The sequence below is a fragment of the Sparus aurata genome, chromosome 12, assembly GCF_900880675.1.
Source record: "Sparus aurata chromosome 12, fSpaAur1.1, whole genome shotgun sequence".
NCBI lineage: Eukaryota > Metazoa > Chordata > Actinopteri > Spariformes > Sparidae > Sparus > Sparus aurata.
Genome location: NC_044198.1, coordinates 27561339 through 27705483, shown reverse-complemented (window position 1 = coordinate 27705483; position 144145 = coordinate 27561339). Strand labels below are relative to the sequence as shown.

The 144145-nt window shown below is 44.4% G+C and overlaps 6 protein-coding genes, 1 long non-coding RNA gene and 3 pseudogenes across 11 annotated transcripts; 1 reads left to right on the top strand and 9 right to left on the bottom strand.

Moving 5' to 3' along the window:
• Positions 1–6150: 6150 nt before the first annotated feature.
• Positions 6151–7642, bottom strand: LOC115592903 (proteinase-activated receptor 1-like; annotated as a pseudogene).
• A 14905-nt stretch (positions 7643–22547) lies between these two features.
• LOC115592317 (proteinase-activated receptor 1-like) lies at positions 22548–32659 on the bottom strand (annotated as a pseudogene).
• Positions 32660–34475: 1816 nt separating this feature from the next.
• LOC115592413 (proteinase-activated receptor 1-like) lies at positions 34476–37664 on the bottom strand (annotated as a pseudogene).
• Positions 37665–50619: 12955 nt separating this feature from the next.
• LOC115592377 (proteinase-activated receptor 1-like) lies at positions 50620–52786 on the bottom strand. Its single transcript, XM_030435019.1, has 2 exons — positions 52579–52786; positions 50620–52131 (listed from the first exon to the last, which is right to left on the bottom strand). The coding sequence occupies exons 1-2, from the start codon at positions 52649–52651 to the stop codon at positions 50876–50878; spliced, it is 1329 nt and encodes a 442-aa protein (XP_030290879.1). The 5' UTR covers positions 52652–52786; the 3' UTR covers positions 50620–50875.
• A 5249-nt stretch (positions 52787–58035) lies between these two features.
• Positions 58036–62577, top strand: LOC115593368 (proteinase-activated receptor 3). The gene is made up of 2 exons (XM_030436883.1): positions 58036–58441; positions 59787–62577. Exons 1-2 carry the CDS (start codon positions 58375–58377, stop codon positions 60857–60859), a joined length of 1140 nt encoding a protein of 379 aa, XP_030292743.1. The 5' UTR covers positions 58036–58374; the 3' UTR covers positions 60860–62577.
• A 1125-nt stretch (positions 62578–63702) lies between these two features.
• LOC115592906 (synaptic vesicle glycoprotein 2C-like) lies at positions 63703–119921 on the bottom strand. 2 transcript variants are annotated; one of them, XM_030436160.1, is made up of 13 exons: positions 119697–119921; positions 107384–108285; positions 98493–98673; positions 96155–96306; positions 90338–90471; positions 88977–89066; positions 88780–88890; positions 88603–88691; positions 86752–86916; positions 70200–70333; positions 69007–69210; positions 68764–68923; positions 68378–68561 (listed from the first exon to the last, which is right to left on the bottom strand). In XM_030436160.1, the coding sequence occupies exons 2-13, from the start codon at positions 107988–107990 to the stop codon at positions 68378–68380; spliced, it is 2211 nt and encodes a 736-aa protein (XP_030292020.1). In that variant the 5' UTR covers positions 107991–108285; positions 119697–119921. The 2 variants fall into 2 exon arrangements, with proteins under 2 accessions (XP_030292022.1, XP_030292020.1); XM_030436162.1 differs by lacking the exon at positions 119697–119921 and having other exon boundaries at positions 63703–68561; positions 107384–107990.
• On the bottom strand, positions 72511–74210 carry LOC115592928 (uncharacterized). Its single transcript, XR_003986238.1, has 2 exons — positions 73498–74210; positions 72511–72645 (listed from the first exon to the last, which is right to left on the bottom strand). It is a non-coding gene; the product is annotated as an uncharacterized LOC115592928 (long non-coding RNA).
• Positions 75536–83039, bottom strand: LOC115592908 (E3 ubiquitin/ISG15 ligase TRIM25-like). Of its 3 annotated transcripts, XM_030436169.1 has the most exons (3): positions 81048–83039; positions 76685–77821; positions 75536–75771 (listed from the first exon to the last, which is right to left on the bottom strand). In XM_030436169.1, exons 2-3 carry the CDS (start codon positions 77628–77630, stop codon positions 75689–75691), a joined length of 1029 nt encoding a protein of 342 aa, XP_030292029.1. In that variant the 5' UTR covers positions 77631–77821; positions 81048–83039; the 3' UTR covers positions 75536–75688. The 3 variants fall into 3 exon arrangements, with proteins under 3 accessions (XP_030292029.1, XP_030292027.1, XP_030292028.1); XM_030436167.1 differs by having other exon boundaries at positions 75536–77821; positions 81048–81707; XM_030436168.1 differs by lacking the exon at positions 81048–83039 and adding an exon at positions 79483–79969 and having other exon boundaries at positions 75536–77599.
• On the bottom strand, positions 83207–86745 carry LOC115592909 (tripartite motif-containing protein 16-like). Its single transcript, XM_030436170.1, has one exon. The coding sequence runs from the start codon at positions 85016–85018 to the stop codon at positions 83330–83332; it is 1689 nt and encodes a 562-aa protein (XP_030292030.1). The 5' UTR covers positions 85019–86745; the 3' UTR covers positions 83207–83329.
• A 17314-nt stretch (positions 119922–137235) lies between the features above and the next one.
• Positions 137236–142655, bottom strand: LOC115592912 (uncharacterized). Of its 2 annotated transcripts, XM_030436172.1 has the most exons (5): positions 142622–142655; positions 141787–141816; positions 141296–141426; positions 140515–140546; positions 137236–139504 (listed from the first exon to the last, which is right to left on the bottom strand). In XM_030436172.1, exons 4-5 carry the CDS (start codon positions 140523–140525, stop codon positions 137947–137949), a joined length of 1569 nt encoding a protein of 522 aa, XP_030292032.1. In that variant the 5' UTR covers positions 140526–140546; positions 141296–141426; positions 141787–141816; positions 142622–142655; the 3' UTR covers positions 137236–137946. The 2 variants fall into 2 exon arrangements, with proteins under 2 accessions (XP_030292032.1, XP_030292033.1); XM_030436173.1 differs by lacking the exons at positions 141296–141426; positions 141787–141816; positions 142622–142655 and having other exon boundaries at positions 140515–140915.
• Positions 142656–144145: the final 1490 nt, after the last annotated feature.

The window sequence follows — 144145 nt, the reverse complement described above, 5'->3', positions numbered from 1 at the left end:
GTGAGAATGTTATTCCTTTGTGATCATGTAATATTGTGGGAATTATTTATAAAACAATGTCCCCGAAACATCCTCAGAATGTTGCAGTGAGAATGTTATTCCTTTGTGAACATACCACAATACAGAAACGTTTTATGAAAAAAACATTCTGCAATCTGAAGTCATAATAACATCCTGAAAAGATTTTCTGAATGTTGCAGTGAGAATGTTATTCCTTTGTGAGCATGTAATATTGTGGGAATTATTTATAAAACAATGTCCCCGAAACATCCTCAGAGTGCTGCAGACAAAATGTTCTACCTTTGTTAACATATCACATTACAGGAATGTTGTAGAAAAAATGTTCTGTGAACTGAGGCCTTAATAACATCCCAAAAACATTTTACAAGTGTTGCTTACAGAATGTTCTTCCTTTGTTGTCATTTAAAATCGTTGGAATGTTTTATAAAAAACGTGATGTAATCTGAGGCCCTAATAACATCCTGAAAACATTTTCTGAATGTTGCTTTTGGAATGTTCTCCCTTTGTTTTCATGTAAGACTCTTGGAATGTTTTATAGAAGAACATTCTCTAATATGTTGCCTCACCCACATCCCTAAAACATTCCGAGAATGTTACAGCTAAAACTTCCTTCCTTTGTTAACATATCACATTACAAGAACGTTTTAGAAAAGTGTTTTGGATTGCATGCCTTAATAATATTCTGAAAACATTTTCCGCATGTTGCTTTGACAATGTTCTTCCTTTGTTATCGTATAACATTGTGGGAAAGTTTTATAAAAAACGTTCTGTAATTTTCTGAACTTAATGTTCTTTGAACATTAGATTAAAACGTTTTTTTTTTTTTGTTTAAACATAATAAGAACTTGTAGGGAATGTTGTGGGAACATTCCGTGCTAGCTGGGTTGTAATGTACCATTGTCACTGTTTTTATGGCTGCTTAAATTCAAATTCACAGCAGCTTTCTGTAATAATCCAGACAATTACCCATCATTCATTGCAGATATAATAACAGGAGTCTAGTGTCAGGAACCTGGAGTTTCTTAACAGTGAGCCACCGAAACAATGAGAGAGGAAAACACTCGAAAACAAAAACACGAGAAAGTGCTGGAAAGAAGGAGGATATGTTGCTGGAGAGAGTCTGACAGAGGAGAGGATGGGGGCAGGATGGGGACAGGATGGGGGCAGGATGGGCAGGATGGGGTGGGAGTCTGACTCATTCATCCTGAGCTCTTTGTCCACCGGGACTCTGAGCTCATAGACCGACTGTCTGAACCCATTTCCTCACACGAATCTGTCACAATCTGTTTCTTATTTTTAAAGCAGTAACGTGGCCAACTGAACTTCATCTGAGATATTTATATACTTATAGGTCATCTCATGTTCATAAAGACCCTCCCACATATTCAAATTCCTTCATGTGTGTCTGACGAGGTTTTGATGGTCAGAAAAAGTTTGATTATCACAATTAAATCCTTAAAATGGCGCCCACTCCTTCTCCCCCTTTAAGGACAACAAGCTCTACATTTCTACAAATACCTGATACCACTCTCATGTTTGTCTTTTTACAAGATATTATCATTATTCTTCACTGAGTTATGTCTTGTGGAAAGCACTGGGCTTTGATGGTAAAATTCAGATTGGTTGTCTCAATGTTTTTCTCTGGAAAGTGACCAAAATAACCTACGACATCAGCAGCAGCTTCTGTGTGAGCTTTAAAAATGCTGCTATAGATATTTAGTTACCTTTCTTGTTTTCATGCTAAGCTAATCAGCTACTTGCTGTAATTACACATTCAAAGTCCAGACATGAGAGTGATATCAGTCTTAGTTCTTCCAGTCCTTGCTGTCTTTGCTCTGTTTTGGGACAACTTCTGGCTCTTCAGCTGCTAAACGCTCAGCAGCTAATTGTTTGGTGGCTTTAGTGGGATTATCAGGTTTTTTTTTTGGTGACTGACTTGATTAAAAAACACATAGACCGAACCAAAACACTCATTATGAATAAATATTTATGAACGCTGCAGCAGAACATGGTGTCCAGCTCAGAGGTCGTGTTGCTCTTCCAGCCTGCTGGCCTGGGCGTAACTAAAACTAACAGGAGCTCATTCCTTCTCGTGGGAGGAGGCAGGATGCAGACTGTGGGAGATTAGAGTCCAAAGTGAAGGCAGTGGCACAGATCCAGGCCAGAGTTTCACAACTTTAATTCCTGTTGTTTTCTCAGGGACACTTTTTACACATTTTATCGCTCTCTGGGGCGAGAATTCAACAACAGGGTGTGAAACTGTGGACAGGAACAAGAGACAGACGAGAATGTTTAAAACGGCAAAATTTATTCTTTCCTTTAATTAAAGTAGTGTGAGAGAACGAGATGTTGTCTGACTTTCCTCCCACACACTTTAACAGATTATAGAATCTAGGCGAATGTTTCAGATCGACAAAAAACAGGCTGAAGTCTGAACACTGTTAAAATGACGACTGGCTCATAACAGCAGTATATTAACAGTAGTGCACTGTAAGTTTGTACATTAAAGATGAAAAACACTGTAAAATATTGTGTTCCTACAATTGTACAGTGAAAATACATTATTTTGATATAAATGACATCATGGTGTTGTAATCAGCACCTGTAGTTGTTGTAAATGTAAACATTTACAGCAGATTTAGGGTAATATAACAGAAATGTACTGTGTTTTTATGCTAACCCAAGCATGTTGGTCTTTTAGCCTGTTGATAACATGTTAGCATGTTAGCAAATGTGCCTTGTTGGCCCACTTGTAGGTCTATAAGCCTGTTGTTAGCCTTTTAGTCTCAGATTTTAGAATCTAGGTGAACGTTTCAGATCTACAGCTGGGAAAACAAGAAGCAGCAGTCAGATATATATATATATATTTATATATATACATAAATATGTGTGTGTGTGCATCAGTGTGTGATTATAGTGTGTCTGAAAGAGGAACTTTGTGCATCGTGGTGCAGCAAATGGAGGAAGTTTGTTCTCTGGTGTCAGACTGTTTGCAAAAATAATGTGCAAATTCACCAGTAAAGTTCCAGTAAACATCAAGAATTATCCGTTACTAGAAACTACAAACTGTGAAATGTGAACTGTGAAGTTCAGCGAAAACACAACCCCTTCTTTAACAGCATTCATGGAAGCTGAACCTAATTCTTGCATTGAGGCAGCGTCCATGTTCTGTCGAGTCATGGTGCAAGTATGCCATCTGTTCTGCTTTAACGTCGTGCTGAAGATGATTAATGTCTCAACAGTCTGAAGTCTGAGGAAAAAGTGAAGAGACTTCAGTGGAAACTTATTTGTATCATTTATTATTTTGATCTTTGGGACGTGACCCCCTTCTTTCCTTTTCACTCTTGAGTTCAAACTCCCGCGTCCTTCCTCACTCTGAAGACAACAAGTCACAGAAGCACGCTGACACAACGCAGTGATGACAGAGTGGTTTTCAACATGGATCCTTTTTTCCTTCCCCTCGCTCGTTCCCTCTCACGAGCGACCCAACGGTGACACAATGAATTCAGCTTCCATGACAGTCATAAAACACGAGGGTTGGTTCATTTACACGGAACCTGTCTGCCACGATTCACTGAGTTGTTCAAGAGCAGGAGGAAGGAGAGTGAGTGAACGCCATCAAGGTTAGTCATGATGAGAGACAGTCAAGATTGCTCATGTCAAAAGAAATAATCAGTAAACACAACACTGACCAATAACAGAGAGACATGATGAGTCGTGTTTGTGTCTCGTCCAGTTTGCGCTCTTATTTCTGTCTCTTTAGCTGCTAAATGCTCCACTATGGTCACCACAGTTGTCGCTTTTTTCCCAGGTTTTTATCTGAAATTAAGGCTACAGGTACTCTGAGAATGAACTTAAACAGGAAAGTTGTGGCCGGACGGATAAACAAGGAGCAGAAACTCATTATGAAGCTCTGTTAAGCTGCACTGTGAGCTGATCACTCTCTGGAGGTTCAATAGTTTCACACGGTCACATTGTTTTTACGTCGTCGTTTAATATATTGTTGTAAAAATAGACATTACAGCTTCTTTAAAGCTATTTTATGTGAGATTATATGACGGTTTCTTTTATTCCTCTGCAGAGTAAGAGTCATTTTAAAATGATTCTGATGTCAGACAGAAGATATTTTTAGATTAATTGAGGTTTAATGGTCTTTATGTAATGAGAGCACTACTGATAGGTACAGGAAACAACAAAATTGTCCAATTATCTGAAGCCTTCGTTAACCACCAGCAATGAGCCTGAGCTCCGTCTCGAGGGCGTAGGGTGAAATTTTGTTTTGATGGTTATCTAACAACTCACTGTGACAAACGGTGGGGAATTCTTGGAAGCTTCAGTCAACAGAAGTAAAAGAGGAAACATGATAATGACATGAAGACGCCCTCACATGAAGTGTCGCCCTCTGGTGGCAGAAACAGACATTTCTCTGTAATATCTTCTGTTAATCCTCATAACGAGTGTTGTAGTCAAGACCACCTGAACCCAGACCAAGTCATTATCATTTATTATTTTCAACTTTGGGATATGATCCTCTTCTTTCCTTTTCACTGTCGAGTTCAAACTCCTGCGTCACTCCTCACTCTGAAGACAACAAGTCACAGAAGCACGGTGACACAGAGCAGTGATGACAGAGTGGTTTTCAACATGGATCCTTTTTTCCTTCCTCTCGGTCAGTTACTCTCACGAGCGACCAAACAATCACACACTGAATTCAGCTTCCATGACAGTCAGAAAGCACGAGGGTTGGTACATTTACACGGCACTTGTTTGCCACGATTCCAGCAGAATGCATGAATGCCATCAAGTTTGAGAGAAATGTTCTGTAGCTTATGCAATACACACCCTTTATAAAATCTGAAACTTTTCCGAAACGTAAACTGAGATTGCTCATAAACCATTTGGGCTATCAAAAGTGCCTTTAGGGCAGTAAAGTCCAAACGCTGGTGTATCCTTTAAACTATGAATCATTTTTCTATGTTGAGGTGTGACGCAGAAACAAGACCCTAAAGAGGGGAAGAGTTTGAGCTCATTCCACGATGACATCCAATTATTTATTACGTTAAATTCACACTTGCCTCATAAGCGTTTAGTTTATGCATCAAAAAAGCTTGGGGAAAGGTTATGTGCAGAACATATCATATGGAAGAATCTGTACTAATATGTAAACGAATATAATATAACATGTATTTTGAATAAAATACAAAATGCCAAAAAAAGAAGGCACAGAAATCCAATAAAACGACATGTGTCCCCTTCAACCAGCACAGGAAAACATTTTAGCAGTGGTGTGCACTGACTTTTTTAAGGGCAGGGGCGAAAATACAGCATGTTCTCGCCACTGAAGAGGGCACTTTAACGTGCGATTTGGCTCCCAAGATGTCAATATTTAGTGCACACCACTGCATTTTTGCATTGATCTTGACATGTTACTTAATATATTAATAAAAAATACATTAAGGTATTAATTCAAATGATTAATTTATGACTTAATATGATACATTTGATTAAAATATCAATTAAATATGTCAATTTTTTATTCAAGATATATTTTTTTAATATGACACGATTTTATTAAAAACATCAAAAAAGAAAATGTCACATTTTTTTTTTAACATTTTTTAAATGTCACATTTTAAAAACTTAAAAGCTGTCAGGTAAATAAATTGTCAAGTACAGATACCTGAAAAAGTCTTCTTAAATGCATTAACAAAGTATTTGTACTTCCCTTTTATATCGGATGTGGATTAATATCACTGCTGCATTAATGTGTTTGGATCATTGTACAGCTGTAGATGTTGAAGGCTGCGTTCAGTTTAACTACTTTAAATACTTTAAAACCTTCAGTTTATCACTAATATTCAACATCAGGAGCATCTAGATATAAGGTTTACAGGAAGGATACAGGAAGAGTGTGAAAAGTAACTAGTAATGGAGCCTTTACATCCAAACATACACACGTAGTTGATATTGGAGTTTATCCTTCAGGTGATCTTTTACCAACAGAACAGTTGCACCACCTGCTGGAGGAGAAAACAACTTGGACGATGTTGTAAATTGACACGATGCAGATAAAGTACTTCACATTTCCAATCAGCAGAGAGCAGCAGGAGACCAGAGACTGTGAGCAGGTGAGGCTTTATATTCATCACACTCTCATGATGATGCTGTAACATATTTATTTATTCACAGACCAACGAGACAGAAAGTGGTGAATATTTTCATATAAAGTACAAAGTAAGACTTTACTGACAGCTTTTTAAAAGTGAAGCATAAGTGCTTTAAAAGACTTCAGCAGATTTATATACAAAATAAAAGGTGGTTTTCTTCCATTACATGTAAGAAATACAGCTTGTGAACTTAAACAACACAGTGCAAAAATGAACGCTCTTCATTGTATCTATATTTACTGATGAAGTCTAAAATATTAACAATAAACACACTTAAAACAGACAAATAGTGAAACTAGTTTAATACTTATCCTCTTCAACCACAGTAAGAGAGTCCGACATGTTTATTCTGGAGCTTTCTGTGCGTCTGGCTCGGCTGCTGGACCTGCATCAGGTGGTGAATGGCTGATGCTCTTGCCCGCCCTGATGTTCTCACACCTCAGGAAGCTGGACAGTTGTTTCCGACACTGGGACGATCCAAAGTAGTAGACCAGAGGATCCAGGAGGCAGTTCAGACTTCCCAGACACAGGAACACCAGGTAGGCTACGTAGGAGCCGTTGGGATCCTGCTGCTGGTTCTCCTTCATTCCCTCGTGGAACTGCAGGTAGTGGGCGAGCAGCAGACAGTTTGTGGGTGCGAAACACAGCACAAACATCACCAGCACTGTTACAGACATCACCACTGCTCTTGTTCTCCTGCGGGAGCGTCCTGGGACCCCGGCGGCGACCCTGCTCAGGCACCAGATCACCCGAGCGTAGGACACCACCGTGACCAGCAGTGGCAGCAAGAAGAGGGCGCAGCAGAGGGTGACGAAGTAGATCCTGTACTTCCAGATCAGATCGTCTATGACCTGGACGTCATGACAGGTGGTGATGTTCAGTGCAGTGATATGATGAGTCTGTTCGGAGAGGACGAGGGGCACCGAACCAGCAAAGGACAGAATCCACATGGTCACACAGGCGATGATGGAGTTGCGTGGCGTCCTCCAAGTCAGAGAGTTGATGGGGTAGACCACACCGAGGAGCCGGTCCACACTGATGCAAGCTATCAGCAGGACCGAACAGTACATGTTCCAGTAGAAGGCTGCTGTGACCACACGGCACATGAACGGTCCAAATACCCAGTCGTTGCCTCTGAAGTGGTAGGAGATCTTGAAGGGGAGCAGGATGCCAAAGAACAGGTCAGCACAGGCCAGATTCATCATGTAGATCGCTGCCGGTTTCTTGGGCCGGATCCTCCAGGCGAAGGCCAGCAAGGCGCAGAAGTTGATCGGCACGCTGATGAGGACCAACGAGTAGAAGGACGGGATGAGGACGGTGGACACGGGGCCTGTCAGGAACAGCAGCACATCATCTGAGATGATCTGGATACTGGATATGGCTGTGTTAGGCTGCCGACCAGCTGTAGAACAATTGTCACGAATGCCTATGAAGGTCATCTTGGTTTTCTTTGAACTACCTGAAGGAGAAAATACATGTGTTAGGGCAAAGACACATTTAATCAAGGCATTAACAGGTGTTAGTGATTTACATTAAAGGAACAGTCCACCCAAACATGAAAAATCCAGTCCTCCTCTCCTCCTCCTGATGATATAAAGTCAGGTGAAAACATTTCTGGAGCTTCACAGTTAAACAGAGTTGCAGTGTTGCTGCTAAACAACTGAAGTAGCTTAGTAGAGACTTGATTTTATGAAAAATGTCTGAAACTATTCATACACTAGAACATAAAACACTTCAAACCGCTGCTGATGAAGTTTCTTCTCAAATCCATCTTGTCACACAGCCTGAAGTAAATGACATTATATCAAACATCTTCTGACATCATTTATTAATGTAACGTGTGTGTGTGTGTGTGTGTGTGTGTGTGTGTGTATGTGTGTGTGTGATGCATCCACATTGTGAAGCAGAAAGTAATTTGAAGTCTTCTTACAGTTTCTGGCAGCAGCAGCAGCGCACATACACATCAGGACCACCAGCAGAGCTTTAGGACAAACTGAAGGAAACATTCTGCTATCTGAAAATAAAACTGTTTTAATATCCGTTAATATCTTTTTCCCCCCAGTCTCGATTCTCAGCTCGGTTCTCTCTGCTGCTCGTCTTCAGTCACTCACAGTTTAACTGAGCTGTGGTTCCTCTCACAGTCCAGAGGGTCCCAAATGACCCCGTCCACCAATCAGCTGCAGCCTGCAGGCTCAGATGATGTTACCTTCCCACCACACAGCAGCAGCAGCATCCAATCTGACAAGCCGCCTAATGAGCCACAGTCAAAACGGGCCACTTCCTGAGAACCATGACATCATTTGATTATTTTGATGCCTTCTGAACAATGTTAACAATCTAGAGAATGCAAGTTTTGAAGAACTTGCGGTTGTGAATGCTCCCTGTTTACCAGCTGAAGCCAAATGCGGACTGCTGGCTGTGAAAACTTTGAATAATGTCAAGAATATCTAAAAACTGTGAAATAACGTAGGTTTTGTTTAAAACCTAAAGCCAAATTGAATTGTTGGCTTTAATTCATTTGAAGTCTCGTCTGAAGGTAATGAAGCTTCGAAATAGTTGTGTGAGAATGAAGCATTACAAATAGAATATAAGCTTTGAGCCAAACTGCAATGCTGACTTGAATCTGTGTTGAAAAGCAGCTGATGGAGTATGAAGAGATCTTGCATGAAGAGGTGTTGCAGTGAGCGTGAATCAAATACTCTGAATCGGACTCAGAAATTCAATAAATGTCAATATCGATCGATGATTGGTTCGATGATTGGTTCCTGGCTTGAATGAATGAAAAGATAATAGTTAAATACAGTTAAAATGTTTGGTAATATACTGTGTGTGTTTGTGTGTGTGTGCATGCGAGTGCAAGTTTAAGCATGGCTGTATGTGTGTGTGTGTTTGGTCTGTACATGTGTGATCATGTGTGCATGCTTACACATGCATATGTGTGTGTGTATTAAACTCATTGATAAATCTGTCTCTCTGTGTTGGCCCATTTGATCTCGGTTGCCACGGATGGTAACTGGGTTGGTCCTGGTAGCGGAATGTGAGAGTTGATTTAATAGTGATTTTAGCTGAGGCTCACCTCACATTATCATGCTTATCTCTGCCAAACAGTAACTGCTATCACTCAAATAATGATATGGTCAAAACTCGAGAGTCTTTTGAGCATTCTGTGAAATTTTTGGTCAAAAATGTGTGGTCAAAAATGTGTCTTTTGGAGCAGTTCAGAAAAGTGGATGTGTTTGCCTGCCTAAAGATATTTTTTCTCTCATTTAATGGGACTTAATGCGGCAGTTGGTCGGTGTTCCTGTCAGTTAAACGCCCACCGAGCCAAATGTTTTTGTCCGATTGCTTCCAGAGATCCACTGTAAAACCAGCTCGAGTGTGCCTACAGGCTGATGTTTTTATTTTCTTCCTGAGTGAAAATTGTGGAAATGAGGGTGAGTTGAAGACGAGATTTTCTCAATTTTTTTGAGCTCATCCCCACTCTGTCAGTTGGTTCCTGCACTCACTGTCAGAATTCCATCCCATACACACCAATGCAAAAAGCTCAAAGTGGCTGAAAAGTTACCAATGTTTGAACTGTGACTGTGCAAAAAGTATGAAGCACCAGCCTGTCCAGTCCTGCTCAGTCTTGCCTGTTGTCTCTTCAGTAATCCTGCTCTGGACTTTCTACGGAGGACTTTCTGGGAGCTGCTGCCGGTTTTTGAACTCTTGCAAACTGCCTTTGCTGAGAACTCCTGTCTCAGTGTGCATTGTGGGTCCAGTTTTGAATACTACGTAGTATAACAGAACGAACTGGCCACAATGGAACCTGTAGGCACTACCCAGGAGGAACAGAGCCCTGTACACTATGCACTCTCCAGTCAGGGAGCTCTGCTCGGGCAGCATGAGCAACTCCTAAATGCCTTGTTTGAGAGCAACTGCAACATGACACAGCAAGTTCCACAATCACCTTCTGGATCAGTTCCACAACCTCCTATTAGAGACTCCTATACTACGGATCCAGAACCTTTTCATGGAGACCTGGACCGTGTTCCGATATCCATACTTCCCGTACTTACTATACTTAGTTTGAGTACTTAGGGTGTCAACAGTTGAGTGTGCAACGATGTTCACTTTGCGCACTCGACGGCCGCCATCTTGTCTACGTAGTGGAAGAAGCAGAGCCAGGCAGAGGCGCTCAACTCGGATTTTTTTTTAAATGGCTACCGAGACGACAGCGCCTGCAGCGGAGCAATATTGCAGGATCGTAAGATTGTAATTGTTAGAAAGTAAAGTCGTAGATGTCTTTTGTTCATCGTTCAAAGCGGGATGTTTTTTGCAGTTGACGAGCCGTCACTGTTGCGATCGTAATTTCCGGCAAGGGCACCACGGAGTATTAGATTTGGAACAACACTCACCGGCTGAAATCTGCGTACTTAGTAAGTGCGTGTAGCACCCTACCCAGTGATTTAGAATATCTTCTTACTTACAAAAAACTATGTGCAAAGTATCACTCTGGGCGGGCTCTGGGTTCTTAATTTTAAGGTTTTGTGGTGCCGTATTAACCTATGTATTGACCATACAAAAGGTACTTTCTCTCAAAAAATAAGGTAAGAAACAATAATTGATTGGTGCCTCCACTCAAATATAGCTCAGTAGTGAACACAAAAATATCGCTTATCACAATTTCTTCAGTCAAATTCACAGCACATCTCCTTAAACACAAATTCAATACCCCAAAAATATGCATTGTTAATCAAATTCAGACAGTCTCAGAAATATAACGTTGCAGGCCTGAATCAGTGCTCGGGTACGTTAAGGTCTCAAACGGTTGACCAGTTCGCTCTCTCCAGCAAAATAAAACAAAACTGTGCACGTGCAACTGTTTTTTTTTGTACTCACTGTTCTTGTCCAGTTAGTGTGTGATGTGTGTGAAGATGAAGGGAATGAAGAATGTTAGAGGTGAAGATGAAGGGAGAATGAAGAGGGGAATGGAAATGGGGACTCCTACTGCTGTGACCTCGACATGTGCTGCTGTCCGACTGCTGTCGCTCAGAGGGGAAAAAAGGTCCACGGAGGGCTTCCTGGTCCAGTCCTCTGAAAACATACATTTACATCTTTTAATCATAAATAAAATCTCTATGCACTTCTATGAACTCAGTCCGAATTCACATAACAGCAGTACACAAACAGTTCAGCAAAATGAGTAACTTGAGGCTACTACAATTAACCCTGTGCAACTAGCCGTTGCATGCTAGCTAAATCACTATGCTAATCACGGTTAGCATTCACATTTTAACCTTGGCAGTAACACAGTTCGTAATTACCACAACACAAATAAACATTTACCTTCTGTAAACCGTTGTACTTCCATATACTGCAGAAAAACTCGGCATTTATCCCGATACAAGGACAATACTCCGGTGTTACATTTACTACTCCTGTGGTACTTTTCCTCCGCTGCTCTTTCTTACTCGTCGCTCTACCTTGATCTAACCTGCTTCCTCTATGTCCCACCCCCTTGCTCTCCCGACTGAACGACAACTCATGACAATGGAGCAGACCAGTGATGTGCACAAGGGGGGGGGGGCAGTCGCCCCCCCCCTTGTGGCCCAATTGTTGAAAAACGTGAGCTAAAGTGCCCTCCTGAGAGCCAAAACACACGCTAAAGTGCCCTCCTGAGAGCCAAAATGCACGCTAAAGTGCCCTCCTGAGAGCCAAAAAAGCGTGCCAAAGTGCCCTCTTGGTTGGCAAAACACACTAAACTGCCCCCTTGGCTGGTTAGAACATGATAAACTGCCCTCTTGGGAGCCAAAACACGCGCTAAAGTGCCCTCTTGGGAGCCAAAACGCGTGCTAAAGTGCCCTCTTGGGAGCCAAAACGCGCGCTAAAGTGCCCTTCTTTTCGCCCCTGCCCTTCAAAAAGTCTGCGCATGCCACTGGAGCAGACGACCAATCGACAGGCTATACAGGGATGAGTGACAGATAAAACACCAGTTGTCTATACTTTTAACCAAACATATTATAAACACATTTTAAATATTGTCTTGAATAAATTGTTTTAATACTTTTTAAACTGAACTCATAGTATTTTAAATAACAGTTCTTATTATATGAACTACAATAGGATGAACTTATTTATAGAAAGAACTTATATAATTATGTATTTAACTGATTTACATTTAGACAGGGCTACATGCGGATAGTGTACTATGTTTAAGTGTACTCATGGAAGTATGAATATTGGAACACAGCTCTGGATGAAAGTCAGGGATTCCTGACCTTGTGTTCTGGCAGTGTCGCTTCACCTTCACCAATGATTCCACAAAGGTACATTATGTTATGGGCTTACTAGGAGGGAGTGCTCTTGCTTGGGCAGAAGCAGTGAACTTTCACACTGGGGTCAGCTCACGCACCTTTGATGATTTTGAAACAAGACTCTAGGCTGTTTTTGACCACCTGAATCACGTCGTCAATGCTGCTAGCCGCCTGCTGTCAGGGGTCCCGCATGGTGGCAGATTACTCTGAGTTCTGGACCTTGGCTGCAGATACAGAAGGTTAGATACTCTGCATTCCCTGCACGTATACCCCTCAGACCTGCCAGACCGGCTACCAGGTCAGATAACTTGGCCCAACCTCTAGCTGTCTCGAGGAGCCCATGCAACTGGGTCATGCCAATCTCACGCAAGCGGAGCGTGTTCTCAGGACTCAAGGGGGCGTGTGCCTGTGCTGTTGCAAGCCCGGTAACTTTCTTGCTCACTGTCCGGTTCAACCAAAAGATCTGGTTCTTGGTCACCCATGGTTAGTTCGACATAATCCCCACATCGTCTGGTCTGCTGGGAGAATAATTGTCTGTTTACAATATGCTTTGTCCCCTGTAGATAGCAGCCACTCTGTTGCAACAGAACCACCCGACTTGTCCAACGTCCCTCCTCAATATCTTGACCTCTGGGAGGTTTTCTGCAAGGCCCGGGCCCTGTCCTTGCCACCACACTGCTCCTATGATTGTGCTATTGACCTGCTGCCGGGAGCCCCGCTCCGTTCTGGTAGACTCTACAACCTGTCTCGCCCTGAGAGGGGAGTCATGAAGAAGTCCATCTAGGACTCCCTGGCAGCAAGTATAATCTGACCATCTACATCACCACAAGGGGCAGGGTTTTTCTTTGTAGAAAAGAAAGACAAGACACTAAGGCCATGAATTGATTTCCAAGGGTTGAATAGTATAACTGTTAAGTTAACAAGTACCCTCTACCCTTGATCAGTTCTGCCTTTGAGCCTCTCCAGGGAGCCACCATCTTTTCCAACCTTGATTTTTGGAATGCCTACCATCCTGTTTGCATCAGGGAAGGGGATGAATGAAAACAGCCTCTAACATCTCTATTGTCCATTTTGAATACCTGGTGATGCCCTATGGTCTCACCAATGCCCCAGCTGTTTTTCAGGCCCTAGTGAACGACTTTCTTTGAGACTGCCTAAACCGCTTCATCTTTGTGTACTTTGACAACATTCTGATTTTTTCCAGATCCCTCGAAGACCACATCGCTCATGTCTGGTTGGTTCTGTCTTGGCTTCTGGAAAAAAAGACTCTATGTGAAGGCAGAGAAATGTGATTTCCATGTTGATACTGTCAGTTTCCTTGGTTACATCATTCAGAGTGGCCAAGACAATGCTGACCCTGAGAAGATCCATGCGGTGGAGGAGAGCCCAGGCCCACCAGTCGGTAGGAACTACAGCACTTCCTGGGGTTTGCCAATTTCTACCAACGCTTCATCTGGGACTACAGCAAGGTTGCTTCACCCCTCACCAAACTCACCTCTGTCAAAGTTCCATTTTGTTGGTCCGCTGATGCTGACATTTTCAGTACTAAAGTCTCTGTTCACTTCTGCTCCTGTCCTGACCCCAGCAGGCGGTTTATAGTTGAAGTGGATGCTTCTGACTCTGGGTTGGGGTAGTTCTGTCACACGTTTCTGGTCCAGCAAACAAGCTTCACCCCTGTGCTTTTTTCCCCACCGTCTCTTGACCGTAGAAAGCAATTACGATGTTGGAAACCGCAAATTGTTGGTTGTCAAGCTTGGTCTGGGGGAGTGGAGACATTGGTTGGAGGGGTCTGAGAAACCATTTGTCGTTTGGACTGACCATAAGAACCTGGTCTGCCTGAAGACTCAACTCTCGGCAGGCTAGATGGGCGTTATTCTTCAGCAGGTTCAATTTCATTCTGACCTATCATCCTGGATCCCGGAATGTAAAACCTGACACCCTGTCCTGCCAGTTCTCCTCCGAGGAACCAAACTCCCCCTTGGACCCCCAAAACAGGTCGTCGGCATGCTTACCTGGAGGATCAAGGAGACAGTGGGGGGAGGCACAGCAACAACAACCTGATCCAGGTTACGGCCCTGCAAACTGTCTCATCCCCACAAACGTACGCTCCCAGGTACTGCAGTGGGTTCACGCCTATTGTTTTGCTTGTCATCCTGGGGTCATCCGCACCACCTCACTCCTCAAGTGGCATTTCCGGTGGCCCACCATGGAAAACGACATGAAGCATTTGTGGCAGCGTGTTCTGTTTGTGCTAGAGGCAAGGCATCCCACCGTCCATCAGCTGGCTTACTCCGCCCATTACCAGTCCCTGGTAGACCCTGGACCATAGCCTTGGATTTCTCCAAAGGTAACAGCCATACTCACCATCGTCGACAGATTCTCGACGGCAGCCCATTTTATTGCACTCACTAAACTTCCAGCTGCTTTCACAACCGCTGAGCTCCTAATTATTCCTGTCATCAGGACTCGTTGAATGCCCTCCAACATAAACTGTGGGCCACGGTCCAAGACTATCTCCCAAGTTTGGCGTGCATTCTGCAAGGCCTTCGGGGCCTCTGTCAGTATGTCCTCAAGTTTCCACCCCCAGACCAACGGCCAGGCAGAGAGGACTAACCAGGACCTGGAGACCACCCTACGCTGTGTGGCAGCTGCAAACCCCAACAGCTGGAGCACTCATCTGGCCTGGGTTGATTATTCTCATAATTCATTAACCTGTTCTGCCACAGGTTTATACAACTTTGAAGCCTCCTCGGGCTATTAGCCCCCAGAGCAGGAGGTTGAGCTGGCAATACCCTCAGTCCAACATCACATTCTGAGGTGCAGGGAGATCTGGAGAAAGACCCAGGCAGCACTGCTTCAGACTAAGGAAAGAAACCAACCCTCCGCCAATCAACACAGAAATCCTGCCCCGCAATACGAACTAGTTCAGTTTGGTTATCTTCCAAGAATATCCCACTGCGCACTGAATCCAGGAAGCTCTCACATCGCTACATTGACCCCTTTGTCATTGAGTGAGTCATCAACCCCATTGCTGTTAGACTGAAACTCCCCAGAAGCATGAAGATCCATCCAACCTTCCTTGTCTCTCAGCTCAAGCCTGTTCATACCAGTGCACTGTCCTCCAAACGTGTCCTTCAGATTAGCTCAAGAACAGTGTGTAGAGAGCTTCATGGAATGGGTTTCCATGGCGGAGCAGCTGCATCCAAGCCATATATAGGCAAGTGCAATGCAAAGCGTCGGATGTAGTGGTGTAACGCATGCCACCACTGGACTCAGAGCAGTGGCAATCTGATGGACGAGTCTAACTGCATTGTTCCAAGTGTAAAGTTTGGTGGATGGGGGATTATGGTGTGGGGTTGTTTTTCAGGAGCTGGACTTGGCCCTTTAGTTCCAGTGAAAGGAGCTCTGAATGCTTCAGCATACCAAGAGATGTTGGACAATTCCATGCTCCCAACTTTGTGGAAACAGTTTGGGGATGGCCCCTTCCTGTTCCAACATGACTGTGCACCAGGGCACAAAGCAAGGTCCATAAAGACATGGATGAGAGAGTTTGGTGTGGATGAACTTGACTGACCTGCACAGAGTCCTGACCTCAACCTGATAGAACACTTGGGATGATTTAGGGCGGAGACTGAGAGCCAGGCCTTCCCGTCCAACATCAGTGTGTGACCTCACAAATGCGCTTCTGGAAGAATGGTCAAAATTTCCCATAAACACTCCTAAACCTTGTGGAAAGCCTTCCCAGAAGAGTTTAAGCTGTTATAGCTGCAAAGGGTGGACTGACATCATATGAAACCATATGGATTAAAAATGGGATGTCACTTCAGTTCATATGCGAGTCAAGGCACGTGAGAGAATACTTGTGGCCACTTTTGCCATCCATTATCATGTTGACATGTTCAATGTACTTTCTTTTTCTCTCTTCTTCCTCTATTCTTTTTGCATCTAAAATTACACACAACAAATTGTTCAATATAGCATAGTGATTATGATTTCAGGGGAATTGTTAATTAGATCATCAAAATGGTTTGTGTTTGTATTGTGGTAAGAATGATGTAGATTACTGTACAAAAAAAAGACATGTCCATTCAGGGATAAAACACCTTGAATACCTGCAGTATCAAATTTAATAGACACATATTTAACAGGATTTAACCATAATATAAAGAATGAATTATTAAGTTATTAAGTCATTAAAAATAAGTAACATTATAAATGTTATTCTTTCTGTAACTTCTTGGAAATTAGCAAAGATTTCCTGCCAAAAGTGTGTGGATGATTTAATGACAGCAGCCATTCTGAAAAAGCCCCAAACAGCTCTTCCACTGCCTGCAGTGGGATGATAATCCACTAGAAGGCCGAACACATGTATCAGGTGATATAAAACAGGTTTTAAAGTAAAGTATTGATCATGTGGATAAGATAGAGGTCTCAGAAACTTGGGTGTCAAATATGATACAAATGGTGATACAGGGTTAAACCGAAGGGAGCTGCAGTCTTAACTGATAACTCTCTGAAGGTTCATCAGAAAAATAGTTTCACATGGTCACATTGTTTTAACATTTAATATATTGTTGTAAAAACATGTAAAAATAGACATAACAGCTGCTGTAAGCTATTTTCTACGTATTTTATGTGAGATTGTAATAAGGTTTTTTTTTTATTCCTCTACAGAAGTGTTTAAAACATGAGTAAGAGTAATTTCCAAATGATTCTGGGTTTTAGGTTTTAGGTTTGATGAGGTCCAGGCTCACAGAAGGGTTTACTGGTCTTTTTGTAATGATGGTAGAAAGCACTTCTGACCGCTACAGGAAAAGTCCAAATTGTACAATTATCTTAGCCTTCGTTAACCACCAGGAATGAGCCTGAGCTCCGTCTCGAGGGTGTTGGAGAAATTTAGTTTCTGATGGCAATCTAACAACACACTGTGACCAACAGTGGGGAATTCTTAAAGTTTTGTCAACAGATAAGAAGAGGAAACATGATCAGGCCATGAAGACGTCCTCACATGAAGTGTCGCCCTCTGGTGGGAGAAACAGACATTTCTCTGTAACATCTTCTGTCAGTCCTCAGTCCTCATAATGAGCCTGTAGTCAAGCCCACCTGAACCCAGACCAAGTCATTATCATTTATTATTTTAAAATTTGGGAGGTGATCCTCTTCTTTCCTTTTCACTCTCGAGTTCAAACTCCCGCATCACTCCTCACTCTGAAGACAATGAGTCACAGAAGCTCGGTGACACAACGTGGTGATGACTTGAATTGAATGCCTTTATCGTCACTGTACACATGTACGATGAGATTTAAAAAGCCAACTCCAGTCGCAGTGCAAACAGTGTAAGAATAAACAATATATACAATATAAACATAGGACATAAAGTAATAGTACAAAAAGGGAGGTAAGGTGCACAGTCCTAAGGAGTATGTATATTGCAAAATATATACGGTGCTATATACAGGGAATATTGCACATTGTATGGTATTGGACAGTAGGTAAGGTTTTTTCAGTGTTAAATAGTGACTGAAGAGAGTCCGGGGGTTGGGGTGGTTGGACTATGAGATCAGTGCATGTGAGAGTTCAGAGTGGTTATTGCTTTTGGGAAGAAGCTGTTTTTGAGTCTGTTTGTTTTAGCCTTAATGCATCTGTAGAGCCTCCCTGAGAGCAACAGGTCAAACAGGTGTAAGCCAGGGTGGGAGCTGTCTTTGGTGATGCTTTTGGCTCTGTTGAGGCAGCGGGAGGTGTAAATGTCCATCAGGGAGGGGAGAGGGCAGCCAATGATCTTCTGTGCGGCTTTTACTACTCTCTGGAGCCTCTCCCTGTCTGCAAATGTGCAGCCGCCGTACCATACTGTGATGCTGTATGTCAACAGGCTCTCGATGGCTGAGTGGTAGAAGGTCAGCAGCAGGTTGGAGTTTAGTTTGTACTTCCTGAGAACTCTCAGGAAGTGTAGCTGCTGCTGAGCCTTCTTGAAGACTGCCGTGATGTTTTCTGTCCAGGAAGTGTCGGCAGAGATGAGGACACCGAGAAACCTGAAAGTGTGGACCCTCTCCACACACCCGCCGTTGATGTAAAGGAAGGCTGGGTTGGTGCTGTGCTTCCTGAAGTCAACGATGATCTCTCTGGTTTTCTTGGTGTTCAGAGCGAGGTTTTTCTCTGAACACCAGGTTGCCAACTTCGGGACCTCCTCTCTGTAATAGTTTTGTCAACAGAGAAGAAGAGGAAACATGATAATGACATGAAGAAGTCCTCACATGAAGTGTCGCCCTCCGGTGGGAGAAACAGACATTTCTCTGTAACATCTTCTATCAGTCTTCATAATGAGCGTGTAGTCAAGACCACCTGAACCAGACCAAGTCATTATCATTCATGACCTTGAGGTATCAAACTACACGCCGACACCTTTGAGGAAGAGAGCCCAGAAACTACAACCTTCTCTCTGTAGGCTGCCTCATCACCCTTGGAGATGAGCCCGACCACTGTAGTGTCGCCTGCAAACTTGTTGATGAGATTGTCATGGTGGGTCAAACTGCAGTCGTAGGTGTAGAGGCAGTACAGGAGGGGGCTCAGCACGCAGCCCTGTGGGGAGCCGATGCTCAGCATACGGGTGGAGGAGAGGTGGGGGCCAAGTCTTACAGTCTGGGGTCGGTTGGATAAAAAGTCCTTCATCCAGGCACATGTGAGAGGGGGAAGGCAGAGAGTGTCCAGTTTAGTGATGAGTCTGTTTGGGATTATACCGTTGAAGGCTGAACTGTAATCCACAAAGAGCATCCAAACATAGCTCTGCTTCTGCTCCAGGTGGTTCTGCGCAGAGTGGAGAGCTACAGAAATGGTGTCCTCTGTGGATCTGTTCGCACGATATACAAACTGGTGAGGGTCGAAGTCTTGGGGGAGATAGTCCTTGATGTGCTGAAGGACCAGTCTCTCGAAGCACTTCATGATTACCGGAGTAAGGGCCACCGGGCGGTAATCGTTCAGGCTGGTGATGGGAGACTTCTTCGGCACTGGGATTATTGTAGCTAATTTTAGGCATGGTGGGATGACTGCCTGGGCCAAGGAGAGATTAAAGATCCTGGTGAAGGTAGAGGCGAACTGATAGGCGCATGCCCTGAGCACCTTGCCAGGTACTCCATCTGGGCCGGCAGCTTTCTTGGGGTTCACTGCCAGGAGCACCCGTCTGACATCGTGCTCCTGCACAGTGAGTGGAGTGGTGCAGGAGCCAGGTAGGAAATGGGGGCGGGAGTAGGGCTGGAGCAGACGGGTACTGCAGAGGTGTTTCAGAGCGAGCAAAGACGCAGTTTAGCTCCTCCGCCAGTGGCGCACTCAGGTCTTCTGTAGACGCATCATAGCCTCTAAAGTTTGTGATGTCTTGTATGCCGCGCCACACCTCCCGTGTGTTGTTGCTGGTCAGGTGGGACTCTATGCGCATCCTGTGGTCTGCCTTGGCTCTTTTTGTTCCTCTTTTCAGGTCAGCTCGAGTAGCTCTGTATAAAGCTCTGTCGCCTGACCTGAAGGCAGCGTTGCGGGCCCTGAGGAGTGTGCGGAACCTCGCTGAACATCCAGGGTTTCTGGTTTGGGAAAGCCCGGATGTTTTTGTCCACAGTCACATTCCCAATGCAGAACTGGATGTAGTCCAGTACCGTTCCTGTGAATGTCTCCAACTCATGGTGTGCAAATAAGTCTGTTTGAAGCAGTCTTGTAGTTTGAAGAGTGCATTTCCGGGCCAGGTTGTAACAGTCTTAGGGGCCGTCCACACAGACGAAAACTATCTTCCTCCGTCTTCCTTGGCATCGTTTCAAGAATATTTGCGTCCATACGGATCCACTGAAAACGACCGAAAACTACCGAAAACGCTGTAGTTTATATTCCAGGCCTATAGGTGGCGCTTGAAATTAACCAAAAACGAAGAAGAAGAGATGGAGCATGCACATAAAGCTTGCATGCTGTAAACAAACAGACAGTAGATGGAGAAACCGAACACAACAAGAAGAAGACGAAGATGGCTACTGCAAGGAAACCGGAATCATTTGTGTGGACCGTTAATAAGGTTGAACTGCTGCTGCGACTCACACTCAACTATAAGGCGAGAAAGTTGCAAGAAAGGCTCAATATCTTCAGCGGCACGAACAAGAGCATGTAGTCTGCCATTGTTGTTGTTGTTGTTATGAGACGTCGCAGGGTTCAGCGGGGCGGGGCGATGGCGTCATCGTTTTGGAAAGTATGCGGATTCGGATTCCAAAATGATGCAATAAATGTGTGTTCACATAAAAGAGCGTTTTCATCTGGACGGCCCCTTATTGGTAGGCCTGGCCCCGGCCGTCTGAGGGGGGTGTTGGCTGGGGAAAGCAGGAGGGAAAGATGGTCTGACTGGCCGAGGGGGGGGGAGGGGTATGGCTCTGTACGCATGCTTAATGTTGGTGTAAACATGGTCCAGAGTGCTCTTCCCCCTAGCAGAACGCTTGACATGCTGGTAGAACTTCAGGAGTACAGTCTTCAAGTAGGCCTTGTTAAAGTCTCCTGCAATTATGTGAACACCGTTGGGGTGGGCCCGCTGCTGTTCGTTTATGGTGTTCAGCAAGAGAGAATGCTGTGTTTACACTGGCGTCAGGTGGGATATACACAGCCATGACGATCACAACAGTTAGCTCTCTGGGCAGAAAAAACAGGCCGGCATCTTACAGACAAGTACTCTACTTCTGGGGAACAGTGTCTGTCTATAACTGTCTCGTTGTTTCACCAGTTGTCATGCACATACATACAGAGCCCCCCTCCTCTGACAGAGTGGTTTTCAACATGGATCCTTTTTTCCTTCCCTTTTGCTCAATCCCAACGAGGGTTGGTACATTTACACGGCACCTGTTTGCCACTATTCACTAAGTTGTTAAGATCAGAGAAAAAGCAGAATGAGTGAACGCCATCAAGATTGAGAGAAAAGTTCTGTTACTTCTGCAATACACACCCATTATTAAATTTGAAACTTTCCCGAATCGTAAACCGCGATTGTTCATAAACCGTTCAGGCTATCAAAATGTGCCTTTAGGGCAGTGAAGTCCAAACGCTGGTGTATCATTTAAACTATGAATCATTTTTCAATGTTGAAGTATGACACAGAAACAAAATATCAATTAGAATATGTCAATTTTTTCTTCAAGATATACTTTTTTTAATATGACACGGTTTTATTAAAAACATCAATAAAGAATATGTCACATTTTTATTGAAATATTTTTATATGAATAATAATGTATTTTTTTTATTGAAAGCATTGGTTTAAAGTTAAAAGCTGTCAGGTAAATAAATACTCAAGTAAAGTACAGATACCTTAAAAATCTTCTTAAATGCATTAACATATTAAGTAGTTGTACTTTTATATCTGATGTGGATTAACATCTAACATCATAAGTGCTGCATTAATGTGTTTGGATCATTTTACAGCTGTAGATGTTGAAGATTGAGCTCAGTTTAACTACTTATATACTTTAAAACCTTCAGTTTTTCACAAATATTCAACATCAGGAGCATCTGGTGGTACGAGGTTTTCACCAGACAGAAAGAGCATGAAAAGTAACTAGTGATGGAGCCTTTACATCTTAACATAACTCCATACACACTGGTCGTTGATATTGAATTTTATCCTTCAGGTGATCTTTTACCAACACTACAGTCGCACCACCTGCTGGAGGAGAAAACAACTTGGACGATGTTGTAAATCGACACGATGCAGATAAAGTACTTCACATTTCTAACCAGCAGAGAGCAGCAGGAGACCAGAGACTGTGAGCAGGTGAGGCTTTATATTCATCACACTCTCATGATGATGCTGTAACATATTTATTCACAGACCAACGAGACAGACAGTGGTGAATATTTTCATATAAAGTACAAAGTAAGACTTTACTGACAGTTTTATAAAAGTGAAGCATAAGTGCTTTAAAAGACATTCAGCAGATTTATGTACAAAAGAAAAGAAGGTGGTTTACTTCCATTACATGTAAGAAATACAGCTTATGAACTTAAACAACACAGTGCAAAAATACAAGCACTTCATAGTATTGATATTTACTGATGAAGTCCAATATATGAACAATAAACACACTTAAAACAGACAAATAGTGAAACGAGTTTACTACTTATCCTCTTCAACCACAGTAAGAGGATCCGACGTGTTTATTCTGGAGCTTTCTGTGCGGCTGGACTTCAGGATCGCTCTGCTGCTGGATCCGAATCAGTTGTTGAATGACTGATGCTCTTGCCCGCCCTGATGTTCTCACACCTCAGGAAGCTGGACAGTTGTCTCTGACACTGGGACGATCCAAAGTAGTAGACCAGAGGATCCAGGAGGCAGTTCAGACTTCCCAGACACAGGAACACCAGGTAGGCTGAGTAGGAGCTGTTGGCATACTGCTGCTGGTTGTCCTTCATTCCCTCGTGGAACTGCAGGTAGTGGGCGAGCAGCAGACAGTTTGTGGGTGCGAAACACAGCACAAACATCACCAGCATTATTACAGACATCACCACCGCTCTTGTTCTCCTGCGGGAGCGTCCTGGGATCCCGATGGGGACCCTGCTCAGGCACCAGATCACCCGAGCGTAGGACACCACCGTGATGAGCAGTGGCAGGAAGAAGAGGGCGCAGCAGAGGGTGACGAAGTAGATCCTGTACTTCAAGATCAGGTCGTCTATGACCTGGACGTCATGACAGGTGGTGATGTTCAGTGCAGTGATGTGATGAGTCTGTTCGGAGAGGACGAGGGGCACCGAACCAGCAAAGGACAGAATCCACATGGTCACACAGGCGATGATGGAGTTGCGTGGCGTCCTCCAGGACAGGGAGTCGATGGGGTAGACCACACCGAGGAGCCGGTCCACACTGATGCAAGCTATCAGCAGGACCGAACAGTACATGTTCCAGTAGAAGGCTGCGGTGACCACACGGCACATGAACGGTCCGAATACCCAGTCGTTGCCTCTGAAGTGGTAGGAGATCTTGAAGGGGAGCAGGATGCCAAAGATCAGGTCAGCACAGGCCAGATTCAGCATGTAGATCGCTGCCGGCTTCTTGGGCCGGATCCTCCGAGCGAAGGCCAGCAAGGCGCAGAGGTTGATCGGCACGCTGATGAGGACCAGCGAGTAGAAGGATGGGATGAGGACGGTGGACACGGGGCCCGTCAGGAACAGCAGCACATCCTCCGAGATGATCTGGATACGGGATATGGTTGTGTTAGGCTGCCCACCAGCTGTAGAACAATTTGGTTTGATCGAATCACTCTGGTTGAAGGGTTTATCTGTGACTGTTTCGTAATGAAAGCTATAGGTCATCTTGGTTTTCTTTGCACTACCTGAAGGAGAAAATACATGTGTTAGAGCAAAGACACATTTAATCAAGGCATTAACAGGTGTTAGTGATTTATATTGAAGGAACAGTGAACATGAACCCAAACATGAACAATCCAGTCCTCCTCTCCTCCTCCTGATGATATAAAGTCAGGAGAAGTCTTGTAGTCCACAGAACACTTCTGGAGCTTCAGATCAGTAAAACAGATATGCAGCATTCTGCTAAACAGCTGAAGTAGCTGCAGACTTGATTTTTTGGAAAATGAATCTGTTTATTCACTAAGACATAAAACACTTCAAACAGCTGCTGATGAAGTTTCTGTCGATAGAAATGATTTGATTAATTGGCTGATCTTCTCAGATCCATCATGTTACACAGACTGAAGTAGATGACATCATGATATCAAACATCTTCTGACATAATTTCTTACTGTACTTAGATGCATCTTGTGTGTGTGTGTGTGTGTGATGCATCCACATTGTGAAGCAGAAGGTAATTTGAAGTCTTCTTACCGTTTGTGGCAGGAGAAGCAGCACACACACACATCAGGACCACCAGCAGAGCTTTAGGACAAATTGAAGGAAACATTCTGCTGACTGAAAATAAAACAGTTTTAATATCCGTTAATATCTTTTCCCCTTCCGTCAGTCTCGACTCTCAGCGCTGTCTTCTCTGCTGAGATGTTGTTCCTCTCTCAGTCCAGAGGGTCCCAAATGCCTCCATCCACCAATCAGCTGCAGCCTGCAGGCTCAGATGATGTCATCTTCCCATCACACATTAGCAGCCGCATCCATTCAGACAAGGCGCCTAATGAGCCACAGCCAAAACAGGCCAGTTCCTGACAACAATGACCACATTTGATTATTGTAATGCCTTCTGAACAATATTAACAAATAAAGGTAAACTATATATGGGCACTGTGGAGCCCAAAATCTCCTCTGGGCCCCTCAGCTGCCAGATGCTCAGCAGCTAACTGGTGTTTTGGTGCTGTGTACGGTGGCTTTATCAGATGTTTTTTGCTGGATTAAAGACGATTAAAGACACGCGAAGACTGAACCAAAACACTCATTATGTATAAATATTCATGAACCTGTTATATCTCTTTGGCTTTTGTGTTTACTGACTTGTTGTTAGGATCTGCTGTGCCTTGTCAATTTCCAATTGTTTCTTCTCTGTTTTCCCTCCCTTCTTGTTGCATGTTTGTCTCCCTCTGTCTGTCAGTGTTGTCTCAGGCTGGCCTGGACTGACAGGCTTTCTGCTCATCAGCCAGACTCCTCTCACCTACTGCTCTGCTCACCTGCAGTCCATCTACACTAATCACCAGATAACTGTTTTAAGCTGGTCTTTCCCCTCCAGCCTCCTCCAGTTAATTGTGAAACCACCTGTGGTAACACATAGGCCTAGTTGATAAGATTTTTTGTGTATCTCCCCTCTGTATTTTTTCACCTGTCTGAAGCCTGCCTTTACTCCCCTCTGTGCTGCAGATCCGCCACGCGTACCAACCCTGCCCAGCCGTGTCTGTTGTCTCTTCAGTAATCCAGCTCTGGACTATCTATGGAGGACTTTCTGGGAGCTTGATTTTTTTGGCATTGAAAATTGCTTTTGCGTAGAACTCCTGTCTCAGTGTCTGCATTGTGGGTCCAGTTTTGAATACTATGCAGTATAACAGAACAAACTGACCACAATGGAACCTGCAGGCACTACCCAGGAGGAACAGAACCCTGTACAGTATGCACTCTCCAGTTAGGGAGCTCTGCTCGGGCACCATGAGCAACTCCTAAATGACTTGTTTGAGAGCAACTGCAACATGACACAGCAAGTCTTTGAGTTAGCCAGACAAATCTCTGTACTCACCTCTTCCTCCACACCTGCAGTACCTTTTCCACAATCACCCTCTGGATCAGTTCCACAACCTCCTATCAGAGATGCCTACACTACGGATCCAGAACCTTTTCATGGAGACCTGGGTAAATGTAGGGGATTCCTGCTCAAGTGTGACCTTGTCTTCCGGCAGCGTCCCCTCACCTTCACCAATGACTCGACAAAGGTACATTATGTCATGTGCTTACTAAGAGGGAGAGCTCTTGCTTGGGCAGAAACAGTGAACTCTCACACTGGGGTCAGCTCACGTACCTTTGAAGATTTTGAAGCAAGACTCAAGGTGGTTTTCGACCACCCGAATCATTTTGGCAAAGCTGCTAGCCACCTGCCATCAGGGGTCCCGCACAGTGGCAGATTACTCTGAGTTCTTGACCTTGGCTGCAGATGCTAACTGGAACGGCCGGCTGCTCTGCCTTCCCCGCACGTACACCCCTCAGACCTGCCAGACCAGCTACCCAGTCAGATGACTCAGCCCAACCTCTCGCTCTCTTGAGGAGCCCATGCAACTGGGTTGCGCCAATCTTACGCAAGCAGAGCATCTTTGGAAGATTCAAGCTGGCGTGTGCTTGTACTGTGGTAAGCCCGGTAACTATCTTGCTTGCTGTCCAGTTTGACCAAAAGATCTGGCTCATCATTAGCAGTGGGGGTACTGATGAGCCTGATACTCAGAACTGTTCCTGCCCCGCTGAAGTCCCGGTTACAAATACAGGCCCCTCTCTGCATGGACGGACTGCTTCTCCAGTTACTTGCCCTCCTTGATTCTGGGGCGGAGGGTAATTTTTTGGACCACCAACCCGCTGTCAAAGCTGGGAGGGAGCTGGAACTGCTGGAAGACCCTATTACAGCTCTCGCCCTTAATGGTAGTCTCCTGGCTAAGGAAACACACAAGACATCCCCTGTCACACTCATTCTGTCTGGAAATTACTATGAAACCATCACTTTTCATCTTATCGATGCTCCTGATACCCCCCTGGTTCTTGGTCACGCATGGTTAGTTCGACATTATCCCCACATGGACTGTTCTGCTGGGAGAATAATTGGCTGGAGTAAGTCCTGTCATTCTGTCTGTTTACAATATGATCTGTCCCCTGTAGATGACGCCCTGTTCCGCCAATTCTCCTCCAAGGAACCAAACTCCGCCTTGGACACCATCTTTGCCAAAGAACAGGTCATCGGCATGCTTACCTGGGGGATCAAGGAGACGGTTAGAGAGGCACAGCAAAAACAACCTGATCCAGGTAACAGCCCTGCTAATTGTCTTGTCCCCAACAACGTACGCTCCTAGGTACTGCAGAAGGTTCACACCTTTCGTTTCGCATGCCATCCCGGGGTCATCCACGCCACCTCACTCCTCAAGTTGCATTTCCGGTGGCCCACCATGGAAAACAACACAAAGCATTTTTTGGCAGCGTGTTCTGTTTGTGCTGGAGGCAAGGCATCCCACCGTCCACCAGCTGGCTTAGTCTCGGACCGCGGCCCACAGTTCATCTCCCGAATTTGGCATGCATTCTGCAAGGCCTTGGGGGCCTCTGTCAGTATGTCCTCATGTTTCCACCCCCAGACCAACGGCCAGGCAGAGAGGACCACCCAGGACCTGAAGACCACCCTACGCTGTGTGGCAGCTGCAAACCCCAACAGCTGGAGCACTTATCTGGCCTGGGTTGATTATTCTCATAATTCATTAACAGGCTTGGGGAGTAACGGACTACATGTTACGGCGTTACGCAATTAGGATACAAAAAACAGTAACTGTATTCAGTTACAGTTAAAGGAAAAAAAGACGTAATCAGATTACAGATACATCTGGAAAAAAATGGGATTATTAGTTGGATTACAATTAAAATATATGATGATGAATGATGAGTGAATGTGAATGAATGAATTAATCTAACACTTGCCAATGCGGCAATGCCGTATGCACGCGCGCACACATTACTACAGTTCACGACAAGTCAGTCACAACGATGCTCTGCTCTCAAGTGAAGCCAGACGGCTCATTATGGCCTCGAGCGCTAGAGAAAAAAATGCTTTCACTGCATGGAAATTTCGCCATTACTTTGTTTCTAAAGAAGAAAGGGGGAACATCACGGTACAGTGCAAGCTATGCCTCCCAGCTGTGCACACACTGTCATCGTCCAAGGACTCCACATCTAATTTAAAGAAACATTTAATGGTAAGTGAAACTGCGAATGTTAGCTAGCTACACAGAAATTCTGTTAGCTAAAGTTAACATTAGTTAGCCTGTTAACCAGGCTCGGGCTGTCATTGTTACTACTACTGCTACTACTGCTGCTGCTGCTACTACTACTACTACTACTACTACTACTATTTTGGGTCTGTGGGTGGTGCTGCTGGTGACCGGGATGGTATGTGTTTAGATTTTTTGGTAGTTTTGAAGTTTGAGCATGACGTTCAAATGTGAATGCCTCAACATCATTTAGCTAAATGATCACAGAAGTTTTTATTTCTGATATAATTTAACATGCTGTAGTACGAAGGCTTGTTTTGGTTCGCTCCCGTTTGCCCTGTTAAAATGAAGACATTACATTGTTAATACAAACTCAAAACTTCCTGTGTCCGTCTCAAATTAAAAGTCCTCTAGCATAAATAGCCCAGTAGGCTTTTATTGTGAAACATTTGCATCTTATCTTATGGATATTTCTTCTTTCTTATCTTTATTTGCATTTGTATTGAGGTAATCCAAAAGTAACTTAAAGTAATCAAGTTACATTACTTTAATATTGTGGTATTTGGATTATGTTACTGACTACATTTTTTAACAGGTAATTAGTAACTGTTTCGGACTACATTTTTAAAGTAACCCTCCCAACACTGTTCATTAACCTGTTCTGCCATGGGTTTATCCCCCTTTGAAGCCTCCTTGGGCTATTAGCCCCCAGACAGGAGGTTGAGCTGGCAATATCCTCGGTCCAACATTACATTCTGAGGTGCAGGGAGATCTGAAGAAAGACCCAGGCAGCACTGCTTCGGACTAAGTAAAGAAACCAACCCTCTGCCAATCAACACAGAAATCCTGCCCCGCAATACCAACCAGGTCAGTTTGGTTACCTTTTAAGAATATCCCACTGCGCACTAAATCCAGGAAGCTCTCACCTCGCTACATTGGCCCCTTTGTCATTGAGTGAGTCATAAACCCCACTGCTGTTAGAGTGAAACTCCCCAGAAGCATGAAGATCCATCCAACCTTCCATGTCTCTCAGCTGAAGCCTGTTCATACCAGTGCACTGTAGGCCATGTTTTACTTTCTGTTAACTTTCCTATTCAAAATATTGTTTTAAATATGTCACATTTGTATAAAAAAAAATGTGATATGACATTCCTATGAAAAAAATATTAATATAAATGTAGAACTTTAATGAAAAAAAGGTTTGTTTTTATGAATATGAAGAGTAGAAGGTTGAACAATTTGTGTTGACATGTAGGAAGGAAAAGTCAAAAACTGTCAGGTAAATAGATACTCAAGTAAATTAAAGATACCTGAAAAATCTTCTTTCATGCAGTAACAAAGTATTTGAACTTCTCTTTTATATCTGATGTAGATTAATATCACTGCTGCATTAATGTGTTTGGATCAATTTACACCTGTAGGTGTTGAAGGCTGAGCTCAGTTTAACTGCTTTTAAACCTTCAGTTTATCACAAATATTCAACATTAGGAGCATCTGGGGATACAAGGTTTTCACCGGACAGGAAGAGTGTGAAAAGTAACTAGTAATTTACATCCAGACATAACTCCATACACACTGGTAGTTTTGATTGGAGTTCATCCTTCAGGTGATCTTTTACCAACAGTACAGTCGCACCACCTGCTGGAGGAGAAAACAACTTGGATGATGTTGTAAAACGACACGATGCAGATAAAGTTCTTCACATTTCCCACCAGCAGAGAGCAGCAGGAGACCAGAGACTGTGAGCAGGTGAGGCTTTATATTCATCACACTCTCCTGATGATGCTGCAACATATTTATTCACAGACCAACTAGACAGAAAGTGGTGAATATTTTCAAATAAAGTACAAAGTAAGACTTTACTGACAGTTTTATAAAAGTGAAACATAAGTGCTTTAAAAGATGTTCAGCAGATTTATATACAAGAGAAAAAGGAGGTTGTTTCCCTCCATTAAATGTAAGAAATACAGCTTATAAACTTAAACAACGCAGTGCAAAAATAAACGCTTTTTATTGTATCAATATTAACTGATGAAGTCCAATATATGAACAATAAACACACGTAAAACAGACAAATAGTGGAACGAGTTTAATACTTATCATCCTCAACCACAGTAAGAGAGTCCGACGTGTTTATTCTGGAGCTTTCTGTGCAGCTGGACTTCAGGATCGCTCTGCTGCTGTACCTGCATGAATCAGTTGTTGAATGACTGATGCTCTTGCCTGCCCTGATGTTCTCACACCTCAGGAAGCTGGACAGTTGTTTCTGACACTGGGACGATCCAAAGTAGTAGACCAGAGGATCCAGGAGGCAGTTCAGACTTCCCAGACACAGGAACACCAGGTAGGCTGAGTAGGAGCTGTTGGCATCCTGCTGCTGGTTCTCCTTCATTCCCTCGTTAAACTGCAGGTAGTGGGCGAGCAGCAGACAGTTTGTGGGTGCGAAACACAGCACAAACATCACCAGCACTGTTACAGACATGACAGCCGCTCTTGTTCTCCTGCGGCAGCGTCCTGGGACCCCGGCGGGGACCCTGCTCAGGCACCAGATCACCCGAGCGTAGGACACCACCGTGACGAGTAGCGGCAGGAAGAAGAGGGCGCAGCAGAGGGTGACGAAGTAGATCCTGTACTTCCAGATCAGATCGTCTATGACCTGGACGTCATGACAGGTGGTGATGTTCAGTGCAGTGATGTGATGAGTCTGTTCGGAGAGGACGAGGGGCACCGAACCAGCAAAGGACAGAATCCACATGGTCACACAGGCGATGATGGAGTTGCGTGGCGTCCTCCAGGGCAGGGAGTCGATGGGGTAGACCACACCGAGGAGCCGGTCCACACTGATGCAAGCTATGAGGAGGACCGAGCAGTACATGTTCCAGTAGAAGGCTGCAGTGACAACACGGCACATGAACGGTCCAAATATCCAGTCGTTTCCTCCGAAGTGGTAGGAGATCTTGAAGGGGAGCAGGATGCCAAAGATCAGGTCAGCACAGGCCAGATTCATCATGTAGATCACTGCCGGGTTCTTGGGCCGGATCCCCCGGGCAAAGGCCAGCAAGGCGCAGAAGTTGATCGGCACACTGATGAGGACCAGCGAGTAGAAGGACGGGATGAGGACGGTGGACACGGGGCCCGTCAGGAACAGCAGCACATCATCTGAGATGATCTGCCTTCTTGATTTGGTTGTGTTCGACCGCCCACCAGCAGTAGAACAATTCGGTTTGATCGAATCACTCTGGTCGAAGGGTTTATCTGTGACTGTTTCGTAACGAACAGGAAAGGTCATCTTGGTTTTCTTTGCACTACCTGAAGGAGAAAATACATGTGTTAGGGCAATGACACATTTAATCAAGGCATTAACAGGTGTTAGTGATTTATATTAAAGGAACAGTCCACCCAAACATGCAAAATCCAGTCCTCCTCTCCTCCCTCCTGATGATATAAAGTCAGGAGAAGTCTTGCAGTCCACAGAACATTTCTGGAGCTTCAGATCAGGAAAACAGATATGCAGCATTCTGCTAAACAGCTGAAGCAGCTGGAGACTTGACTTTTTTGAAAGATGTCTGAATCTGTTTATTCAATAAAACATTAAACACTTCAAACAGCTACAGAAAGTTTCTGTCGATAGAAATTATCTGATTTATCGGCTGATCCTCTCAGATTCATCTTGTTACACAGACTGAAGTAGATGACATCATGATATCAAACATCTTCTGACATCATTTCTTAATGTCAGTGCGTTTACATGACACTCGAGAAAACCGAATTACTGGGTTAGTCCGACTATGATTGGATTTTTAAGATACATGTATACACCTTAGTCTCACTAAATTCAGACCGGATTGGATTTCTCATAGTCGGATTAAAACACCTAGATTATTCCACTGATAGTCGCATTACTCGTGCATGTATACGTTCAATCAGATCGGATCGGATTTTTGTGTTCTGCACAGGCTCGAGATCTTTTTCGGGGCCGTGAGCCGGAAGTAGAAGATGGCGGCGGCGTCTTTCCTCCGAAATAATTGCAAGCAAGAGCACCATTGTGCATCTAGTTTGTGTAATTATCATGTACACCATATAGGAAATGTATAAAGATGTAGCTTTGTCTCGCTCTTTGTACACCATCTTTCTCGAATGCCGAGGCAGTCTGTTGTTGCTGGTGACGTAAAGAGGTCAGCCGGAGGTGGCTCTGTTACCACTAGTTGAAATGGGTACAGCGCCGCCTATCGTACCGGGGTATGACATGCTTCAGCCAGTAATTGGATTTTCTCACCAGCATGTGTACTGTGGCAATTGCAGTTGTCTGATTGAGTAGCATAGTCGAACTATGGCTGTAATCTGACTAAGCTGTGCATGTAAACGTAGTGAGAGTGTGTGTGTGTGTGTGTGTGTGTGTGTGTGTGTGTGTGTGATGCATCAACATTGTGAAGCAGAAACTAATTTGAGGTCTTCTTACCGTTTCTGGCAGCAGCAGCAGCAGCGCACACACACATCAGGGCCAACAACAGAGCTTTAGGACAAACTGAAGGAAACATTCTGCTGATTGAAAATGAAAATAATCTTAATATCAGTTAATATCTTTTTCCCCCACCAGTCTGGACTCTCCGCTCTGTCCTCTCTTCTGAGCTGTGGTTCTGCTCACAGTTCAGAGGGTTCCAAATGACTCCATCCACCAATCAGCTCCAGCCTGCAGGTTCAGACCTGCTTCCCGCCACACAGCAGCAACCGCATCCAATCAGACAAGGCACCTAGTGAGCGGTAGCCAAACCAAGCCAGTTCCTGAGAACCATGACATCATTTGATTATTGTGATGCCTTCTGAACAATGTTAACAAATACAAACAAAGGTAAACTTTATACTGGTGCACTGTGGAGCCCAAAACCGGTTTTGGGCTGCAATAACTCCTCTGGGCTTTTCAGCTGCCAAATGCTCAGCAGCCAACTGGTGTTTTGGTGCTGTGTATGGTGGGTTTATCAGACGTTTTTTGCTGGCTGACACTATTAAAGACACGCGAAGACTAAACCAAAACACTTATTATGTATGAATATTTATGAACCTGTTCTATCACTTTGGCAGTTGTGTTTACTGACTTGTTGTTATGATCTGCTGTGCCTTCTCAATTTCCCCTTGTTTCTACCCCGTGGTGACACATAGGCCTAATTGAGGAGATTTTGTGTAACTCTGCTCTGTGTTTTTTCACCTGTCTGAAGCCTGCCCGCCACATGTACCAGCCCGTCCAGTCCTGCCCAGTCTTGCCTGTTTAATCTTCAGAAATCCAGCTATGGACTATCTATGCAGGATTTTCTGGAAGCTGCCGCTGTTTTTTGAACTCCTGTCTCAGCGTCTGTATTGTGGGTCCACTTTCAAATACTCCGCAGTATAACAGAATGAACTGACCACAATGGAACCTGCAGGCACTACCCAGGAGGAATAGAACCCCGTACAGTATGCGCTCTCCAGTCAGGGAGCTCTGCTCGGGCAGCATGAGCAACTCTTAAATGCCTTGTTTGAGAGCAACCGCAAAATAACACAGCAAGTCTCTGAGTTAGCCAGACAAATCTCTGTACTCACCTCTAGCTCTTCACCTGCAGTATCTTTTCCACAATCACCCTCTGGATCAGCTCCACAACCTCCTATCAGAGACTCACAGATCCGGAACCTTTTATTGGAGACCTGGATAAATGTCGGGGATTCCTGCTTCAGTGTGACCTTGGCAGTGTCCCCTTACCTTCACCAATGACTCCACAAAGGTACATTATGTCATGGGCTTACTAAGGGGGAGAGTTCTTGCTTGGGCAGAAAGAGTGAACTCTCACACTGGGGTCAGCTCACGTACCTTTGATGATTTTGAAGTGGTTTTCGACCACCCGAATCACGTTGGCAAAGCTGCTAGCCACCTGCCATCAGGGGTCCCGAACAGTGGCAGATTACTCTGAGTTCTGGACCTTGGCTGCAGATGCTAATTGGAATGGCTGGCCGACTGTTCCTGTCCCACTGAAGTCCTGGTTACAAATACAGGCCACTCTCTGCATGGATGGACTGTGTGGTTTCTGGGCTTTCTTCCTCAAAGGTGTCGGCGTGTAGTTTGATGATAAAAGAATTCTGCGGAGGCAAGGCTGGGTGGAATGATCTTTATTGAAACAGGTCTCAAGCCAGTGTCCGATTCAGAAAGCGGCCGCTTTTCTGGTTGTCTCATGTGAATTAATATCACTGCTGCATTAATGTGTTTGGATCATTTTACAGCTGTAGGTGTTGAAGGCTGAGCGCAGTTTAACTACTTTAACTACTTTAAAACCTTCAGTTTATCACAAATATTCAACAATAGGTTGATCTGGAGATACAAGGTTTTCACCTGACAGGAAGAGCGTGAAAAGTAACTCGTAATTTACATCCAAACATAACTCCATACACACTGGTAGTTTTGATTGGAGTTTATCCTTCAGGTTATCTTTTATCAACAGTACTGTAGCGTCACCTGCTGGAGGAGAAAACAACTTGGACGATGTTGTAAATTGACACGATGCAGATAAAGTACTTCACATTTCCCACCAGCAGAGAGCAGCAGGAGACCAGAGACTGTGAGCAGGTGAGGCTTTATATTCATCACACTCTCATGATGATGCTGTAACATATTTATTCACAGACCAACGAGACAGACAGTGGTGAATATTTTCATATAAAGTACAAAGTAAGACTTTACTGACAGTTTTATAAAAGTGAAGCATAAGTGCTTTAAAAGACATTCAGCAGATTTATGTACAAAAGAAAAGGAGGTTGTTTCCTTCCATTACATGTAAGAAATACAGCTTATAAACTTAAACAACACAGTGCAAAAATAAAGGCTCTTCATAGTATCGATATTTACTGATGAAGTCCAATATATGAACAATAAACACACTTAAAACAGACAAATAGTGAAACGAGTTTAATACTTATCCTCTTCAACCACAGTAAGAGGATCCGACGTGTTTATTCTGGAGCTTTCTGTGCGTCTGGCTCGGCTGCTGGACCTGCATCAGGTGGTGAATGGCTGATGCTCTTGCTCGCCCTGATCTTCTCACACCTCAGGAAGCTGGACAGTTGTTTCCGACACTGGGACGATCCAAAGTAGTAGACCAGAGGATCCAGGAGGCAGTTCAGACTTCCCAGACACAAGAACACCATGTAGGCTACATAGGAGCTGTTGGCAACCTGCTGCTGGTTGTCCTCCATTCCCTCGTGGAACTGCAGGTAGTGGGCGAGCAGCAGACAGTTTGTGGGTGCGAAACACAGCACAAACATCACCAGCACTGTTACAGACATCACCACCGCTCTTGTTCTCCTGCGGGAGCGTCCTGGGACCCCGGCGGGGACCCTGCTCAGGCACCAGATCACCCGAGCGTAGGACACCACCGTGACGAGCAGCGGCAGGAAGAAGAGGGCGCAGCAGAGGGTGACGAAGTAGATCCTGTACTTCCAGATCAGATCGTCCATGGCCTGGACGTCATAACAGGTGGTGATGTTCAGTTCAGTGATGTGATAAGTCTGTTCGGAGAGGACGAGGGGCACTGAACCAGCAAAGGACAGAATCCACATGGTCACACAGGCGATGATGGCGTTGCGTGGTGTCCTCCAGGACAGGGAGTTGATGGGGTAGACCACACCGAGGAGCCGGTCCACACTGATGCAAGCTATGAGGAGGACCGAGCAGTACATGTTCCAGTAGAAGGCTGCGGTGACCACACGGCACATGAACGGTCCGAATACCCAGTCGTTGCCTCTGAAGTGGTAGGAGATCTTGAAGGGGAGCAGGATGCCAAAGATCAGGTCAGCACAGGCCAGATTCATCATGTAGATTGCTGCCGGCTTTTTGGGCCGGATCCTCCAGGCGAAGGCCAGCAAGGCGCAGAAGTTGATCGGCACGCTGATGATGACCAGCGAGTAGAAGGACGGGATGAGGACGGTGGACACGGGGCCCGTCAGGATCAGCAGCACATCCTCTGAGATGATCTGCTTTCTTGATTTGGTTGTGTTCGGCTGCCCACCAGCAGTAGAATTAATCTCTGTGATCAAAACATCCTCCTCTACGTATTTCAAATCTATGATGAGGTAATGAACTTGGTCACTCTCGTCAGGCAAAGTCTGATATTCCATGGGTTCATATGTGACTGTTATGTGAACAAGAACGAACAAGAACAAGAACAGGTGTTAGTGATTTATATCAAAGGAACAGTCCACCCAAACATGAACAATCCAGTCATCCTCCCCTCTATCCTGATGATATAAACAGTGTTGGGTTAGTGCGTCGATAATGGAACAGCAATTGATTGGGGTTTGGCACAAGGTACCTTTCACCATCACCGATTGGTTAGTCGCCACCCGCAAGGGATAACAATGGCAGCGTCAAAAACACAAGCAGAACATGCTGCTGCATGCGACTTGCCTGAAGACCCCCCGCTGCCTTAAGCCACTTTTGACGGTTGGAGGTACAAACATTACTTTGTTTGGTGAACGTAAGGAAAATAACTTGACTGTAAGGTGCACACTTTGTCTGTGTTGGAAACTTCTCTCCACCGCTGCTAACACTACCTCAAACTTAACGAAGCATCCGGAAGCATCTACAGAGACAGCAGGCACACACACAAAACTTGTTGCTAAGGAACCGTGGAGCAACATGAATGTAAAGAGTAATGTAACTAATTACTTTCTTCAGGGAGTAATCATGTAATGTAAGGCATTAATATTTTTGAGAGTAATGTGTAATGAGAGTAAATATATTAATGTGTAATATATAACTTTTTTGAGTAACGAGCCCCAACACTGGATCAGAATCAGAATCAGAAAAACTTTATTGTCCCCTGCAAAAAGCAGTGGAAATTCGTCTTTGACGTGTTCACAGATGTGCATAGAAGAAAGAAAAATAAACACAAGTTAAAAACACAGTTAACATAAAAACAGCAACACAATAAAATAAAATAAATACAGTGCAATACGTACAATACAGAATGAGGACATTAAAAAGGATTTTATAGTGCATTGTTGATGGCGGATGGGATGAATGATTTTTTCACTAAGTTTGTGCGAGCTCGTGGGACCCTGTAGCGACGGCCTGAAGGAAGGAGTTGGAATGAGTTGTGGAGTGGATGTGAAGTCTTGTAGTCCACAGAACATTTCTGGAGCTTCAGATCAGTAAAACAGAGTTGCAGAGTTGCTGCTAAACAACTGAAGTAGCTGGAGGCTGTCTGAAAGATGTCTGAATCTGTTTATTCACTAAAGGGGGGTACACACATCAGGAGTCGTCGGCTTTCCCCACACACATGAAGATTTTTCGTCGTAAATATTGAACAAGTTTAACATTTACGATTGTCGGCCGCGACCCGTTTCTGAGCAAATTATCGGGACAAATTGACTCTTAACACACCACAGACCACAGGATAATTGTATAGGATAATCTTATAAGACAGAAGATAATCTTCTGTGGTCAGGAAGGGGTAAAATCGGAGCAAAATCAGCCTGATTATCGTTATGTGTGTACCCCCCTTAAGACATAAAACACTTCAACCAGCTGCTGATGAAGTTTCTTTCAATAGAATCTATTTGATTCATCGGCTGATCATCTCAGATTCATAAGGTTCATCAAGCTGAAGTAGATGACATCATATCAAACATCTTCTGACATAATTTATTAACGTAACGTGTGTGTGTGTGTTTCTTTGTGTGTGTGTGTGTGTGTGTGTGTGATGCATCCACACTGTGAAGCAGAAAGTAATATGAAGTCTTCTTACGGTTTCTGGCAGCAGCAGCAGCACACACACACATCAGGACCACCAGCAGAGCTTTAGGACAAACTGAAGGAAACATTCTGCTGACTGAAAATAAAAACTGTTTTAATATCCGTTAATATCTTTCCCCGCCAGTCTCGACTCTCAGCTCGGTTCTCTCTGCTGCTCGTCTTCAGTCACTCACAGTTTAACTGAGCTGTGGTTCCTCTCACAGTCCAGAGGGTCGCAAATGACACCGTCCACCAATCAGCTGCAGCCTGCAGGCTCAGATGATGTTACCTTCCCACCACACAGCAGCAGCAGCATCCAATCTGACAAGCCGCCTAATGAGCCACAGCCAAAACAGGCCACTTCCTGAGAACCATGACATCATTTGATTATTGTGATGCCTTCTGAACAATGTTTACAAACTAGAGAAGGCAAGTTCTGAAAAACTTGCGGTTGTGAATGCTCCCTGTTGACCAGCTAAAGCCAAATGCAGATTGCTGGCTGTGAAAACTTTGAATAATGTCAAGAATATCTAAAAACTGTGAAATAATTTAGGATTTGTTGAAAAACTGAAGCCAAACTGAATTGGTGGCTTTAATTCGAAACTGCAGTGCTGTCTTGAATTTGTGTTGAAAAGCAGCTGATGGAGTATGAAGAGATGTTGCATGAAGAGATGTTGCACTGAGAATGAATCAAATACTCTGAATCGGACTGAGAAATGCAATAAATGTCAATATATCAATGATTGGGGACATTTCAATATTTGAATGGAGTTCCTGGCTTGAATGAATGAAAAGATAATAGTTAAATACAGTTGAAATGTTTGGCAATGTACTGTGTTTGTGTGTGTGCGTGCATGCGAGTGCAAGCTTAAGCATGGCTGTGTATGTGTCTGTACATGTGTGGTCATGTGTGTATGCTTACACATGCATATGTGTGTGTGTGTGTGTGTGTGTATTAAACTCATTGATAAATCTGTCTCTCTGTGTTGGCCCAGTTGACGGTAGCCGGGTCGGTCCTGGTAATGGAATGTGAGAGTTAGGTTCTCTGCAAAACAGTAACTGCTATCACTCAAATAATGATATGGTCAAAACTCGAGAGTCTTTTGAGCATTCTGTGAAATTTTTGCATGTGTGTGGTCAAAAATGTGTCTTGTGGAGCAGTTTAGAAAAGTAGATGTGTTTCCCTGCCTCACGATATTTTTCCTCTCAAATAATGGGACTTAATGCGGCAGTTGGTTGGTGCTCCTGTCAGTTAAACGCCCACCGAGCCAAAAGTTTTTGTCCGATTGCCTCCAGAGATCCACTGTAACACCAGCACAAGTGTACCTACAAGCTGATGTTTTTATTTTCTGCTGGAGTGAAAATTGTGGAAATGAGGACGAGTTGAAGATGAGATTTTCTCAATTTTTTGGAGCTCATCCCCACTCTGTCAGTTGGCTCCTGCACTCGCTGTCAGAATTCCATCCCATACACCCCAATGCAAAAAGCTCAAAGTGGCCGAAAAGTTATCAATGTTTGAACTGCGACTGTGCAAAAAGTATGAAGCACCAGCCTGTCCAGCCCTGCTCAGTCTTGCCTGTTGTCTCTTCAGTAATCCTGCTCTGCACTTCCCACGTAGGACTTTCTGGGAGCTGCTGCCGTTTTTTGAACCCTTTGATTTATAAAAACTGCCTTTGCTTAGAACTCCTGTCTCAATGTGCACTGTGGGTTCAGTTTTGAATACTACGTAATATAACAGAATGAACTGGCCACAATGGAACCTGTAGGCACTCCCCAGGAGGAACAGAACCCTGTACAGTATGCGCTCTTTAGTCAGGGAGCTCTGCTCGGGCATTATGAGCAACTCATAAATGCCTTGTTTGAGAGCAACTGCAACATGACATAGCAAGTCTCTGAGTTCCTCTTCACCTACAGTACCTTTTACACAACCACCTTCTGGATCAGTTCCACAACCTCCTATCAGAGACTCCTACACTACGGATTCAGAACCTTTTCATGGAGACCTGGACCGCGTTTCGATATCCATACTTCCTGTACTTACTATACTTAGTTTGAGTACTTAGGGTGTTCCGATATCGATTGCGGCGAAAAGAAGTGTACCATAAGGACCCGGATGGTGACCTCATAACGGCAAAAGCGTCGAGTGTGCGACGATGTTCACTTTACACACTCGACGGCCGCCATCTTATCTACGTAGCGGAAGAAGCAGAGCCAGGCTGAGGCGCTCAACTCGTTTTTTTTTTTTAAATGGCTACTGAGCTCCTCCTTGAACCGGCACCTTTTCGTGGTGGAGGGGTTTGAGCACCCGAATGATCCTAGGAGCTATGTTGTCCGGGGCTTAATGCCCCTGGTAGGGTCTCCCAAGGCAAACAGGTCCTAGGTGACGGGTCAGACTAAGATCGGTTCACTCGCCCCTGATGAATACAAGAAGACCAAGGACGTGCACGTCGCCCGGATCGGCATCACCGGGGCCCCACCCTGGAGCCAGGCCTGGGGTTGGGGCTCGCAGGCGAGCGCCTGGTGGCCGGGTCTCTGCCCACGGGACCCGGCCGGGCGCAGCCCGAACGAGCAACGTGGGCCCGCCCTCCCGTGGGCTCACCACTCGCGGGAGGGTTCAGAAGGGGCCGGTGCAGAGGGATATGGGTGGCGGTCGTGGGCGGGGGCCCCGGCGGCCCAATCCCCGGATGGTGACTCTAGTCATGGGGACATGGAATGTCACCTCACTGGGGGGGAAAGAGCCTGAGCTGGTGCGGGAGGTTGAGCGGTACCGGCTAGAAATGCCGGCGAGAGGCGGCAAGCTGGTGTGGGCTTGCTTATAGCCCCCCAGCTCAGCCGCCATGTGTTGGAGTTCTCCCCGGTGAACGAGAGGGTCGTTTCCCTGCGCCTTCGGGTCGGGGATAGGACTCTCACCGTTGTCTCGGCTTATGGGCCGAACAGCGGTGCAGAGTACCCAGCCTTCTTGGAGTCCCTGGGAGGGGTACTGGAGAGTGCTCCAACCGGGGACTCCGTCGTTCTCCTGGGGGACTTCAACGCCCACGTGGGCGATGACAGTGTTACCTGGAGGGGTGTGATTGGGAGGAACGGCCTCACCGATCTGAACCCGAGTGGTGTTTTGTTACTGGACTTCTGTGCTAGTCACAGTTTGTCCATAACAAACACCATGTTCAAGCATAAGGGTGTCCATATGTGCACGTGGCACCAGGACACCCTAGGCCGGAGATCAATGATCGACTTTGTGGTCGTGTCATCTGACCTCCGGCCGTATGTCTTGGACACTCGGGTGAAGAGAGGGGCTGAGCTGTCAACTGATCACCACCTGGTGGTGAGTTGGATCCGCTGGCGGGGGAGGAAGCTGGACAGACCTGGCAGACCCAAACGCATCGTGATGGTCTGCTGGGAACGTCTGGCAGAACCCTCTGCCAGGGAGATCTTTAACTCCCACCTCCGGGAGAGCTTTGACCAGATCCCGAGGGAGGCTGGGGACATTGAGTCCGAATGGACCATGTTCTCCACCTCCATTGTTGACGCGGCTGTCCGGAGCTGTGGCCGTAAGGTCTCCGGTGCCTGTCGCGGCGGCAATCCCCGAACCCGGTGGTGGACCCCGGAAGTAAGGGTTGCTGTCAAGCTGAAGACTGACAGACGGATCGGTGCAGCGGCCGCAGTAATGCGGTCTTTGTATCGGTCCGTCGTGGTGAAGAGAGTTCACCATTTTTTCGATTTACCAGTCAATCTACGTTCCAACCCGTAGATTGACGTTCCAACCCTGGGCGGCTGTAGCTCAGTGGGTAGAGCTGGTTGACTGGTGATCAGAAGATCACTGGTTCAAATCCCAGCTCCCCAGGGCGGGACTGAGCTACAAGTCGAAGTATCCTTGAGCAAGATACTGAACCCCGAAGTTGCTCCTGATGTGCAGTTGGCACCTTGTGAAGGCAGCCACTGCCATCAGTAAGGGTCCTGCGATGAGCTGGCGACTCGTCCAGGGTGTACCCTGGCCTACGCCCATAGAGTAAGACTGGATTTGGCCCCAGTAAGCCCCGCAACCCCTTAGGGTTCCCGCGACCCTCATGGATAAGCGGAAAAGAAAACGGAACGGAACGGAACAGTCAATCTACGTTCCAACCCTCACCTATGGCCATGAACTTTGGGTCATGACCGAAAGAATAAGATCCCGGATACAAGCGGCCGAAATGAGTTTCCTCCACAGGGTGGCAGGGCGCTCCCTTAGAGATAGGGTGAAGAGCTCTGTCACCCGGGAGGAGCTCAGAGTAGAGCCGCTGCTCCTCCACATTGAGAGGAGCCAGCTGAGGTGGCTCGGGCATCTGTTTCGGATGCCCCCGGGACGCCTCCCTCGGGAGGTGTTCCTGGCATGTCCCTCCGGGAGGAGACCCCGAGGAAGACCCAGGACACGCTGGTGTGACTATGTCGCCCAGCTGGCCTGGGAACGCCTTTGGGTCCTCCCGGAAGAGCTGGAGGCAGTATCTGGGGAGAGGGAAGTCTGGGTGTCCCTGCTCAGGCAGCTGCCCCCGCGACCCGGCCCCGGATAAGCGGATGAAAATGGATGGATGGATGGCTACTGAGACAACAGCATTTTGAATACCTGGTGATGCCCTTTGGTCTCACAAATGCCCCAGCTGTTGTTCAGGCCCTAGTGAACGACTTTCTTAGAGACTGCCTAAGCCACTTCATCTTTGTGTACTTGGACGACATTCAGATTTTTTCCAGATCCCTCGAAGACCACATCGCTCATGAAAGGTTGGTGCTCACTTGGCTTCTGGAAAATGGACTCTGTGAAGGCAGAGAAATGTGATTTCTATGTTGATACTGTCAGTTTCCTTGGTTACATCATTCAGAGTCAATGCTGACCCTGAGAAGATCCATGCAGTGGAGGAGAGCCCAGGCCCACCAGTCGGAAGGAACTACAGCACTTCCTGGGGTTTGCCAATTTGTACCAACGCTTCATCTGGGACTACAGCAAGGTTGCTTCACCCCTCACCAAACTCACCTCTGTCAAAGTTCCATTTTGTTGGTCCGCTGATGCTGAGAGGGCATTTTCAGTACTAAAGTCTTTGTTCACTTCTGCTCCTGTCCTGACCCCAGCAGGCGGTTTACAGTTGAAGTGAAAGCTTCTGACTCTGGGTTGGGGTAGTTCTGTCACAGGTTTCTGGTCCAGCAAACAAGTGTCACCCCTGTGCTTTTTTCCCCACCGTCTCTCGACCGTAGAAAGCAATTACGATTTTGGAAACCGCAAATTGTTGGTTGTCAAGCTTGGTCTGGGGGAGTGGAGACATTGGTTGGAGGGGTCTGAGAAACCATTTGTCGTTTGGACTTACCGTAAGAACCTGGTCTGCCTGAAGACTCAACTCTCGGCAGGCTAGATGGGCGTTATTCTTCAGCAGGTTCAATTTCATTCTGACCTATCATTCTGAATCCCGGAATGTAAATCCTGACACCCTGTCCTGCCAGCTCTCCTCCGAGGAACCAAACTCCCCCTTGGACCCCCAAAACAGGTCGTCGGCATGCTTACCTGGAGGATCAAGGAGACAGTGGGGGAAGGCACAGCAACAACAACCAGTCTAATAACTGCACAGGTCCTTCACTCAACTAAATACAGAGACATGTGCCACAAAGCAACGTTACAGAACCAAACAAATGTAACGTAGTAACTGTAACTGTCTTTGGAAACTTATATGAGGGAAAAAAATACCGCAGCTGTACCTGGAGAAGCGTCTGTCCTCCTGTCCGTCCTACTGACTCTTCCTCACATTTCTGCTCAAAAAACAGCATTTGTCACCGGCAAAAAAACTTTAACTCACCGAGTGTTTGTAACGAAAATAAATCACTGCGACCGTCCTGACCGAGACTTCAGGGAACTTTACCCCAGAAAACAGTGACAGAGTCAGACAGCGTCCTGTTTACTGTTGGTGATTATGTATAATTATGTAACGTTAATTAAGCGCGAAAAATGTAACTCCGTCACTTTCCAGGATGTTTGGTGGGTCAGGATCTCAATCACTACACATTATTACAGCATCCAGCCCATTTTGTTGCACTCACTAAACTGCAATCTGCTTTCGAAACCACTGAGCTCCTAATTATTAATGTCATCAGGACTCATTGAATCCCTCCGACATAAACTGTGGGCCACAGTCCAAGACTATCTCCCAAGTTTGGCGTGAATTCTGCAAGGCCTTCGGGGCCTCTGTCAGTATGTCTTCAGGTTTCCACCCCCAGACCAACGGCCATTCAGAGAGGACTAACCAGGACCTGGAGACCACCCTACGCTGTGTGGCAGCTGCAAACCCCAACAGCTGGAGCACTCATCTGGCCTGGGTTGATTATTCTCATAATTCATTAACCTGTTCTGCCACAGGTTTATCCCCCTTTGAAGCCTCCTCCCCAGAGCAGGAGGTTGAGCTGGCAATACCCTCGGTCCAACATCACATTCTGAGGTGCAGGAAGATGTGGAGAAAGACCCAGGCAGCACTGCTTCAGACTAAGGAAAGAAACCAACCCTCTGCCAATGATGTCAGATGCAGTGGTGTAACACACGCCACCACTGGACTCTAGAGCAGTGGAGACGTGTTCTCTGGAGTAACGAACCACGCTTCTCAATCTGGCAATCTGATGGACGAGACTGACTGCATTGTGCCAGTGTAAAGTTTGGTGAAGGGGGGATTATGGTGTGCGGTTGTTTTTCAGGAGCTGGGCTTGGCCCCTTAGTTTCAGTGAAAGGAACTCTGAATATCACTCTCTCCAGGAAATACACAGGACCACAATTCTTCCTTCAGTTACAGATGACTTTATTCGCCTCCGTTCAAAACCACCATAGGTCACCGTCAAACTCGCTGGCTGCACATAACCAAGAGGGAATGAGTCCACTTAAGAAATTAAGAAAATAAAATGTCCAAAAAATGTAATACTTAATACAAAAGGTATCTTCAATGGACCAGTCAATATATCTGCAAAAACTTAAGGTTCAAACTTATTTTTGGAGGCTTGCACACTCCCGCTTACAACTTTCTCGTACACATTTTCTCTTTTTGCTTGGCGTGTTGGAACCAAATTCGTCCCGCCTGCAACTCAGGTCGAAGACAAGTTCCTACTAACTCTTAGACAAACAAAAACAATTATCCATGAAATAAACAGTACAAAAATAAAACATGCAACAAACCATCAAACAATTGACACAAATAATATTTGTGGCAGTTAAACTGAATGCTTCAGCACACCAAGAGATGTTGGACAATTCCATGCTCCCAACTTTGTGGAAACAGTTTGGGGATCGCCCCTTCCTGTTCCAATATGACTGTGCACCAGGGCACAAAGCAAGGTCCGTAAAGACATGGATGAGAGAGTTTGGTGTGGATGAACTTGACTAGCCTGCACAGGGTCCTGACCTTAACCCGATAGAACGCAGCACAGACTGAGAGCCAGGCCTTCCCGTCCAACATCAGTGTGTGACCTCACAAATGCGCTTCCTGAAGAATGGTCACAAATTCCCATAAACACTCCTAAACCTTGTGGAAAGCCTTCCCAGAAGAGTTTAAGCTGTTATAGCTGCAAAGGGTGGACTGACGTCATATTAAACCCTATGGATTAAGAATGGGATGTCACTTCAGTTCAAATGCGAGTCAAGGCACGTGAGAGAATACTTTTGGCTACTTTTAATAATAATAATAATAATAATAATAATAATAATAGATTTAATTTATATAGCGCCTTTTAGGGTACCCAAGGACACTTAACAAAGTGGAGCCAAACATATATAAAAACAAACAAAACAAAGAATAAATGGTGCGCCTGTAAGTCAGTACTGAGGGAACAGCCGCCCACTGTCGATACCGCCGTCTGCACCGCAGGGAACAGCATCCATGATAATGGATTTTGCCATCCATTATCATGGATTATTCAATTATTCATTATTCAATGTACTTTCTTTTTCTCTCTTCTTCCTCTATTCTTTTTTCATCTAAAATTACACACAACAAATTGGTCAATATAGCATAATGATTATGATTTCAGGGGAAATCATTAATTAGATCATCAAAATGGTTTGTGTTTGTATTGTGGCATTGTAAGCATGATGTAGATTACTGTACAAAAAATGACATGACCATTCAGGGATAAAACACCTTGTATACCTGCAGTATCAAATTTGATACACACATTTTTAACACGGTTAAACTGTAATATGAAGAATCAATTATCAAGTAATTAAGCCATTAAAAATGAGTAACAATATAAATGTTATTCTTTCTGTAACTTCTTGGAAATTAGCAAAGATTTCCTGCCAAAAGTGTGTGGATGATTTAATGACAGCAGTCATTTTGAAAAAGCCCCAAAAAGCCCTTTCACTGTCTGCAGTGGGATGATAATCCACTAGAAGGCCGAGCACATGTATCAGGTGATATAAAACAGGTTTTTAAGGAAAGTATTGATCATGTGGATAAGATAGAGGTCTCAGAAACTATCAAATATGATACAAATGGTGATACAGGGTTAAACCGAAGGGAGCTGCAGTCTTAACTGATAACTCTCTGCAAGTTTATCAGAAAAGTAGTTTCACATGGTCACATTGTTTTTACATTTAATATATCATTGTAAAAACATGTAAAAATAGACATTACAGCTGCTGTAAGCTATTTTCTAGCTATTTTATGTGAGATTGTAATATTTTTTTTTTATTCCTCTACAGAAGTGTTTAAAACACGAGTAAGAGTAATTTCCAAATGATTATGAGTTTTAGGTTTTAGGTTTAAATGAGGTCCAGGTTCACAGAAGGGTTTAATGGTCTTTTTGTAATGATGGTAGAAAGCACTTCTGACCACTACAGGAAACGTCCAAATTGTCCAATTATCTTAGCCTTCGTTAACCACCAGGAATGAGCCTGAGCTCCGTCTCGAGGGCGTGGGGAGATATTTTGTCTCCGATGGCAATCTAACAACACACTGTGACCAACAGTGGGGAATTCTTAAAGTTTTGTCAACAGAGAAGAAGAGGAAACATGATAATGACATGAAGACGTCCTCACATCCCTTAGCAAAAAGTAGTATACTTGAAGTTCATTTTATTAAGTATGCTTGAGTATAAGTATAAGTATAGCAAGTATACTATGGACCATGTACTTGTAGCATACTAGAAAGTATACTAATTTAATACTTCTTTGGACTAAATTGGAACATTTTAAGTTTATAAAAGTATACTTTAAGTATACTTTATAAGGTCATTTTAAGTCTATGGAAGTACACTTTCAAGTATACAACAAGTATGCTCATTTATATACTACTAGTATACTAAGTATGTACTTCTAGTCCACATTTTAGTTTATTAACATCTAAGTTTATAACAGGGGTAATACCCTTAAAGCAAATGTGTGTAGTGAAAAACATTTTTACTCTGCTAAATTAAATGTAAGCACAACTCAATGACTCAGCTTTTTTCTGTACTTACATTAAGATATTGTAAGTATTAGCACTTGTAATGTGGCAAGTTCTACCATGAGATCCACCATTTATTACTATACATGCCCACAGGTAACAGACGAGAAATCTCTCCCGGAAATCATCCCTTCACTCACGGTGCCAACATTTTTATCATCTTTGTTAATTCGACACAATTTAACCACATAACAAGGATGTGAATTAGCCCGCAACCGTCTTACACATCATCTTATCCACAAACACTTTCACGAATCATAATTACAGCAACAACAACAGAATACCCAAGAGTCTTTGCGCCACAGTCCACAGTATACTAAAGTACAAGTATAAGCTTTAGTATAAAAGTACAAGTCTAAGTATTAATGTACTTAGTGTTAGACTATTCTTTATACTTTTCAGTATAAGCCAAGTATACTTCACTACACTTTTCTTAAGTATATAAAATGTAGTATATAAAAAGTACACTTCAAGTATACTGCCTCAGTTTTAGTATAAAATAAGTATACTTGTAGTACACTTGAATAAACTACTTTTTCTGTCGCGCTCTCACTCTGAAGACAACGAGTCACAGAAGCTCGGTGACACAATGCGGTGATGACTTGAATTGAATGCCTTTATCGTCACTGTACACATGTACGATGAGATTTAAAAAGCCAACTCCAGTCGCAGTGCAAACAGTGTAAGAATAAACAATATATACAATATAAACATAGGACATAAAGTAATAGTACAAAAAGGGAGGTAAGGTGCACAGTCCTAAGGAGTATGTATATTGCAAAATATATATGGTGCTATATACAGGGAATATTGCACATTGTATGGTATTGGACAGTAGGTAAGGTTTTTTTCAGTGTTAAATAGTGACTGAAGAGAGTCCGGGGGTTGGGGTGGTTGGACTATGAGATCAGTGCATGTGAGAGTTCAGAGTGGTTATTGCTTTTGGGAAGAAGCTGTTTTTGAGTCTGTTTGTTTTAGCCTTAATGCATCTGTAGTGCCTCCCTGAGAGCAACAGGTCAAACAGGTGTAATCCAGGGTGGGAGCTGTCTTTGGTGGTGCTTTTGGCTCTGTTGAGGCAGTGGGAGGCGTAAATGTCCATCAGGGAGGGGAGAGGGCAGCCAATGATCTTCTGTGCGGCTTTTACTACTCTCTGGAGCCTCTCCCTGTCTGCAACTGTGCAGCCGCCGTACCATACTGTGATGCTGTATGTCAGCAGGCTCTCGATGGCTGAGTGGTAGAAGGTCAGCGGCAGGTTGGAGTTTAGTTTGTACTTCCTGAGGACCCTCAGGAAGTGTAGCTGCTGCTGAGCCTTCATGAAGACTGCTGTGATGTTTTGTGTCCAGAAGATGTCGGCAGAGATGAGGACACCAAGAAACCTGAAGGTGTGGACCCTCTCCACACACCCGCCGTTGATGTACAGGGAGGCTGGGTTGGTGCTGTGCTTCCTGAAGTCAACGATGATCTCTCTGGTTATTCTCTGAACAGGCTGGTGATGGAAGACTTTTTCTGCTCTTGGCTCTTTTTGTTCCTCTTTTCAGGTCAGCTGGAGCAGCTCTGTATAAAGCTCTGTCGCCTGACCTGAAGGCAGCGTCGCGGGCCCTGAGGAGTGTGCGGAACCTCGCTGAACATCCAGGGTTTCTGGTTTGGGAAAGCCGGATGTTTTTTGTCCACAGTCACATTCCCAATGCAGAACTGGATGTAGTCCAGTACCGTTCCTGTGAATGTCTCCAACTCCTGGTGTGCAAATAGGTCCCAGTCTGTCTGTCTGAAGCAGTCTTGTAGTTTTTAGGCCATGTTGTAAGTATTTGTACTTCCCTTTTATATCTGATGTGGATTAATATCACTGCTGCATTAATGTGTTTGTATCATTTTACAGCTTTTGTTGTTGGTTGAGCTCAGTTTAACTACTTTAAATACTTTAAAACCTTCAGTTTATCAGAAATATTCAACATCAGGAGCATCTGGAGGTACGAGGTTTTCACCGGGCAGGAAGAGCGTGAAAAGTAACTAGTAATGGAGCCTTTACACTCAAACATAACTCTGGACACAGTGGTAGATGATACTGGCGTTTATCCTTCAGGTGATCTTTTACCAACAGTACAGTCGCACCACCTGCTGAAGGAGAAAACAACTTGGACGATGTTGTAAATCGACACGATGCAAATAAAGTATTTCACATTTCCCACCAGCAGAGAGCAGCAGGAGACCAGAGACTGTGAGCAGGTGAGGCTTTATATTCATCACACTCTCATGATGATGCTGTAACATATTTATTTATTCACAGACCAACGAGACAGAAAGTGGTGAATATTTTCATATAAAGTACAAAGTAAGACTTTACTGACAGCTTTATAAAAGTGACACATAAGTGCTTTAAAAGACTTCAGCAGATTTATATACAAAAGAAAAGGAGGTGGTTTCCTTCCATTACATGTAAGAAATACAGCTTATAAACTTAAACAACACAGTGCAAAAATAAAAGCAATTTACAGATGAAGTTTAAAATATTAACAATAAACACACTTAAAACAGACAAATAGTTAAACAAGTTAACTACTGATCGTCCTCAAACACAGCAGAAGCACAAATATCAACAAACAATGAAGATATGAAGGGACGTGGAGGACTGAACGAACGGGTTCTGGTGCCATTTTTTTTTTTTTTGCTGTGAAGCTCCAGAAATATTCTGTGGACCTCGAAACGTCACCTGCCTTTAAAGGAGAACTTCGGTCGATTTAAACATGCAGCTTCATTGCTCAAGCTACCCTTGGCTTGTGAGTACCGAAGACACGAACAAATTTGGTCCAGCCATTACAGAGCTCCGTGAACGGAGATGTAGCATTGAACGCTAACAGCATGGGGTCAGAACTTCACGCTGTGTTTTAAGCATCTTAACATGCTCCACATCTCACACCAGAAGTTATGCAACATCAGCAGACACCTTAGCACACAGCACTGTAGCGTGTATGACTCAAACTGAATAAAAAAGTAGTTAAAATAGTGTGTTTGTGCAAGGAGCTACTTACCTGTTTGTTGACATCCGTGTGTTCCGGTAGCTAGACCAAACTAGTCAATCCGTCGAGCGTGCACTTACTCCCTCACTGGCGGAGACGGAAACGTATTCCAGCATTTTCGTGTTTCTGTTCATAATATACATGTCCATGTTACAGCCTGTCATGAGCCATGAGCCTTACAATAGCCTGTTAAGCCTGTTAAGTGCACACTCGGTGGATATGCTAGTTTGGTCTAGCTACCGGAAGACACGGATGTCAACAAACATGTAAGTAGCTCCTTGCACAAACACACTATTTTAACTACTTTTTTATTCATTTTGAGTCATACACGCTACAGTGCTGTGTGCTAAGGTGTCTGCTGATGTTGCATAACTTCTGGTGTGAGATGTGGAGCATGTTAAGACGCTTAAAACACAGTGTAAAGTTCTGACCCCATGCTGTTAGCGTTCAATGCTACATCTCCGTTCACGGAGCTCTGTAATGGTTGGACCAAATTTGTTCGCGTCTTCGGTGCTCGCAAGTCAAGGGTAGCTTGAGCAATGAAGCTGCATGTTTAAATCGGTAGTACTAAGTACTAAGTACTAAGGGAGGAGATGATGACTGAATTATGATACTTGGGTGAGCTTCTCCTCTGAGTATATTCAGTAACATACTTTAAGAATTTAACTTGTGAATACTTGTGACTTGAGTACACAGTAACTTATTTCTCCTTCTTTGGGTGAAGTGTTCCTTTACAATCTCAGCTGTAAGAGTCAGGTCAGTCGCTCTGACCGCCTGCTGATCCGTCACACCAGCAGTTTCTTGTACTGGCTGTTCAGGCTCTTCTCTAAAGAGTCTGACGTGTTTATTCTGGAGCTTTCTGTGCGTCTGGACTTCAGGATCGCTCTGCTGCTGGACTTGCATGAATCAGGTGGTGAATGACTGATGCTCTTACTCGCCCTGATGTTCTCACACCTCAGGAAGCTGGACAGTTGTTTCTGACACTGGGATGATCCAAAGTAGTAGACCAGAGGATCCAGGAGGCAGTTCAGACTTCCCAGACACAGGAACACCAGGTAGGCTACATAGGAGCTGTTGGCATCCTGCTGCTGGTTCTCCTTCATTCCCTCGTGGAACTGCAGGTAGTGGGCGAGCAGCAGACAGTTTGTGGGTGCGAAACACAGCACAAACATCACCAGCACTGTTACAGACATCACCACCGCTCTCGCTCTCCTGCGGCAGCGTCCTGGGACCCCGGCGGGGACCCTGCTCAGGCACCAGATCACCCGAGCGTAGGACACCACCGTGACGAGTAGCGGCAGGAAGAAGAGGGCGCAGCAGAGGGTGACGAAGTAGATCCTGTACTTCCAGATCAGATCGTCTATGACCTGGACGTCATGACAGGTGGTGATGTTCAGTTCAGTGATGTGATGAGTCTGTTCGGAGAGGACGAGGGGCACCGAACCAGCAAAGGACAGAATCCACATGGTCACACAGGCGATGATGGAGTTGTGTGGTGTCCTCCAGGACAGGGAGTCGATGGGGTAGACCACACCGAGGAGCCGGTCCACACTGATGCAAGCTATGAGGAGGACCGAGCAGTACATGTTCCAGTAGAAGGCTGCGGTGACCACACGGCACATGAACGGTCCGAATACCCAGTCGTTGCCTCTGAAGTGGTAGGAGATCTTGAAGGGGAGCAGGATGCCAAAGATCAGGTCAGCACAGGCCAGATTCATCATGTAGATCACTGCCGGGTTCTTGGGCCGGATCCTCCGAGCGAAGGCCAGCAAGGCGCAGAAGTTGATCGGCACACTGATGAGGACCAGCGAGTAGAAGGACGGGATGAGGACGGTGGACACGGGGCCCGTCAGGATCAGCAGCACATCCTCCGAGATGATCTGCTTTCTTGATGTGGTTGCGTTAGGCTGCCGACCAGCAGTAGAATTATTCGGTTTGAACAAATCATCCTCCTCTCCATAAATATCACCCGGGCTGAAGGGTTCATCTGTGACTGTTTTGTAACGAATGGGAAAGGTCCTCCCGGATTTATTTGCACTGTCTGAAGGAGAAAATACATGTGTTAGAGCAAAGACACATTTAATCAAGACATTAACAGGTGTTAGTGATTTATATTAATGGAACAGTGAACATGAACCCAAACATGAACAATCCAGTCATCCTCTCCTCCTCCTGATGATAGAAAGTCAGGAGAAGTCTTGTAGTCCAAAGAACATTTCTGGAGCTTCACAGTAAAAAAGATATGCTTTCTGCTAAACAACTGAAGGAGCTGGAGACTTGATTTTTTGAAAAATGTCTGAAACTATTTGTTCCCTAAAACATAAAAAACGATAAAATCGATTTGATTAATCAGCTGATCTTCTCAGATCCATCATGTTCATCATATCAAACATCTTCTGATATCATTTATTAATGTACAAAGGTGCATCTGTGTGTGTGTGTGATGCATCCACACTGTGAAGCAGAAAGTAATTTGAAGTCTTCTTACCATTTCCAGCAGCAGCAGCACACAAACACATCAGGACCACCAGCAGAGCTTTAGGACAAACTGAAGGAAACATTCTGCTGACTGAAAATAAAACTGTTTTAATATCCGTTAATATCTTTTCCCCTCCGTTAGTCTCGACTCTGCGCTCTGTCCTCTTTGCTGCTCGTCTTCACTCACTCACAGTTTAACTGAGCTGTGGTTCCTCCCACAGTCCAGAGGGTCCCAAATGACCCCGTCCACCAATCAGCTGCAGCCTGCAGGCTCAAACACATTCCTCTGCTGTGATGTCATCTTCCCGTCACACAGCAGCAGCCGCATCCAATCAGACACGGCGCCTAATGAGCCACATCCAAAACAGGCACTGAGAACTATGACATAATATGTAGTTATTATAACTAAGCCACTCCTCTTGCCGACCTGCCACCCAGGTCCAGCCAATCAAACCACCTGCATCTAATCAACTCAACCACCTCCACTGCCCTGATCCATCCCGTGTGAAACCTACATAGGTAAGCCAGCCTATCACTTTCCTGTTCTGACACCGTCAAACTGGACTAGTAAAATGAAATTTCGTTTTGTTTCGTTTTGTTTCGCTTTTTCAGGGTTGCGGGGTTACTGGGGCTAAATCCAGTGAACTCTACTGGCAACTGTTGCCAGCTCATCGCAGGACCCTTACTGATGGCAGAGGCCGCCGCACAAGGTGCCAGCTGCACATCAGGAGCAATTTTGGTGTTCGGTATCTTGCTCAAGGATGCTTCGACATGTAGCTGAGTTCCGCCCCAGGGTGAATCCCACCACTTCCATCGGCGAATGGACAGTCGCCCACCTCAAGCATGCCCTCAGGGAGATGCAATGTGTGTGGCCGCCGCACACTTGCAGTGCATCGATGACGTCAGTCAGGGCAATGACATCATCACGCAGCACGTTGCAGCAGGCCAGCAACCTCCTCCAGCCCCAGCAGGAGCCCAGGTTGCATTGCATCTCGCTCCCGCAGCCACATTCAGCTACCCAGTCCAGGGACCCACCGGGACCAAAGCCTCTGCAAACGCAGCCACCGCCACTGCTGGTCGAGGCATACCAACCAATGGCCCTTCCCAACATCCTCCTTTTCTATCCCTTTTTATACATCCTGTTTGCCTCCCAAGCTGCAGGCCGCCTCCACCAATTCAATGAAGGCACACACAGGGGAGTCAGGGCGGCAGGATGGTCTGCAATAATTTTAATGACCTGCAACCACTCAAGCTGTCGGTTCCTCCACACTTGCTTGTTCTGCGGTTGCGTCAATGACAGATCAACCTGCCCCCATAACCCCACCAAATACGCACCTTGACTAAGCCGTCTTAGTCAAGGTGCGTATCTCTCTTCTATCTCTTTGACAGTTGTGTTTACTGACTTGCTCTCTTTTTGGACACTGTACAGGTTTGTTTGTTCTGCAGTTTCCTGTAGCATTTCATCGGTGACAAACTGTTTGAAATACATGTATGGTGTCCAGTCACACCTGTCCTCTGTGCCTTCCTCAACACATGCAATGAAATCGACAGATGGAACTTGATATTGTATTTTCTCCATCTGTATTCTTTCCTTTTTGCATTGCCCTTCACTGACTCTCTGATAGTGTCCTGTGTTGTTGTCGGGACCTCAGCTTCCATGCTTGTCTGGGCTACACTTTCATCTTGATAGTCTTCCTCATCACTGCTATCTGAACTTCCATCATCGTGCATGGCCTGAGGAGTCTATTCCTCCTCATCATCTTCCCCTAACTGCTCCATGCCACTTGACTTGCCATCCATTATTATGTTGACATTTTCAGTGTACTTTCTTTTTCTCTCTTCTTCCTCTATTCTTTTGGACATCTAAAATTACACACATAACAAATTGGTCAATGTAGCATAGTGATTATTATTTCAGGGGAATTGTTATTGTGAAAATACCAAAAATGTATTTTAAGATGGCATTTCAGTCATTAATTACATCATCAAAATAGTGTGTGTTTGTATTATGGTAGGCATAATGTAGATTACATTGCAAAAATGTGACATGACCGTTCAGGGATAAAACACCTTGTATACCTGCAGTATCAAATTTGATACACACATTTTTAACACGGTTTAACTGTAATATGAAGAATTATTATTATTATGAAGTAATTAAGCCATTAAAAATGAGTAACAATATAAATGTTATTCTTTCTGTAACTTCTTGGAAATTAGCAAAGATTTCCTGCCAAAAGTGTGTGGATGATTTAATGACAGCAGTCATTTTGAAAAAGCCCCCAAAAGCCCTTTCACTGTCTGCAGTGGGATGATAATCCACTAGAAGGCCGAGCACATGTATCAGGTGATATAAAACAGGTTTTAAAGTAAAGTGTTGATCATGTGTTAAGATAGAGGTCTCAGAAACTTGGGTGTCAAATATGATACAAATGGTGATACAGGGTTAAACTGAAGGGAGCTGCAGTCTGAGCTGATAACTCTCTGCAAGTTCATCAGGAAAACAGTTTCACATGGGCACATTGTTTTTACATTTAATATATTGTTGTATAAATATGTAAAAATAGACATTACAGCTGCTGTAAGCTATTTTCTAGCTTATTTTTGTCAGATTGTAATAAGGTTTCTTTAATTCCTCTACAGAAGTGTTGAAAAACACGAATAATTTCATTTTCATTTTCAAATGATTCTGAGTTTTAGGTTTGAGGTTTAAATGAGGTCCAGGGTCACAGCAGGGTTTAATGGTCTTTATGTAACAAGAGCACTTCTGACCGCTACAGGAAACGTACAAATTGTCCAATTATCTAAAGCCTTCGTTAACCACCAGGAATGAGCCTGAGCTCCGTCTCGAGGGCGCGGGAGAAATTTTGTTTCTGATTGCAATCTAACAACTCACTGTGACAAACAGTGGGGAATTCTTGGAAGTTTTACTCAACAGAGTAAAAGAGGAAACATGATAATGACATGAAGACGCCCTCACATGAAGTGTCGCCCTCTGGTGGGAGAAACAGACATTTCTCTGTAACATTCTCTGTTAATCCTAATAACGAGTGTTGTAGTCAAGACCACTTGAACCCAGACCAAGTCAGGACCCGGACCAAGTCAGGACCCAGACCAAGTCAAGACCCAGACCAAGTCAGGACCCAGACCAAGTCAAGACCCAGACCAAGTCAGGACCCAGACCAAGTCAAGACCCGGACCAAGTCAGGACCCGGACCAAGTCAGGACCCGGACCAAGTCAGGACCCGGACCAAGTCAAGACCCGGACCAAGTCAAGACCCGGACCAAGTCAAGACCCAGACCAAGTCAGGACCCAGACCAAGTCAGGACCCGGACCAAGTCAAGACCCGGACCAAGTCAAGACCCAGACCAGAGCGAGTCCAACAGGACACACAACAAAATGTGGAACCTGCAAATAATATGCTCCGAACATTGATCGTGATAAACCTCTCTCCCTCTCGCTCTCTCTCTATTCTATTCTGGTCAGATCTCACGTGCAGATCAGGTGTCACTCTCAGTGTCACTTCCTGATTATTATTTGATCTAATGTGTCACAGCCTGACAGTCTGTGTGTGAGTCAGGCTGGTCCGACATCTTTGATACGTCTCAGTGTTTGAAAACTTCTTATAAAGAACCCTCCCGCACATTAAAGATGTTTTTCTCCCTGAAGGAATTCATATTTGATTTATTGCTTCCTTGAAAAACACAAACAGAACAGTATTGTGGGCTGTAACGTGACTGCAGGCCTGTGTTAGTTATGACGGAAACAGATGTGTCGAGTCTTTGAAGAGCAGAGAGGAAGGAGAGGCGTTACACTTCCTCTGTGAACGCCCGAAATAAACGTGCAGTCTGTATTCCACACTAAAGGAAAACTTTATTACTGCGTCTTTGTTCCTGAATAAAGTGAGCAACTAAATATCTAAAAAAATAATCTTTTTATTGGCAAAAAGATTGTTTATAAAGGGTAACTTATTGTTGAACATGTGACCGGCTGACTTCCAGTAAACATAACCTCTCTGACTCGATGCTGCTTCTCATCATATAGAAACCAAACGTTCAGGATCGGTTTGAGATAAAGGTGAACTCGACTGCAGCGCGGCGCCGATGCTTTCATCTGGTCTCGGTTTGAGTCACGAGTGACGTCACAGAAGAGAAGTCAGAGCATCTTCACATCCCTGCGAGTGGTCGGCCTGCGGTCCAACGGATGCTCGCAGTGAAAACAGCTCTTCTGATAAACAGATGAAAACAGGACAAAGGTCACAGCTGCGATAAGCTGGATGTCCGATAACAAGACGCTCACCGGAGTGTGAAAATAAAAACACTTTAAACTGTTTGTGTCCTGAAGGTTATGATTTTATTCAAGCTAAGTTAAAGTGAGATGATGAGAAGCAGAAAAGATTTACACAAGGACTTAAATACATGTTTGAGTTACTTCATTTGATTCTTTTCTTAAAATCAACTTCAAATTCAAAATACTTTAATGTCCCCGAGGAGCAATTAAAGAAACTGTACACTCCATTACATCTCAGATGATTTGTGAAGAAACTGTAGCTGTGAAAAGTGCAAATCTCCCTCTGACATGTGTGACAGAAGCAGCAGTGATGATATGTAACCAAGGATATTTTTTTATTCTATCGATCATCTGGAGGCTGTGAGAGAGTCACTTGTTTGTTTTTTGGGGGATTTTTTTTCTGGCATTGACACCTTTATTAGCAGTAGACAGAGAGGAAACACAGGAGAGAGAGGGGGATGTGACGTGCAGCAAAGGACCTCCGGCCGGAATCGAACCAGGGTCGGCTGCACTTTAACCACTCGACCACCTGCGCGCCCAAGAGAGTCCTTTGTCTACCGGATCACTCATTGGCTGTTGTGGGCTCGAGGGCGGGCATCGAAGCTCACAACTGTCATCTCAGGATGTCCAGTGTAGAAGGAGGATGGCGTACAAGTGTTTATACAGATAAAATAAACTCTTTGTGTTTGGTTGTTTTGTCGGCGGGTCAGAATTAAGTGCGTTTTTTGCCGAGAGCGTTTTGAATGCAGAACTTGCACACGATGGTATCAGTACAGGATCTCAGTACTTCTCTTCTGCTGGTTGACACCATGACTTTGTCTCTGTTAGTGTTGATGAATGTGATATTATTGACAGCTGAAGCACTGTTAGGCAGCATTCTCAACTTTCTGTGAACCCAAAATATTGCATCTTTAAAAATAAAAAGAGGGGAAGTGAAGACGAAACCAAGCGGCTCATGTTCAGACAGGCTTATCTTCCTCAGACAGACGTTTCCTTGTGTTCCCAGTGGCCCCTTTCCGCCTCTTACCTCACTCCACATCCCTGCCAGCATCACAGCGCTGCCAGGACACATGTGGATCCCACGGTTTCCACATCTGTCAGGCAAATGTTAGTGACGTGAAAACATGTAGATTCATATGTTTCTTTTACAGAAAGGGAACAAAGAGAAAACGCCTGACTGGATCTGGCAACGACACATAAACATGGATAAAATGTTTGTCACCTTTGGATCCCATAAAAACGTCACAGGATGGTGCAACACCGTGACAACGATCATGTGTGAAGTCGTTCCCTCTCACTGAGCATGTTAAAACAGAAACAGAAGGCAGGCGCATTCCTACTGAGCCCGAGGAGATGTCAGGGGGGTTTTTGTTTTTTTGGGTGGGAGGTTTTCGTGTGACTTGAGTAACACCCACAGCAAGCAGAGAGCACACAGAGCGACGCTGAAGTCTGAAGCTGAACACAGAATCAGACAGAAGCGACATCTGAGTGCTGCTCAACCAGAAGAAAAACAAGATGGGGAAACTTTTCCTCTTTCTCCTCATTTTTGTTCTCTGTCTGACTGGAACGCTTCAGAAGAAAGGTGAGAGGAGTTTACTTATATTCACTCAACTTAACATCTGTCTCCAACACTTTTGGTACATTAACTGTTGTTATTATCTGTATGTTACTGCCTATATGTGTTGGATTAATGTGATCAATGGTTGAGCTGTTCATGAGGAATCAGACTGATCAGAAACAAGAAGCTACAACCTGCAGGAGACGACGGTCACGGTTCACTGTGACACACTGATTGCGACAGGAGACGGCTCGTTATCGTTCATCTAATAATGAATCAACAGGAAAATACCTGGCAGCCGTTTGGTCTCATGAGACTGAACGAGTTTGGGTTGTGGTAACAATAGAGACGCTTTACAAAACGCTTAAAGGAGAAGTGGCAAATTTAGAGTTCATTAAACTTTATTCAAGCAAGTTTGTTGTAAAGTTGCAACTGAAGTTTATAACATTAAGTGTAGTTTATCTGTTTACCGGATGACATTATATATTTGTAACTGATGCTGAATAAATGACTTTAAAAGGATGCTGACTTTAGTTTAATTCACAATTTTTTAAATTGTGGTTAAAGTGATCTGAAGTCATCAGCTTGAAATTAAGGAAGCTGATTTGCCATTAGCAGCATTTTCATTTAGAGTTCCTCTGCGTGACGTGTGGTTAAAATATAAATAAAGAAACAGAGACAGAAATAAACCTGCAGAAAACGCAAGACAGCAGAGACGAGGCACGAAAGGTAAAAATAAACAGAACTTTATTAAAGCAAGAGGATGAAAAAATAGATGAACATATTTTAAAAGCGTCTCTGCAAAAGTCATCAGTACAAAAAGTGCAATTATAATATTATAAAATATGTTTTTTGTTCTGTCTAGTATTTTTATTGTTATGCAGCAAACACTTCCTCGTATGTGAAGATTTATTTGGCAATTAATCTGTTTCTTAATCTAATAACAGAATTATATAATTTGCATACTAATTATCTCATTAATATGTTAATTCTGAAGCAGCTGTGTTGGTTTTTGTTCCCGGAGGAACTTAATAACTGTCGCGCCAGGATTCATCGAGACTCACAAGTCAAGATCCTGTAATAGTTTTGAGCACATGGAGAAGTTTTCCTCAGTGACAGGACTGATTTTAATCCAAATGAACGGTGTGTTCCAAACCTAACCCAGTATTTTATCTTCCAAAATGGAAACATACTCAGTTCTGTACTGAAGCCTCGACGGCTCGCTCCAGAACCAGAATTTGAAACAATGATCCAGGTTAAATCCAGGACCGACACCAGCACGACGAGATCAGCTCTGCCAGTTGTTGATAACTATATGGATATTTATATTGGAGTACAATTAATCTACATTTTCCTTTTTTTGTTGCAGGTAAAAATAAAAATAAATCTCACAGGAACCGCACCGAGGTCCACATTCCTGAGCCCAGAACATTTAAAGGGGTGCCAGACATCAGGACCGATCCATCTCCCGGTGTGAATGGGACGCAGGCTCCCGTTCCATCTCAGTCGCCTCCGGCGCTGAAGTCACTGAGCAACAGCACGGTGGGGTTCCTCCGCGGCGCTCTGAGCACTCGGGTCATCCCCATCATTTATATGCTGTCCGTGGTTGTTGGGATTCCCGCCAACGTCGCCATCTTGTGCCTGCTGGCCACAAAGATCAGGAAGGTGTCCTCTGCCATCCTGTACTGCAGCCTGGCCGTCTCCGACCTCCTCCTCCTCCTCTCCCTCCTCTTCAAGGCTCACTACCATCTCCATGGAAACCACTGGGTGCTCGGGGAGACCGCCTGCCGACTGGTCACGGCCTGTTTCTATGGCAACCTGTACTGCTCGGCCCAGACGCTGGCCTGCATCAGCATCAAGCGCTACCTGGCCGTGGTGCACCCGTTCATGTACAAGACTCTCCCCAAGAGGACGTGCACGGCGTGGGTCAGCGTGGCCGTGTGGGGGGTGTTCGGCGCCGCCGTGGTCCCCGAGCTCCTCGTGCAGCAGAGCTATCGGCTCCCTCAGGTGGACCTCATCACCTGCCATGACGTGCTGCCTCTGGACTACGACTCCCACGCCTTCCTGCTCTACTACTACCTGTTCCTGACCATCTTCGGCCTGGTAGCGCCGCTGGCGCTCACGGTCGCGTGCTACGTCCGAATCGTCTGCGAGCTCAACCGATCGAACTTGGACTGGGCGATGTACATCAAGGCCAGCTCTCTGGTGTTCGTCATCTTCCTGCTGTGTTTCACTCCCGCCGGAGTCCTGCACTTCCTCCATCACCTGCAGCTGTCCGTGAACGGGACGGAGACTTTGTACGTGCACTTTAAAGTGGCGGTGTGTTTGTGCTGCGTCCACGCCTGTCTGGACCCCTTCCTCTTCCTCATCATGTCCAAGTCTGCAGGCTCCAGGCTTTACTTCAGGCCCTTCAAAGGCAAAACCCTCAGCGTATCGTTTTAAAAGACGCCTACATGTGTTTAGCTGAGGGAGAGGGACATTTTCTCTGTGGCTGGAATCCAAAGAGAAAGAACCCTGAATGTATTTATGATGAATAAGCAATGGACGTACTTTTTGTGGCATTAAAGGTCCCGTGTGCAGGATTTAGGATCTAGTAACAAACCCTCTTCAGAGCCGCACTGATCCTGAGCGGCAGCATGCAGAGATATGAATCACACGAGTCCACACTTGAGAAACAGGCTTTGTTGTTACTCAGACTGCGGATCAGATTCAAACCCCTGATGTGGATTTGATTGGCTGAGGAGCATCATGCACGAGACTCACAAAGCAGCCGGTCTGCGAGTGAGTCCACACAGAAACCCCTCGGCCAAAGTAGAACAGTTCTCAGTTCAGGGTTCAGATAGGACGGCGTCTGGGACTCGGTGGGTTAACGGGGAGGGATGTTGGTCATTTTGAAAATTAGGGGGATCTTTTCTCATCTGTCGGGGCCCCAGAGTGGCACCAAGGCCCGGATCCTGCCCCGAGTGTCCCTCTTTCTAACATCCTCCTGGTTAAAACACAATATGAGTTTTATATTCTCAACAGATCCACTTAAATCCTGCACACTGCACCTTTAAGTTGTGGACGTGTTCTCTGCATGTACAGTTTCCAGGTGTGTGACAGATGTGGTAAATATGTCGATGTATATATTTTTGTGTATGGAACAGATTACATATTGATATTAACATTTTCACGTTAGAGTCTGGAGGAGAGACTAGTTTTATTCCAGCACTGTAACTAAACTATGTTATGTTTTATATCAGACTGGATGTTTTGTGTCTCATCCTTTGAGTCAGAAACATCCGGTTTGTGTTAGAGAACTGATGTCATAGATTTCCGTCTTCCTGTTAAATGTTTGCATTCTATAAAGTGGAGCCTGAATATTTAGATATTCATGGAGCTGTGACATCTCGAGCTGTGCTTATCTTATCGCTGGAGTTCTTTAGGAAGTGGATTAACCATTAACCCGTCTGCAGCGACTCCTCCCCCCTGTGGTGGCATTTCCTGTGACACAACGTCACACCACCAGTTACACACACGACTGGAAAATGACATTTAATAGCTTCCGGAGATTATCTGTGTGTCTGGAAACAAACAAACAAAAAAAACAGCCTGTGACTCAAAATCTAAATGTGACAGTCGACGACACTGGATCCTCTTCAGGCTAATATCTGTTAGCATGTTAGCATGTTAGCACGAGTCTGTCAGGACTGAGTCAGGATGAACCTGAGAGCAAACAGCTCACAGTGGTGATGACATCATCTCATGTTTGATTGGTTTACTGGACGGCGATGATACATCTGAATAAATAACTCGTAGCTGCAGCTAATTAGCCGTTCAAGTCGTTGCTGATCGAATTCAAAATAATATGATAATCTATAAAACAACTGAGCACTTGAGTATCCATGAGTTTACTTGCGTTTTATTGCGGATGATTCTGCTCCAATTCTTTTAAATGGAGGCTGACGACTTTTCTGTTTCAAGACTTTTATTCTTTAGTCTCGTCTCTTTCAAACCTTCTTTTGTAGCCTTCTTTCCTTTTTCTTAACTTGTTTTAATGTTTTGTCTCTTGATGTCTTCTTACTTGTTTTTAATGTGTTTTAAATGCAACTTTTATGCACTTTGAGTTGACTTGTGTCTGAATTGTTCCGTACAAATAAACTTTCCTCTTCTTGATTTTTGTCCTGTGTCTCACCACAGCTCTGTGTTTATGCTCTGGTTAGGTTTAGGCACACAAACCACTCGGTGTTGGTTGGAAAAACCATCCTCTGAAACCTCTGACAGTCTTCTCTAACACGCATGCTGTCAGAAGGTGAATTCACTTTGTCGTGGCGCATAAAACAACATACACATTCCAGTGTGTGAGTCAGAAGGCAGCTGTTCATATGATGACTGAAAGGCAATTCAGCCGTTCTCATTCCGTCGTTATGAGGCGAGAAAACAGTTAAACATTCAGTTTGACTCCAGAATGAGACGGACGGTGACGGCAGGGGCGGTTTGAACAGCTGTGTTCAGATCAACAAGTCGCTGACATGAAACAAATAATGTGAGACGTTTCTAACAAAGCCACGTGAAATGTTCTCCATGATTTAATCATTTATGAGAAGCCAACATGTACAGCGTGTTTAAAAGGTTCAGATCTTAAATGTCTTAAAGTGTTTGTTTTTTCTTTAACTTTATCAGAGCGGTTCTTTGAAAACTGGTGAAAAATCTGCACTGAGATTATTGGTGTTAAACTGAGTGTTGTAGTATTTAGAGATAACAATAACACAGAGGTGTAACAGAGGCAGGATGCTGGACAGGCCGACAATAAACTTTCAGTGAAGTGAAACAGAAATCTTTACTGAAAACGTAAGAATTATAAATAAAGGCCGACATCAGCTGATCACACGGATCGACCTGATCACACGGATCGACCTGATCACACGGATCGACCTGATAGATCAGTCGGGATGTGAAAGAGGTGAATCATGTGACTGTGGCTCCTTCAGGTGGTCCTGATCACAACACGGGCTGAGTTTGTACTCAATATAAGCACGTGTAACACTTTAGGTCTGTGTTTATTCAGATTACCTGTCACATTAGTTTAAAAGTGTCTGACAGGCCTCAGACTTCAGAGGAAACGTTAACGACTGTATCACCTGTGACTCAACATGTTGCTGAAACTCTTCACACCGTGTTTTATAGTTCATCATGATCCTGTAATAACTCATCTAACCTGTCCTGGCTGTTTCTGACTAAATGCTGCCACCTGCTGGTGACAGTGTGTGCAACATGTTTGGACACAATAACAATAAAACAAAACAGCTGTTCAAATGAAACTCTTTATTCCACGTCGACACCTCTACACTGCATCCACTTGAGCCTTTTCTTATCAAAATAAATCATATCAAGGACAGGTAATTGTTTTTTTTACACACACCTCCACGTTTCGTTTGACAGCAGAGGATTTCAAATCTGAACGTCACGACACCGACGATTCTATTCCTTCAACAAGATGAATTATCCAGCTGGAAAAACCTTCCGTGACTCAGATTTGTCGCCCCCTGCTGGTACAGCTTGTAGTACAGACAGTCATCTCACCACTGGCATGCCCTTTCACAATGAAATCAACTCATTATAATGAACACACTGTCCACAACGAATCCGACGACACACGAGAATGATACATTCACCTTTGACCTCCGGGGGAATCACGTGACTGTTCCCCTCCTCCGCGAGAGGAACAGCGAAGACACCAAGATGGAGAGAGAGAGAGAGAGAGAGCGCACACACACACAACAGAAGGAGTTCAGTAACAAACATGCAGGACTTTCTTCTTGGAAACAGTGACGATGGAGGTGGAGGACGAGCAGAAAAGCTTCAAGCACTCATCAGGAGAGCAGATTCAGATCCTCGAACAGAAGAGTGTGATCGCTGAAGGAAACGGCTGCATGTTGGAGGTCGCGTACGCCACAAAATTTGCTTTCCAGAGTAAGAAATACGTATTTTTTTTACATTAAATATCGTAAACCTGATAACAGAATGAAACAGTGCTGGATACAGACGAGTGTCAGGTCCCAGGAGTGAGAAGGGAAATGAGAAGAGGACGTTTGCCTTCTTTTCATTATGCACAAAATGTCAAAACGTGGAGAATAAAGTCGACTCCAGTTAGAGGAGCGACTGACAGCTATGTGAGCCTCCGGTCTCCTTCAGAACTACAGTGTCACCAGCTCGTCCACATTTAGAGACTTTTATCTTGAAATGCATCATGAATAAAAACTAAACTTCCTCCTCTCTGATACTCGTCTGTAGCTGCACTTCTGTTACTTTTCTTTTTAGTACGACTGAACAAACCAGGATGAAAACATGTCGGTGCTTTTTTATCTGACTAGTTATTGGATGGACCTCAGAGCACTGACGTTGTAGCAGCAAGAGTTTCGTACGTTAGAGGTTTTAAAGGGTCAGTTCACCCAAACGACAGAAAACACACTCCTCTTATTTAACTCAGTTTTATTTGCCCGGTCTAAAGACGTCTGGCTTTCTGGATTCCTCCTCAGAAAAACAGCCACATACGTTGATCGTGCCATCAGCTTACTGCGAAGATATCTATGTTTTTGTGTTTGGCAGCGACCTCTTGTTGCCGTGGCGATTATTACAGCTGCAAAGGAGGAAGTCATGTGAAGTAGCATGAAAAGTGACAAAGCCCACATGAGGAGGACGGTCCGGTTAAACCAGCACAGGACTTTCAGCCCAGACACTGCTGCTCCTGTCCGGTGTGAGACCAGAAGTCAGTGTGGAGTTAGTTTAACTTACTAACGTAGTTGAGCTACGTCACGTACATAACGTAGCTGAAGTTACGTCATTAATGTAGGTATGTACATTGCATAATTAAGGTCGTTATATCAGAACCTAGAGAGTTTATTTCCTTTAAAGAGCACAGAACGACACTGATAATATTGTTTTACTCTTCTCTCCACTGACTTCTACCATTGATCTGATTGGCTGAAGTTAGCCTGTGATGGATGCTGATACACAGACGGTTCGTCCAATCACCAGCCAACTACAATCCTCTTATAAACAGTTTCCATGGAAGATGGTTCTGTGTAACAAGAACTGTACGACTGCGACAAATATCAGATGGATAGCCATGAAATCTGTTGCAGGACGTCTTTTTTTCTTCTTTTATAAGATTTTTTTGTCCAATACTTTTGTTTGTGACCAGATGCCTGTAAAATCATCTGTACTTGGTGTTCAGTGCTAATTAGCAAATGTTAGCAGGCTAAAACAGAAGTAGTGAGATGGTGCTATAACATTAGCATCTTAGCATCCTGGTATTAGCATTGAGCTCTCTGCCGTGCCTTAGTTTAGCCTCACAGAGCAGCTAGCATGGCTGTAGAGTCTGAAGCAGAACAAACTCATGTTTATCCGTCCTCCTCCAAATCTTTCTGCATGGCTGATTAATATGTCTGTTTTTTTTATTTGGGTGAACTGATCCTTTAAACATGGCTTTTAATTTCACTTGTGGTTCAAATTTCCTTGGTAGAGACAAACATCACCAAAAACGCTGGACGCACACACTCACACACACATGCACACTGCAGTATCAAGAGATGAGAAACTCCCCCCGAACAAAAAGCAGGACAGAGCAGCAAAGCTTCCAGCGAGGTTTGGAAGGAGAGACGGGCTCGACGGAGAGAGAGGCACGACATTAGAGAAAGGCCTTTGAGTTTTGGAGGGAGCAGCAGCGAGGCAGGAGGACGAGACACCATGAGGGAGACGAGACGGGGGAGAAAAACAAAAACAAGGAAAAAGAGCGGATCGTGACAGCGGAGTATAAATTCTTCCTGACGGATCAGATTGCAACGGAGAGCGAAAGCCCTTCGCGGTGAGCTCGGCGCCACGAGACGAACACGACACGGACACGAGAGAGGGAGAGAGGAAGCGTTCACACAAAAAGGTTTCCCATCTCAAAAGTCTCTGACTGTAAAAAGCAGAAAATGTAAACTTCTTTTCACTTTAGAAATGTAGCTGCTGAAGTTGCCGGTTTTTGACTAAACTACTACATCGTTATTGATTTGTTTTTTTTTTTTTCTATGGCCTTGTCATTCTTGCAAGTTGCAGCAAAAGGCTTGAACGTCATCAAACCAGACGAGGAACGCTGAAGTGTCAGAAGTGTCAAAGCACACAGGTGGAACAATAAATAACATAAATACATAAATACACAGAAAACGAGCACACAACAGTTAAACATTTCTACTTAAAGGAACAGTTCAACACACTTATTCACTGTCGTTCTCTCTTTTCTAGCAGCCGGTTAGCTTAGCTTAGCATAAAGACTGGAAGCAGAGGGAAACAACTAGCCTGGCTCAGTCCAGAGGCGAACAAATCCAAAAGCAAACGCCTCTAAAGTTCACAAACAAAGAGATTTGATGTGATTTTTGTTTAATTCATAGATATATTTTTCATAAAGGATTAGATAAATAACATGTTTACATAATTAGTGCTCTTTAATGGTGGGCGAAAAAAAAAAATAAGTTGGCATTTTACATTTCTTACGCTCATATTTGTACGTTTTAATATGTTTCATATGAACATTTCTACGATACGTGTCATATTTCAGTCTAATTACATAAGGTGACTTTCATGTCAGGAGGCGGAGAGATGACGAGGTGTGACTGCTGAGCGATGCAGCTGGCAAGCGAGAGATCAGATTCTTAACATATGTCAACATGAAACCACTGGATATTTTCCAATGGTAGGCCGGAAAAATGTGTAGCTGCAAATAAGGCATTTTTAACGAGGTGTTGAGATGTTTTCCCAAAGTATTTTGAAACTTCAGCCAAGCGAGAGACCGCTGTTTATAACAGAAGGTTACAACATTTGTAAGCCTGGAACCACTGGATATATTTTAAGAGCTGTGGGGACGATTTCCGGCTGTGTTTGCAGATACTTTTCACAAGTTGGGGACTTTTTCGAGACAACTGCCAAGCAAAGGACAGTGGAAATAACAGTGAAACCACTGGATACATCTAATGATCCGTTGATCAATTTGCAGCTGCCACGGAAGTATTTTTAACGAGTGTTTGTGGCAACAAAATGAGATACTTTTGACGAGACGTTGGGACATTTTCAAAACGGGGGTCACTGGCTATTTGGGATGAGAGGGGACAATTTTTGGGAGATTTGGACATTTTCTGAAATGTCGCCGAATGTGAAACCACTGGATATTTTTTTTGAGACGTTGGTCAGTTTGCAGCTGTTAACCTGGAATTGTTAATGAGATGTTGGAATAATTTCCAGTCACATTTGTGGCAACAGAACCGTGTAAATCACCTTTCCCGAAACCTAATCAGGTGTTGAGCACAGCGTTGTCACGACATAATGAAGGATTGAAAACTGGACCTACAGAAGTGTTTTGAGTTTGGATTCTGTTTCTGTACCTTTGGACGGCGCCAGTCTGCTAGCTGTCTTCTGACTCCTTCCAGTCTTTAAGCTAACTGGCTGCTGATGATCACTTTATTTCCCAGAATGTCAAAGTATTCCTGTAAACTGAGCAGGATGAGGACCATTTGGGGGGAAGGTTGTCAGAAGTCCAAGCCTTTCGCAGCGTTGACACATGTGGGTTGCATGTGTGATAATGAGCTGCTGATATTCAGAGTTTTACCACCACTGGTAATTCTCACTCGTTCCTTTTTTAAATTTTTTATCTTGAAATTCTCACATTTGATTGTAGTTTTCAAACTCTTGATATCCACAGCTCAGTGCTAAGTTAAACTGCATTTCACTCTCTTTCATTGTCTACCAGGTATTTAACTCAGACACAACATGAATAACAATCACTGGTCCTGTGAATACAGTCGACACGATCCGCCAGATAAAACAAGAAGAAGGATGACGGCAAACAACTTGTTCCAGGGGTGTTAAACAAATCAATAAATGATGGTTATTCAGTGAGCTGATTGAATACCTGGTAAACAACATACTGCTCTGTGTTGAGGTTTACATGAGGACATTGGCGCGTGTGTCTGGCAGTCGGAGTCCGACCAGACCGCCGCCAACCAACACAGACGACGCCAGCAGGATGGGGATGGCCTTGGTGATGCCAACCAGAGAGCCAAAGATCAGGTTGCCCAGCACCGCCGCCAGCTTACACATGGCGTTACAGAAGCCAAAGCCCGTGCCCCTAAAAACAAGAGGACGGAGTCAGACATGTTTGTACTGTATGTGTCTGAAGACGTTATAAACTGCTCATGCACTTCACAGAAAATCAAAGACTTGAGACTTGGAAGTTAAATAATCATAACTCGACTCGACAGTTTACACTCAGGATCACATCAACGCTGCGGATGTAAAGTGGTAAAGCTCCAGCTGAGTGCAGCGCTCACCTCCGGTCTGTCGGGTACAGCTCAGTGGTGACCACATCCAGGGAGTTCCAGGCAGAGATGCTGAGGCCGTTGTAGAGACAGAGCATGAAGATCATCATGGACTCACTGGTGCCGAACCAAAGGAAGAAGCAGCTGATGCCCGACAGCACCATGGAGCCTCCTGCAGGACACAACATCAGACATCTTTCACATCTCAGACACAAGACATCAGGAGAAACATCAAGTCAGGGCGCCACGTCGTACCCAGCATGCTCAGGCGTCCGATTTTATCCATGAGGAGGGCGGAGACGATGTTTCCGGGCAGCACGGCCAGCGTTCCCAGGAAGTTGACAAAATAAACCCAGTAGGCGCTGTAATCATCGTCAAACGTCATCTGGCAGCCCGTCTTGTTGTGGTGGAACGAGCTGTTGATCACCCGCGAATTTGTCAACTTGCTGTCGTCAATATCTGGAAATGTTTGAAACAAGAGTTCGGTTTATTAATGCTTAAAACATTTGATTTGATTCACACTTATAACCGTTCTCTAATGCGTGCATATGATACTAAGTGTACACTAGTGTACAGTTTAAATGTCTGTTGGCTCGCTGTCTAAATATAAACGGTGTATTAATAAACTTCAGCAGCAGCAGCAGAGAGAGAGAAAGCCTCCCCTCTCTCACCTCTGCTCTCCCTCCCTCCCTCCCTCCTTCTGTCTCTCCTCGTTCATCTTTATCCTCCGCTCTCTGGAGACGCATTGCCGTGGGCAAAGAGACGCATTTCCCACGGGGCGTTACCAGCAACCTGACGTGCCCTTACCGTTTCCACATTCAGCGCTTTTCCTCTGCGCTGGAGGGAACTAGTTTTTCGCCCTGCGCTCCCACAAGGTCTGATTCAGCTCCACTTCCTCTCAGAACATTTTAAAATGCCTGTCCTTCCTCTGCTTTCCTTCCTGCTTGTGTTTTTGTCGGCCACAAAATGATTGGATTGCATTTTTCTTTTTAATACAGCCTGCAATAACTCAAAAAAGAAGAGGTACGAGTTGGTGTTGACGCCTTGGCTGCACAGTAACAAGCAAAGTTAAAATTCAGCTGCTCAGATATTTCATGTTTGGGTTTTCTCACTCATCCCTCCAGGAGTGTTTCTGTGGTGAGAAATCATCATTTGCAGTCCACCGCAGCTCAGCCTGGCTCAGTTTCTGTGTTAACTAAAGTCGTCTGAGTTCAGAAAGGCAATCTGTGCGGGGTCACAGAGGTTAAGCAGCAATTTAGCGGCATAAAGCAAAAGCCATAAATGCTTAAACCCATTCTTTCTTCCCCAGGAGCTCGGACGTTAGACCCAAAATGATCTGTCAGAGGGAGACTGAGTGAGACGTATGTGAAAGGCAGCGACAGCATAATGGGATTTTCTTGTGGCGGAAGAAATAAACCTCAGTGTGAAGAGGAACAGTGTAGACTCACCGGTGTTGTAAAAGAAAGAGTCGACAAAGGTGCAGTTTTTGAAGAAGGAGCCGACGGAGGAGACGTCTTCGAAGTAGCAGTTGAGGAAAGACGAGTCGATGAACGTGACGGCCTTGAACTTCATGCTGATGAACCTGAGAAGTGAAAATACACATGAGAAGGATCAAAACGAACAGGGATTAAAATATTTCTGACAGCAAAGGCGGTTAGAATGCGTCTCTTTGTCAGCACATCTGAATGGAACAAGAAGGATCAAAATCAATAAAGCAGAAAAAATAAAGTCAAACAATAACAATAAAGATCTGGTTTGTTGCAGCTCTGTATGAAACCCTGAATGAAGATGAGGAAAAAACCTTTGTTCACGTTTGTTTATTAATTTAAAGCTCCAGTTTGTTTACACGTCCCGTCAGTAAAGTCTGTTAAACAGCAGATTCACTTCATCCACACAATCAGTTTGTTGGAGCAGAATCTCAACTATGTACAAGCAAATAATGAAACATCTACTTATTGATTATGATGATGTGAACTGAAGTCATCAGGAGCAGCGAGAGCCTCCGTGGCTGAACAGACACAGGAAGGAGCGCCGCCTGAAGAAAGTCCAACATTTACACAACAACAAGAAGACGTCAAAGTACCGCCCACAATGTTTGATTGACAGGTGATCTGTGTGCAGTGAAGAAATGCCACAACAATCAGCTCTCAGCAACAATGATGGAAACACAACAAGTCTGAAGAAATGAAACACACAATTTAACCCACTGACCCTGAAATGACTTCAGACTATTTGAGTTTACAAAACTCAGCAGAGTCTCCAAACCAGCCAATGTTCAGTCCAGCATAGAGAGGCTGAGTGAATGTGGTCTGGACTATGTGGAGGAGAGTCATGGTGTCAGAGACGTTGTAGAAGGACAGAATACCTGCACTGTGATCCAGGTACACTCCAACTCTGGAGGACCACGGACCTGAGACGGGAGTTTGGACTTTGTTGTGATACAAGTAATAAGGGAATAAAATGTGTGGCATACAACATAAGATCCAAGATTTGTCACTGAATCCAAATTCACATTCATCTGAGCTCCCTGCTCTGCTGATACTCTTGTATGCGACTGCTACACCATCTGTTCTCCATCTCCCTCCTCTATCTCTCCACTCCACCTCCCAGTAACAACGTCCAGTCAGACTCTCTCTACTCAGGACCTGACACCACCCATCGAATCTGTCTGGGTGATCAAAATAAAACTGACGTTGCTGCATTAATATTGCTTTTCTGTTCCCCTCGGATAAAAACATAAGTGGGTCTGCAGTGTTTGGATCCAGTGTGATTTCACATGAATATCGTAAGAGGTCAGCTCTGGTCTTGGGTTCTGATGGTGACAGTAAAACATCCACATGAGTCACTATCAGTGACATGTTTGTCCATGTCTCTCTCAGGACGTCCTGTAGTTTGTCTCTGACCTCTGACACAGCTGCTGTCACATCCTCAAAGTACTTGAGAGGACGGATATTGATGCTGGATGAGTGTGTAGACTCACTGAGTGCTGACAGTGAGGGGTAGTTGTGTAGAAACTGGTTGTGATCCTCTGTGTGTGAGAGCTTCTTCAGCTCAGCGTCTTTCCTCTTCAGCTCAGTGATCTCCTGCTCCAGCTTCTCCTGAAGCTCTTTGACTCGACTCACTTCAGTTTCCTGCTGGGATCTGACCTGCTGCTTCACATCAGAGCGTCCTTTCTGAATGAGACGGATCATCTGGGCGAAGATCTTCTCACTGTGCTCCACTGCTTTATCAGCAGAGCCATTGATGGCCTCCACCTCCTGTTGAAGCAGCTTCACATCTTCCTCTCTGTCCTGGATTCTTTGCTGGATGTTGTGGCTGCAGGTGTTTCTCACAGTAAGAGGCCACACACTGCAGACAGGACTTAACTGCTCTCAGTTTCCTCCCAGTGCAGACATCACAGGCCACATCTTCAGGTCCAGCATAGCAGAGATCAGCAGGAGCAGCTTGGAGTCCAGTCTTCTTCAGCTCCTCCACTAAAACTGCTAACATGGTGTTTTTCAGCAGCTCAGGTCTCTGTGTGAAGCTCTTCCTGCACTGAGGGCAGCTGTAGATCCTCTTCTCATTCTCTGTGTCCCAGTGATCGTTAACACAGTTCTTGCAGTAGCTGTGTCCACAGGGAATAGTCACCGGATCCTTCAGTAGATCCAAACAGATCGGACAAGAGAAAGTCTCTCGGTCCAGGTGAACTGCTTTCTGCTCCATTTCACCGCTCAGTGACAACGACTGTCTGAGCTTCACTTCCTTTTTAACTGAAACCAGTCTGAGCTCTGATCTGAACAGGGTGTAAAGAGTACAACTCTTTATTAAAGATCCATCTTCTGTCTCCTTGAAGAGTCCTGAGGAAAACCTCCAGGTGTGGCTGTTTCAGCCCCTCTGCTCTTGACTGAGATAGATCTAGGATACAAGAGGGAAAAAAAAACATTCGATCAGATTTTGAAATACTGACTATTCTTAGCCTCAACTACTGATAGATGTGAATCATAAAGGTGTTATCTAATTACAATGACATTTCCTCACTCACTCTAAACATTCTATAACTATAGATTTATTAACATGATTTTTCCCTGTAGCCATCCACTTCATCATCATGAGCACACACAGCTTGAGTGGCTGAAACTTCACTGCTCTCTGTGGCTGAACTTTCTCTCTGTTCCACACTTTCAGGTAACTGATCTGTCTGAGTCTCCTTCATGCTGCCTTGCTGCCCCTGCCTCGCTACATGCTCCTCCACCTCCTCACTGCTGTTAGGAAACTGTCCACTGAGTCCTTTCTGTGCCTACTTTCTGTACACAGTTGTGTTGTTATACTGTTTGACCGCACTGTGTTGCCGTACCAGACGACAGTCTCGCGAGAGTTAACAACGGGACTTGATATATAAATTGTTCAACAGCAGGTTGCTGTAATAATACATAACAACACAGCTTATGTCTCATAACGTTCCTGTGAATAAACACCGTTTAACAGTTTATATATCTCCCAGTCGTTAAACATCACTTTCTCCTTCGAAAAACAACAGGAAGTTGTTGGTGCGGCGGACTTTCTCTCCATTGTCTGCAGGTCAACATGGCGGCCACGCACATCCCGGTCAGCAGCACACACACTGACTAACGTTGCTCATAAACTTGACCAACGTCCGCTAACGTAACTCTCTGTCAGCTGTATGAAAACCGTCATAGAAAGCCACGATAACACAAAGGCTCAGGCTGAAACTGATAAACACGAAGCTAACAGCATTCACGTACTTACCGGTTACTGCCGCCGTTAGCTCGCCGCCGGCCGTGTCCGTGTCCGTGGACCGCGGCAGACACAAGATTCTTCCAACGGAGAAGTCGGAGAGGAAACTAGAGTCACACCGTGAGAGGCGACTGAGTTGTTGTGATCAAAGTTTACAAGATGAGGCTTCTTTTAAATCTGCTTTGGCGCCTAAACTGCAGTTTCTTCTTCTGCGTCTCGCGCAGATTTTCAGGCAGACTTCGCGGCTTTCAGCTCATCAGCGCCCCCAGTGGTGGAGACTGAAACTGCAGCTCCTCGTTGAGCAGCGCCTGAACTTTCTTTTCAGATTAAATATTAGTTGTGGCGCTGTGAGACTTGTGAAGTGTTGTATTGTGCTCATGAGCCTGGTAGTATATTGTTCTTTATGTCAAAATGTATTTTAAGATCAGAGCTGACAAGTTTTCTGTTTAGTTTAGAGAGAGATTCAGTATCTGTGAATTCAAGTAGTTATTCTGTTACATCACCCACAGCAGAGGTTGAGGTCATAATGATCATGTGAAGATAATAATCCTGGTGAATGATGAAGTTTGGTTGATCAGTAAACCTGCTGAGCTCCAGACATCACAGCCTGAATCAGGAGAACGAGCAGAGACGCTGCTGTCTTGTCTGTGTCCTGTTTACATGCCTTTATTAGTTATTAGTCTATTTTAGGACTCGAGAAAATTAACTTGTAGCGTGAGATCATGAGAAAAGTGTTAACACTGTAAGACCTAAATATAGAAAAACTTTAAAAAAAAAAAAAAAAGCATTACCTTTCTGATGTTGTTGTATGAGGCCTCTGATGCAGAAAGTAAAGTGTTTTTAAGAAAAAAAAAGTTTATGTATATTTTTTAGAGAAATGTTGTAATTCTGCCCCATAAATGTATATAACAATAATAATAATCACACATAAGTAATATTTTTATGAAGTCATATATTTAAAAAACAAAGAATTGAACAGGATATAACTCTAATTTTTTTCTAGCAACTTCATTCCTTATTTTATCATGACTGACTTTCATTGATTCCAGTTCTCACCCACACTTAGAATCTCCATGGGTTTGGCTTGTGTCGCTTCTATTGCTTGATGCTGCTGAATTTGAAAGGAATCATCATCTCATCCACAGAGTTTTGCTGTTCTGGTACCACCTGCAGGCATATCCCTTTGGCTAAAGGCTTAGCCAATGCTCTCTACTTATCATGCTAAAAGAAATGTGCATCCCAATCAGCAGCCACTTAGTCACACAATACTGCCATGACATGACAATACTGCTTGTTATGCTCTCTAATTATCATACTAAAAGGAAAACATGCATTACATCCACACCAAACATTCAGGAACATTTTCACCTTTCCCAGAACTGAATTGTCTGTTGATCTCCTCTTTGTGGACAAAGTCATGGGATTTTAGGTCAGTCTGATCAAATTAACTACTTTTTTTGGAGATAAAACTTTTAAATCAGTCAAATTTGACCAGAACACAACACAAGTGTAGTATGTATACTGTCCATGTGTAAGTAAAATACTCTGTTTCAGACAGTGGTGTAGTGGAGGGAATACAACCCGTTTGTGCCCACTGCAACATGCCTGCTACTTTGACTACCACACTCACCCAGGGTTGTAGAATTGCAACAATTGTATAACAAGCTCTAAATGAAATGTGATGAATCTATTCCACAATAACTGAAATCTAATGAATCCAGTCCAATGAAACTAAGAGATGATGTTTGAACGAAATCTTGAGAGGTTGTGTGAGTTCATGGCCATTAGGTGGGACTTATAAACAAGTCTAATATCCAATAGCATTGTGAGAGTGAACAATAGGACCCAATGACTATAAAAAATAAGATAGAACACAAGATTGTTTTTTAGGATGGCTAAAGGATAATGTAATTTTACAACAAGGTGTATTACAGGGTTAAAGTGGCTCGGACATGTCATCTAAAACTGCCACAATAATTCTCTCATATGAGTTGGACTTGTTCTCCGTCAGCTCTGTATGAAACCCTGAATGAAGACGAGGAGAAAAGACTTTGTTCACGTTTGTTTATTTGTGATTTAAAGCTCCAGTTTGTTTACACGTCCCCTCAGTAAAGTCTGTTAAACAGCAGATTCACTTCATCCACACAATCAGTTTGTTGGAGCAGAATTTTAACTATGTACAAGCAAATAATGAAACATCTACTTATTGATTATGATGATGTGAACTGAAGTCATCATGAACAGCGAGAGCCTCCATGGCTGAACAGACACAGGAAGGAGCGCCACCTGAACAGTTAAAGAACAAGACGTCAAAGTACCACCTACAATGTTTGACAGGTGATCTGTGCGCAGTGAAGAAATGCCACAACAATCAGCTCTCAGCAACAATGATGGAAACACAACAGGTCTGAAATGAAACACTGAGTTTAACCCACTGACCCTGAAATGACTTCTGTCTATTTGAGCTCACAAAACTCAACAGAGTCTTCGTTATACGGGCCAAACCGAAGTCCAGCATAGAGAGGCTGAGTGAACGTGGTCTGGACTCTGTGGAGGAGAGTCATGGTGTCAGAGACTCTGTAGAAGGACAGAATACCTGCACTGTGATCCAGGTACACTCCAACTCTGGAGGACTCAGGACCTGAGACGGGAGTTTGGACTTTGTTGTGATACAAGTAATAAGGGAATAAAATGTGTGGCATACAACATAAGATCCAAGATTTGTCACTGAATCCAAATTCACATTCATCTGAGCTCCCTGCTCTGCTGATATTCTTGTATGCGACTGCTACACCAAATCCTAGTTTTCCTCTCCTCTCCACCTCCCAGTAACAACGTCCAGTCAGACTCTCTCTACTCAGGACCTGCCGCCACACAGTGAATCTGTCTGTGTGATCAGGATAAGACTGTTGTCGAGTCGTGAATGTTGCCTTTCTGTTCCCCTCAGATAACAACAGATGGTTGTTTGCTGTGTTTGGATCCAGTGTGAGTTCACATGAATATCTCAAGAAGTCAGCTCTGGTCTTGAGCTCTGGTTGTGACAGTAAAACATCTACTTGAGTCACTGTCAGTGAGATGTTTGTCTCCGTCTCTCTCAGGACGTCCTGTAGTTTGTCTCTGACCTCTGACACAGCTGCTGTCACATCCTCAAAGTACTTGAGAGGACGGATATCGATGCTGGATGAGTGTGTAGACTCACTGAGTGCTGACAGTGAGGGGTAGTTGTGTAGAAACTGGTTGTGATCCTCTGTGTGTGAGAGCTTCTTCAGCTCAGCGTCTTTCCTCTTCAGCTCAGTGATCTCCTGCTCCAGCTTCTCCTGAAGCTCTTTGACTCGACTCACTTCAGTTTCCTGCTGGGATCTGACCTGCTGCTTCACATCAGAGCGTCTTTTCTCCATGAGACTGATCAGCTGGGTGAAGATCTTCTCACTGTGCTCCACTGCTTTATCAGCAGAGCCATTGATGGCCTCCACCTCCTGTTGAAGCAGCTTCACATCCTTCTCTCTGTCCTGGATTCTCTGCTGGATGTTGTGTAGACTCCCCTCCAGCTCTCTCTGCCTCTCAGTCCTCTCTGCTGCAGCTGACACTGTGTCGTGGCCTTTATGTTCCTCCACAGAGCAGAGATAACAGATACACTGCTGATCAGTACGGCAGAACATCTTCATCACCTCATCGTGACGAGAGCAGATGTTCTCCTGGAGATTCTTGGACGGCTCCACCAGCTTGTGTTTCTTTAATGGAGCCACATCATAATGAGGCTGGAGGTGTTTCTCACAGTAAGAGGCCACACACTGCAGACAGGACTTAACTGCTTTCAGTTTCCTCTTAGTGCAGAAATCACAGGCCATATCTTCAGGTCCAGCATAGCAGTGGTCAGCAGGAGCAGCTTGGAGTCCAGTTTTCTTCAGCTCCTCCAGTAAAGCTGCTAACATGGTGTTTTTCAGCAGCTCAGGTCTCTGTGTGAAGCGCTTCCTGCACTGAGGGCAGCTGTAGATCCTCCTCTCGTGCTCTGTGTCCCAGTGGTCTTTAATACAGTTCTTGCAGTAGCTGTGTCCACAGGGAATAGTCACCGGATCCTTCAGTAGATCCAAACAGATCGGACAAGAGAAAGTCTCTTTGTCCAGTTGAACTCCTTTCTGCTCCATTTCACCTCTCAGTGATAATGACAGTCTGAGCTTCACTTCCTGGTAACTGAAACTAGTCTGAGCTCTGATCTGAACAGGGTGTAAAGAGTACCACTGTTTATTAAAGATCCATCTTCTGTCTCCTTGAAGAGTCCTGAGGAAAACCTCCAGGTGTGGCTGTTTCAGCCCCTCTGCTCTTGATTGAGATAGATCTAGGATACAAAAAGGTAAAAAACTATTAATCAGATTTTGAAATACTGACTATTCTTAGCCTCAACTACTGATAGAGGTGAATCATAAAGGTGTTATCTAATTACAATGCAATTTCCTTACTCGCCCTAAACACACTATAACCAAAGATTTATTAACATGATTTTTCCCTGTAGCCATCCACTTCATCATCATGGACACACACAGCTTGAGTGGCTGAAACTTCACTGCTCTCTGTGGCTGAACTTTCTCTCTGTTCCACACTTTCAGGTAACTGATCTGTCTGAGTCTCCTTCATGTTGCCTTGCTGCCCCTGCCTCGCTACATGCTCCTCCACCTCCTCACTGCTGTTAGGAAACTGTCCACTGAGTCCTTTCTGTGCCTACTTTCTGTACACAGTTGTGTTGTTATACTGTTTGACCGCACTGCGTTGCCGTACCTGACGACAGTCTCACGAGAGTTAACAACGGGACTTGATATATACATTGTTTAACACCAGGTTGCTGTAATAATACATAACACAGAGCTGCCAAGCGTCACGCTTTGAGTGTGACAGTCACGCAATTTGACCCATTCTCACACCACAGGCCACACTTGACATTTCTCACGCTTATATTTCCCCATTCAGTACTCTATATTTATTTTTTTCACGATAATAAACTTTGGTCCTCTCGGCTTGCCGTAGTTCGAGTAACTCTGATTGACTGAGCGAGATAACCAATCCCAGACCAATCCATCAGTCCTTTGTGCCTGAATCTAACCAACCACGGAATGCACCAAGCAATATAAACCAATCAGAAGCAACGTAAGGCGGGTCTTGGCATCTCTAACCATCTTTCACACACACAGACACACACACACACACACACACACACACACACACACACACACACACACACACAACAGCGCCGACATTTAAAACCCACTTGACATTCTCCTGCTTGCTAGAAGATGGACGGTAGGTAAGTACCCAATTTTGTTCACTGTTGATTCGCTGTTTCTCCTTGAGTTTCCTAGTTAATATGAACTGTTTTATGGCTTCTATAAGTCTATCATTATCCTGTATTTGTTGCAGAGCTGTGTAACATTTATTTGCCTCTTCTCTTGGCCAGTTCACACTTGAAAAAGAGACTCTAACATTAGTCTCAATTTGTGTGTGTGTGTCAGAGTTACAGACTTGTAAATATCAATTTAGACCCCCCTAAAGGAACCCAAAGAGTCCCTGGAATCCACTTTGAGAACCACTGTAAAACAGTATTCAATCAAACAATAACATGTAGCTATCTTTTGAAAGATGCTAGGTAAGAGGAAGAGACAGCAGAGAGATCTGCTGTAATTCTGGGCAGTGCCAGTGACAACCCCCCCCCCCCCCCCCCCCCCCCCCCAGAAAATAAGAGTGCAGAGGGCACAGAAGAGACAGAGAGATCAGAAGAGATTGAGGACAGTGAGGACGAAGATGTAGAAGAGATGCAAATTGAGAACACAGAGACAGAGGATGAGACTGAAGAGCCAGCAGAGAAAACAGTGGAGATGAGAGTAGACATAGGGAAGAAGCAGAAGGCCAAGAGTGGAGCAGCCATCTACATCTAAAACCAAAACCCGAAACAGGCTCTTGAGGGAACTCTAATATCCATCATGACAGTGAAGATGGCGAGCCTTGAGCCAACGTATTGTAAGTGGGAGCCCCCTGCCTCTGTCATCAAGGCATCAAAATCTGCAACAAACACCTACAACATGAGACATGTCCCCAGCTAAATGATGGAGAGTTGGTTGAAATGAAATATTGACAAATAAATGTATTTTGACTAAATTCTTGTTACAATTTTCATTTCTAATTTCTGGTTAATTAAGACTAGCATTAGGAGGCCACAGTGCAGGGAGAGCCGCTGGCATGGAGGTGAGGACATCAGTCTTAAGGTATAAATCGACGTTAAAACAGGCCAAATCGATGTTAAAAAAGGCATCATGACACTAAAGTCTCACTCTTGTCATTTTCTGAAACTTGGCAGCCCTGCATAACAACACAGCTTATGTCTCATAACGTTCCTGTGAATAAACACCGTTCAACAGTTCATATACCATGGTCTAGGGGAATACTCGATTCTGATTGGCTGCAGGGTGTACACTGACCCCTGATATATGGACACCTACTAAGTAGTTCCAGTCAAATTGACTGTTCACCACTGTAAATCAATGCGCTAGCTGGTGTATCAAATCTGAATATTTTATTTCCAGCACTGAGTTCAGTCCGTCAGTCCTTCAGTGTCTTATCCTCTGAACACCACAGGATGGCGACTGTAACACACAAGCTGCAGAAAGTTCACTTCCCCTCTAAATTTACTGATACGCGAATAATCTCACCTCCCGTTCGCTGTTCAGCTCTCTGCTTCAGGCTGCGGCCACAGTAACGTTACACACGGCCGGTCATTTGTTCGTGAAAATTTAGCTATTGATTTGGGGACAATAACCAGACTGGTTAGGTAGCTAATCGTGTTAGCTTGCATACTGTCAAATTATATTTAGTGTTTGTCAACCGTATGCAATGTTATTGACTTTGAATCTTGCTAGCATAACGTTAGCTTTCTGGCTAACAGCTGAGCGGACTAGAATATCTCCCGTTGCCAAGTCGCATCTATGATCCGTCCTATTTACTGGAGGAGTGAACAACGTCTCTGTTGCATAAGAATCTTACGGGAGAGTAATGACTGTTCCAGGTATTAGTCAAACCCTCAGGCGTTACCAGGGAAACTAAGTTATGGCTTGTGAAAAACTTTATTTTTGATTGTAAAACGCATGAAAATGTAAATTAATGGTCCGAATTTATTTTCTTTGGCAAGTGACCATGGTATAAGCGGGAAAATGCCCTTTGAGGTCTCCATAAACAGGAGTTAATGGACTTCGCGAAGGCAACCGTCGGACAGGCCTCCGCGTCGTCCGTTAACTCCTGTTTATGGACAGCTCGTCGGGCATTATCCCACTTTCTCCTTCGAAAAACAACAGGAAGTTGTTGGTGCGGCGGACTTTCTCTCCATTGTCTGCAGGTCAACATGGCGGCCACGCACATCCCGGTCAGCAGCACACACTGACTAACGTTGCTCATAAACTTGACCAACGTCCGCTAACGTATCTCTCTGTCAGCTGTATGAAAACCGTCATAGAAAGCCACGATAACACAAAGGCTCAGGCTGAAACTGATAAACACGAAGCTAACAGCATTCACGTACTTACCGGTTACTGCCGCCGTTAGCTCGCCGCCGGCCGTGTCCGTGTCCGTGGACCGCGGCAGACACAAGATTCTTCCAACGGAGAAGCCGGAGAGGAAACTAGTGTCACACCGTGACAGTTGTGTGATTAAAATCGAGAAGATGAGGCTTCTTTGGCGCCTAAACTGCAGTTTCTTCTTCTGCGTCTCGCGCTGATTTTCAGGCAGACTTCGCGGCTTTCAGGTCATCAGCGCCCCCGGTGGTGGAGACTGAAACTGCAGCTCCTCGTTGAGCAGCGCCTGAACTTTGTTTTCAGATTAAATATTAGTTGTGGCGCTGTGAGACTTGTGAAGTGTTGTATTGTGCTCATGGGCCTGGTAGTATATTGTTCTTTATGTCAAAATGTGTGTTAAGATCAAAGCTGACAAGATTTCTGTTTATTTTAAAGCAAGATTCATTATCTCTGACGTCGGTGCACATTATGAGCAGTTATTCTGTGACGTCACCCACAGCAGAGGTCGAGATCATAATGATCATGTGAAGATAATAATCCTGGTGAATGATGAAGTTTGGTTGATCAGTAAACCTGCTGAGCTCCAGACATCACAGCCTGAATCAGGAGACCAAGGAGAGACGCTGCTCAAATATAGAAAGATGTTGTTGTATGAGGCCTCTGATGCAGAAATTAAAGAGTTTTGTTTAAAAGAAAAAATGTTTATGTACGTTTTTAGAGAAATGTTGTAATATTGCAACATTGGGTTTAGTTGGGAGCAGAATTTCTGTGTTTGTCCTCACGGTATCTGAACAACAATTCAGAACAACTAAGGGTTCATCTGCAGGTTTGATTGCTCACTTAACCCCATAAAGGTATATAACATTAATAATAATCACACATTAGTCAAATTTTTATGAAGTGATATATTGAAAAACAAACAAACAATTGAACAGGATAAAACTCTAGTTTTTTTTCTAGCAACTTCTTCATTCCTCATTTTTCTTTTCATGACTGACTTTCATTGATTCCAGTTCTCACCCACACTTTGAATCTCCATGGGTTTGGCTTGCCTCGCATATATTGCATGATGCTTCTGAATTTCCCCTTTTAAAGGAATCATCATCTCATCCACAGAGTTTTGCTCTTCTGGTACCACCTGCAGGCATTTCCCTCTGGCTAATGGCTTAGCCTATACTCTCTACTTATCATGCTAAAAGAAATGTGCATCCCAATCAGCAGCCACTTAGTCACACAATACTGCCATGACATGACAATACTGCTTGTTATGCTCTCTAATTATCATACTACAAGGAAAACATGCATCCCCCCACTTACATCCACACCAAACATTCAGGAATATTTTCACCTTTCCCAGAACTGAATTGTCTGTTGATCTCCACTTTGTGGACAAAGTCATGGAATTTTAGGTCAGTCTGATCAAGTGAACCACTTTTTTTAGAGATAAAACTTCTAAATCAGTCAAATTTGACCAGAACACAACACAAGGATAGTATGTATACTGTCCATGTATTTGAAATGTGATGAATCTATTCCACAATAACTGAAATCTGATGAATCCAGTCCAATGAAACTAAGAGTTGTTTGAAGGAAATCTTGAGAGGTTGTGTGAGTTCACGGCCATTAGGTGGGACTTATAAACAAATGTAGTATCCAATAGCATTGTGAGACTGAACAATAGGACCCAATGCCTATAAAAACATAAACATAAAACATAAGATTGTTTTACAGGATGGCCAAAGGTACCATTATAATTTTACAACAAGGGGTGTTACAGGGTTAATTGGGTGCAAAGTGGCAGGTCATGTCATCTACGTGGTGTTTCAGGAGGAAAAGTGCCTCAGTAATTCTCTCATATTAGTTTGACATGTTCTCCGTCAGCTCTGTATAAAACCCTGAATGAAGACGAGGAGGAAAGACTCAGTAAAGTCTGTTAAACAGCAGATTCACTTCATCCACACGATCAGTTTGTTGGAGCAGAATCTCAACTATGTACAAGCAAATAATGAAGCATCTACTTATTGATTATGATGATGTGAACTGAAGTCATCAGAAGCAGCGAGAGTCTCCGTGGCTGAACAGACACAGGAAGGAGCGCCGCCTGAAGAAAGTCCAACATTTACAGAACAACAAGAAGGCGTCAAAGTACCGCCCACAATGTTTGATTGACAGGTGATCTGTGTGCAGTGAAGAAATGCCACAACAATCAGCTCTCAGCAACAATGATGGAAACACAACAAGTCTGAAGGAATGAAACACACAATTTAACCCACTGACCCTGAAATGACTTCAGACTATTTGAGTTTACAAATCTCAGCAGAGTCTCCACACAAGCCAATGTTCAGTCCAGCATAGAGAGGCCAAGTGAATGTGGTCTGGACTCTGTGCAGGAGAGTCATGGTGTCAGAGACGTTGTAGAAGGACAGAATACCTGCACTGTGATCCAGGTACACTCCAACTCTGGAGGACCACGGACCTGAGACGGGAGTTTGGGCATTTCCATGCCAAAACTCAGAATGACCAGTGTTATGAAATAACATCCAGGATTTTTTATTGAATCCAAATCCACATTCATCTGGGCTCCCTGCTCTGCTGATATTCTTGTATGCAACTGCTATACCACCTTCTTTCCATCTCCCTCCTCTATCTCTCCACTCCACCTCCCAGTAACAACGTCCAGTCAGACTCTCTCTACTCAGGACCTGACACCACCCATCGAATCTGTCTGGGTGATCAAAATAAAACTGACGTTGCTGCATTAATGTTGCTTTTCTGTTCCCCTCAGATAATAACAACTCTGGGTTTGCTGTGTTTGGATCCAGTGTGATTTCACATGAATATCTTAAGAAGTCAGCTCTGGTCTTGGGTTCTGATGGTGACAGTAAAACATCCACATGAGTCACTATCAGTGACATGTTTGTCCATGTCTCTCTCAGGACGTCCTGTAGTTTGTCTCTGACCTCTGACACAGCTGCTGTCACATCCTCAAAGTACTTGAGAGGACGGATCTTGATGCTGGATGAGTGTGTAGACTCACTGAGTGCTGACAGTGAGGGGTAGTTGTGTAGAAACTGGTTGTGATCCTCTGTGTGTGAGAGCTTCTTCAGCTCAGCGTCTTTCCTCTTCAGCTCAGTGATCTCCTGCTCCAGCTTCTCCTGAAGCTCTTTGACTCGACTCACTTCAGTTTCCTGCTGGGATCTGACCTGCTGCTTCACATCAAAGCGTCTTTCCTCCATGAGACGGATCAGCTGGGTGAAGATCTTCTCACTGTGCTCCACTGCTTTATCAGCAGAGCCATTGATGGCCTCCACCTCCTGTTGAAGCAGCTTCACATCTTCCTCTCTGTCCTGGATTCTCTGCTGGATGTTGTGTCGACTCCCCTCCAGCTCTCTCTGCCTCTCAGTCCTCTCTGCTGCAGCTGACACTGTGTCGTGGCCTTTATGTTCCTCCACAGAGCAGAGATAACAGATACACTGCTGATCAGTACGACAGAACATCTTCATCACCTCATCATGACGAGAGCAGATGTTCTCCTGGAGCTTCTCTGACGGCTCCACCAGCTTGTGTTTTTCATAGGCAGGGATTTCAAAGTGAGGCTGCAGGTGTTTCTCACAGAAAGAAACTAGACAGACCAAACAGGACTTAACTGCTTTCAGTTTCCTCTTAGTGCAGAAATCACAGGCCACATCTTCAGGTCCAGCATAGCAGAGATCAGCAGGAGCAGCTTGGAGTCCAGTTTTCTTCAGCTCCTCCACTAAAGCTGCTAACATGGTGTTTTTCAGCAGCTCAGGCCTCGGTATGAAGCTCTTCCTGCACTGAGGGCAGCTGTAGATCCTCTTCTCATCCTCTGTGTCCCAGTGGTCTTTAATACAGTTCTTGCAGTAGCTGTGTCCACAGGGAGTAGCCACCGGATCCTTCAGTAGATCCAAACAGATCGGACAAGAAATTATTTCTTGGTCCAGCTGAACTGCTTTCTGCTCCATTTCACCGCTCAGTGACAACGACTGTCTGAGCTTCACTCACCGATGACTGAAGTTAAATTGAGGAAACAAGATAAGTTATCAGAGATAAGAGGGAGTGGTCATCAACCTTTGACTCAGTCCAGGACGAGGAGCAGCTCTGTGAATCTGAACTTTGTTTCCTCTTCTTACATCAAAGCCTCAGTTAAAACCTGCTCCACATTTGACAACATTAACATTTTTAGCTGTAAAATGTTTCTTGGCTCCTCAGACTTTGCTGATGTTTCTTCAACTCTTCCTCTGATTCTGTTCACTTTTCTCTTCCTGGTTAAAACAGCTGACTGACAGTCGGGAGTTATCAAACTAAACTCTCATCAAGGTTCAAACTGCTGGTTAATAGTTTTTTATATTTTAGAATAAGATAAATTATTATTAGATTCCGTGATGATGAACTGTCAGATTAAATATTAGTTGTGGTGCTGTGAGACTTGTGAAGTGTTGTATTGTGCTCATGAGCCTGGTAGTATATTGTTCTTTATGTCAAAATGTGTTTTAAGATCAGAGCTGAGAGGTTTTCTGTTTAGTTTAGAGAGAGATTCATTATCTCTGATGTCGGTGCATTTTATCAGCAGTTATTCTGTTACATCACCCACAGCAGAGGTCAGAGTCATAATGATTATGTGAAGATAATAATCCTGGTGAATGATTAGTAAGTTTGGTTGATCAGTAAACCTGCTGAGCTCCAGACATCACAGCCTGAATCAGGAGAACAAACCTGACCAGGATACCTGTGGATATTTTGCAGAATCATACGGTTTTTAACGAGGATGTTTTGCAGCGATGGACGGCGTCCACGCCACCAAAGTCACTCACTGTCAGTCTTGCCGTTGCAGTTTGTTGCAGAGGAGACGGAGAGACTCTGCTGTCTGTCTCTGTCCTCTTTTCATGCCGTTGTCAGTTATAAGTTTGTTTTTGGTCGTGAGAAAATGACGTGTGGTGTGAAAAGTGTTTATTTCGGTGTCAGGAAGTCACTTTGTGTTGACGTGTTTCGTCATGTCACCATCAGACTGGAGTTAAAATGGCAGAAAAACAAATCAAACTTAAATGTGAAGCTATTTTACAGGATGAGATCTTTAATGTTACTCAAGTCAGGAAGCAGAGTACATCTTCTGCCTCTCTAAAGACCAGTCCGTCTGTCCTTTAGCATGTCTACAATGCTATGACAGGCCTCAGCAGCCTGTTACTGATCTATCAGCTGCTGTACATCAGTATCACTGTGTTGGTCTGGATTAAATCACACATCTGGTCACCGGTGAGGATGGAAAAGAAACAAAAAACAGCTTATCGAGGTTGTCTTCTCTCCGGCCGCCTTTGTGTGAGTAAAAATCATAACCAGCAGCACAAGAAGTGTGTGTGTGTGTGTGTGTGTGTGTGTGTGTGTGTGTGTGTGTGTGTGTGTGTGTGACACTGAGGAAGAGGGCGAGAGAGAGAGAGAGATAAGGCTTTTAATTTCCTGGTGCTGTGGGAGATAAAGGCGGCAGGATTAATATTACCGGCAGCCGTGTGTTGTTTGTGGGAATGATGAATGGCGCTGCTTTTAACCACAACACTGAGCTGAGGAGGCTTCACAGGTTCAGATCACAATGTGTGACACTGCAGATGGTTTTAAATCCTCTTTATCAATAATCTCTTTTGTCTAAGAGAGCTGAGCTCAGCAGAACATATTCACATCCAGCCAGGAGACGGTTTCCTCTTACCTGTCGTTCAGGAAGACTCCGTTTCTGTGGATCTGGTTCTCCAGGGTGAAGTTGAAGGTGAAGTCTTCGATGCGTTCGCTGTTGTGGATCTTCACTCTGGAGGCGTACTCGTCGGCCTGAAGGTGCTTGATGACGTCCGGGAACCAAACCGAGAGCCCGTAGAACCTGGACACAGCAACAGCGTCTGGTTTATAAGTCTGGTACCGGACATACATGTGATGATTTCTCAGTTTAATCCCTCTAATATTAGCACATGAGGCAACTGTGACTATGTCTGTGTAAATACATGACAAAAACATCTACATGCATGAGAAATATAGTAATAATAAACTGTGCAGCAAATCTAATACCAGTAAATGTCATTAAGGAGGCGGACCGATATCAAAAATGAAAAAAAATCATGAACAAAATATCCTGTGAATGAGCACGAAGTCACCAGAAGAACGTCCTTATCCAACATGGCAGCAGCAGCGAACACTCACGTGCACCATACATTACATTTGTGTACTGTCATTACTGATGCTTACCTCCAAATCAAAATGATTATTTCAAATTAGGAGTCATCTGAGTGCTCGACCGCTGAGCACATCCACGTCAAGAAGAAAAGCTCAGCACGCTTCTAGTTACAAAAATCCAGCCGTGCACGACTTGTGTCAAAGTTCTTTTGAGCATAAAGATTTAATATTCACTGCGCCACAAAAAACAATCACTTGTTCAGAGAGATTCATGAGATGGGAGTCAAACATATCTCGAAGAACACATTATATTTCACATACACTCATGAAAGTGATGCGTGTTCCCAAATATGCTAATGTATCCAGATCAGCACACCTGCTGTGTCTCAGTTCAGGGTGTGCATCCTCTGAAGGACTCGGCCTTTGTGGTCTTTGAAGGCGAGTCCTTCAGAGAGACCTTGTTAACCTCGTCAGCCGTTGTTAAATGTGACGGTCTAGCCTTTGGAGCATTTCCTGGTTGCGTCACCAGATGTTTTACCCTTACGTCACGATTTCTGCGAAACTGATGTTCTACGCCACATGATGTCGCCATTTTCTCTCTTTCTTTCTTCTTTTTCGGGCGCACAAAGAATCTTGGGATATGTGAGGCCATGAAGGGTCGTAGCGGTGCATCCTCCAGAAACAGGGAGAAGAAGGAGCATCTGGAGGAGCCTTCAGACTGGGACAGACTTCATGCTCCTCTGAAGGATGCAGACCTGAACTGAGACACAGCAACAGAGTCGTGCACAAAGTCTAGAAAAAGTCCAGAAGTCGGTGATGTTTGCTGCCTTTTCCTCCTGAATCTGACTGAATCTGCAGTATCTCTGTGCCTCAGGTGGATTCGAGCAACACGTTCATACAATTTTAATCATTTACCGAATTTTAAACGGTTATATATTTTCTCTCAGGGCTACAAACTCACAGCTGAAAGAAGAAGCGACCAACAGACGACAGGACGAAAAGAGACAAAGACAATAACCCTAAACATGAAAACAAGAAAAGACAAACTCTCTCTGTTTGTCTTGCTGTAATTTAGAAAAGACTCTCCTCAGGTCTGGAACCTTCCAACACGTACGTACTGTAATTCATTAAAGCTGCCGACGCAGAAAAACTCCAGCTGACACTTTCTATAAAATGAGGTTCTCTCTTTCCAATCCGACCTGTCAGCATTCATCAGGACGGTGTAAGTGAGGGAGCGTCAGCCTCAGAGCCGAGCACTTCATTCAGACGGATATTAAGCTGGAAAGTAGTGGTGACTCAGCTAAGTATCGCCGAGGGCGTCATTTAACAGGACAGAGGCGCAGGATGATCATACAGAGGAGCGTGGACGAGCTGGAGGCAGCGAGGGATCTCTTACCCAAAAGACAGAGTGAACCAGACGGCAGCCAGCTTGATGGTGTTGTCTCTCACCGGGTAGTCGAAGCATTTCATAAACGTCAGCCAGATCTAAAAGAAGACAGAGAAGATTTATTTCACTTCCTTTGAATCTTAACAACCGTTAGAATGAACACAAGAAAGAAAAAGAGAGTCGTACTCCTCTGAGCTCGGCCTTGATCTTGAAGAGGACCTTCAGCACCGGGTTGGATGACTCGCTCTGCAGCTCCACCAGCTCGTCCAGCTGTTTGGGGATCTTGATCCTGTTCACCTGCAGAGGGAGACACTGATCTGTCAGCTGCTGCCGGCGCTGCAGCAGTGTGCAGGATGGTGATGTGGAGGCCGGCGTGTACTCACAGTGAAGACTCTCTCCGGCTCTCCGCGGGCGCGCATGTTGGTGTCATGGATCTGTTTGAGCACCATCCAGGCCTCGTCGTGTTTCCCCATCTGACGGAGCGACGAGGGAGATCACACACATCGTCAGGATCCATCGTCAAACCCTTTAACCCTTTATCCTGGGTGTTAATTTCTTTTTATACTCATTATTCTGGTTTGCTTTTATGTTTCTCAGCATTCTGATTTGATTAATACATATTCTTTTTAAGTTAAAATTCTCTGATTCCAGCTTCTTAAATTTGAATATTCTCTGGTTTCTTTTATTCCTCAGTGTCGTTAAAAGAACTTAAAAGTCGTACTTGATTAAAAGTAAAGATATTATGCTGAATATTACTTTTACTAAAGTTCGATTGTATCTTAAATCATCTGATATTAAATGTAGTTAACTATCAAAAATAGAAGTAAAAGTAAAAGCAGTCGACTGATCATCAGATCTGATATAAAAACTTTTGTTTTCAGGCTCTGATGCAGCATGAAATCTGCAAAATTGCAGGTTCTGGAGCTAGAAGGAGGGTGACTGGACATCTAGGATGAGGATCTATGTTTGGGATGTTTAAAGGAACAGTTCACCCAAAATTTTAAATTCAGTCATTATCCTCAGCAGCTTCAGGGAAGAATTCATTTAAAGAAGAAGTTTGTGATCTCGGGGCTTCTGGATTCTCGGATTACATCAGACTACAGATTACATCAGACTACAGATTACAGCAGACTAAAGATTACATCAGACTACAGATTACAGCAGACTACAGATTACAGCAGACTACAGATTAAATCAGACTACAGATTACAGCAGACTACAGATTACAGCAGACTACAGATTACATCAGACTACAGATTAAATCAGACTACAGATTACATCAGACTACAGATTACATCAGACTAAAGATTACATCAGACTAAAGATTACATCAGACTACAGATTACAGCAGACTACAGATTACAGCAGACTACAGATTAAATCAGACTACAGATTACATCAGACTAAAGATTACATCAGACTAAAGATTACATCAGACTACAGATTACATCAGACTAAAGATTACATCAGACTAAAGATTACATCAGACTACAGATTAAATCAGACTACAGATTACATCAGACTACAGATTACAGCAGACTACAGATTACAGGAGCCATTGGATGAACGCTGTGACGCTGTTTTGCCGTGAAAAGCTGCAGAAATGTTTTGTGTACTGCGAGACTTCACCTGACTTTATATCAGCCTGGAGGGAGGAGAGGATGACGCGATGATGCGAACTGTTCCTTTAAATCACACTGAATCCAACAACATGTGCTCAGAAATGTAAGATTCTGGCTCTTACCTCCAGGAAGAAGCGAGGGCTCTCGGGCATAAACGTGAGAGCGACCACGGCGGAGACGCACGGCAGCGCACACACCACCACGAACACCCTCCAGCTGTGGAACTGGTAGGCTGAACCCATGCTGAAGCTCCAGCCTGCAGGAAGAGGTGAAGAAGAAGATAACACGATGCAGCAGGAAAACGTGAGAAGACAAGACACTTTTTTCTTCTTTCAGTCGAGGTTGGACAGTTTCTAGTCGTTTCACACTCGTGGACAATGATGTTTCTTCAGCTGCACGGTGGTGAAATTAATTAACCTGCAGGTCAAACACCTCCCATCTGTCATCGCTCTCTCAACTCCAGACGTTTTCTCACCACACGTTTTATTAATTGCATCCAGAAAAAAAAAAAGAAAAGTCAAAGCTTGGACTTTTCAACTGACTCAAATATTAAAACAGCACATTTAGTTTCTAGCTGCTCGACTCTCTCACAGTTCTCGCTGACGAGACGTCGATTTAACGTTCATATTGAGACGACACTGCAGCTTGGAAATCAGAAATCTGGATGTGGTCCGTCTCCAAAAGGAATCACAGGATGGTATTCTCACACTGCAGAGGATGAAGAATGTCTCGATTTAAAGGAGACACACAGAAAATCACACACGAGGTCTCCATCTCTGGTTTTACGACATGCAGCTTAATATCTTAAAAAGCTCCACAACGCTACATTTTCCTCTGACTTCGTTTGGTGCCTCCAGGATTTTTCTGGACTTTTGTGGCTCTAAATGCCTGAGTTCACTGCAGCTTGTGAAATACTCTGTTGAGTCCAATTAGAGAAAGAAGACAGAAATAACTCAGTAAAAGGCAGATTCACACGTTTTAAATCCAGACTGTGCTGAGATCTTTAAAACCTGAGGAGCTTTCTGCTCCTGATGTCTGCTGAGACTCACAGCAGAAGACTGTCAGATCATCAACAGGTCGACAGCAACAACATGTGACGGAGCTCCTTCATCCACCCGTCTGAACTTTACTCATCTACAGTCTGTATCTGTGCTGTGTGTGTGTGTGTGTGTGTGTGTGTGTGTGTGTGTGTGTGTGTGTGTGTGTGTGGCCTGTGGGGCTGCTCCAGCCTGCACCAGTACAAACCTCATTAGGGGGATTACAGCTTTAATGGACTGCAGGGACGGCTGACTGATTCAGATACTGAGCCAGATTTATGTTCCTGCTGCACACACACACACACACACACACACACACACACACACACACACACACACTGCTACACACACACACACACACACACACACTGCTACACACACACACACACACACACACACACATATAAAACACACACTGTAGGATTTTCTTACTTTTACTGTATCACGTTCTTCACATCTTAAAAAAGAAAATCACACACACACACACACAGTTGCTGCAGAGAGCACTGCGGCGGAACCTATTACCAACACTCGGCTGCATCTCGGAGAGAAAAGTGTTAAAACGCTGTCGTCTGATCAGTCGACCTCCATCAGGAGCCTCCACACACACACACACACACACACACACACACACGACTCCACACACACACACACACACGACTCCACACACACACACGACTCCACACACACACACGACTCCACACACACACACGACTCCACACACACACACGACTCCACACACACACACACACGACTCCACACACACACGACTCCACACACACACACATGACTCCACACACACATGACTCCACACACACATGACTCCACACACACATGACTCCACACACACACACACACACACACACACGACTCCACACACACATGACTCCACACACACACATGACTCCACACACACACACGACTCCACACACACACACGACTCCACACACACACACACGACTCCACACACACATGAATCAACACACACACACATGAATCAACACACACACACGACTCCACACACACACACACACACACACACACCACACACACACACGACTCCACACACACACACGACTCCACACACACACACGACTCCACACACACACACGACTCCACACACACACACGACTCCACACACACGCAGCAGCTTTAAGGTGGAAACTGTTCATCTTTCTTCTTCATCTTTAGGAAAATTCTTTTAGAAATGCTGATTTGTGCATCACAGTCGTGAGTTTGACGTGTTTAAACGCTCTTTATCCAGGCTGATATTGAGCATTTTTCTCATCATCCGTGTCGTTATTTGTGTCTGATCGCAAAGTTTATCTGCACTGTATATTTCAGAGCATGCAGAGTAAACAGAGTGGAGTGAAAGTATGAATAAGCACAAAATGGAAATATTGAAGCAAAGTGCCTCCAAACTTTACTTAAGAAGAGTATTTGATTATTATTATATGTTATTAATTATTACTGCAGTCGGTCCATCGCTGGTTGTTCTTAGAGACACACTGTGATTTCTTCTGTCTCCTGGATTACAAATAATCAGTATCAGCCCTGAAAAAACAACATATTAGTACACGTAACCCTAACCCGCCATCGACGCCCACTGATGACGTACGAGGGCGCTGAAGCTTTGTGTCATTAAACCAGCGCGCCTCGTCATTTTGTTCTGGAGGCCGAGGAGGAACCAGAGGAGGAACCAGAGGAGGAACCAAAGGAGGAACCAAAGGAGGAACCAGAGGAGGAACCAGAGGAGGAACCAAAGGAGGAACCAAAGGAGGAACCAGAGGAGGAACCAAAGGAGGAACCAGAGGAGGAACCAAAGGAGGAACAAGAGGAGGAACCAGAGGAGGAACCAGAGGAGGAACCAAAGGAGGAACAAGAGGAGGAACCAGAGGAGGAACCAGAGGAGGAACCAGAGGAGGATCCAGAGGAGGAACCAGAGGAGGATCCAGAGGAGGAACCAAAGGAGGAACCAGAGGAGGAACCAGAGGAGGAACCAGAGGAGGAACCAAAGGAGGAACCAGAGGAGGAACCAGAGGAGGAACCAGAGGAGGGACCAAAGGAGGAACGAGAGGAGGAACGAGAGGAGGAACCAAAGGAGGAACCAGAGGAGGAACCAGAGGAGGAACCAAAGGAGGAACCAGAGGAGGAACCAGAGGAGGAACCAAAGGAGGAACCAAAGGAGGAACCAGAGGAGGAACCAGAGGAGGAACCAGAGGAGGAACCAAAGGAGGAACCAGAGGAGGAACCAAAGGAGGAACCAGAGGAGGAACCAGAGGAGGAACCAGAGGAGGGACCAAAGGAGGAACGAGAGGAGGAACGAGAGGAGGAACCAAAGGAGGAACCAGAGGAGGAACCAGAGGAGGAACCAAAGGAGGAACCAGAGGAGGAACCAGAGGAGGAACCAAAGGAGGAACCAGAGGAGGAACCAAAGGAGGAACCAGAGGAGGAACCAGAGGAGGAACCAAAGGAGGAACCAGAGGAGGAACCAGAGGAGGAACCAAAGGAGGAACCAGAGGAGGAACCAAAGGAGGAACAAGAGGAGGAACCAGAGGAGGAACCAGAGGAGGAACCAAAGGAGGAACAAGAGGAGGAACCAGAGGAGGAACCAGAGGAGGAACCAGAGGAGGATCCAGAGGAGGAACCAGAGGAGGATCCAGAGGAGGAACCAAAGGAGGAACCAGAGGAGGAACCAGAGGAGGAACCAGAGGAGGAACCAAAGGAGGAACCAGAGGAGGAACCAGAGGAGGAACCAGAGGAGGAACCAAAGGAGGAACGAGAGGAGGAACGAGAGGAGGAACCAAAGGAGGAACCAGAGGGAGGAACCAGAGGAGGAACCAAAGGAGGAACCAGAGGAGGAACCAGAGGAGGAACCAAAGGAGGAACCAGAGGAAGGAACCAGAGGAGGAACCAGAGGAGGAACCAAAGGAGGAACCAGAGGAGGAACCAAAGGAGGAACCAAAGGAGGAACCAGAGGAGGAACCACAGGAGGAACCAGAGGAGGATCCAGAGGAGGATCCAGAGGAGGAACCAGAGGAGGAACCAAAGGAGGAACCAGAGGAGGAACCAAAGGAGGAACCAGAGGAGGAACCAGAGGAGGAACCAGAGGAGGAACCAGAGGAGGAGTAGTTATTAGAAATGAGCTGCAGCCTGAAGGAAGACGTCACAGGATATTTTTCTCTTCGTGTTGTGTGAACTCTGTGTCGAGGTGCTGTATCAGCCCGAGGCCCGCTCGGGTTCTGATGGTCCAACAAGAGCAAACTTCATTACATCCGACCAACACCGACCTGTAGAAGGCAAACAGAGGAGCTCCTCCTCTTCACTCAGCCTCTCTCCTCCGTTTCCTTTCATACTCTCTCCCTCCGTCCTTCTCTTTGTCTCCTCCCTCCAGCGCTCCTCTGTATCCCTTCACCTTTCGATTATCCCTCCACACGGGCCACATAAATCAAGCGCCCCCTCCACCTCTCTCCTCCTCCACCCTTTGTCCTCCTAATCTCTCTCTCTGCTCCTCTTTGCCTCGTCCACACCGGACCCATTTCATTTCACACATTTCTCTCTCGACACACACACACACAAGCACATAATGCAGATTGTGTGATACCGGAGTGTCTCAGCACACTGACCGATTTAAAGGCCTCGTGCTCGCTCGCTGTGTAGGCTGACGTATGCTGAGCTGCAGCTTCTTCTCCACCCACACCACCACCTGCTCCGTGTTGCACAGCACCCAGCAGAGTCTTTATGTCTAAATTAAGCCCCGCTGCAGGAATCATCTGCGGCGCTCCCTGCACGTTATCCTTCACGTCGTGATGTGTATGCAGCAGCGCAGCAGGAGGCTTCATCAACAGCAGAACCAGAACCACCGGGTCAACACTCTGCTGCCGTCCCTGCTCACAGTCACTTTAAACAAGAGAGTCCTGACAGCAGGACGCTGAGTCGCCGGAGCTGCTCTGTGTGCCGTCCAGGAGCCAAGAAGAAGAAGAGGAAGGAAGAAGGAGAAGAAGAAGAAGAAGGAAAAGGAGAGGAAGAAGAAGGAGAAGGAGAAGGAGGAGAAGAATAAGAAGAAGGAGAAGGAGAAGAAGAGGAAGAAGGAGAAGAAGAAGAAGAAGAAGGAGAAGGAGGAAAAGAGGAAGGAGAAAGAGAAAGAGAAGAAGAAGAAAACAGGAAGAAGAAAAAGAAGAAAAAGTAGACAAAGACGATGTAGAAGAAGAAGAAAAAAAAACAGGAAGAAGACGAAGAAGAAAAAGAAGGAGGAGAAGGAGAAGGAGAAGGAGAAGAAGAAAAAGAAAACAGGAAGACGAGGAAGAAGACAAAGAAGAAGAGAGAACAAGAACAAGAAAAAGAAAAAAACAGGAAGAAGATGTAGAAGGAGCAGAAGAAGAGGTAAAAGTCACCAGGCTCCCTTTAAAAATGTCTCAGTTTAGTGAGTTGTCTCTTTATAAACTTTATAAACTCTGTCTCCGACTTATTCTTCATTATTTGGACCCTCTTATAAATTCAGCAGACGTTCCACATCAGGATCTTTATTTTCTTTGTGTTAAAAACTTTGTTTCTGTTTGTCCTCGTGCATATTTGCATACAGAGCGCTGATGAAGTCCCTCGAGACAAATGTTCATGCCAACACTTCCAGCTGCTCACCTGTGATCAGATCACCTGGCTGCAGACACAAACTGCTGCTCTGGAATAACCACCGGGTCGTTCAGCTCACCTTCTCTCCTTCTGTTACTGTTTAATCTGTTTTTCATTAATAAAATCACTCTTTCTAACAGAACTCTGTGATGAATCTTCTGAAAGCCTCGGCCCGTCTGCTGAGACGAGGAGAATATCACAGTTTCTGAGGAGAAAGTGACTCAGAGTGCTGCATTGTTCTGACCCGTACGTGAGGTCAGCGTCTTCACTCACCGTAGTGTGGGATGATGGCCCAGGCCATGGCCGAGGCGTAGATGCCTCCGATCATCCAGAACATGCACAGCCAGCTCAGATGCTCTCCTCTCTTCTCCCGGGCCAACACCTCCGCGAAGTACGAGAACACTATCGGCACCGCTCCACCAATCCTGCAGACACAGAACACTGTGGTGAGTTCTGCACACCTCACTCACCAACCTGCATTTTAAACACCTGAACGTGTGTTTTACATTCATGTGCAGTCGTGACGTCGTGTTAATGAGCAGCTGCAGCGATCTGGACCATCAGCAAGGTGTCGAAACACAGCGGAGGATTAAAAAATCTCCAGTGGTTAAAAACTGGACGAGTGAATGAAGAGATGAAGGAGCCGGCCTGCAGCAGCAGCGTCGGCTCTGTTAGGAGATGTTTTATGTTTCCATTGTTGCTGCACATTTATCTAACGAGGCTCTGGAGCTCGTTAGAACACAACAGAACACAGTTTGTATTTCCAGCTTGTGTGCAGCTTTAAAATAAATTCAGCATCTTTATTTATTCAATCAGCATTATTTCCTACGAGGGTCATGAGACGTGCACATCAGAAGAAACTCTGAGCTTCTGCCTGTTTGTTCGGTGCTGAGCAGTCAGAGTTCAGAGCTTATTTTTACTTTATTGTGCCTGAAAATGAAGCTGCAGAGATCAGCGACAGAGAGCCAGAACCAGGAGGTCAAACATGGCGATGACTCGGATCGATGTTCTGTCTCACAGTCCAAGTTGTTCGTAAATTGATTGGATGAAAAAGAAGAGGATGAAGTCAAACGCACGGCAGCGAGGATGTTTTTTACTGCCTGCTAGAATCATGTTTCAGAGAGGACGACACGGTTACAAATACTGAACAGCGCGTGTGTTTGTATTCTGATAGAGACTATATAAACGTGTCGCTCGGTCCTCAGATTAATTGACTGTTTTAATTTGTTCCCACGTACTTGGTGTTGAGTCATGACTGTATGACGAACCCTTTTCTCTTCTTTCAGACGGATTATCACAGCAAAGTTAATGAGGTAAATAAATCTTAATGACAAGAAACACAGAATCTACTCAAACTTGCAGCAAACACTTGACGCCGCATCATTTTTCTCCCAGATTAAGGTTGTAAAAAAAAAAAAAAGAAGATAGAAACACCCAACAACCCCTCAGGAATCTGTTCAGGCGGATTTCCACAGAAAGTTTTCCCAACAGATGGTAAATCTCTTTTACCGCCACCTGCATCCACATCCAGGAATAAAAGCTAAAGCAGCTCATTAAAAATTTAAGCAGAGCCATTAAAGGAGAAGCAGCAGACAGAGTGAGACGGTTCTGGTGCTGATCCAACTGTAACTAAACACAAGTGAGATCAAACCGAGCGTGCTGACGACACACTGGACCGGATCACATAAACTTCAGGATCCTCGAATCCAGAACAGCCTCGTTACTTTAGTTTGATGCATCTGAGGTGAATTCTGGATTCTTGTTATTTCCCAGCATCAGCAGACTGATGTGGACCAATCAGAGCACATCACGCACGGCAGACGCAGCGAGACGAGACAAAGACGTAAAAGCCGTAAGAAGGCGTAAACAGACAGAGAGGGAGACTGGAATGTGGAGAAAAGGCGTGTTAGTGTCTCGTATCTGCAGAGAGTTTCTGATTTTCTCTCTTTGTTGCTGCTCGGGACGCTTTACCAACCCAACATGTGTCTATTTGACGTCCTGGGAATGAGACTCAACAATCAACTGTCTTTGTGGTGCGTTCAGGAACAGCTGGGACAAATCCTACTGATTCCACCTTTAACTTTAATATATTTATACTTATATTTATATCTCGCTGCACTATTTTCTTCCAGTTGTGAGCGGTGAGTCGAGGCCTGGTTGATACTGGAATAAAGGGGGCTGCAGTAATCCAGTCTCAGGATGTTAAAGGAGTTCTTATTCCTGGAAACGTACGTAAACTCATCCAGCATCAACCTCAGCGGAGCCCTTTAATCACGCTGGTTCTGTGTAATATCCTGGCGTGACGTTTGGTATCGAGGTGACCTTGATAAGTCATGTGTGAGCAGAGACGTCAGCGATGTGAGGACGCGTCACTCATCTCATCTCTGACCACAGCAGCGCTAAAACAGACAGATGTTCATTTACTCCCCTCCGCTCATTTCTGCCAACGTTTTGGTTCTGCCCTGTTCCCTTTCTCCCCCACGAGGACGGGAAGTCAGAATAACCTCTTGTCATGTGTCGAGGAGACAGCAGAGGAACAGAGAGATCCGGCTGGAGCCCTCAGAGGAGCTTCAGTCAGGACCGAGAGATGTAGATCAGAGAGCCGACTCACCCGAAGCCGGACACCATGCGGCACAGGAGGAACATGCTGTAGCCTTGGACGAAGGAGGACAGGAAGGCGAAGAAGCCGTTGACGGACATGGAAATCAGCAGGCACTGTTTACGGCCCAGCTTGTCCGACAGGCCGCCCCAAAAGAAGGCGCCGAACATCATCCCCAGATACACGATGCTGCCTGGAACACGCAGATAAAGACAGTTTAGACAAGTCAGGAAAATCAGATGATCTCACAATTCATCTTCTCTTCAACATCAGCACAAAATATGAAACAAACATCGTTTAATCGACGTATAAACACCAACACTAATATGCTCTAATTCAACACATCAGCTGATGTATTCTGAACATTTTGTTTTTTATGTTTTTATTTATCTTTATCACCTGTTTCTTTAATTGATCCGGTAATGCTTTTAAAGCCTCAAAGTACCCACAATGCATCAGTTATTATGATACTGTACGCTACTTCTGCCGAGCAACAGAAGTATCACACATAACCGTTTTCCAAGGAGACTCAAAAGTAGTTTGACAATATTTATGATACAATAATAAAACTGATGACTCTGAAATTTGCCACAATAGTAAAAACTTTAAAGGTGCAGTACGTAAGAATTAGCCTGGCAGCACATAGAGGCAGTTACTGTAGCTACTGTTAGCTTGTTAGCTCAGTTAGCTGTGCTGCTAGCCGGAGTTCTGCTGGAAATAAAGAGGTTTCCAGGTCTGGGGGCTAGCTGGTTAGCATGCTAACTTCAGTGGATATCTCTGCGACACAACACACAAACTTCAAATCTATATTTAGCATATTTAGTTGACTTTAAGTTCATTGTTTTAATGTTTTAAACGGAAGTTCATACATATTGCAGCTTTGATACCATTGCACTTTAAGTTAAAGGAGCAGTCTGTAGATTTGTTGTGGAAATATTAATGAGCAGAGAGAGACCTAAACAAACTAAATAAACAAAGTGAATACTTTGTTTACTTTGTTTATATGTGGCGGACCCTGCCACCTTCCCAGCATCAGACAGTGTTCTTATATAGTGACCTTAGAGCAGCTTGTTTATTCACTGATGAAGCAAATACATATTTCAGAGTTTCTATTATTACTCCATTAATATTGCAAATATCAAAATCTAATCACACACAAACACACACACACACACACACACACACACACACACACACACACACACTCCATCAGCTCGGGCATTAAGCTGCCTCAGCAGTTACAAACAGCTCGGACTGAAATTGCCTCTGTTACTTTCCCGGCTATCGACAGAGCGCTGAGAGGTCACACAAAAAGTGAAAGTGTATAAAACACAGAGCCGGAGTCGATAAAGTCGACACTGTGGATCAACTGGACCGGGCTGAAAGTGTCGCGTGACATTTCCTGACTCTGTAACGACGGTCAGCGTGTCGTGATGGAACCACATCATGTTTAAAGCTTCAGTGTAAAAGGATTCAGCTGCTGAGACGTCTGCTTTTATTCCATTAACCTATTTACAAGCATCTAATGTGTCTTTATTAAACAAACGTCTCTGAGGTAAAATGAAGCTCTGACTCTGGTTTACTTCCATCTGATCGGTCTCAAAGTGACCGTGAGGGCAACAGAGCAGTCGCTGACCTCGCAGCTCTGCTCTTAAAGTCCACATTCGTCTCTCGCTGCTGCTTTTCTTGGAGGAAGTCGGGGTCGTTTCTCTTCCTGTCCCCGGCAACATACAGCATAAAGGCAGGGTGGTGGAGGAGGGTGGGGGTGGTTGTCAGGCCAGTAAATAATCCACTTTACTCTCTACGTGCTAATAAAAATGCTAATGCCGGTGGAGGGGGAGATGGGATTGTTTGACGAGGCTGCGGCTGAGCGGACGCAGACAGAAGAGAGGAAGCCTTTTCTTTTCTTTTCTCCCTCTTCCTCTTCTCTCCTCCCTCGCTGTGTTTGAGGTGATGGGACAGATACGCTGAAGGTAGAAGGTTCTTATCAAGCTGCGCAGACATGATGCTGAGAGCGGGTGATTCATTACAGGTGACAGCCGCTGCAGAGAGGCTCTCCTACAGGCTGCACCGCCGCCGCCGGCTCGCAAATATCACAGAGAACATCAACATCCTGCACAATCTTTGGATCGGTGTCGCTGCACACAAACAGGGCTTCTGAATGCATGTAGTCAAGGCGATGCTATCCGCTAACAGCAGCTCATTTGTTTTATGGCCGCCCTTACACTGGGGTTTGTATCTGTAATGAAGGGGGAGGGTGGTGGAGGTGGTGGAGGGTGGTGGAGGTGATGGGGCACCGGAGACGCAGCATGAATCTTTCCTGAGATTGGATTTTCAGGGTTCAAACTCGGGTCAGGCCCTAAAAAACCTCGGCTTGCCTGAAGCCTGCTGGGCTTTTATGTAAATTACAGAAAGGCAGTTAACAGCAGCGGAGGCAATAACTCGTTAACCGTCCGGCCGTGTACACGATTGGGCCGCGACATGAGGCGGAAACATGTTCTGTGGACCACGACTGCCAAACTTCACTAACAGAAAAGTGTTTGAATATTAAATTGTTAAAACAGAAGTCACTCACACTAACAAAGTCATCTTCTGATAGTTAATGTACCTGAGTCGGCCTCTATCTGATATTCAGCTTTATTGTGACTATCAGAATTATTAATTGATGATGCAGCAGGTACTAGTCCCCCCAGGATCTGCAGAGAAAAAGTTTAAATTCCGCGGAGAGCAATTCTTGACTCCACGGCTTGAAAGCTAAAATTCCGCAAACATTAAAAAAACATACTTTTTTAATGTAATAATGAATTAAATATTCTCTTATGAAATTAATTGCAATACCAGAACACTGTAAAACATTGTGGAACCTACTATTACTGGTTTTAAATAATCAACATCAACATTTTCTTTGTCCCTGTTGGACAGATTTATTTGCAACATAAAAAGTGCAAAACTTTCAGTTACAGCAATGAAATGCTGATATAAAATGTGCAATCAAGTCCAAATTATAAACAGTTTTTTTTTTTGTGGTAGTGTACTTCTACTGTGAGTCTAGAGCCCGGTCTATCTGACAGACAAATGTGATATTCCGCGGAAGGTCTTTGAATCCGCGGACGGACGCGAAATCTACGGTTATTCCCGCGATCGTGGAATCGCGGATTCCTGGGGGGACTAAGGTACATGTAAAGTAACTAGTGTAGTTTCTAGGCTCTCTTCTTCAAAGGTGTCGGCATGTAGTATGTTGATAAAAGAATCTGCGGAGGCGAGGCTGGGAGGAATGATGGAGCAAATCTTTATTGAAACAGATCTCAAGCCTGCGTCCGACCCAGGCGGCCACTCCTTGTGTTCTCAAATCCCCTCGATCTTAGAAAAGTCTACATTACATTAAGTCAGCTCTGAACCTCTGGCGTGAGAACTGACCTCAGTTCAGACCTCTGTGTGGCCTCTTCCTTTAGCTTACCCTTGTTGCACACACAGGGCTGATTAACGGCTCCTGGACATGTGGACCCAAACATCCCCACAGTCCCACACTCTCCTGAACAAAAGCATCCTGCCGCCGTTAAATCAGAGCTCAGAGTGTGTAACTGTGCAGATGCCTCACTAGAACAGTGGAGTAAAAAAAGTACGACCTTTACCTCCAGAGTGTCGTCGAGTGGAAGTTTACAGTAGCAGAAAATAGAAATGTACTTAGTTACATTCCATCCCTGAGTTCTGGTTTGTTACTGGTAATTAATAGTTTTGCTCAGCAGCCTCTGAACTTTTTGAAACAGTTCTGATGGATGAACTGTCACAGCGGCTGCTCGAGTGAGTCCAGGGTTTCAGTAAGTACAAGTAAATGTACTTAGTTACATTCAGTAGCTGCAAAAGTTCATCTGACATCGTAACACACAGAGTGATGTGTTACGTTCAGTCCGGTTCTGACCGACGAGGACTGATTTTTTACCAAAAGTTGAACTTTATTCACTGAAATCTCCGAGCAGACGAACCCGCAGCCGTCTCTGTGGTCAGAACCAGGAGAGTATGGAGATGAGTTCTGTTCTGACCCAGTTTAGTTTCAGCAGATCTGAGTGAAGTTGCTCTGAGTCCACCTGAGCTGTGGTGCTGATCTCCCAGCAGGCCGTCTGCTCTGTAACGGTACACCGTGCAGCTCCTCTCTGCATCCTCCGGGATTATTCAGCTAACTTTAAGTCGTCTGTCTCCGTCTACGCACTCGCCGCCTTCCTGCTTTTGTGGTAATTAACTCTTCTGTGCAGGTGTAATTCTCTCCTGACACCCGTCTGCTCGCTGTTTCTTCTCTCTGTGCGCCGCCGTGCAGTCGGCGTCCAGGCACGGATGAGAGGAGGCAGCCGGGCGGCGCTCGGCGGGAACGTTCGGGACATTATGTGACGAGGATTCAGGATTTCAACAGATGAGATTTCCCAGAGGGCCGAGCGTGACTGACAGGAGGAGAGAGGAGCGAGCAGAGCGCAACTCCTCCAGCTTTAATTACATCAAGTAATCATCGTGCTGAGTCGAGTCAGAGTACTTATACTTCATCTAGTGTTGAGTACACAAACCTCCAGGTGAGATCCAACCAGAGAAGAAGAACCAGAAACATCACGAGTCGCTTTTTGTTTCATTTGTACTCAGATGTTTGCAGTCGAGAGAAAAATGGTTTGGTTTTAATCAAATCAAATCCAAAGATGACGAAGTAAGAATGATATTTTTTAACTCCTGTGAAGTGAAACAGATTTTTCTCCTGTTGCTCATCTTCACATGAAACACATCCAAGTTGTATTTGACTTTTATTTAAGTTGCTTTCATGCAAAATTCCAAGATGCTTTGACCAGAAATGATCTTTACTTTTCCTTCATCAACACGAGCTGCGAGGCTCAAAGAAACCGGCTCGGTTCAGACTGAAACATCTCAACAACCTTCAGATGGACGGACTTTGTTGATCCTACAACTTTTGTCATTTACAGGCCGTCCACACCAAGAACTTTAACTATAATGATAAATATAAAGCTGATGCTGTGAGCATCACTGCAGACTCTTAGTGTTGTTCTGATTAAACTGAGATCAAAAACTTTCCATGTGACTGTTGAGTGAATTCGATGCTTTGAACATTTGGAATTAAAAATAAATGCAAATGAGGTTTGTATCAACTAGGCTCGTTGGTGGTAAATACTGCGAAACAGGGGAAGAAGAAGAAGAAAGAGAAGAGGAGGAAAGAGAAGAGGAGGAAGAGAACATCTTGACAGAGATCTTTTATTCTCTCTCATGTCTCCGACTCTGATCAATACTCCTGCAGGAAACACTCGACGACTCAATCAGGTTTCGACATCCTCTCTGAGCCGCGTCCTCTCTGTCTGGACGCTGGACGATCAGATCCTGCGCCGCTGCTTTGTTGTGAGGTAGAGAAAGAGACGAGGACAGGTAATGAAGTGTCGTTGTCCTTTTATTAATTATCTAACCTGCAGCAGAGCTTATCGATCGTGTTGATGAACTCGTTCACGTGAAAACGAGCATCAGCGACAGCCGAGATCTCACTTCCTCGAAGATGCTAACTGTGCTGCAGGAAAACACCCGCAGGCAGATGTAAGCCATACGTGGTGGAGGAGAGAGGAGAGCAGCGGGGGGAGGGAGGGCGCTGATAGGAAGTGTATGAAGGCAGCACTCCCCCCTTCTCCCCCCTTCTCTCTCGTTCTCCGGGGAGGTACGTGAGCCAGTCTACCATGGCTAAACTGCAGTGAAGCACAATGCTGCAGAGATTAACTCCAGCACATATCTTCAGATCGCCTGCATGGCTACGAGACACTGAGAGCGTGTAAGAGAGGGATTACAGCAGGAGGGTAACGGAGAGGACAGACGAGAGCCGGGAGACGAAACCTGGAGGAGCTCGTATCCGGATAAGATCTCACCTTTTCTATTATATGAGCGGAGAAAAGAGTGGAGAGAAATGCTTTAACGCACGCTAATGGATGAGCTCACATCACGCACAGTATGTCTCAGTGAATATGCTGCTTAAAAAACAATCAATTAATCAACGTTATTTAAAGGAACAGTTCACACAAATGTCAAAATCCAGTCGTCATCTCCTCCCTGAAAACAGCATCGCAGCATTCTGCTAAACAACTGACGTAACCAGAGACAAATAAAAACATCAAATGGCTCCATATAACTTGTCCAACGTGATCCAAGTCTCCAAAAAACCCTGAGATCCCAAATTGATTTGAAAAGACGTAATTTAGACCCTTTTTTTAAGGCTGAAACCGTCATGCACCTCATCTGAAGTGGATGGACGAGCTCAACCAAACATCTTTTCAAATCAAACAGGGATCTTGACTCTTCCAGTGACTCGGATTAAGATTATTTTGGTTGTTTTTTCCATTTTAAATCAAGTCTCAGCTGCTTCAGTTGTTTAGCAGAACGATGCAACTCTGTTTTACTGTGAAGCTCCAGAACTGTTCTGTGCACGATGACACTTCACCTGACTTCATATCATCAGGAAGAAAAGCACAAAATCTAATGAAAATGCTCTGATGCTGATAAATGAAGACGTTCAGAACCACTTCGGGAACAACAATCCTCGCAGGAAGTCATCAACATCCTGTTAGCGTCCCTCTACTCGCCTGCAGCCTGAGCGAAGTGCGATGTGTGCTACTTAAAACCTCCCCCCCAAAAAACTGCAAAGACGGATATATTTAGAAGTCTGAATTGGTGCATACCGGGTCGACAGAACACTTCCCGGCCCGGAGCGCTGACCTGCTGAGACTGCTTCAGGGTGCACACGGCTGGAAAAACCCCTTTCAACAGATCAATATCTATTTTTGTGTCAGTGGTTGATGTAATAAACTGAACATGAGTCTGTCAGCAGTTCTAACACTTCTTTATGGCGTTATTTGACATACCTACATCTGTGTTCCTAAACTGTGAGAATAAATGCTCCAGAAAATCAGACAACACAAAACAACCTCTGCATCATTTCTCACATCGTTTCCAGTCCAGTCAGACTTCCGGTGAAGAGGCTCTCACCGGCCTCTCACACACTCGTCAACCTTTGCAGAGAAACTGTGGTGAAAACAGCAATCAGCCCTTATTGTGTGAGGTTTATTCTTCCACAAGTGAGCAGACACACACGTCCTTTATTTATGCGGTGTGTGAGCGAGCCGGTAAAAAAAAATGACTCATTCTTTCTTTTCTCTGCCGCCCGTCTCCCGCTGAGCGATGAGTCAGAATCAGGTGAAATCTGGGCGAGTAACAAACCGTCCTGCTCCCCAAAAACAAACAAGGCGAGCGTCCTCTGTTTGGTTATGAAAGCACACAGTCATGTAAAAGGTGTTTTTCTTCTTGTAGCCACTGATGCTTTAATTCAACACTAATCATGGACAGTACGGCGAGAGAAAAGGGTCAGTGGCGAGCAGCTATTTCTGATATCAGCCAGAGAAATAATGAAGCCGAATCACACGGACGGATTAGTGGCACACAAACACACAACTTCTCCGCGGTGTGGGAGAGAGATCCACCGAGCTCAGCACACCTCCTACTCATGGATCCAAATACCTGGTGCCATGACAACCCGCCGGCGAGCGCCTAACGCGGTGAGATCACAGCTTCACCCACCGCGACTCTGCATGTCACAAACAACACATTAGCCGGTTGCTAGCAGGGAAGCTACTGACATCAACACGTAAACACCTCAACCAAGCTGTCACATTTCACTTTCACTGATCAGAACCCATTTTAACCACTCGCATATAAGACAGTCAGGGTCTCGGCTTTGTGACATAATATGATTATAACCTGGGAAATTTTAATGTTTGTTGTAAATTTGAGGCTTTCAGGAGTTTTCTTAAAGCCCTAAAACATGATTTTTTGGGCGTTCAACCACTCCGACCACTGCAGATCAGACTTCTACAGGTGTTGAGCTGCTGTTCAGGTGATATCAGCACCAACAGGTGAGATGCAGCAGTGTTAAAGGGATATTCCGGTGTAAATTTAATCCATGGTCTAAATCACCTTGAAACTGTGTTAGACTCCCTCTGGAGAGATCAAGTTAGCAGACCGCTAATTTACGGAGTTTTATCAACCTCAGAAACGACCGCACGACAACAATACACTGCAGTAAATGGATCCAAATATAAACCGCCACCAAAAAGCCACAAATAATGCTCAGAACAGCACCAAACTTCAGCAACAGTACAAATAGGGTCTCAGCACATAGTCCGGGGCATCTAACCTCCGCTAGCTTAGCTGGATTTCTATTGTGAAGCTAAAAACAGAGTTCAACTCTCCTCCATCAGCTTCCGGGTCGGGGAAGTCCCGACGCAACGATTACCGAGTGCGGTTAGAAATGCTCAATTCCGTTCTTTTCCCTGTCCGCTCTCGATAATAACTGTTATAAACTGGCAGGTAAGACACATATGAACTTTGATTGCTTTTCCATGGAGTCATAATCATACATTTTCATCCATGAGCTGTGGAACTCTACTGCACTCGGTAATCGACTCGTCGGGACTTCCCGTCAACAGGAAGCTGCTGCAGAAGAGTGGTAAATTTAGTCAGCTTTTCAGTAGAAATCCAGCTAAGCTAGCGGAGGTTAGATGCCCCGGACTATGTGCTGAGACCCTATTTGTACTGTTGCTGAAGTTTGGTGCTGTTCTGAGCATTATTTGTGGCTTTTTGGTGGCGGTTTATATTTGGATCCATTTACTGCAGTGTATTGTTGTCGTGCGGTCGTTTCTGAGGTTGATAAAACTCCGTAAATTAGCGGTCTGCTAACTTGATCTCTCGAGAGGGAGTCTAACACAGTTTCACAGTGATTTAAACCATGGATTAAATTTACACCGGAATATCCCTTTAATAATGTTTCTGTGCAACAAACCAACGACTCAGAAATGTGTGATGCTTAAAAACTTGATCCTTACCGAGCCATCCGGCACCAGAGTTGGGGACACACATGTCCGTCTCAGCGCTGGGCAGGACGAAGCCCACCACGAACACCTCCACGCCGTCTGACATGAGAGCCAGCCCGAGCACGAAGAACAGCTGCCACTGGAACCTCCCGTGGCCGCACTCCTGCATGATCAGCTCGTACTGCTGGGCGAGCTCCTCCTCGTCCGCCTGCCTCTCGTTCTCCAGCTCCTTCTGGCTCTTCAGGCTATCAGACACTGGCTGGCCCAGAGCCACCTGACCGTCCCGCTGCTTCCCGTCGTTGTGGGCGGGCACGCCTTGGTACTCCCCCTCGTAGATCTCATCTTCATCGTCGTGGCCCTCGGTGGCGTCGCTGGAGGCCCCGTCCTCGTCGTTGGCTGCGTTGTCGGCGTAGCGACCGTCCTGCTGAGCATAGCTGTTGTAGTTGTCCTCGTCTTCGTCCTCGTTCTGGAAGCGGTTGTAGCTGCGATGAGTTGAGTATTCATCTGAGGCTCGATCAACGGCTTTGCTCAGATTTTTGGAAGCGTGCCTCTTGGCTTCTTTAGCGATGTCCTTGGCACCTTTGGCCAAGGAAGTCCTGTTGTTATGTGCTTCATCCATCTTGGCACGAGGAAAGCCGGCGCCGAAAGTCTTTTAATTCAACTCTCCTGAGCTTTAATTCCACCAGGTGCTACAAATCTGAGCTACCTTTTCTTTAGGTCTTCTATCCGCAGACAGGGCGAGACTAGAGGCAGTTTGTTAGTGCTGAAAGCCCGTCAGCTGCCAGGAAACTAATGATTAAGTAATGATGTCTAATTCCATTGGATGGGAGCAGCCACACGGCGCTGAAATGGAGACAGTTGATCTGAAATTGGAAGGATCGTCCGTTTGTCAGAGCTCAGCAGGGACCGTCAGCCTGTGAGGACAGAGAGAGAGAAGCTGGTTCAGTTGGATTCAAAGCTGCCTGTCACAAACGTTTGACTGCAGCTTCTGTCGGCACATTGAAACAACTTCAAAAGAACATTTTGACACTTAGACACAAACTGTAATCTGCTAATGAGGTGGAAACACTGAACCAGGAAGGAAATAAAAGGAGATGATTCAGTGAGAACAAACTGAGAAAACTCGAGCTGAAATAATCTCACGATCTCAGTCTTTGATAGTTTAATTATGATATGAAAAAAGGAGAAATAACTTTATATTATTTACTACAAATATGTTTTATTATTTTCAAAACATAACGTCTTTTCGCAGACCCGTCTCCATCACATCTTTACACAGACCCGTCTCCATCAGGTCTTTTCGCAGACCCGTCTCCGTCACGTCTTTTCGCAGACCCGTCTCCATCACGTCTTTACACAGACCCGTCTCCATCACGTCTTTACACAGACCCGTCTCCATCACGTCTTTACGCAGACCCGTCTCCATCACGTCTTTACGCAGACCCGTCTCCATCAGGTCTTTTCGCAGACCCGTCTCCATCACGTCTTTTCGCAGACCCGTCTCCATCACGTCTTTTCGCAGACCCGTCTCCGTCACGTCTTTTCGCAGACCCGTCTCCGTCACGTCTTTACGCAGACCCGTCTCCGTCACGTCTTTACACAGACCCGTCTCCATCACGTCTTTACACAGACCCGTCTCCGTCACGTCTTTTCGCAGACCCGTCTCCGTCACGTCTTTACGCAGACCCGTCTCCGTCACGTCTTTTCGCGGACCCGTCTCCGTCACGTCTTTTCGCAGACCCGTCTCCGTCACGTCTTTACGCAGACCCGTCTCCATCACGTCTTTACGCAGACCCGTCTCCATCAGGTCTTTTCGCAGACCCGTCTCCATCACGTCTTTTCGCAGACCCGTCTCCATCACGTCTTTACGCAGACCCGTCTCCGTCACGTCTTTACGCAGACCCGTCTCCATCACGTCTTTACACAGACCCGTCTCCATCACGTCTTTACACAGACCAGTCTCCATCACGTCTTTACGCAGACCCGTCTCCATCACGTCTTTACGCAGACCCGTCTCCATCACATCTTTACAGACCCGTCTCCGTCACGTCTTTACGCAGACCCGTCTCCGTCACGTCTTTTCGCAGACCCGTCTCCGTCACGTCTTTTCGCAGACCCGTCTCCATCAGGTCTTTACGCAGACCCGTCTCCGTCACGTCTTTACGCAGACCCGTCTCCATCACGTCTTTACGCAGACCCGTCTCCGTCACGTCTTTACGCAGACCCGTCTCCGTCACGTCTTTTCGCAGACCCGTCTCCATCAGGTCTTTACGCAGACCCGTCTCCGTCACGTCTTTACACAGACCCGTCTCCGTCACGTCTTTTCGCAGACCCGTCTCCATCAGGTCTTTACGCAGACCCGTCTCCGTCACGTCTTTACGCAGACCCGTCTCCGTCACATATTTTCGCAGACCCGTCTCCATCAGGTCTTTACGCAGACCCGTCTCCGTCACGTCATTACGCAGACCCGTCTCCGTCACGTCTTTACGCAGACCCGTCTCCGTCACGTCTTTACGCAGACCCGTCTCCGTCACGTCTTTACGCAGACCCGTCTCCATCACGTCTTTACGCAGACCCGTCTCCGTCACGTCTTTACGCAGACCCGTCTCCATCACATCTTTACAGACCCGTCTCCATCACGTCTTTACGCAGACCCGTCTCCGTCACGTCTTTACGCAGACCCGTCTCCATCACATCTTTACAGACCCGTCTCCGTCACCTCTTTACGCAGACCCGTCTCCGTCACATCTTTACAGACCCGTCTCCATCACGTCTTTACGCAGACCCGTCTCCATCACATCTTTACAGACCCGTCTCCATCACGTCTTTACGCAGACCCGTCTCCATCACGTCTTTACGCAGACCCGTCTCCATAAATAACTGTAAGTATGTTGAATGTTTGTGCAGCATGAAGGAAGCACAATCTTGTTTAAATTTGAAAAGTGGATCCAGGACGACGTTGAAGCCATCGAGCTCTCTGCTCCTGCAGTCTGAACAACATGTGCCTCAAGAAAAAAACAGCTACTTTAACGAGTCAGTGATCCAATTAGATTCAAAATAAGTCCAAACAAATGTGATTGATTCTGAAAAAGCTCATGTTCTGTAATGGTAATCAGTCTGTCAGCTGTCATCCATGAACAGAACTCCATTTAATTACAACTCATGTCGTCTCCACTTGAAGTGTTTCTGGAGGATTTCCAGCACTGTGGCACAAACACTGAGATGTGGAGTCGTGCAGTGATTTGCACTCTGATGTGCTCTTTCTCTCGTTATTGATCTGCTGATGACAGTGACAGCAGCAGGTCTAATCACGGAACCAGACATTAGTTTGTATGTCTTCATCACTGTTCTTATTACCAGGACTGCAGTCAGGAGCTGCACATCTCTGACGACCCTTCAGGTCCTCTAACATCGCTGCACTGTACAGAAACAAACAGCAGCACAATTAAAGTCTGAGTAACTGCCTCAACCTTCAGCGCACCGTTTGGACTTCATGGTCTCTGACTGCAGCCGCCTGCAGAAGGTGATCAAACGCATCAGTTCATCTCCGCCTGCTCTCTCAGCCACACAGGACGATTCTGCTGCAGGAAGCTCCAAACATCATCAGTGACACTCAGGATCAGACAGAAGACATCTGATCCAGATCCAAAATGTCTTCCTTCATGTGAACCACATGTTTTTTTAGTCTTAAAGACATATAACAGATCATTATTAAGCTTTCAGGTGCTGGTAGGTGGATTATGTTTTCTTCGGACAGAGCAGAGCAGCAGTTTCCTCTTGATTAATGTGCAGCTAAGAATGCACACACAGGAAAGTGGTATCAATACAACTAGATAAACAACATTTTCTAAATGTCGACCAACCGATATACTTTTGCAGTAACATGATATTTTCTTCGGGTGAATGTGGGACGACAGACTGTTTTAAAGATCCAGTGCATCGTTAGACGTCATGTCTTCGTCTGTATTATTCTTTCAGACGTTCTCAGAAATGTTTCCTGTCGCAGCTCACTGAATCCACGGTCATGTTTGGAGGCTGGGAATACATGTCAGCATGTATGACGGACTCCCCTCGAGGCGCTCTCTGCTCCGACACTCGCGTGGCCTCTCAGACGACCCGTCAACACATCAGGTCCGAGCCGTCAGGTCCGTCACGCCGCAGGAGGAACAGCAGGCAGCTCCCTCACGTCACGCTCAGAAGCCCTTCAGCAGCACTTTTACTGACGGGACAATTATAAAGGTACAGACCGAACAAATACAAACGTACTGAAACATGTGAGGAAGCAACTGGCTCCACTGCTGTTGATTGGTTGAAGCCAGTGATTGACAGATGGTTCTTCCGATAACAAACCATCTATATTATCTAATACTCCGGCTGCTGGTCGACGATCGCGGTATTAACCGAGTCATCAAATACTGATGCGACCTGTGAACGAGACTCAACGATCAGCTGTTGTTGTTGCTGAATCCCTTTTTTCACCTTTAAGTTCCAGATATTTATTTTGTGAAAACTTGGCTTAAAAAAAAAATCAGCATTTCTGATTTCACATCTTCATCATGTCTTAATTGGAGGGTGGAAGTAACTAATTACTCAAATTACTGTAAGTAAGTAATTTCTTTGGGTGCTCGTACTTTTATGAGTCTGTAATTCTACTCGTACTTATACATTACACCATGTAATCTACTTTACATTACATTAAAAAGGAGCATGACTTGGAGATTTGGAGAAACCACTTAATGCATTAAACATCAACGGTTAAATAGTAACTAATACTTTAAGTAGTGTTACAGAAGAATACTGTGTACTTTACTTCAGTGTTATTTCAATGTCAGAACTTTTACTTGTAGTGGAGTAAATATTTCAGTAGTTTTTATGGACATTAAAGGAACTTGTTTTGTCTTGTTTTTCAAACTTGATTGCCCTTTCAGTGGTTCTAACAGAAACCTCTTTTAGATAGACAAGGTGGCACATCGACAGCCAGGTAAAGGCTGCAGGTGTGATATTCCTTCTTTTCCAAGAAGCCGCCACTGAGGTAGGCGTAAACATGTGACGTGACGTGAAGCAGGAAGTTGGGCGTGAACAGTGAACCAGGTCGAATATGTCTTCAAAATAAGAGCTTTACATTGCACCCCATTGGAGTTTAGAACTGGGTTCTTAGCGGGGGGCTTTTAATTTGAAAGTAGCGACCGTTAGTAGCTTGCTGCTACAACAACAAGCAGCTAACGAAGACAGCTACAGAGACCGAGGAGACGCTGCATCTCCTGGATCTCAGCGGCTGTCCAGTTGCTCATCTTGGCGTTCGCGGATGAAGTGATGGACTGACTGCTGTGATCAGCTGTTTCCTGATTTTTAAACTCCCCGGCTGTGGGTCGCACAACAGTGCAGGTCATCGACACCTCCACCCACCTCACGCAATTGCCGGCACATCGACGACTTGGATTTAGATCGCAACGGAGGTGGAAGTAAGTGTACCCTCCGAGGTGACAAATTAGTGGACCAAAACAGACCCCCAATTTACCGCCATCTGTCTAAATCTGCGGACCAAGCCACACAAAGGAAGGCCAAGCTGGCGGCTTGCATTATGTGTTTACTGTTAAATCCATGATGTAAACTCAAAGTAAGGCAGCTGCTGACCTCCAGAAGAACAGCAGTCAGAAGCATCTGCTGGTCAGAAACACCGACACAAACAGAAGATCATCTGTGAAATGATTCAGAGACGATCGACACGTTCAGGATGTTTGTGGTTTCACAAAGCCTCCGTGTAGTTCTGTGTCTATTAGCTGATTCTCTAACAGTCCATCTCCTGAGCAGTAACGTGCTCCTGTGTTTGTATCTGCAGTCCCTGGAGTGCACAGCGCACACTGAAGTGCTCAGACTGGGTTAAGTGCCTGAGCGCAGCGTGGCAGGTTGATGTATGGTGTTCCTGCTCACCTTTGCTCTGCAGGATTAGATAAAACATCAGTTTTGGATCCGTCATTTGAGCGTAAGCGGCGACGTGAAAAAGCAGCCCGGCAGATTTTGGTGCAATGCAGCAATGAAATGAAGTGGAAATGTGTTGTAACGAAGTTTGTGCTCGGCCAGATGACGAGACGCCGACTCCCTCCGGCCACAGACGCATCTGAACACCAGACCAACGAGAACCATCTCATCCATCCTGGAGCTGCAGGGTGATAAACACAAAGACGTGTGGTTATCAGGAGTCACACTGCAGCAGCTCCCACAATGCATCTGCTCACTTTAGACGAAGCAAAGAGGGAAAAAGTGAGCAAATATACAAGTTCCTAAACCAGAACGTCGTTAAGATAAGTGCTGATGTTTTATCACCTGTCAGTGATCAATACGTGACTCTGTGCTGCCTGGAAACTGAACAGTCGATGTCAGAATGACTCAACATGCTTCAAGCTGTGGATGCAAACTTGAATAGTTGAATAGCACACAGGTTCAGATCCAGAACTTCTGGAGGAACAAACAACTGGACTCTCATCAGGTTCTGTTCTGATCCGGAGACGTTCATCGACAGGAAGAGAGATCAGAGGTGAGTTTTTTAACTTGTGGGGTTAAAAAGGTGATTTCTCTTCCCTCCTGTTGATCAGCCTGACTGCAGCAGTGATCCACTGTCAGGTGCTTCTGTTCGGTTCTGTTCTGCTGACTGGAGCAGGAGGGGAAATGGACTTTACTTCATGAAGGCAACGTTACAGACAGGAGAAACAGAACCAGAACCAGAGTCTCTGCTGAGTCGACCCCAAAACCCCCCTCGGTGCTCTCTAGCTTTACGGCTAACGTGCAGTAAAGTAATCCAACTATTTGTAGCGAAGAAACACAAATGATACCGCCATCAAACTGTTGCTGAACTCGCCATTAAACAACCAACAGCTGATAAAATCTATCAAACGTCAACAGACGAGTAATCTCTTCAAGTTTTATTCACGTTACGTTTAGTCTCGCTCTCTGACTCTCTCCTGGAAGTTACTGCGACAGATGACCAAATGAAACTTGTGGATTTCTCTGGTTTGAACATTGTTGGAAACATTTGTGATAATGTAAGAACACAACTCAACAAAAATATATAACAAAATGTCAGTAAAAGCTTCAGACGTCGTCTCTGTGCTGCTGACAACAGATCTACAGAGAACATCACCACCGTCCTCTTTGCAAACTTCCCCCAAACTCATTTCCAGTGATGAAGCTCCTTCAACTCACAGCTGATGTGTGAGACTAAAGGTCGAGAGTTTCAGCACCGAGAAGAAAACAGCCAATCAAGCCGCCGCACTGCAACACCGAGGGGACGAGGTGAAAATGAATAATGATGCGTAACAGGCCGGCAGGTGTAGATTCACCTCCTCATCGCCTCCTCGCTCGCGTCAAACCGTTTCAAAGTAGTGATGTGGATGCAGAACATGACAGAAATCCCTCTCATGTTGACATTTCATGATTCCTGACAGGCTCTCTGTTCTCCTCCTCATGCGAACGGTCATTAATGTTGACATTTAGGAACCTTTCCGTTCCTTTTGAGCTGCAGAGATAATTCTTTAAAGTCCAGTCCAAATGTCCAGCCGCCTCCTGAGACGACCTTTATGATCATTTCACACATATATACATGCAGCTGATATGTGATACGTATGGATAAATATGAAGGGATCGCATTTCGACCCACAACCGTCACGTTTTTCCTCCCATGAACAGGAAGCCGATATCATTTATGGTGTTTTATTTCCTCTCTGATGGCGACTCGCCCTCGCCGTGCTGCTGCTGTGATTGGGGGTTATTATAACGGCGCCCTTATGATGTGATTTTAGCAATCAGCAAAAAAAGAAAAATTCCTGCGAGCTCTGAATCAGCAGTCCACGGAGGGAGAAGAAATGATTTCCTCGCAGTCGTGCTGTCATGGCCCGCTGACGCCATCCAGCTACGTCCATTAATCACTCACACACACACACACACACACACACACACACACACACACACACACACACACACACACACACTGCAGGTGCTGCTCTGGGACCCTGGAAGAAGAACTGTGCAGGTGAAATGGAGTAAATGTTTTCTGCAGGACGTTGTTTCAATCCAAAGACTTCCTGTTTTCTTCACTGCGGTAGCGGCGATCTCCACAGAATAAGATCGCGGTCTGCATGCGACACACTGATCGACGATGTGTAAATGCACATGGTGTGTGTGTGTGTGTGTGTGTGTGCGTGCAGAGAGCTTGGAGGCTTTCTGCGGCGCTCACAGATGGCTGCAGTGAGCGTTCGTTAATGTACATCGTGAGAGTAAAACTACACGCAGAGCTCAGCAGATGCCACACGAGCGACGACGCCGACAGAAATAGAAACAGGAACCACAAAGATTATTGTGACGAGTTTAAAGAGAAACTGATCAGTTCAATCAGAGAATAAGGATGCTGATTGAGTTTGTGATTCTGATTAATAACTTAGCATCTTTATGCTGCACTGTTGGATTTGTATTTGGACTTCAGGAAGACGAGTAACTGCTCTGTGGATGTTTGTGGGGAATAATAAAGATTACAACAGCTGCAGCAGATCAACTTCACCTTCTTTCCCCCCTCGATATAACGACTCAGCAGAACTTCAGGAGCTCTACAAAGTTCTTACTTTACCAACATTTATTTTTTTGCCCTTTTCCAAAGACAATGAAACTTGCCGACATCATTTTGAGAACGACACAAAGCTTCCTCATTTAAATTTTAGTTTAAATCATCAGGAATTATAAATAAAACATGAATGATTGAATAAATAAAAGTTGCATCACGTTACGCCAAAATATCATCGATGTGTTGTCTTGCAGAGGCATCAACTGAAGCTAGCATGCTAACCACCGCTTAATATCTGAAGAGAGGACGGTCCCGTGTTCAGGATTCTCTCCTCTCACGCTTCTTACGTACTGCACCTTTAAACTTTTATTCACGTCACGTTTACTCTGCCTCTCTCCTCTCTAACTCACCTCCACTAAAGTTACACATTTCTCTGGTTTCAACAAGCTGGAGACGTTTGGGATGATGTAAGAACATAACTCAACATAATCTTTAGTCATTTTTAGACATCTGAATGCAGAAATGTCTAAAAATTGATCTTTTATTACTCAGTGAAGCTTTAACGAACATAATCATGCTGCTGATCCAGCCAATGAGAGCAGTGGATTTCACACGCAGCTCAGTATAGAAAGGTTTAGACGTGTAGAGGAACAAATGGATCCATACATAACCTGAGATGACTGCAGACATCTGTGAGATCAAGAGCACAGCTACAGAATAAAGTTTTCAGAATCCCAAACATCCACATGTGAACTCTGGGAAAAAGAACCAGGCGGAAGAACGAGTACTTTCAAACACGAGACGAGCTTCAGATTAAAGTGATGAACACACACGACTTTATACAGCAGCAACACACAGCGACGTTTATTCACTGCTGCAGAGGGAACTGTCACACACACACACACACACACACACACACACACACACACACACACACACACACACACACACACACACTCTGCTGCCTGATTGCTCGTATATAATGATGGCTGTGGGGGTTTACCGACTGCTGGAGTTTGGCCAGCTGCTGTGGGGGTCCCTGTGTGGAAACCACAATTTGATGGAAAGTGTGTGTGTGTGTGTGTGTGTCTCTGCCTTGTGTCTTTTCTCTGTTTTGTTTGTTTGACTTCTTTTTTACTTCTCTTCTTGTATCAGAGGATCATTTTCACGTCTGTACAGTCAACATGCTCATGGCTAAGTTAGCTTAGCATGAGGTGTGAAGACGGGGAACAGCTGGCCGAGGTAACAAAACTCCCTGACCGACACCTCTGCAGGTGTGATCGAACAGATATATATGAATATACTGCGATATGAAAATATGTTCAGTTGAATTTGGAAAGAATTACGGAGGATCTGCAGCGAAACACTGTCCGAAATATTAACGATAAATAGAAGTAAAACAGAGGAATAATTAAACTGTTTCAATATGAACTCTACTCAACCACAGAAGCACAAAAATCAACGTCATCATCAGCAGACGTGACGCTCCGAACAGCGTGAAGCGTTCACTGACTCTCAGTGAGAATCCTCCACATGTTGAACTATTCCTTTAAATCTCCTGTAACTCTTTCTGTTGCTCATTAACTGAGAACTGAATCCTCTTCAGTCGACACTTCAGGGATCATAAATCTCGATCCATCTCGTCCTCTCCTCTCCGTGTGGTTGCACATTTTTTGATTGGCTCCACCATGTTAACCTCTTTCCAGGCGAGCGATTGGCTGACAGATTGCTTCCTGGCCTTCTGCCCCGGCCCTCATCCTGACATGTGGCGCAGACAAAACCCTCCTTTCTGTTTGGTTTCCTATCGGCTGCAGACGAAGCCGCGATAACTCACAATAGAAGACGGTTAAACAGACTGAACGGACGCCTGGATCATCATCTGCAGCGCTAAAGCAAACACTGAGGTATATCCAGGCAGAGAGCAAACATTAATTTACCGACTTGGGTGTTTGACAAACATCTATTCAAAGTGATTTCTTTCTCTCCGGCCTGAGACGCAAACACCTGCTCAGAATTTCTCCGTGTTTGATCCAATCAGACGCCTCGTTCAGCCTCGCGCTGCAGCTTTATGCAAAACTCATCAGTCACTTTCCTGCTCTTTGTTCCAGCGAGCAGCGCTCACCACACTGCAGCCCGCTGCCCACAGACCACCAACAGGAAGGAGCATCAATCACCACCGAGGCTTTTTGACGCAAGTCGCGTCCCATAATTAGATTTCGGGCCGTCCTGCTGCCTGGGAATCAATCGTCCCTGCAGCCCTGCACGGTACAGTTAGACGACTCTCCCCTGCACTGCACCGAGCATTCAATCCTGAGGTGTGTGTGTGTGTGTGTGTGTGTGTGTGTGTGTGTGTGTGGCTCACTGCAGAGTCACTCTGCCTGCTCAGCGGACAGGAAAGCTCGGGGTTTCCTCCGTCGTGCACGTAACTCATCTCAGCGCTGTGCACGTCACCGTCACACCAAAACCAAAACCAGCACCGAAACACCACATATGCTGGTCTTGCTGGTGGTCACCAGCAAGACCAGCATATGTGGTGTTTCGGTGCTGGTTTTGGTCGTCACATTTTATTGTGTAACGGCGCAACGTGTGAGAGTTTTAGTTTAGATCTAATTACAAACAGAATGTGAGGAAACAGAAACGGTTCGACATCGACGTGTGCTGTGCAGGGAGTGCTACCTCTGAAGTTAGCATGCTAACCAGCTAGCCACAGCCCGTTCTGCTCCGAAGCTCCTGTGCTATCTGTGTTAGCACCGACACTGTCCTGACCGCTAACTGCTCGGCTAACTGACCCATAGACGCTTCATTAAACCTGGACACAGTGCTGGAGTCTCAACGTCTGCTTTAATATAATCGTGTTGTTCTTCTACACCAGCAGTCGGAGAGTAGATTTCATAAAATATCCTTTTTTTATTAAGTGTTTCTCAAACTGTTTGCAACACTAAATGACTGCAAAGCCCGTGCTGTTTTGTGACCGTGCAACACATTTACACCGCTGTTACGATTTATCTGGCGTTGAGCGCATAGTGAGACTTAAATCCTCCAGTCTGGTGCTCTACGCGGGGACTTGAACCAACGACGTTACATTACATCCAGACACGGCGTTGGAAGTGTTGTGCGCCCCACAGAGCGTGCTCACTGGAGACTGAGCCGGCTAACTTCCAGTTTAGCACCCCAGCTAAACTGAATAGAGATCGAATAATTTAATTCTGCAGCTCATTTAGACTTTTATTGTCCTGATTGGGTCAAATTTGGGGGTGTTGACGCAAAAAACAATGTATCCGCCGTTAATCAGTCGCTTCTTTCACGATGTTAGCTTAGCTGCATGTTTTGGGGCCACAGTTCATCACAGCAGCTGCAGTTAGCGGTTACTCAGGTGAAATGCTGCCCCCTGTTGGTGCAGATGTGCATTAGACAGGTTTCCAAATCTTACATACTGCACCTTTAACTTGCACCTTTTTTTTATGCATTTCCTTCAAACATGAACTTTGAGGATGAATTAAACAAATCAGGTGTGATTTTCTTCTTCCTGTCACGCGTCATCACTCTCCTGTTGGATCACTCTCAAAAAGTTCCCGCAACTTTCCCCGCACAGATTCATCATCTTCCTCAGCCTTCACCGACAGAGGAGCGTTTTTAAAATCACCTGCTGCATCCGACGCGTCCCGTCTCCATCTGTGCCACACAGACGGGTGGAGGAGATGAGATCTGCCTCACTACAGAGGAGGTGAAGTTACAGTTTGGCAGATTCAGAGGAGGAGAAGAGGAGGTACTCACAGGCTGCAGAGGACCGGAGGGAGAGCAGGCATCGCACCGAGCGCAGGAGGCTCCGGGCGGCTTCACGCAGCGGCGGCGGCGGCAGGAGGGAGAGGAGGCATCGCGCTCAGCTGCTCTTCTTCTTCTCTTCTGCGATGCAGCAGCGGGTTTTCTCTTCTGCTGCAGTCCGATGAAGACGAGAGAGGCTGAGGGGAGGTGGGAAGCGTGAGAGCGATGGGGGGAGGAGGGAGGAGAGGAGGGAGGAGGAGAGGAGGGGGGAGGAGGGAGGAGGGAGGGAGTGACAGGCAGACTGAAATCAATAGCAGGCCGATATCCTCCAGATGAATGAGCATCATATGATCAAATCCTGTGATCAGAACACGAGAGAGGAAGAAGTTCACTGAGGATCTGCAGAGAACAGCTGGAGAACCTCAGTGCGACCCAGAGGCTGTTTAAAGGAACAGTTCACCCAAAACATCTGAATCCTCTCATCCTCTCCTCCTCCTGATGATATAAAGTCCTCCTCTCCTCCTCCTGATGATATAAAGTCCTCCTCTCCTCCTCCTGATGATATAAAGTCCTCCTCTCCTCCTCCTGATGATATAAAGTCGTCCTCTCCTCCTCCTGATGATATAAAGTCCTCCTCTCCTCCTCCTGATGATATAAAGTCCTCCTCTCCTCCTCCCGATGATATAAAGTCCTCCTCTCCTCCTGAGGATATAAAATCCTCCTCTCCTCCTGATGATATAAAGTCCTCCTCTCCTCCTGATGATAGCCTCCTCTCCTCCTGATGATATAAAGTCCTCCTCTCCTCCTCCTGATGATATAAAGTCCTCCTCTCCTCCTGATGATATAAAGTCCTCCTCTCCTCCTCCTGATGATATAAGTCCTCCTCTCTCCTCCTGATGATATAAAGTCCTCCTCTCCTCCTGATGATATAAAGTCCTCCTCTCCTCCTCCTGATGATATAAAGTCCTCCTCTCCTCCTCCTGATGATATAAAGTCCTCCTCTCCTCCTGATGATATAAAGTCCCTCCTCTCCTCCTCCTGATGCTATAAAGTCCTTCCTCTCCTCCTCCTGATGATATAAAGTCCTTCCCTCTCACTCCTCCTGATGATATAAAAGTCCTCCTCTCCTCCTCCTGATGATATAAAGTCCTCCCTCTCTTCCTGATGATACAAAGTCCCTCCCTCTCCTCCTGATGATATAAAGTCGTCCTCTCCCTCCTCACTGATGATATAAAGTCGCTCCTCTCCTCATCCCTCGATGATTAAAGTCCTCCTGCTCCTCCTCCATGATGATATAAAGTCCTCCTCCTCCTCATCCTGATGATATGAAAGTCCTCCTCTCCGCCTCCTGATGATATAAAGTCCATCCTCCTCCTCTGATGATATAAAGTCCTCCTCTCCTCCTCCTGATGATATAAAGTCCTCCTCTCCTCCTCCTGATGATATAAAGTCCTCCTCTCCTCCTGATGATATAAAGTCCTCCTCTCCTCCTCCTGATGATATAAAGTCCTCCTCTCCTCCTCCTGATGATATAAAGTCCTCCTCTCCTCCTGATGATATAAAGTCCTCCTCCTCCTCCTGATGATATAAAGTCCTCCTCTCCTCCTGATGATATAAAGTCCTCCTCTCCTCCTGATGATATAAAGTCCTCTCTCCTCCTCCTGATGATATAAAGTCCTCCTCTCCTCCTGATGATATAAAGTCCTCTCCTCCTCCTGATGATATAAAGTCCTCCTCTCCTCTCCTGATGATATAAAGTCCTCCTCTCCTCCTGATGATATAAAGTCCTCCTCTCCTCCTGATGATATAAAGTCCTCCTCTCCTCCTCCTGATGATATAAGTCCTCCTCTCCTCCTGATGATATAAAGTCCTCCTCTCCTCCTCCTGATGATATAAAGTCCTCCTCTCCTCCTCCTGATGATATAAAGTCCTCCTCTCCTCCTCCTGATGATATAAAGTCCTCCTCTCCTCCTCCTGATGATATAAAGTCCTCCTCTCCTCCTGATGATATAAAGTCCTCCTCTCCTCCTCCTGATGATATAAAGTCCTCCTCTCCTCCTCCTGGTGATATAAAGTCCTCCTCTCCTCCTCCTGATGTTCTAGGATCTCCTGAGATCTCAGACTGAGCTGTTATTTACAACCTGTTTAAAGCTGACGTTTGCACTGTAGCTGCTAGGCTAACAGCATTAGCATGGACCCCGTATGAAGTGACTCTCTCCTGGCGACCGAATCAAATGCACCTCGACTTCCCTCGTGGACGTCTCTGGTTTCAACATCATGTAGAACAAACAGCCAGTCATGTTTTTTAAAATACATTTTAATGCACAGATCTTACACATCATATCTTTAATATTTAACATCCGCTGTAGCTCATATGAGGTGAAGATAAACCCGTCTGTACGTAACGTATGGATGACCTCACTGTCTGTATCTGGACCTTCTGCTCACAGAGACTTCGGAGGCGAACAGAGTTCAATGAGGGCGTCTGGGCGGGGAGAGGAAGCAATCCCCCAGAAAGCCATTCTCCTCTGCATGGCTGGAGAGGAGCCATCATGAACTCCAGTGAACGAGCACTCCTCTGCGCCGCTCGCACAAAATAACCATTACAGGAGGAAACTGGAGGAGCGAGGAAGGAGGCCGGCGAGCACGAGCCTCTCCCCGAGTCAGACGACACGCGCAGGAACATTTGCATCTCTGTCCAGCAGCTGTTGTTGAGTTTGAGGGCTGAAACGAAAAGAAAAACCAAACACACGTTAAATTATTCACATCAGGACATGCCTACACACACACACACACACACACACACACACACACACACACACACACACACACACATGCAGACACACACATTAACAGAACATGAGCTCCGGTTCTGACTCCAGATCTGAGTCTGATCCATCTGATGAATCTTTCTCTTTGTAGATGATCGTCTCTCCGTCACCGTCGGTCTTTGATCAGGCTGCTGTCTCCGGATGTGAGCAGGTGAGTGGGTGGAAAAGGAGAATAAACAGCAGAGAGGAAAGATAAAAAGAAGTTCTGTCGGGTTTGTTTCCAGAGAAACAAAGCTGTATTGTTCAGGGGTGAATGTGTTGTGGAGACGGTTGTGTTGGAGTCGTCTGTGCAGGTTCTGAGGAGCAGAACAACCGGGCTTGATACCAAATATTAATGACAATAATGAGAACATTCACTGGAATAAGGAAATAATAGTTCAGTGTGCAGACAAGGCGACTGGTCCGTCTTCTCTTCAGATCCAGTGTGAAACATTTAAAAGGATCTATTAACAGGAACAGAATTATCTTTTCATAATTATGTTTTCATTTGTGTAAAATCACCTGCAGCTGAGACGAGTGTTTCCATTGTTCTGGTTCAGGTTCTGCAGATGTTTCTATTCCAGATAGGAACAAACCTTTGACCCGACAACACCAGTGGGTTTCATTTTTAGAAATCCATATCTCCAGTCACTAGTTTTCACTTTCCTGCAACCAAACGTTGGTTCTTCTGTAGTATCAACGTCGTTCTGTCACATCCAGAAGTGATTTTGTCCTGCAGAGAAACATCCAGTGTCACAGACTTTTTCTTAAAATGCTTCAAAGCTGGAAAACATTTCCTGAGAAGGATTATTTTAATTTTCCTTGAAACTTTAGTGTGTGAAAGTGTTGTTATGTTGCTCCTCCATCGTTTCAACATGACATGATCTGGGAAAAGTTCTGGATTGGGGATTTTTTTGAGCTTTAAACATCGACGGAAGAATACAACAACAAAATGTTTGTCTGAGGTACGAGTGATGATGCTGAGCTGTTGTTTCAGGACCGTGGACAGCGCCGTGTGTGGGAGCCGACTCTCTGCTGTGATTGGTTGTTAAAGTGAAACTCTCACCAAAATGCAACCGAGGCTTTTTTTGTGAATCTATATGAGTCAAACCTTCGTGTAAAAGCATAATTACGATGAAAGAGGCACTTTTAAGATTTACCGTATTGTCGTTTTCGGGTCAAACTCATTTTCCAACGGACACTTTTACGATAGCATCAAAATCTCTATTTTTAAAACAGTAAGAAGTCTCGACACAACATGAAACTTTGCTGGTAGTATCACCAGGGTCTCTACACATGAACACGAGCATTGAGAACATTGTTTGTGTACACAGAGTTTACTAAAAAGAAGGTTTTTGAACAGCTCACGTTAGCAGTAGCTTGTTCCGCTCGCCGCCGTCCTGCCAGTGGAGAAGTGTCGATCTCAGAATGTGACGTAACCTGGAGGACAGTTAAGACAGTTAAGTTAAAACAAAAATATTGTAAATCTTAAAAGTGCCTCTTTTGTAGTAATTATGCTTTTACACGAAGGTTTGACTCTTATACATTCACAAAAAAAAGCCTAGGTTGCATTTTGGCGAGAGTTTCACTTTAACGTAATCTTATGAGTTAACACAATATCTGTCCTCCAGTAGAAGTACAGATTTAGTGACTGTGGTGAAAGTAGAAGTACAGAACTGGATCTGACTCTCACGCAGCATTTGAACACTTTGAGTCACACAGGCGTCATAACTGAGCTCACTTCCTGTTCAGCACTTATGAATAAACTTGCCATTTTTTTAATTTTAATTTTTTGCAATCTCCTCCACAGCTCTCAATACGACAGCCTTCAGGGAGTGCACTTAGATAATATACCGCAAAACTGTTTGGAGTAATTTAGCTGGATGTGTGATATGGAGTTTAATTGATTTCTAATTATACGCGCTGGTGGGCGCATAATTTCATGCGTAAAAAAAAACAAAACAAAGGGGGTTGTTAGCAAGGTCTGCTTCAGAATGCACCAGGATGCTCCGCTTTGTTTTCCCTGTAATTACACACTCCACTCATCTCCACACACACACACACACACCTTTGAAAAATGTATTTTGAGAGGTAGGTAATTACTTGTTTTCTCCATTACTTCCAAACCACTGAGTAAGTACTTTAAGAGCGACTGATTCATACACACTAATGGACAAACTGGATTCAGGTGGGAGTGAACACGACTGAAGTTCACTCAGATCGTCGTGTTCTCATGATATCGACGACAAATCACGTGTGTCACATGAAAGTTATGTCTTTCTTTCATATGACACACGTGAGGCGTTCAGGGTTCACACGGTTTTCAGACAGTTCATGTGTGAAAATGTGGAATTGGATTCAGTTGCACATGTGGATTCAGCAGGTTTCACATGTGAAGATCTTTCGGGGGCGCCGCTGTTTTTTTTTTTTGGGTTGTTTTGTTCTCAGATGTAAAAATGTAGAAATCAGATGAAGAAGCAAATTTCACATGTGACACACTTCACATGTGAAGCAGTCAAAGGCAAATGTGTTTCTCGAATGTTTCACATGTGAAAATGTGGATTTCACATGTAGAAATTTGAGTCTACGCGTGACGAACATGAATGTGTGTAATTCAGGTGTGAAAACATAAATCTCACATGAGGAAATTCTCATTCAGATGTGACAGTATTTTCTTTTCACATGTTTAAAATGTTCAGTTTGTTTTACTTGATGTTTTTATGAAGGCTGAGTCATTTTAACCCTCCACACTCATGAATTAGACCCTGACTCTGCTCCTTCAGTCGGACGCACTACAGCGGACGATGTTTCCGATCATGAAGCTACATAAAGGAACTCGTGAGAGGTTGAGATACTGTTGAGAGGTGTTCAGTAACATGACAAACGGCCTCTGGAGCAGCTCCGGCAGGTTAAAGCAAGGTTAATTACATTTCTTAACACACGGGGGTGAAGGGTTGCAGAGAGGAGGAGTTCAGAGACAAAGTTATTATTACTTCCTGTTGTTGGAGGCCAGCAGGATTCATGAAGCCTCCCGCAATCAAGAGCTGTTCTTGAAATGTCTTCATGTTCCGGTCGTGTCACCGCGATCCTCCTGTGTGACACCTTAATATGACACGTTCAGTTTGTGTGACTGAAGCATAATGAAAGCTTCTCCGTCACACCTGAGCTGCAGCCGCAATAACGGGGGAAGGAAATAAATGCAGTGAATGAGCCGGTGGAAGAGCTATTTTTGCCGTCTGTTCTCTCCTCTATCCCGGAGAGGTCCATGACAACGGCCCGGCTCGCCTTCCTTCGCCCTGTGATCTTTGGATGCGTCACGTCTCCAAACCCCACAGAGAGCGCATGCTTTTGTCTATAAACCTGCAAATGCCAAAGTGTCAAGTTGTTTTGCTGCTCGGAGACACAAAAAAAATGACGCAAATGGTTTATTTATGGGCAGATTTGGATGTTTGTTCTTTTTGCTTCTTGTGTAACAGTTTGATTTGGACGTTTGACTGTTTGGATCTGGTTATTACCTGAAGCTTCGGTGCAAAATGAGGCTAATAACATCGTATTTATGTGTTGTGACGATTTCAGAGATGAACAAAGCAGTGTGAGAAATGATTTTTAATGTTCTGCTCGCTGTAATCTTCCTCTAACATCCAACCATTATGAATGTTTCCTCTCTGTTGTTGTATGATTACAGCGTCACATGGAAGCAGCCTGTTTCCTGAGCAGTAAAGGAAACAAACTGCCCGGCGTGACACAAACCTGATGAAGCTGGAAATGCTTCAGGGCTGTGACCTTCCTCTCTTCTTTCACTTTCCTTTCTCATCACAGGAGCAAATGGAAAACAGAAGAACAAGACCACTGTCTTCTGTTAACAAACTGTTTGTGTTCTCATTACAGCCTCTGTAAATGGCTTTAATTAAAATTCAAAGAGTTCCAGTTACTAAAATTTCCTCCCAGCAACCTCATAATGTCTAAACTGCATCCAGCAGCCGACCCCGAGGAGGGATTTCTTTAACACACAATGAATTATAGCACCCAAATAGCTGAATAAATAAATGTAATAATTAAAATTAGTCCTGACCCAAAGCACAACAACTACATTTCTTCTTAATAAAATACCTCGAAGGATCCATGTTGGATCTCACAGCGCTGCTTAAATTTCCTGCTTTTGATCAACGCTGCGGTTTCACAACATATAAGACACGACGGTTTAGTGAACATATTTCGGTCCGTGCATTCATTTTTATTTATTTATTTATTTTATTTTTATTTTTATTTTTATTGTTTTATGTTCTGTGTCAAAGTTCCTTCTTTTCGAGCAATTCATGTTTTCTCCATCCACATTCCCACATGTTTCTTCCGGTACACAATTGATTCAATCGGCGCTCAGCTGAGTGACGCTATCGGTAAATGATCGCTGTATTAACTGGATCAGTTGCAGCTGCAGTTTGTAGTTGCAAAAAAACAACACATTCCGTTCCGTGAAGATTATTGAATTTTCTCTTTCATTAATCAGAAATTGGTCACAGGTCCAAACAGAACCGCCATTTGGTCCATGCCCTGACCGCCAATTGGTGAAGCATGCTGTCAGGGTAAAAAAAATTAAAATAAAATAAATATCAGCAAGAAACGTCCCTTGTTGATTACTGACACTAAGATAATTATAGTTAAATATGATAATGATTGATAAAAAATGCACAGATTTGCATGAATATCCAAAACAGAAATCTGAACTACGACACCTCAGCCACACGGAGCTCCAGTAAACTCGACCGTCTGTTTGGTGTGATATTTTCAACCATGTAAGAAAAGTCGACAGTGATTACGAGGTGAGATCACGTCAGCTGTCGTCGCAGCAAACAGCTAAAATACAATTACAACATCAACGTGTCACAGAACACAAATCTGTGTTGAGACGAAAGTGATGAGTGTGAAATATTTCTCCAAAGTTACTGGTCTGTGATATTTAACGTTTCATACATTTTATACATTGTCGTTGAAACAGACATGAGCTAGAACCAGGACCTGTGGAGCTCTAGCTGGAGAATAGTTTAAAAAAGAGGTCAGATTGTATGGAAGCTTATGAGAAAAGGACCTCACTTCTCGCTTGTTTCCTCCCCAGCTGCACCTTCCCGTCCAGGAATGGTCACTCGTGGCTCCACATAACCAAGATGGTGATGGCGGTGATGCCGACCCCGAGGCTCCACAAGTCCACAAACCAACGGTGACATCACCGCGGTTTGAACTGGAATCTCTGCGTGTGTGTGGGGGAGTAAAGCTGCTGTCAGGGGCATATATGAGTAAGTGTCATGTGAAAGTTAATGCATTGAGGCACGAGTGGGCGGCAGTGCGGCCAGGACACATCAGTCAAAGCAACATGTAATCACACTCAGGTTATTGAGTTGACCTGTGTAGGAGTTTATGTGAAAACAGACGACAGCAGAATTGACCTACGAACGGTAATTCATAAACGTCGGGGAGAACGAGTGTTTGTGCAACATCATCTCTGACCGAAGAAGCTAAATGTTAAGTATGGAGAAAGAGATGGAGGGAGAACTGGGAGGGAAGAGGGGATGGAGGCCTGGAGGTTGATGGTCTCTGAGATGAGAAACAATATTTGTGGTCCGCAACATAAAGCACAGTGGGCCTGAGGTGAAGTAGAGCTGGAGCTTTCTGTGGGAAGAGAAATGAACACTGACTCAGTTTATCCCTCAGGTACAGAACTATCCAGTCCGGTGTGGCAGAGTGTGGAGATAAATAACCCGACGGTGGTGAACAGAAGTGAGAGGGGGGAGAAACTGGGTGAGAGGTCCAGTAGCAGAGACCTTTTACAGAGTTCCACCACAGCCTCTGAAATCACACCGTCTCACCTTCCTGCTGAGATAAGAGGATCAATACATCTCCATCCAGTCCAGTTAGTGTCTCGTATCTGCAGAGAGTTTTTGATTTTCTCTCTTTGTTGCTGCTCGGGACGCTTTACCAACCCAACATGTGTCTATTTGACGTCCTGGGAATGAGACTCAACAATCAACTGTCTTTGTGGTGCGTTCAGGAACAGCTGGGACAATCCTACTGATTCTACCTTTAACTTTAATAGTCTTTGAATTCTATTAATATGACGTGAGCTTCAGTTAGCTTTGACCACAAATGTCCTTCAGATGGAGACTTTGATACTTTGAAGGAAGTAAATACTTCAATTACGCAGCTGCAGTATTGAAATCTAGCTGTTAGTGTGCAATGGCCGACATGTTATTGATCAATATGTGTGTTGTGATTACCTTTGCGAACACATTACCGTGCTCACAGTAAAACATCTGGGTTAAAGGTGCCGACAGCTTTAACAAACTGCACTTTTTGCAAAAATCCTACAGTGAAACCTCGTTCCAGAAACAGTAAACCTGCAGCTCCAACCATTAGAATAGTTTGTATGAGCAGCACTGACAGCAGCTTCACTCCTGCACTCATTTTTGACATTCATTCATGAAACCTAATGTCGTTCTCTCCCTTATGATGCCTTGAATACTGTAAAACTAGTTTCTGTCTACATGTTTTATTGTAGAGGAAACTACTTTATGCCACTCTCTCTATCATCCACCTACACACACACACACACACACACACACGAGGGTGGTGGAGGTGGGCCATGGTTTCCCATATTGCGCTCCACAATTTGTCATCTTCCATTAGGACGGAGGATAATAGATGGATAGTGACAGTGATGTTAATTGCTTTCCCCCCTGCTTGTCAGCCAGAGGTGGGGTGAAGAGACAGCAGGAGAAAGACAGAACTTCACTCACTGTCCACAACATCTTTTCTCCACCTTTCGTCTTCATTCATTGAGTCCTCGCTAACCACATCCACCTGCATCAGTGCTGTGCTTTTGTTTTAAATCTCATTACTAACCCTTTGCATGACTCCTCTGCATTTCTACAGAATGTATCATCCCTGTTTCCTATTTTCAGAACAGTAATTTAAACTAATACAAACTGCACAGTGAACTGAAGTCGCATCCTGTCTCTCCTCCGTTCAAACAGCTTTTCTAACTTTGCTAACAAAGTCATCGTTTTTCTTTGCTTACCTGCTTCACCAGAGGAAACTACAGCTTCTGTTTAAAAACTACAAACATGGCAGCCCAGTGTTCCTCAGTAGCCAACAGGCTGCGCTTGTTAGCCATCCATACCGCAAACATTGTCCACACATTACCACATTACATTTCAAGATATATCATACAATGTGTTACTGAATGAGTTACCTGTACATTATCCTTGCTCTACCTGATACATTACCTCCTACGTTACCTGTGCACCATTTGTACCTCATGTGTTTATTATTCTGTGTGTAAGTCCAAACATTATCTCGTACGTTAGCTTTACATTATTCTGTACATTACTCCGTATGTTACCCTATAGATTACCTTGTGCATTACTGTATAAATTACTCCATGCATTACCTCGTACATCACTCCATACATTATTACTTTACTTTTAACATTATTCTGCACGCTACCTGTACATTACTTGATATATTACCTCATAGATTACCAATGTTGCTCCATACTTAACTCTCTACATTACTGTGTACATTACTCTTGCCAGTGAGTTACTCCATACGTTACCTTATACGTTACTCCGTATGTCACAGGTTTGACTTTAAATGCTCACCTCACATGATTATACCTTAATCTGTTAACTGATCTCACCTCACAAACACGAGAGCCTCAGTTAATACGACGGCTGCATATCAATGACTGTTGCATAGCCTTCAACAATTGAATAGAATCAATTTTATGGCGAGATATTATTCAGGACAGGCGGCACACCTCGGGGTGACATATGGAGCGCCGAGTGACAGCAGCACTACGAGGTATTGACCACTCGTCACGGGGATTCACGTTTGATTGAGCGTCCAAGGGCAACAAGAGGGCCTGGGGTGAGGGTCAAAGAAGAGGCGACGGAGATCGATCAATGATAGGATGGGGGCAGAAAATAGAGTGATAAATAACACCAGGTGAGGAAGCCAGAGCAGGAGGACGGCACTCGTCAATCCATTTACATTTTCCCGTCAGCCATTCCTTTTTAAAACAGGTTGTAGTGGTGGTGGCTTTGTGAATATCACAAATGGACACACTGTGGTTGTAGGTGATATATATGTAATTGAATCAATGCACAGGGGCCAGTATTACAGTGCAGAGCTCCCCCAGAAATAACTGTAGATGACAAGGCTAATCCTATTAGGACGCCACTCAGCCTCTCGTCTAACAACCTCACGGTCTGACGATGTCATAAGGCAGCAGCTTAGAGGAACAACGGGCAGAAAGAAATCCGCACTCACATCCTGAAAGCGTCACTGAACAATTTCCTGGTGAGTGTCAGAGGTTGGTTTTTTGTTTACCTTGTCGGCTGTCGTTGTGACTCAGCGCGAGGTGGATGTAAAAAGCAGCACAGTCATCTTAGGAGACGACAGATAATGTGATCACGGGAGTCATTATCATGCAGCACCCCCTCATCATCCGTCAGCGGAGAAGTGAAGCGTCGTGGAGGTGATCGGAGAGACGAATCAAGACAGAACGTGTCGAGCTTTTCTTTCTCACACAGCTCATGATGCAGTTTGTGGTGATAAAAGTCTTGTTGTTTTGGTTTAAAAAACTGTGTTGCTTCTGGTAAATTAGTTACAATTATGCTACAATATGCATGAGCACGTTATAAATAACTAACCTTTGACATGTGGTTTCATTCGTACATCCACTACATCCTCCTCCGTACGTAGACGTCCTCCTTTACTGCTGTAACTAACATAAATGTTGGTCGTAATAAGCTGCTTGCTCAGTTAACCTAAATGTCTGGGGTTTTTCTGGATGAGGGCGGGTTGACGGTGTTATCAGTGAAGACAGGAAGTGTTCCACATCTCTGCAGTGACTCTCAAATCTTTATGACCATTTCATTGTGTTCCTGCTGCTTTTTATTTGAGCCAGTATAATATATTGCCAGAGGTCACTGGGGTAGTTAAAAAGTTCCCCAAAGGCAATGAGCTGAGAGTGTCCTTAAACCCTGGAGGGCGTGTTCAGGCCCGGAAACTGAACCAATTCGTGATATATGTGCACAAATATCAGCTGGGCTGTTCAGACCAGAGGTGCATTTCTACACGGTCCACTAGTCAGAGCACAATATCCCCAAGAAGGCTACATCTACAATGTCCTTCAGCAGCTGCATCATCATCATCATCATCATCATGTCTTATCTTTTTAAATAAAAAATAGTTAATATTTCCAATCAAATCCATCAACTCTTCTATTTCTGGGATGAGATTTACAGGCGGGGACTGTGAGGAAACAGTGTTGATGTTATGTCAGAGACGTCTATGAACTGTGTTGCAGGTAGCATGCTAACCAGCTAGCTCCTAATACCACTTTGTAGCTCAGAGGTGACAGTCTGACAGCCTGTAGTTTCAACTAGGAGATGTAAAAGCAGCCAGTTCACTACTGAGTCTAATAAGTCGACAAAATAAACTAACTAAATGTCAAGAAAGGAAATATTTTGATACCTATTCTCCTTATAAACAGAAAAATACAACCGTCCAGCATCTGAAATACAGTTTCTCTCTTCTGAGAAATTAATTAAAGGTGCGATATGTAGGAATTTTAGTTCAAAACATTCAAAAACCTACTAAAATGAAGGAATTGTTGACATAATTTTGATATTATGATGTCTGGGTATTGTGTTGCAAGTTAGCATGCTGAGCAAGTAGCATGAGCACATGCTAGTCCAAAGCTACTGTGCTAGCAGTGTACACACAATTGTTCTCCAAGCTCCCGGTCTAGACAACTAGCTGCACGCTAGCTGAGCTAACTGGCTATCAGCAGCTACACCTAGCAGCAGTTAGCGGTTACTATAGTAATATGCAGCAGCTATTTGCCAGTTCATGCCAAACATGACAGAAACGGAATCAAAGTCACCAGAACAGTGTTTGGTCCAACCTCCACAGCTAACTGAGCTACTTGCTAACAGCAGTTAGTCTCAACAGCAGAGAGTAGCGAGTGAGCAGCAGTTAGTGGTTCTGCTGCACCCTGTGGTTTGGGAGCTTTGAACACTCGACAATTCAGACGAATTACAACTTTAAGATGACTTGTAATGTGAAAATGGTGCACTTATATTTAATAAACGTGAAATAAAATGCACATTTTTCCGTTGTTCAACGTCAGCATGAACCTTTAATGTGCTGCTGAGACTTGCAGAGGGAGCAGCTCGTCTCTTTGCTCGCAGGCAAGAACAAAAAAAAAAAACAAAGAAAGTGGAAAATGAAGACATAAAATCAGGAGGAATGGTTCAAAAAAGCTCGTACTAGACTGAGAAATGCACATCCAGACACGAGGAAGATGTATCAGATGGAAATATCGTGAGCGCGTCTTTGTTTTGTTTCTTGGCTGACATTGATCAGAGCTGAATTTGCATTTCACAGAGGATCCCTCTGTCAAATAATGAGGCGGATGATCAGGGAAGGGAGTCGGTCTCTTTCTGCGAGGCGGCTTCCCCTCCCTCAACAGTAACTGTCTATGACTCACAGCTGGGAATTCCTCGGATGGTGAATCTTGCAGCTACAGCGTTTCCTCGGCTCAGCACTTTCCTCTGGATCGAGCTGACGGGTTAAAGCCATAAATGAATCCCTCTCTTAATTACTTCCGTAACAAGCAGCCGTTAGTGTGTGCGAGGAGAGGACACTGCTTCGTCCTATCGCTTTGTTGTATCCGTCGGGGCTCCTTCTCGCTGTAGTTAGTGTGCAGATAATGTGCCTGCAGACCCACTGCAGCCGTTAGCAGGCCGCTAACGGCAGCAGCACACTCTTCAGCTTTATAGAGCTTCTTTTTAACCTCTCCAGTTACATCCAGCGGGTGCAGGAAACTGTCTAAATGAACACAGCTGGATCTCAACACTACATAAACACTTCAGCAGCTCTGTGAGTTGTCTCCCACTTAACCAGCTCACATCTCGGCCCACACACTTCTTAAATATTTAATCTGCTCTCTGTGGATGCTGCTGGATTCAGCCTCCACTTTTAAAGAGACTAGTTCTTGTTTTTTATGAAAATGGCAACACAACGATGCTGCACAGCTCACTGAGCAGCCAGTGCTTACTTCAACCAGCCATGTAGGTGAGTTAGTCGTAGATACACTCAGCTCTCGAGAACAAAACAACATTTTAAGACTATTTTTAAGACTATTCCATCGACCAATAACACGTCTCTTGGTTGGAGAAGGACGAGTGCACGTTGTACTGCAGCTCTGTGGCAGACAGGCTTTTTCTAACGCTTTCTAAAGACACACGCTGGAGGATAGCAGCACACTTTCATCCTGACACCAGGTTATAAACAGTCTCTGGATTTATGAGCGTCCTGATCCAGCACAGTGCTGTGAAAGTGTCGGCTTTTCCCCCTCAGGCTATTTGTCTTGGACCTCTATGTAATGTAATTAAGATTAGGGCTGAAAAGGTCTGTCTGCAGAGTGCAGACGAGCCTGTGCAGCGTAGCTTATAGAAACAGTCCTCTGTGAACACAGAAGCTGGGGATCTCTACGTCTGAAGTGCAGATCTGTAAACTCAGACGTGGCGTTCTGGAGCTCCTCGTCTGCTCTTATGAGCCGTCTGCAGTCCTCTGAAGGTTAAGAGGCTCCTCCAGTACAAACCTCCTCTCACTGATGAAGTGAAAGATGATGGGGAGAATCAATGTTCTTATAAACATCAGACGGTTTGTGTTTCGGTGAGTCAGCGTCGTGTCCTCAGCAGCAGAGAGCTGTTATTTATATTCACAGTCAGTAACATCCACAGAGACGGTGAGAGAGCTGAGAACATCTTTAGTCTTCAGCAGAATATACGACATGTGTGGGACGCATCCTCATGTCTATTGAACATGTAAAGCAGGTTCAGTAGTTTGACTCAACCTTCACGCTCGTCTGCTAACTTGTTTTTTAATATTTATATTTCAATAAAGATGTGAAGTGTTGTTTCAGTGGGGAAGGGGAAAACTTAAAATGAAATAAATAAAGCTCAGACATTAACAGAGACAGGAGGAGCATCACATGTGAGGACAGTGCAGCAGTGCAGCCTGCTGGTTGTTATTGTCATGAAGACTTTTATACATGCATACAGATTTACAACACGTGAACCGGTTGTTTTATGCAGCCGTCAACACAGAAGGAGTGCGGTTTCATCATGTTCATGTCCATTCAGACGGTCAGAGAAAGTCCAGAGATTCATTTTCTTCTAAATAATGATAATAATAATAATAATGAAGATTTGCGTTTTATATCATTACAACCGGTCCGATATGTTCACAGTTCTGTGGGGGTGTCAGTGAACCAGCCTCTCAGTTCCCACTGATACTCACACAAAGCAATATTTCCCCTCCAGCTGGTGATTATTGCTCTGCTTGTTGTGTGCTGTGTGTGAGAGGGGGAGGAGGGGGGGAGGAGGGAGGAGGAGCGGGGGGGAGGAGGCGTCCTCACTCATGCGGATGACGACTGTAATTCGGCTAGAAAAGAGAAAGCGCTGAGTCGGCACAGCCTGCCTGTCTTGGGAAGGTCAGAGCATTCCTGTGTCACTGACAAATGAGCTGTACCACACACACACACACACACACACACACACACACACACACACACACACACACACACACACGCATGCACACACACACACACACACACACACACACACACACACACACACATACAGTATATAGAACATGTTAGATTGTGTGTTTTCATCTTTGTGTTAAATAAAATACTTTTAAACTTTCATGCTGTGTATTTGATATTGTACAAGAGTGAATGTCGCCGACCTCCACACTGTCAAGAACTCCAAAATCCTTCGACCATTATGGCTGTTATGGTCATATTGGTTGAAGTTATTAAGTTAATTTTTAATCACAGTTACAAACTGATAGTTTAGTACTGATTTGGTAAATTGGCTCATATCCCTTCTTCAAGGGTAGTGCTCCGAGGTGATCTAATGTAAACTTGATCTTATTATGGATCATAATTGATAATTATCCATGTTAATCACTGATTATTATTGATCGCCATATTTAACCAAAATCTCCCTATCAATGGCCGTTTTTAGACAGAGCACCAAGCCACCAATCTGTCCGTCCTTTTGGCGGCTCAGCCCGCGGTTTTAGACAGAGGGCGGCAAATTGGGGGTCTGTTTTGTTCCGCCGATTTTCCACCTCGGAGGGTACACTTATTTCTGCCTCGCCTGCTATCTAAATCCAAGGCGTCAATGTGCCGGCCCAAGCGTAAGATGGGTGGAGGTGTCGATGACCTGCACTGTTGTGCAACACACAGTTGGGGAGTTTTAAAACCAGGAAACAGCTGATCACAGCAGTCAGTCCATCACTTCATCCGCAGACATTAAGATGAACAACTGGACAGCCGCTGAGATCCAGGAGATGCTAGAGTCTCCTCGGTCTCCGTAGCTGTTTGGTTGTGTTAGCTTGATGTTGAAGCAGCAGGCTACTAACAGTCGCTACTTTCAAATTAAAAGCCCCCCGCTAAGAACCCTGGAGCAAATGTGCCGCCTTTTCGATCTAAAAAAGGCTAATGTTGAATGGTGCATAGTATATGGTGCCCCGTACGAGGTAATATACAGTTGGCAATTATTCATAATTTTACAATATTAATTTCAGCATAATTTTGAAGGTGCTTAAATTTGAGATTCACATCTTGAATTCTTTAGCTAAAAGTTTTTACATTTAACCCCAGTGGTCTACTGCAGGAGTAATCGCCTAATTGTACTTACAAACAGTTGCAGCGTGGTCCCCGAACCTTAACTCCTCATGAGGTGAACCTGTGAGGTCTCTGCTGTGTTGCCAGGTTCCTGTGTTTTCAGTAAAAAGTGGACTAGTTTAGTTCAGTAGAGTCTCGTCAGTCCACACTGCAGAATCCCTTCAGTAATGCAGTGTTGGCTCCCTCTAGTGGTTACTACAGAAAGCATCTTTAATGAAACCTCAGTTATAACGGTGCTGTGTGAATCTGTGTCAGACTCAAAGTGTTTCAGTAACAAAGACAAACAGACGATTGTTGAAGAAAGTTCAGCAGAAGATTCAACAGAGTCAAAAAGCTGCTGATGATCCAGTGAAGACACTCTGAACAAACTGAGTTCATCAAGCACAGATTTTATTAATGATTCACTGAACACTGTATCAGTCAGGACATGACTTCATGTGGAATAACACAATATATTACAATCACTAAACATATGGATCAACATGTTTCCACGTGGACTGAGTCATCTGAGATATTCTACAAGCATGAAGACACATGAAGGAACCAGAGAACCAATCAAATCAAAGTACAGTTTATCAGTTCTGTCAACCTCAGAATGAATCACAACGTTGTTATTGACTGAAAAAACACTAGAATCCTTAAAGTCACAAAGAAACTAAAGAAATGTGAATGTATTTTTGGACAACATGACCAGACACTCGCCCTTTTTAGATAGAAAAGGCGGCACATTTGCTCCAAGGTAAGGACGGCAATGTGCCGGCCTGTCTTTCTTAAACGGAGGTGTCATATTCCTCCTTTTCAAAAAGCCGCCTCTGAGGTCGGCGTAAACATGTGATGTGACGTGAAGCTTGAAGTTGGCATCACTGATTTTGTAGCTAAAGTGCAACATGGAGCTTGAAGATGTAAAGAAAAAAATAAAAACAGGAGAATTAACTTTGAGCAAGTTTGGAGGAAAGTCGGAGGTATGGACCCATTTCAAACAACATCAATGTTGTCGTTGCCAACATGGCACTTGTTGCATTATTCATTAAGATTTCTGTAGTTCAAACAACTCAGATCTGTTGTTGAGAACGTCAGTTATAACAGCCCACATATTAAAAATGAATAATAATATAAAAAAATGTTGGGTTTAAATCGGGCTCAGGCTCATAATTACAGTTAATGTGTTGGGCCGGTCCAGGCTTGGACACAAGGTGAACAGGCTTGGGTCGGGCTTGATTTTTTGGGCCCGATCTAAGCTCTAGTCACAGTTGTGTTCACAGCAGATATAAATGTGAACACAGTGAAGGTTGTGTTCTGCTGTGATGAGGAGCTGGGAGGAGAAAAGAGGCTGAATGATGTAACTAACAGCACCAAATCAATCCTGACTCAGCGTTCACTGATGTGGATCAGAACATGACTCAGCACTGCTGATGATCTGTACAGTAACTGCTGCTGATTAATCATCAAACTACAGGAACAAACATCATGACAGACCACAGAGGGCGCTGTCTCCACATATTACACATTTAAACACTGATTACATTTTCATTTTCTGATATAGTTATCACATCAACACTTCACAGGAACAGAATGAAAAACCTTTAATCACATGAATCAACAGTGTAGAGTTTGTTTTCTACACATCTGTCTGCTCTCACATCCTCTTCACCTCCTTCTTTGCTTCTTCACCAGCTGCTGTTTGTCTGTATCACATCGCTGCTCTGGTTCTTTCACCCACTCGACTCTTCATCTCTTCCAGTTTCTGGATCTTCTCCGTGTCTCCTTTCTCCCTCATCTTCTTAATCAGGAAGTCCAAGTTCTCCAGGGTGGACGCTGAATCAACTTTCAGAGCGATCTGCTCCAGTTTGACAACATGCTGGAAGGTCTCCTCGAACATATCATCTCTCTCTTTCTCAAGTTCTTTCATTTTCTTTTTGAGATCAGTCAATAGGCTCTCAAAGTCTGATTTCTTGTTTTCATAATTCCTCTTCACACCATGTAGTGTCTTCTTAACTCTTCTTGTCTTGGTCACATACCTCCAGTTTTTTGTCACATGAACTGACACAGAACACTTCCCGGTACATACAGTGCAGTAGCCATTTTTAATGACCTCACAGTGCTCTGGCTTCAAGGCCAGTGTGCATCCAGGATAGTGACAGTTCTCCTCACAGACTGTACAGCAGTTAGCTCCTTCAGAATTTAACCACAACGCATACCAGTTCCCCTCATGAACTTTTTGTTTCACTTTGTAGGCCTCATCAAATTCTATAGTGAAGTTTGCTTCATTCTTCATCTCTTCTTTATGTTTCTTAAGAGCGTCCGTTGTTTGTTTGATTTCTCTCTGTTTTAGTTCAGTTAACTGAATCCTGTCTTTCAGGTTTGGGATGCAGGCTTTCAGTCTGATTCGCTCTTTCAGAACCTCCACAGTTGTCTTCAGCTTTTGTGGTTTTGTTTTTTCCAGAAAGTCTGTGAACTTCTTCAGACCTTTAGTTGTTCTTTTAAATGCAAATTCAAGAACGTCTTCTGTGTCCTCTGTCCTCTCTTTTTGTTGGTTATTATCAAACAGGAAGTTAACCGGCTGTTTCTTTTCATCTTTGGCACATTTAATGTTTGCACCCTTGAGAGCTGTCAGAGCGTTTTCAGGTGTCAGACCATCTGAATGTGTGAAGAGGGCAACAATGTTCTGCTCCATGTCTTTTCCAAACAGAGACACCACTGAATCAAAGACGTACCTCAATCGATCACTCAGACGATTGTCACTCGCTTTCAGCACCAGACCCACTGCATTAATCTCATGAACTCCATCTGGTGAGCAGAAGCACTCTAATAATCTTTCACTGACTGCAGCATCTCTTTCAATCCCTCTGGTATCTCCGTATCCAGGAGTATCGATGATGGTCAGAGAGTAGGGCAGAGTTTTACCTTCAAATCCAAAGATCTGGTACACGATCACATTTGATGTCTGACTCTCTGATTGTCTTCTCTTCTTCTCCTCTACAATCTGAAACCAGACATCGTCCTCCCACTTCACTCCCATGGTGTAGTTGACCAGAGTGTTGATCAGAGTAGATTTTCCTGTTCCTGTTTCTCCCACAAGTAAGATGGTTCTGTTTGTCTTTTTTGGATCTTTTTCACCAAGAGTCATTCTTCTTAGAGTTTCAATCTTCTCTTTCTCTGGTCTCAGCTGGTAGACAGCAGGAGATCCTGAACGGACAAGAAGACTCTTCAAGATGATGTCCTTGTATTTCACTGAGCCTTTTGTTTCCCTGTAGAAGAAGGAGATGAATTAAACTTTTAATTTCATGTACAGACATTAACCTTCCCTCCTTGTACGTCTCAAATATTTTGTTTTCTGTTAATTGTGAAAAAGATTACTCAAATAAATTAGAATAAAACTAATAAAAGTTCTATTTACTGATTGGAACAGAACAAAATATGACAGCATTCAAGAGCTGAGCTGCTGAAACCTAAAGCCACATCTGAAGAACAGAAAGAATCTTCTTTACAACTGAATTCAGTCACTGTCAGCAGAAACTCCAGGACATCATCAACAAACTCTGACACATCCTGAGTTCAGAACCATCACAGGGTGAGATCACCACAGTCCCCCATCCTGTCACTTCAACAAGCACCAACAATCACAGACACACTTTTAGAAACCTAAAACCTGATTACACTTGTCTTCATCTAGAAGGAAACTTCAGCAACTGCAACAACACAAGGGACACACAAGTCTTTACCCATCAACACACTGCTGACAAGTTTCATATAAAACAGTTCAGAAACTGCAACACAACATCAGTCATGACATGCTATCAGAGACAGAGAGCACTGAAACAACACATCTCAACACAGAACAGCCATTAGTGCAGGAAACATGGCAGAGATCAGAACCAGAACCAGAACCAATCACTGTTCTGACTCTTAGCAGGGCTCTGCAGACACTTTGGACTTCATCAGAACTGAACATGAAACTCTTCTAGCCAGAGAGGGAAACATATTGAAACTCCTCTCATAGAGAAATGTCCTGGATTGTTGTGTTCAACCTTTCTTCACTTCAACAGTTACAAACTGATATTTAACTACCAGAAAACAACACAACAGAATAATGAGTGTTGAGGCTGAACACACTGTGACCTCCATCAACATGTGCTGCTGTTAAAGTGATGCACATGTCACTTTGTTGTGTGTGTATAGACTGCTGTGTATATGTGTGTCTACAGCTTCACTTTACTGTCTGTCTGAATTCAGTTTTAAAGGTTGTTGTGTTACTCACCCTGTTGCCATGGTGACGTCTGGTGTTGGTGTCTGAAGAAACAAAATCAGAACCAGAACTACATTTAATTCATCTGTAATGAAGGAAACTAACACAATGACATGATTCAACACAATTACAATCAAATGTCCAACAGTCTTTAAAAAGCACTTTCCTGACAGCAGACTGAATCATCGACCTGCTTCATCATGTAAATGAGCTGATGACAGATGATATTCTACTTTATTTATGACAAACTGACACTCTCTTCTTTTAAATGAACAAACAGGATCTGCTGCCGTTTTATTGGTCCTCATAGTCCTGGAATACTGTGCTGTGATTGGCTGTGACTGGCAGCACCCTCATTTACATAATGAAGAAGAAATACATAAAGAAAAGTAAAAAGTAAACCCAGAAATAAAGTTAATGGAAAATAAATAAGGCTAAAACTGCAGAGGGAGAAGCACAGATCTATAAATTCATATATGTATTTAAAATTGAATGAATTAATGAATACAATGGAAATACAATGTTTAGGTATATAAACAGAAGTTAATACAAAGATGAATAAATACAGAAGAAAATTTAAACATAAATATACATTTTGTTACATTTTGTAAATTAATTAATTAATACTTTTGTTTGTTTAATATTAAACATTAATTATTGATTAATTTATTGAGCCATTTATTTGTTTATGTATTTATTTTGGATATTAACATTCTCATGATAACACACAGAATGTATCAGTCAGTTCAGATCCATTAAACTGAACTGATTTTGACTAAAGTTGGTTTCTTGCCTCTGTTGTAGATTAAATGTTTGTTCTCTGTTCTCCTCTGCAGAGTCAGCTGGGTGACAGCAGCAGATTCTGATTGGACCAGAACACTTCCTGTGATGATGTCCTTTTATCTCAACGAGACGTCAGTATTCCTGTAGAAGAAGATCATTTAAACATTTAGTTGAATTTTAGTCCTCTATCATATTTTCTGTTTAAACAAAGCCATTTCAAATGAATTCAAAATTAGTTAAACCGTCAACTAGTGTCAGACCTGAAGTATTTTACGTCTGTGAACAACTTTAAATGATCATTTTTCTCTTCTTGTGATAAAACATCACTCAATAGACTTTTTCCTGATTTCTTAAACTCTTCTGCCATCAGATGTTGTTTGTGCATCTACACATATAAGTTATTCTGTCAAATGAATCTTTGCTTTATTTTAAGAGTTGATTATTCTAAAATCCTGCACATATTAAAGTATTTCATCCTTCAGTTTTCCTAAGTGTTCTTACCTGTTGATGACTTCTTGCAGCCGTCTGATGCTGAAGAGTGACACAGAGCAGATTTATATCAGTAGGGAGGTGAACGATCGGTGGTCACATGATTTCACAGAAACACTGTGACTTCAAACCATCAATTAAACAAGTGGTGAAGGAGGGTAAGAGTTCACTTTGATAAGATAAGACATATCTTTATTCAGATACTGCAGCAGCAACAGAGTCCACTAGCTGAGTTAATATTATCCAGACATGTAAACGTCACAGTGCAGACTGATTGTTTCTGACATGTCAGCTCTCAAAAATATCACTCACAAGTTGTCTTTCTCTAAATCATAAAAGAAATGTAATTATCATGCTGCCACTGGCTGTGATCAAGTGTTCCACAAAGCTCCTGATGAAATGTGAACGAACTAAATATCTCAGGTGTTTTCACACACCGTCACACACACAGGCCAGCGATACTTTAATAATATGAGTTATCTTGTTCCAGTTAACACACAGACTGACCTGCAGCTCCAACACGAGTCTCAGCTGTGGTTTTATAAATATCAGATTACTGTGATATGATTCTACTGCACAGTGTGGATATGACTGTAAAACATGGATCAAACCAAATGTTGATTCTCCTATGATGTGTTGCATTGATCTATGTTCAATGTAATAACTTCCAGACTTTATATTAAATTAACTTAGTTCAGGCTTTAATATGAAAACCATCTACATCAACTATAAAATAGTATAAGGAAGTCTCAGCAGGATTTGACCAGTGACCTTCATAATATTATAAAGTGATCATCTGATTTCTTACGTCTGTTTCTGATGTTGCAACATTATTAATTATACTCACCAGCTGTGATGATGTTAGCAAAAATGACCAAAGACTGGATGTTGAAAAACAAAGACAGGAAAGAAGACAGAAATCAAGAGCAGAAGACTAAACTAAGTAGAAACCAGGACGACACAAGAAACAGAAGCAGCGATGCAGCCGAGACACAAAGAACACAACAAGGAAACACTGGCCTCAAGATACCAAGACTGATATAAGAATGAATATTGATTTAAATAATATATATCAAATAATATAAATATTAGTCTCAATTCTTTAATTATTCTTATAGAAACGCTTCTTAATATTATACAGTCCAGTTCAACAGCACAGTAAACTTCAGCCTCAGTAATCAACAGTCTCATGTCGTCTTCAGACACAAAGTGAATATTCTCCTTCTGTCACCTGCTCCAGTTTCATCACAGGATTATTAATTTTTATACGTGTTACTTGCTCAGTTCTTCCTCTGCAGGAAGAAAAACAGCAGAGGAGCAGAATCTTAGAGTAGAAAGTAGTTTTACTGTTTAGTTTTAGATTATATGTTTTCTCTGTCAGTCCAACATGTGACCTTAACGTCTGGTGGCAGCAGGATCCTGTCATGTGATCTGCTGCTTCAGTGTGTGTTAGTGAATATTAAGGTGAACACAACAAATAATTACACTTGAGTGTTTAACATCCAAACATGTTAATCATGAACTCTGACACTGACTACCTCAGTAATGTATTGGACACATTTTGCACCTTTACCAGACAGATGTAGGTTTTGACCTCGTCCTGTTTATCAGCCAATCACAGCTTTTATATCTATCAGCCACACGTCCTCACTACGATGAACATTTCTGTCTGTTGCTCTGAGATGTTTCCTGAATCACTGTTGAACCAGGACTCCTTCCTGCAGAGTTTTAGACTCTGTTTAGAGGATTCTCAGAGTGTTAGTGAGTGCAGCCCAGGGCCCTGAGGACTGACAGTTTAAACATTCACCTCAATGATTCACCTCTGACTGAGATCACTGTTTTATCAGGTATCTATACGGTGCCAAAGTTCATTAAGTTGTCTAATGTTCTATAGAGCAGCTGTGGACCTGTCTGTCAGCAGAGGCGTGGACGCTCTGTGGTCACATGATTACATAGAAACAGCCTCAGTTAGAAGAAGCTGCCTCTCACCGTTCACCTTCAGTGTCTGTTTTACAAACTGTTTCCCTGAAGTCAGGTGACAACAATCCTCAGGAGCCCCTTTAGATAACACTTCACAGTGCTTTACAGTAAAGGCACGGCAAGAACATGAAAAAGATTTGTGTTAAGGCAAACAAATGAAAATATAGGATAAAAAAAGATCAAATATAATATTGAACAGTGGAATAAAAAGTATGAATGAAAAGTCCCACTTTTAAAGGAACAGTTCACCCAGAAACTAAAGTTCAGTCATTATCTAAATAATCTGAAGGTGATCCAACCAAGATTTTAGACATTTTATAGTGTGTGACTTTTGTTTCTCCTGGTGTTTGATGCTTGCAGGATTTAAACAACTCAGTCCAGATACCAGTTA

Excerpts from the sequence above, each read along its gene's own strand:
- LOC115592377 (XM_030435019.1), bottom strand. The coding sequence starts at position 52,651 with ATGTTTCCTTCAGTTTGTCCTAAAGCTCTGCTGGTGGTCCTGATGTGT. Across the intron at positions 52,132-52,578 it reads TGCTGCTGCTGCTGGAAATG|ACAGTGCAAATAAATCCGGG; the intron begins GTAAGAAGACTT and ends TTTCTCCTTCAG.
- LOC115593368 (XM_030436883.1), top strand. The coding sequence starts at position 58,375 with ATGGGGAAACTTTTCCTCTTTCTCCTCATTTTTGTTCTCTGTCTGACT. Across the intron at positions 58,442-59,786 it reads TGGAACGCTTCAGAAGAAAG|GTAAAAATAAAAATAAATCT; the intron begins GTGAGAGGAGTT and ends TTTTTGTTGCAG.
- LOC115592908 (XM_030436168.1), bottom strand. The coding sequence starts at position 79,519 with ATGACAGAGGCAGGGGGCTCCCACTTACAATACGTTG. Across the intron at positions 77,600-79,482 it reads CTCCCACTTACAATACGTTG|AGACTTTCTCTTGTCCGATC; the intron begins GCTCAAGGCTCG and ends AACTGGACAAAG.
- LOC115592909 (XM_030436170.1), bottom strand. The coding sequence starts at position 85,018 with ATGGAGCAGAAAGCAGTTCAGCTGGACCAAGAAATAATTTCTTGTCCG.
- LOC115592906 (XM_030436160.1), bottom strand. The coding sequence starts at position 107,990 with ATGGATGAAGCACATAACAACAGGACTTCCTTGGCCAAAGGTGCCAAG. Across the intron at positions 86,917-88,602 it reads TGGTTCACTCTGTCTTTTGG|GTTCTACGGGCTCTCGGTTT; the intron begins GTAAGAGATCCC and ends TGCTGTGTCCAG. Across the intron at positions 69,211-70,199 it reads CTCTTTCTTTTACAACACCG|ATATTGACGACAGCAAGTTG; the intron begins GTGAGTCTACAC and ends AAACATTTCCAG.